The sequence below is a fragment of the Typopeltis vanoorti genome, chromosome 1 (genome assembly GCF_054136105.1).
Source record: "Typopeltis vanoorti isolate ZY-2024b chromosome 1, IOZ_Tvanoo_1.0, whole genome shotgun sequence".
In the NCBI taxonomy this organism is placed as follows: Eukaryota; Metazoa; Arthropoda; class Arachnida; order Uropygi; family Thelyphonidae; genus Typopeltis; species Typopeltis vanoorti.
Window position 1 is genome coordinate 173,324,189 of NC_143549.1, and position 144,179 is coordinate 173,468,367.

A 144,179-nucleotide genomic window follows, 5' to 3' on the forward strand; every position below is an offset into this window, starting at 1 on the left:
CGGACTTTTATATCTATTTATTTATTTTTATTTTTTACATTTTTTTACGTTTTGCGCCCCAAACCTAGTTGCGCCCGTGGCGGGCGCCTCTTTCGCCACTCCCTCGTTACGGCACTGGTTGCATGTATTGTTTTCTGGCTAATCCATTGTTAGGCGTAAATTGATTTGTTACTTTGGATGATACATGGACTGAATGAAGGGTCTGAGAGATAACAAAAATTCTCAAGAACCTCAACAGCTCAAAGAACTGTTGTTGCAATAATGTCCAAAAATTAACCTTTGTTCCACAAAATTGTTACAAAAAGACATTCAGCCATCATTGTCAATTCAGACATTTCGAAGATGTCATTTTAAGAAAGCAGTCAATGATTGTAAAATTGACACACACACACACACACACACACACACACACACACACACACACACACACACACACACACACACACACACACACACACACACACACACACACACACACACACACACACACACACACACACACACACACACACACACACACATCAGTAAGAATTATCACCACATATTACTTCACAAAATAATTTTACCACCCCTACAAAAGGGGCCGAGAATATTTAGTCTGTAGAGATTTTCCTTTTTAATTTGAAAGTCAAATATAAACTTAGTTTTTATGTTCAAGTAGTTCAAGCGGAACTACTGTCGCAATATTGCGATGGAAAAATCATTACGACACTCTTTCTCTAAATGTAACCATGCAACCGGCCAAGACGTCTATGGACGTCAAGGTTATCATGGGTGTGAAGTGCATATTAAAATTGTAATACGATTGATATCACATTGAAATATATGATGGATACGCAGCGTATGAAGATGCGTATTTGATCCATAATGGCCGGTAAGGTGATTAAATAAACTTTTTTTAGGTTTTATATTATTTTTATTTCAGTTGTTGCAATCGGTGCGAAAATGCATCCCATGGCAAACAAGTGTGATCAAAATGAGTAAGATTACTTATTATTATTATTATTATTATTATTATTATTATTATTATTATTATTATTATACCCTCCACTTGGACCGCGATCAAAACAGACATTATGGTTCCCAACCATAAAAGAAGCAGAACTCCTCTCAGCAATATATATCAAATCAAACCAAACAATGGCCCAGGAATAGATGGTATCAGACCTAAAGATATAAAGCAACATGCAACTAGTTTGTCCTATCCTACTAAAACTAATAAATAAAATATTTAAAACAGGACAGATACCAAGTATGCTAAAGACCGCCATAATTACACCCATATACAAACAAGGAAAAAGAAATTTAATCAGCAATTAAAGACCCATAGCAACATTACCAATTATCAATCAAATTATGGAGCGGATCATACTGAAGAAACTCACAGCATACACTGAGATCTTTAATATTATCCCCAAAACACAATATGGTTTTCAGAAAAATAAGGGAACAACATCTCTCTTGGAAGACTTTACAGACGTAATTAATACCGCCTTAGACAAAAACAAAATAGCCATGGTAGTCTTTATAGATCTAACCAAAGCATTCGATACACTTACACATCAAATCTTGTTAGAAAAGCTGAGGCATGTTGGAATAGACGGGCCTCTTCACAGGTGGTTTACAAACTACCTCTAAAATAGAAAGCATATCACACGTATCGGATCAAACCGAAGCAGAGAGCTACCAGTAACCTGTGGAGTGCCACAGGGAGCTGTAATCTCCCCAACTCTATTCAACATTTACACGCACGATATTAATCAGTTACCACTCAAAGGTAAGATATTCCAATATGCAGACGATACAGCAATAATATCCATCCATAATAACGCAAGCATAGCCCAAACAAATATGCAACATGACATAAATCTTATCATAGACTGGCTCAAGAAAAATTCTATACACCTAAACTCAGAAAAGACAAAATTAATGATATTCAGAAATCCACTGACTCGACCAGTTGATAACAAATATATAACCATCCAACATCCACTTTCCAACATAAAAAACACACAGATCAGCAAAACCACTACATTCACGCAGGTTGAAACAATACGATACCTTGGAATTTACTTCGATGCAGATACGAACTGGAATAGCCATATAAACCATCTACACAACATACTCCGAACAATAAGTGGCAAACTCTACAGGTTAAAAGACATAGTTCCCATATGTCTAAAAACACTAATACACAAATCACTATGCCAAAATATACTAAGATACGCGATAACAACGTATGCCTTCTGTGCACCCAGCAAATTAAATAGATTAACATAGCTACAGTACAAAATGGCAAAACTGATCTTTTGGGAACAAAGAGAAAATCACGACCTTATAAACATTGCAATGGCAGAACACAAAATACTTACAGCAAAACATTTATGTCACTATGCAGCTTTGCTAAAACATTATTTCGATGCCAACTACAGGACAGTTAGAAATACATACCGTATAACAAGACCTCAGACTACTAATTATATCACATATAAATACAATAATCACTACGGAAAGGCCACGCGAAACTTCTACATCCCAGACATGATAAACAAATTACCTTTTGAATACAGAAACCTTACAGACTACAATAGTCTGAAAAGAGCTCTAAGGACATACTACGAACAAGAAACACGCACCCAAAATACCATACAAACTTAATGAAACACAATATATTCGCTCAGGCTTCCAGTTCAGCGACGCATCAGTACATTCCAATTTATTGTGGGGGGGGGGGGGCGTGCGCGCTTGTGTGTGTATGTGCGTGCGTGCGTGCGTGTGCGTGTGAGTGCGTGTGCGCCAATTTCTCAATCATAGATTCCGTAGCATCCTAACACAGCAAAAAAAAAACAATACATAATAACCAACTGGTATCATCCTCAGATAAGCTTACATTTAAGCTTCGAGGATGAAAGGGAAAAAAAATTAGTTCTCATCCAAGATGTATCATATGTAACCAAATGTATGTAATGTACGTATCACAAGAAAACCAATGTATGAATTATATGTAAACCGATGTATGTAATGTAAATATCACATGTAAACAAATGTAAGTAATATATCATATGTAAACAAATGAATGTAATGTATATAATAACTGTTAACAAATGTATGCAATGTAAAAAAAAATTATTTAAAAAAAAATATTATTATTATTATTATTACGGGAACCTCCTAGGAGTCCATAGACTCATCGAAGGAGGCCCTAACATCATGTCAAGAACAACTATTCGACATTCACACTGTATCTATCATACTCGGCTTGAACTCATTTACAGTCATGGCACCCACAACAGACTCTGGAAGCTTATTCCACTCATTCACCACTCTCCAAGTAAAAAACCTAGCTCTAACACCCTTGCTAACCACACTCTTGCCCAGCTTCCATGTATGATCCCTAGTCCTCCACCACCAATCCTATTCTCAAAAATATCTTCTGTATTAATCCTATAGAAACCCTTCAGTAATTTGAATGTCTCAATCATTTCACCCATTTCCCGCCTATCAACCAATTTTTGTAACCCACATCTTCAACCTGTTCTCATAAGGTTCATTCCACAGACCTGATATCATCTTGGTCACTCGTCTCTGGATCCTCTCTGCCTCCTCCCCATCCCTAAGAAACCCTGGCGTCCATATCTGGGCACAGTAGTCTAGATGGGGTCTTATCAAGGCTCGATGCAGAGGAACAATAACCTGTTTGTCTTTGCTTGTTAAAGATTTTTCAGCAACCAAGTGATTTGATGAACTGATTTAGCCACTTTTGCGATGTGTCCCCTAAACTTAAACTCCCTATACACCAACACTCCCAAATCCCTGGCCTCGTCAATCTCCTTGAGTACAGTTCCACCAATGTGATATACTGCTGCTAATCTTTTCACCCCAAAATGCATAACCTTACATTTTACCACATTAAAATGACATCCATTCTCCTTAGTCCAGTCCTCCAAACTATCCAAATCATCCTGCAAAATTTTGACATCCTGTGCACTCACTATTGCCCTACCCAACTTTGCATCAACAGCAAACAAATGAACAGTTCCTCTCAGATCCTTTCCTATATCGTTAATGAACAAATTAAACAGTAGTGGTCTAAGAACAGAACCCTGCAGAACACCACTGGTCGGCCCTCTTTTGGACTTTACTCCTGAATAAACTACTCTCTGATATCGCTCCATCAACCACCCTCCTATCCATCTCACTAACCCTATATCCATCCCCATACGCTGCAGTTTACTAATTGGAATTCCATGTGGTATCCTGTCAAAGGCCTTAGCAAGGTCCAGTAGAATCACCGTAATCCCATTACCCTTATCCAGTTCAGCCGTCACTGTGTTATAAAATAAGTGTTATATATAAGTGACTAACGATTCCTTCATTTACTCCATGTCTCTTTTTTATTTTCAATTGCAAAATATTCTTGATAACTAGAAACTGTAGAATTCCAAACATTTGATATAAAGAAGAGCCGGTTATATCATATGTTAACACTCGTTTAAAATATATAACTTTAGTAAACGCTTCCACTTACCTTACAATGCAGGCCACACTGTGATAAATACTGGAAGAACTGAAAATGTTGTGATATATTTCTCATAAATTTCTTGGTATGAATAAATGTTCGGAACTCACTGATTTCTTAATATTGAAGTTTTAAGAATGATGAGCCTTGCATTACGTAGCAACGGGAACGTGAATGGTTTATTATTATATATATGTATGTATGTATGTATATATATATATGTGTATATATATATATATATATATATATATATATATATATATATATATATATATATATTTGGTTCACTGCGCCACCGCACATACACAACTTTTACTAGACGCCTTATTATCATCAATTTAGTTGGCAGTCTCTGAATTCTATTGACAGCAGTCGATTTCGACAATGAGGCAGAGAAGATTAGAGAATTATCGTACTGTTCGATAATCAATAAACTTTTTAATCTTTCAATAATATTTGTTAACATAAAAACATCTGAACAATAAGAAAAAAAGAGGAAAACTTTCCTTTTTTCCCTTCTTCATTTAATGAAACCCTGCTGTTTACGATATTTATTGCACTAAATAAATATTAATACAATTTCTCAGAATCAGTGCATTTTATTTTCTCAATATGAAACTTTCTTGGAACTACAATAAATAAAATAAGCTGCAAGTCCATTTTGTTAAAGGAAATACACAGCATTAATACGATTGCATTATATCTTCGCGTTAACTGATCCAGCCGTTTGCATTACTTAAGATTTGGAAGATCTTTCTGTTAGAGAAATTGTACTTCAATTTGATATCCAGATTTCCATTTTAGTTTGTGTGTGTGTGTGTGTGTGTGTGTGTGTGTGTGTGTGTGTGTGTGTGTGTGTGTGTGTGTGTGTGTGTGTGTGTGTGTGTGTGTGTGTGTGTGTGTGTGTGTGTGTGTGTGTGTGTGTGTGTCCAAATGATATGAGGCATATATTCTTAACACGTAAAATTAGAGTGGAAATATAAAGATTTATCCTGCCACAAACTGACTGCAGAAAAGAAATAGCAATAATGAGGAGGAGGTTCTCGATGTGGAAAGACAGTAGTTTGCATTCTCTCCTCTATTTGAAAAACTGGAAATTACTCTGCGATTTTTATTAGTTCCTCTTGGGGTAGCAAATTTTTTATGCGGTTTGACGGTGCTCAAACCGGCAATATTCGAATTTCGTAATTCCATATATAAAATTATAGAGTTTCATTAATACATTACAATTATTACGTGACACCTCCAAGGAGTCCAATCCAAGCAGTCAATCCATCAACTACAGCAAACCGCATCATCCACGCCAACGCTATTTGCTGGCCTTCATCATTACCACTAGTATTTTCACAGACAAGTACAAATATCCACGGCGAGATATACCCACCACCACTACCACTAGTATTTTCATAGAAAAATAAACATCCATGCCCAAGGCGGGATTCGAACCCGCAGCCTTTTGGCTAGAGATTGCATATGCTAAACACTCAGCCAATTAATACAATATTTTGCATAACATTTTTTTTGGGGGGGGGGTTCGAAATTCGAACCCGCAGGGTTCGAATTTTCTTTAGAGAGCTGATACACTAACCACTTGGAGTATTTTTGTCAGCCAACCAGGCCGGCAAAAAAACTCCATGCTTCAAACGGCCCAAATACGGTATCCTCAAACTAGTCAGACACATTTTCGAATCATCACAAGCAAGCACTACTGATTGCCCCACACGAATTCTTAACATCACAAATGACATAATAATGATGCCACACTTTTACACACTGAAAAGATTTTTTTATAAACAAATAGAAAAATTTATAAAGACTTTATATACCTTTTGCAATTTCATATGCATTTAATACATCTCCCCCCCCCCCCTAAAAATAACTATTATGCAAAATATTATAATAATTGGCTGAGTGGTTAGCGTATCCGCTCTCCAGCCAAAAGGATGCGGGTTCGAATCCGCAGTGGGCATGGATGTTTGTGATTTTCTGTGAAAATACTAGTGGTAGTGGTGATGGTGAGCAGTAGATGGCGTTGGTGTAGATGATGTGATTTGCTGTAGTTGGTGGATTGATGAGTGGTTAAGACGGAGAGCTGTAGAGTAGTTGCCCTCCCTCAATGAGTCTTTGAACTCCTTACAGGTGTCACGTAATAATAATAATATAATAATAATAAAAATTTTGTAATTATAATAAATGTTTTCGACAATATAACTGAAAAAATGTCTATCATATTAAAACTAGAGTGTTAATTTTATAAAACACCTTAGGGTTATATAAAAAGTAATAAAATAGTTTTAAATCGTTCAAATTTTTCACTAGACAGCCCTTTTTATGTGATATCATTTTTAATTTTCATAATAAAATTTTTGAGATCTTTAAAGCGATATTCATTTCATAGAACAGTACAGCTCGAACTATACTTTTTTTCCATGTAACTTTTTTCTTCTCGATTTTTCTTCTCCTGGAAAAAAGGAGAAGAAAAATCGCAATATTACAGCAAACTGTTCGCAAAAATGCTTTTCGGAATGCTCCCCCCCCCCACACACACACCTCAGCTAAAAAAGTTCTGTATCCTACTGTGAGCAATGTGCATCAACGCCAATTCCATCGCGAGACCATCTTCACTCATAAAAATTAAAGTTAGGAAGTAGCAGTGATATATTTTTAGAGACAATTCAAGGGCATTAAAAGTTTAAAAGCTATATCGAACCTCAAACCAAACTGCAAACTTACCAGAACAAAACCGCTTTTAAAAAATTCTTCAATAATGAATACTGCTCTTACACTTGGTGCTCTATGAGAAATGTGCCAAACTTCGGGAGAGGGGAAAGGAGGAATTCATTCATCCATTCAATGATTTTAAGCAAAAAGAAATTAAAAAGAGTTTATATCAACATAGCAGTTTTGTAACCGATATGGAGATACGCATTTAAAAAAAAAAAAAAAGTAAACAGTGCTAAAAGTTTATCTTAGAATTATAAATATTTTGGTAATGTAATCTTTAAATGCGTTCTAACGTTGCAAAATCGATTATTTTAAAAACCTGACAAATCGTGATGGCCAGGTACATTTCCATGCAGCAAATATTCGATGTTGAACCAAATTCTAGGTTCAGGACTGGTGTGATGATTTATCTAGCGTTACAAGATATATGAATCTTGTAACGCTAGCAAAAATACTAATAAAGTGCTTTTATTATTACATGACACCTCCAGGGAGTCCAAAGACTCATCGAGGGAGGGCACCAACTCCACACCTGTCCGTCTTCACCACTGAATCCACCAACTACAACGAACCGCAATTACTTTCATCATCTACACCAACGAATATATATATATATATATATATATATAATTTTAAACCTGGTTTTATATATATAATTTTAAACCTGGTTTTACTCCATTTCCCAAGTGAGCAAACAGACAAAATGTCAAGTTTGCGCCTGCAATTGATGCAAGACTAGCTGATCCCACAGGTAGTGCAAGACCAAGGCAACTCGTGGTAAAAGTGGAGCAAGCTCTGATCACTAATCTTAATATTTACCCTCAATGCCAAAACACATCTCCAAGAAGGGGATGTATGATGTTTTGTATTAAAGGCAAGGGGCCACTACCCATACAAAACATCATACATCCCCTTCTTGGAGATGTGTTTTGGCATTAAGGGTAAATATTAAGATTAGTGATCAGAACTTGCTCCACCTTTACCACGAGTTGCCTCGGTCTTGCACTGCCTGTGGGATCAGCTAGTCTTGCATCAATTGCAGGCGCAAACTTGACATTTTGTCTGTTTGCTCACTTGGGAAATGGAGTAAATCCAGGTTTAAAATTGCTTGGTATCTTTAACATAATTGTACCGAAGTTAAAAATACTTTCTACACACACACACACACACACACACACACACACACACACACACACACACACACACACACACACACACACACACACACACAGATATATATATATATGAAAAACTTTAATGACTAGAACCGAGATTTAAGTAAAAAGGTTTTAATATAAAAACACTACTAGTTTCGGCCTGTAACAGCCTTCTTCAGGTGACATTATAAAAGAAAGAAAAAACACTAAACATTGAAGGTTAAAAGACTATGAATAACATAGACAGTCTCTATAATTAGCATGAAAACGTGTAGTTGTGTTTGAAGCTGTTCTTTCGTTTGTTGCATTGTTGGGAGAGCACGTGCTTGCAGCCTCACGTGAACGCCAGTACATGATTACAGCTGAATGACTATCTGGGAGGTTGTAGCTCAAGTTGTTATTTAGATGAACAGGATTGAAGATGATTTCTCTAGATTCCACGATTTTTCTCTCTAGTTCGTCACTGCAACGGAAGATGTTAGTAGATTTTTCCCAGCAGACTTTGTGATTTTGGTTTTCATCATTAGGATTAGCCGAGAAAAGGATATGACTTGATAATGCACTCGCTCGCTGTCTCTTGTAAGTCCTCATGTGTTCTTCCATAATGCACTCACTCTCTGTCTCTTGTCCCTCATGTGTTCTTCCATACGCAATTCGACAGATTTGTCTGTCTACCCAAAATAAGGAATATCACAATTACACAATATTTTATATACACCAGGGTATTTGAGTTGATGGTGAAAAGGTTTTGGGTGGCTAATTAAGAAACGGATCCTTGGAAGTGGAGTGAACAATGTTCTGATATTGTATTTTCTTAGAACTTTTGCTACTTTATGTGAAACAGTACTTGTGTAAAGAATAGATATATTGCCTTTGAATCTATTTGTTTCTTCTGAGTGATATCTAGGAGGATTAAAAAGGAATTTTTCAATGATATTAACTTCTTTCAAAGTTAATATCCATTAACTTCGAAAGAAGTTTTCAGATGGTTTATTTTTGTAAGAAGTTCATTTGGATCATCAAGAAAAGAATGGGCTCTATGTCCCAATGTGGAAATTATTCCAAGCTTGTGAGGAGGGAAATGATCGGACTGACTGTGCAGATATCTGTTGGTATGTGCGGGCTTTCTATATATCGATATTTTGAGTTTACCAGAAGAGCGAGTCAGTTTGACATCAAGAAGAGGCAAGGAATTATCCGTTTCAAGCTCGGCAGTAAACTTAATACTTTGATGTCGGCTATTGAGATGTTCGAGGAAAATCATAAGGGATTCATGTCCATGGCTCCAAACAATGAAGACATCATCCACATAACGTTTCCAAACTTTAGGTGTTAAAATAAAGGAAGAGATAGCCTTGGTTTCAAAATCATCTAAGTAAATATCCTCGCAGCAAAGGTGGTAAAGTCCTGATCGCTATTCTTGGTATTTTCCATAATGTAAAAACACATTTCCTAGGAAATGTATGCTGTTATCCATTATGGTGGAAGGTCACTACCCAGACCGGTTTCAGCCCTTTTTTGAGGCTTCATCAGTGAGTAGCTTTTTTGAGGCTTCATCAGTGAGTGTGGATTTAATATCCCCTTAATTTAAATTAATTAACATTTCTGGCTAGATGTGTGAAGCAAAATTGCTTTTCATATTCCCCTTTGTCTTGTAATGAAAGAACTTTGAATGGAGTGTTCGTGAGCTATATGCTCGCCCATTGAGGGCAGTCAAGTTAGCTGCATTCAGCTGAACTTAAGATAGACTTTGGTCTTTTTGTATTTGAAACTTTCTGCTTCATTTTGAAAAATAAGTTTTGCCAATTAAAAAAAAAGTTCATTTATTTATTTAATCAGTGTAATTGTATTTCACTACATTATTTATTATTATTATTATTATATTATATTATATATTATATTATATATTAAATATATATTATATATATATATAAAAAAAAAAAAAATCAGCTAACGCCTTTTTATTCCCGTATATACGGGAGTAGGCGAGGCCATTTAGCCCTATCTAACTTTTTGGAGACTGAGTGGGCAGTTCAATCTCCACTGGTACCCAATCGGAGACAGATGGCCCAAGGCTATCACTAATTAAGCGGTACGCAGTGAAGAGAGACGGCTCAAATGTGCCGCCATCTCGTGGTCTCTAACCCTAACACAATATATTTAATGTCTGAAATAATGTGGGTTCTACGGTCGATTTTCTTGAGTTTACAGGACGAAAAACCCGAGTTTCCGGGAGGAAAAACCTGCTTGCCCGTGCCAGAGTTCGACTAACTCGGGAACCGGTCGAAAAAAGGCTTAGAAAAATTTCCTCTAGTATATATATATATATATATATATATATATATATATATATATATATATATATATATATATATATATATATATATATATATATATATATAGGCACGAATGTTACTCGAGATGATCATTGTATATATTGTAAATATTTGAGAGATCAATAAAATTATTATTATTATAAAAAAATTATTATTATTATTATTATTATTATTATTATTATTAATATGCAGGCCTCCATGGAGTCAAAAGACATCATTATTATTACATAACATCTCCAAGGAGTCCAAGGACTCATCAAGGGAGGGCACCTACTATACAACTCTCTGTGTCCACCACTTAATCCACTAACCACTGCGAACCGCATCATCTACACCAGTGTTTCTCAACTTGTGGTATGTGTTCCCCCAGAGGTATGCGAAAGATCTTAAGAGGGTATGTGGGAATTTTTGGCTATGCATCAACTGGTCCATTATGGATCAAATATGCATCCTCATACACTTCGTATCCATCATATATTTTAATATAATATCAATGGTATTACAATTTTGACCATGCTACCAGCCAGGCAAGGCTAATGCATTGAATCATTATATTTCTCAAAAAATAGTGCAATTAGACAACTGGGATAAAAACAGCACTAACTAATGAATCACATCTCCCCTCCAAAACGATATGTTGCTAGTGCAGCATATGGTTTTACTTGACACCACCCAGTCATGAACGTGTTAAAACTAAAAAATATATAGTGAATGTGTTTCAGATATTATGGAATTTGGTTGAAGAGAATTAGCATTTCAACTCAACTGTTGAAATGCTAATTTGTTTTTGGTTCGTGCGATCTTTTGTTAATACCGCACCAATCATATGCACCTCTTCATAGCTGCTCTACATATCTCAAGTCTTGTAAATCACTGGTAATTTTTGCTTGAAATAATGGGAAAGATGAAGCTCTTTGGGTAGATGACTTTGACGATGCAGAAGGAAACTGTTTACGATGCCCAAAGTAGCGATAGCGAGTAGGAGCTTCTTGGTAAGTCACACCATTTGCAATTTTTTTTCTGAAAATTTTAGTTTCCGAAAATCCCTGCATATATTTCGCACCACGAGTTTTTAGCTTTAATTTGGGAAAAAAGTGCGAGTTATATTCGAGTAAATACGGTAAATTTTTTAGCTTTCAAATTCTTAAGTATGGGTCATTGGTTAAAGATTAAATTTATAAAATGCACAAAAGAGAGCAATATAGCAAATACAAGTAGCTGTAAGTAACAAGAAAACGTCGATATTGCATCTGGATCAAATGATATTGATAAGGGTGTCGTTCTGAGATCTCTAGAGAACCAACTAGGAAGATGAAAATTCTTCGTAAGTATGATATGAATTAATTGAAATGTGGATTTTCATGGATGGGAAATGAAGAGGAACCTATTCCAATTTTGTTCTATTAAAAATAAATCATATTTTTTGTTTACATGAACATATAAATTCAAATAAAATAGACATTTATAATGAAATATACTGTATTTAATTATTATTTGTTTTATTTACATTTTCATTATTACCAAGCAGTAATGCTTACTGCTTGGTAATAATGAAAATTTAAGAAGGGGTATGCAGATATCTGAACTTTGAGAAACACTGATCTACACCAGTAGTTCTTAACCTTTTTTTGCTTGGTGCCCCTGCTCAATTTTACACTAGGTTAATGACTCAATAAGATAATTATAATATATTATTAGGCAAGCCTAAATTACCATCAACATATTTGATACAAATTAATTTTTACTCAAAAAAGATGTAAACTTACTGTATTTAATAAGCCAATCATTAATGGCTATCCTGAGCCTGATGAGATCCTGCCAAATTTTTGATATCAGGTTCAATGTTCAACAAACAAATTCTGAAGGGTTTTTAATATATTTTTTTCAAGTTTATTATTATATTAGTAGTGTTGTAATGCTTACTGCTCCCCTAACCGCTTACCACTCCCTCAGGAGGAGGGAGCAGTAAGTGGTTAGGGGCGCTGGGGGTAGCTACCACTCAGGTTAAGAACCTGGAAGCAAGCCAACAATTGAGCTGAAATGCTAGCTCTCTTCAACCGAATTCCATATGTGAAACTGCCATGACAAAATTCACTATGTACGGGGGTGCTCGTGCATAAGCATTGTGGAACTGCAGCACCCCCATTTTTTCTCGATATATATAAAAAAAAAAAAATCAGCTAACGCCTTTTTATTCCCGTATACGGGAGTAGGCGAGGCCATTTAGCCCTATCTAACTTTTGGAGACTGAGTGGGCAGTTCAATCTCCACTGGTACCCAATCAGAGACAGATGGCCCAAAGCTATCACTAATTAAGCGGTACACAGTGAAGAGAGATGGCTCAAATGTGCCGCCATCTCATGGTCCCTAACCCTAACACAATATATTTAATGTCTGAAATAATGTGGGTTCTACGGTCGATTTTCTTGAGTTTACAGGACGAAAAACCCGAGTTTCCGCGAGGAAAAACCTTCTTGCCCGTGCCAGAGATCGACTAACTCGGGAACCGGTCGAAAAAAGGCTTAGAAAAATTTCCTCTAGTCGCCGACTAGACTCGAAATGAAGTCTTCCTTCGTGCTGCCAAGCGCGGTGGTATGCAAACGCCACATCCACTGAGCTACACAGGCTCTTTCTCGATATATAAATATATTTATTAATTTATTTATATTTGCTTGTAATATTTAATTTTATCATCAACAATCCTATACAATTCTCTTATTTTGTATAAAAAATAATAAAAATCCATCTTGTAGCACTTAGGAGGGTGAAGGACACTAGCAGCACTGTGTGTACCACCGTGTCATATTGCTACGCATGCAAGCATATGCACATTATTGTGAGATGTGAACTATTAGCATAAAGCGACACTGTCCGTTGTACAGTTCAACTATTGTTTATATGCAGTTTGTGACAGTAGTAGAGTGTTCGTAGTGCTTATCGTGTTTACTCCATCTCTTTAAATATTTGGACATTACAATTAAAGGATTTAATTGTAATGTCCAAAAATTGTAAAAATTTATTTTATTTTTAAGTAATTTTGAATTATACCAAACTATAATTTTATCGATAATAAACAATATTTTTTCATGTTTAATTTTGTTTTTAATTTGTACCATAATTTTGATATTTTATCCAAACACATATACCCTGCACTTACAACACTGTAAGTATATTTCGAAAGTTGCAGTACCCCCATGATTTCAAACCACGAGCCGCCACTGACTATATAGTATATATATATTTTTCTTAGTTTTAAGACGTTTACAAATTTTAACACGTTCGGCTGAATTTTATTGCTGCCTTGCATGGAGTGAACACACACACACACACACACACACACACACACACACACAATCTAATTAATAACAATAGTTTTCAGTTAGATACTGTGCTTGCCGGTGCAACACATATTTAAACATGGTTTTGCTTGAGTTTATACAGCATAATTTCTGTATGAGGGAACATATGATTCATTCATTAGTGTCGTTTTTATCCCAGTTGTCTCTAATTTCATTATTTGTTGAGAAATATATTACACAGACTGCTCATTGATATAGTAAAAGTACTGGTTTTTGCTTGCCTCTGTAGTATCTGTTGGGGTGGGCGTGTTGTTTACCGCTGCAAGCGAGGTACTATCGCCCAACGTGAACATATTGAAGCTTTTTTTTTTCATATGCGAGGTATATGTGAAACTTTTTAATTTCTTTTTTTCGAAAAGTAAAATCAGGGGTGCGAGTTATATTCGAGTAAAGCTGTTATTTCAACTATGGATAAGTACATTGTTACCTTCTTTAAACGGAAAAATAGCTCGGATGACTGTGATAATAAAAAAAAACGAGTTTGTAATGACTGTGTAGTTTCTGAAGCGAGAGAGAGAGAGAGAGAGAGAGGTCTGTAACGAATCCACAGAATTCCCATTAGGCAAACCTAAATTACCATCAATATTATCATAATGCAATATTATTGCAATGCGATAATATTAATATGCTGAACAAAAGGAAAGATTTGCTGACTTGCTGGATATTCGACCAGTGGATCGCATTCAAAGGTAAATACAATTGGTTATTTTGTAGGAACATTTTTCTGTTTTGTGACTTTTCTTCCTTTACAGTAATTATGCCTACATTATTGTGTTATTATTCAACAACGGTTTATAATTTCGAATGTGTATATAAAGTCAATATCAACAGTTTCCTGATTAAGAATGTGTGATGAAAGGGATGGGGAGGTTTGGAGCTCCCCCAGATAGCATCCAAAGGTAAATACAATTGGCTGAACACCAAAAAGACGTACAATACAAAAGAGAACAAAAAACATGTCTTGCTTTCCATACCACTGGACACGGTGTATTCTGGCAAAAAAAAAAAAAAAAAAAACGACGATGTCATACATAGGAAACAATAGTTACATAAGAAAATTTAAAGGCGCTGCTAATATGCTGAAAAACAACCCAACCCATGCAATACAAATCAAGGTTTAATTCTCCATCAAGTGTGGTCAGCTCTAATAAAAAATCTACCTCAATCTGAGCTTGGACTGTATGAATGAGAACAAGAACACGTGACATCGTCCAGTATCGTTCAACGTCAATAACGTTTTATATCTGCATTCTGTTATTTGAGTTTATGAATAGCCAGACGGTTTGATTTGTATTTATTAATTCTCTTGTTTTAACTTTAAGTTATACTATTTACCCCCTGAAGATGTAAATCCTACGATTTACGAAACTTGTCGAGAACTATTATTTCAGTATTTTGTATAACTGAATAATAAAAAATGTGGTGTAATCACCGAAATATATCTTTTGAACCAATTCAAAACAGAAGTCTATGCCTGCAACTAATTCTGTATTCATTTCTTTTAGAAGCTTCTTGGTTGATTCTGTTTTATGCGCTCTGAATTGATTCCACACTAACATCGATTTGAAGGAACATCAAAAGTTAGAGGCACTTCATGCATGTTTGCAATTAGATTAAGCTCAAAGTTAAATTTCCTTCTCACTGATAACAAATCAATGGAATTCTATAATTTTAGCTTCAAAGTCAGTCGGCATTTTTTGGGCTAGTGGTTTTTGTATGTCTTTTCATAAATCTAATGCACCAAGATGGTGATCCAGTCAAATCTAAAATTCCATTAGTAGTTGCCCATCGTTTTACTTCAAAAATTATCATTTTCGTAGAAACAGATATTCCCATGTTTCAATGATTTGTTACCCAATTTTTCATTTGTACTTCTAATTCCGGCCATTTTTCTAGGTTCGAACGAAATGTTTTCTTGTGTTTACATGGCAGTTTTAATTGTTCCTCTTGTTTTCTCCACTCACGAACCTTTTTTTCTTTCTGCTGGTGGTGGACCAAAATGTCTTTCTGCTGCTCTGTTTCCATATTGTTTTGCATAATTTATCACATTTAATTTATAACTCACATTATATGAAAGTCTTTTTTGTTTTACACTCATTTTTTTTAATTTTAAGATAAAAATTTTAACGACTTATAAAAAAAATAATTCAAATGAACTATACAAAAGCGCATATGTTTACACACTAATGACTATTGACGTTCTAAATCGGTGATTCACCCACATGCAGCGAGATAACGTAGGTACCTACCTTTAGTGGAGTATTTACTAATTTTATTAATATATTGCGCCAGTAATTGAACTTCGCTAACAGCTTTGATACAGTGTAAAGATTCGTATTTTAATGTTACCTTCGGACCATAAGACGCACCCTAATTTTCAGTCGATTTTTCTACGTAAAAAGGTGCGTCTTATGGTCCGAAAAATATGATATATCCTTTATCCAAGTGTAAGCAACCAAAGTTTGCACATGAAATATCTTCAGAACTAGGCTACTTGTATATGGGACATATATGACTTATGCATTACTTCAAACTTGATATCTCTTCTGGGTCTGGCACCCACTGATGAGACTTATTAAAGGTTGAAACCAGTCTGATAGTTGCTCTTCCCATAATGCATTGTATTATACACACTCAAAAGGATGTGCACTTTGCATTATGGGATACTAAGGCAATTAATGTGGTCATTACCCTTTATATATAAATAGCTTAGTCGTGAAGATATTTCATGCAAAAACTTTGCTAACACTGAGATAAAAGATTAAACAATATAACTTCTTGGCTTCTTTCATATGATGAAATTCATTTTCCAGTGTGAGATTTCCTCTCCCTACTTATTGGAGATCTGATGTGGATTGAACAGTTTCCACATTGTCTCTGGTGTAGGATTTCTGAAAATAAAATAAATCTGCTAACACCATTCATTCGAAAAGGGGTATACACATAGCCATTTAGCCCTAACTTTTGGAAACTGGAGAGTAAAGCCAAAGCAATATATATATATATATATATATATATATATCCACAAGGTCATCCCTCCATCTTCTTTCTGGAGATCTTTGCTGGACATCCAGGAATTCTTCTTCTTTCATATAGATGCCGCTGAGTGATTGTCTTTGTCCAGCTATCATTGTTCTGTGCAATATGTCAATATGTCCCCAATCTCCATTTTTATTTAAAAATTTCTTCCCCTTTGTCCTACACATTTCTTTTCTTATATTTTTATTCCTTATTTTGTCTTGCAGTTTCATGTTTAGCATGGCTCTCTTCATTCTGCACTCAGTTTTTCTCATTCTATCCAGTATTTGTTTCATTATGTTTAGCTATGTCTTTGATACATATGTTATTAAATAAGGTGATGCAATAGTTGAAAAGTTTGGCTGTTTTCTGGACACACACACACACACACACACACACACACACACACACACACACACACACACACACACACACACACACACACACACTGCTCACTGGTAAGAAATAAGTCAATGGACATCACAGTGTGATGAACAAACAGCTATGATGCCCACTTTAATAAGATGAAGGACATAATTTTGCTGCCATGACTGCAGCAATCCTATGGGACACATTTTCCATAGCGATCAAAGGGAATTTTGGACCATTCTTCCTGCAGACATGTAATGAAGTCCTGGACTGTTGTGGGGTAGACATCTCTCGATGTCAACAGATGTTCAATAGGATGGTTGAAATCAGGGCTGCATGGAGACCAGTCGAGTGTGGTGACATTCATGTCCACAAACCACACAGTTATAGCAGCCTTCTGACATGGTACATTGTCCTGCTGAAAGAGACAATGGTCAATTCCATAGAAATACCACATAGTAGGAAGCATTGCATTGTTCAGAATGCTCAGATACCTCTCAGAGTTCAACGTTCATGGCAAAACAAACAGAGGTCCGAGGCCAAACCAGAAAAACAGGACCATACCATTACACTGCCACCTCCGAATTTTACAGTTGGGGTTAGGCATTCTGGTAAGAGAAGTTTTCACTGGGCATCTGCAGTACAGTAACGAGTGTATGAAGCGCTTGTGGCAAGTATCTAACTTGTGCCCCCCCAACTGAAAAATGACAAAAATTTTGAAAAATTTAAATGTAACAAGTTAAATTTTACTAAATGCAATATGTTAAATACTTACTATTAACCCCATCAAAATGAGTTGCAGAATTTGTCTGTCTAAAGCGGCATATTGCCAAAATTTAAAAATACAATATAAAAAAATAGCGGACTTTTATATCTATTTATTTATTTTTATTTTTTACATTTTTTACATTTTGAGCCCGTGGCTGGTGCTTCTTTCGCCACACCCTCGTTATGACACTGGGCATCCGGCACACCCATCCATCTGCTTGGTAAAGGGTGTAGTGTGATTTGTCATGCCATGACACACGTTTCCAGGCTTCCACATATTCCACTGTACATGCTCTTTGCACCACTGAAGAAGACGCTGCATATTGGTTCAGGTGGGGCTTGCATATTATGGTCTTACTATGGAAATCCTTGTTGTAAGCCTCAGTTCTGAATTTTTTTTTTTTTGCAGATTTGTGTTCCAGTTGATGCCGGAACTCTGCATGCAGTGTGTCAGCCAACAAATGGCAGCTTTTACATATTATCCTATGTAGCACCCTATGGTCATGCTCAGTGAGTGCTGTGGGTCATCCATTGTGGATAGCACTTGCAGTTGACTCTCTGTGCTTCAATCTGAGTATGGTATCATTGACTGGTGACCTGGGATGGCTCAATATGCAGCTTTGCCCTAACAGATAGGCCTGCAACATGGAATCCTATCACAATGCCTCTTTTGAACTCCGTTAGTTCCTTTCTCATGAACATTTCACTCGATCACAGTTGCACTGATTCAGGAACATCAAATTTCTTCAATTTATACCGCCTACAAGCACATGACTCATTACATGGTACAATGCATGTTGCCATGGGTATATCTGTTGACTTCTTTTCAAGAAGTGTGTGTGTGTGTGTGTGTGTGTGTGTGTGTGTGTGTGTGTGTGTGTGTGTGTGTGTGTGTGTGTGTGTGTGTGTGTGTGTGTGTGTGTGTGTGCACCCACAACAGTCCAGGACCTCATTACATGTCTGCAGGAAGAATGGTCCAAAATTCCCATTGATCACTATCGTATGCTTATGGAAAATGTATCCCATTGGATTGCTGCAGTGCCATGGCAGCAAAATTACGCCCTTCATCTTATTAAAGTGGGCATCATAGCTGATCATATATATATATATGATCATAACACTTATCTTCAAGTTTATCATAAAAATGGTAATAACCTTGAAGACAAGCAATTATTTGGCACTCTCACAGCAGCAGCAGCAGCTATTAAAAAAATTGCTGATTAAGCATCTTCGTAGTGCAGCGGCAAGAATGACTGGACAATGCACAATGCACTCTTCAAATGGAAAAAGGCCCAAGTTTAGTTCTCATCACAAGGAGAGAAATCTTTATTATTATCATTATTATTATTATTATTATTATTATTATTATTATTATTACAGGTGACTCCAAGAAGTCCTTAGACTCATCGAGGGAAGCCCTAAACATCATGTCCATCACAACTATTCGACATTCACATAGTATCTATCATACTTTGTCTTGAACTCATTTACTGTCATAGCACCCACAACAGACTCTGGCAACTTATTCCACCCATTTACCACTCTAAAAGTAAAAAACCCAGCTCTAACACCCTTACTAACTACACTCTTGCCCAGCTTCCATGGATGTCCCTAGTCCTCCCATCACCAGTCCTGTTCTCAAAAATATCCTCTGAATTAATCCTATAGAAACCCTTCAGCAATTTGAATGTCTCAATCATGTCTCCCCTTTTCCACCTATCAACCAATTTCTGCAACCCACAATCTTCAACCTGTTTTCATAAGGTTCATTCCATAGACCTGCTATCATCTTGGTCACTCGTCTCTGGATCCTCTCAACCTCCTCCCCATCAAGAAGGAACCTAGGTGACCAAATCTGGGCACAGTAGTGGAGATGAGGTCTTATCAAGGCTCGGTACAAAAGTACAATAACTTGCTTGTCTCTGCTCATCAAGGTATTCTTCAGCATCCATTTGATGAGCTGATTTAGCCACTTTTGCAATGTGCCCCATAAACTTCAACTCCCTATCCACCAACACTCCCAAGTCCCTGGCCTCATCAAGCTCCTGAAGTACAGTTCCACCAATGTAATATACTGCTGCTAATCTTTTCACCCCAAAATGCATAACCTTATATTTTGCCATATTAAATTGACATCCATTCTCCTTAGCCCAGTCCTCCAATCTATCCAAATAATCCTGCAAAATTTTGACACCTTCTGCATTCACTATTGCCCTACCCAACTTTGCATCATTAGCAAACAAATGAACCGTTCCTCTCAGTTCCTTTCCTATATCGTTAATGAAAAAATTAAACAGCAGTGGTTCAAGAACAGAACCCTGTGGCACGCCACTAGTTACAGGCTGTCTTTTGGACTCTACTCCTGAGTAAACTACTCTCTGGCATCTCTCCATCAACCACCCTCCTATCCATCTCACCAACCTTATATCCATTCCCATATGTTGCAGTTTACAGATTAGAATTCCATGTGGTACCTGTCAAAGGCCTTAGCCATGTCCAGCAGTATCACTGTAAACCCATTACCTCTATCCAGTTCAGCTGTCACTGTGTTATAAAACCTGAGCAAGTTACTGAAGCATGATCTACCTTTCACAAAACCATGCTGTCCCCCATACAGTATCTCATTTTCATCAATCCATTCCTGTATTTTTCCCTTGACTACTTTCTCTAAGACCATGACAACGACTCCTGATATGCTGATCAGTTGGTAATTTGCAACAGTATTCTTGGATCTTCCTTTATGCAATGGAACTATTTTCCCCTCTTTCTACCCCTTCGGGACTAAACCAGACCCGAGACTCAGATTAAACAATATGGTCAAGGCCTCGATGAATCTTTATATTTGATATTTCAACCCCCAAGCTGAGTTTGCCAATCTCATACCAGCAGGATTTTTTCTCCAAGAAACTCAAGTTTGTCATTCAGCATACAGGCAAAAATTGGCTAGAGCACACAATTAACAGACAAAAATACTATTAGTAGTATTTTTGTCTGTTAATAAATGGCATAATGTATAGATGAAGGATTCAGTAGTGTAGATGGTGAGATATGTTGTATGGAATGCTCTCCTGCAATGAGTCCGTGGAGGTGTCACATAATAATAATAACAATAATAATAATAATACACTTTCTGAGATGTGAATACTTGGCTTCAGAAAAGTGGCTGAACCAAACACTTAAACATTTGATTGGTATACAAGTTTTGACTTAAACAGAAATCATGGTCTAAAATTATCCCTATTATGATGGTAATAGTGTTTGGTGTAGTTGGTGAATTAAGTGGTGACAACGGAGAGTTGTGGAGTAGGTGCCTCCCTCGATGAGTCTTTGGACTCCTTGGAGGTGTTACAAAATAATAATAATAATAATAGTAATAGTAACAACAAATACTTTTCCATGTAATACATAGTCATTATTTTTTTTAAATTAATTAATACTTAGTCTCTTTTAAAATTGACAGTTAAGACCTTCAGCAAAGGTTGGTCAATTAGTAGACCCTCTGCTACTAATGGCTCATGCAAAAAGTTAAGCAAGTTTGAGCATGGTTAGTAGTTGGAAGGGATCAATCGTTCGATGCTGTTGGCACACTCTCCCTCGATGAGTCTTTGGACTCCTTGGAGGTGTCACATAATAGTAATAATAATAATAAAACAATAAATTTATTTTAGACCATTATTCTATATCATGTCCGATTAGCTCAAGTGTTTTCATTGGTAAGTCTTCTGATTTTCTCTTCTACTCGTTTAATTTGAAAGTTATATTGATCATGCTCTAGACATTATGGCAAAATTTCTTTGGTAAATAAAGACTCACATAAGTAATAATCAGTACTTAATTGTTATTTATTTCATTATGCTGGCTTAATTACTAATTTGCCATGACATAACTGATACTAGTACACTCCACAATCTGGTATTATTAGAGAAATTTTAAACATTTACAACCTCATTTAACACTTTTTATTTTTTTATTTTATTTGTGTGGGGTTACCCCCCCCCATTCCTCGACCACCCTTTAGGACTTTTTGAGCCCTCCTAATGAGGGATTAAGTATGTATTATTTTTGACTGCAGCTGTGTTCACTGGGCTGGTTTGCCTGTTCTGAGAAACGAAAAACCTGAGTTTCCAGGAGAAAAAACCCCTCTACCTCCAAATGAGACTGACTAACTCACCTTTAATCAAAAGAGACCAGATAAAGGCCTTCATGTTTTGGACAGAAGCCGAACCCAGGTCTTTCTGACCAAAGGGCTTTGTCTACACCCAGTGAGTTACGGAGGCTTAATTAACACTTTAAACTATAAATAATTGGAAACCTGTATAAATCAGTATGTATAGTACATACTGGAGATGATTTAAAGAAAAAGGGGTTAGATAATATAGAAATCTGAGTTGTGACTTATTTTGATAATATCAGATTTCTTGATAATATTTGAATTTCTTCTGTAAATAGTTTAAATATTTAAACCTTACTTGGCACAAGAAATCACAAATATTCAAGACATTACATTTACAACAATATACCTCTGACTCTCACTATGGCAAACTAATCTGGAAAACAGGAATTTGTTGCTATAGTGAATTTCTTTTAGCATAGCACTCTACCTGTGGGTTTTGGTTGATTATTAGAGTAAGTTTGTTATAGTGGCGTTTTTCTATAGTGAGAGGTGACTGTAACTGTGGGAATTCACCACTTCAGGTGCCCATAAGCAAGATATATATTATTATTATTATTATTCAGGCCTCCATGGAGTCAAAAGACTCATCGTGGGAGGTCTTTTCTAAGAAACACAAGTCTATCAAGACTCATCGAGGGAGGTTCCTCCTAGGAAACACAAAGTCTATCACACCACTCCTTAAACGCATTGACCGTTCTCGATCTCACCACTCCATCAGGCAATGCATTCCATGGTTCGACCACTCTCCATGCAAAGAAACCACTCCTCACCCTCTTTCTCACAGTTTCCTTTCGTAACTTCCAGGGATGGCACCTTGTAATGACTCCTTCCCGCTGTTCAACCAAGCGAAGGAACTCCCCAGTATACTGTGGTGATGTTACAGTACACAATAAAAATCACATTATAGTAATATCTTGCCTTACACTTCTCTTTACAATTAGCCACACATGATGCTTTTTTTAATTTTGACCAATGCCCACTTATATAGCATCGTACTGAATGGTTTTACAATGGTTTTAGCAACATGACACTGCCATGAATCAACCGACAGTATTCATGAACTATACAATTGTTTCAGTCAATGTACAGTATTCATACACTCAGTTTATTTACGAGGTTATTGCTTGATACTACTCTCTGTTTTGGTATTTTGCTGTGAATTATAAACCGTTTATAACTCTTATTTTATTGCAGTTAGTAATGACAAGTAAAATTCAAAGTAAGGATGCTGTTTCTTCTAGTGAAGAGCAGAAGATGCTTAAAACTCTTACACTACATGCTAAGATTAAAAAGATTAAAGATAGTAATGATAGTGTATTGAACAGTAAGATAGGTGAGGCTAAACTTACTTTGTACTACTGTTGTTACAGTTGTTTAAAAACAAAATTAAAATTTTAAGTGAAGTGAAAAGTGCTACACTAGTTAATACTATAGTTATCTGCAAATGTGACAATCTTTCTGCCAAAATATTTCTGCAAAAAAGATTCTAAATTTTTGTTTGCGTATCTGATGTAATTAAATGCTTTATGAACCTCAATTACACACACATATGACTGCTTAGAAATGTTATTAAATCATCACATACATCTACAAATGGGGGGGGGGGAGAGGCAGTGATCTGTTATGTGATGAAATTTGCTATATGACGGTGGTCTGAACCTAAAGGTGTTGTATGACTGGGGTAAACCTGTATATGCATTAGAAAGTATTCACACTGCATGAATAGCAAGTACTATTGTCCAGATCTCAAACTGATACACTCTCAATGTCTATGATTCAATAATAAGTTATACCAATAAAGAAACTAATGACTTTTATTATTATTATTATTACTATTATTATTATTATTCCAGGCATACATGGAGATATGACTCATCACAGAGGCCTATTTTAGACAACACAAAGTCTGTCATAATGCTCCTTTAACACATTCACCATATGCACATTGACCACTATCAGGCAATGAATTTCATGGTCCAACAATCCTCTGTGCAAAAAGCCATTTCTCAACCTCCAACTCATAACCTCCTTTTGCAACTTCTAGGGAATGTTCGCTTGTCCTATCTCCTTCCCCTCCAAACCCCCGTTCAATCCTGTAAATACGTCTCAACAGTTTAAATGTCTCAGTCATGTCACCCCTTTGTCTTCTATTCACCAAACTCTGTAGTTTGCCCTGAGTTTGTCCCCATAACTAACATTGTACAGCAATGATATAATTTTGGTTATTGGGCTGTACAGCCTCTCCAAGGTTAATTTATCCTCTTCAAATCTTGATGACCAGATCTGGGCACAATAATCTAGATGATGTTGCCTGATCAGAGCTTTTGTACAATATAATCACTACTCTTTTATCTCTACGTCAAAGTCCTTTATACTGCAGCAATTTCTGGGTTACCTTTAAGATATTTGTAAGTATCACATCATCTGCAAATAACCAAATGTCTCCTTTAAATCCAGTGACAATATCATTGATGTAAAGGTTAGAAAGAAAGGGTGTCGGTGCTTCCCCCCTTCCCTCCATACACAACTCTGTTATCAATCAGACAGCCAGTTTCCAATCTAATTCACTAATCTGGTATCCAATCCATGTGTTGCAGTTTAAATATCAACTCATCATATCATGTGACACCCTATCAAATACCCTTGCAAAATCTAAAATGAATAAATGCCTTTCCCTTGTCAACCACTCTTGTCACATATTATGAAAGACAAGCAAATTACTGAAACAAGAGCACTCTTTAAGAAATCCATGCTGACTTTCACAGATAATATAACCATCAACTACCGAATTTTGTATATGATCTCGTACTAATTTTCAAAATCTTAACTACCACAGAAGAAATACTAATCTATAGTTGGACACTTGCATTCTACTACCACTCTTGTGCAATTGCACTATCTTACCTTCTTTGCACTCATTGATCACTTTCCTAGTATACTTAAACAGTCAGGTCAATGGAGTTGTCAGTTCATTAGCACATTCTCTTAAAACACCAGGTGAAATCCCATCCAGTGTCCTGTCATACTGACTTTCAGTATACTTGGTATATGAAACAAATTCTCCTCATGAACTTCTATGCTTTCCATCCTTCCAAAAATAAAACTTGGACACTGATCATTAAACAGCTCCAAAATATCATCTGCACTGGTCGCTTTACTTTGTTTTCCATCTAACAGGTTCATTTTTCCATAATCATTTCTCTTCCTCTTACTGGTAACATCATGAAAGAATTCTTTAGGGTTTTTCCTTAGATTGTGGAGCTAATCTCTCCTTGTATTCCATTCTTGTCATCCTTACTATACTAGTCATACTTTTCTGGGCTGAGCTTATATTCCTCATGCAAATGCTCTCCACCTCCTCTCTCTTTCTACTTTTCTACAACCACGTTTTCATCTGCAGTTCATGTTTGATTTCATTAGTCATCCACTTTACACCAAATCATTTTATTTTTTTCACTTGAGGAATGCTATATGCCATTGCTGTTGATAAATATTTCTTCATTAACTGCCATGCACTACTGATAACTCTCCCTTGCAATTCTTCCATTTATGGAACTGTCCTAAGCTAATTTCTAATATTATATTCACCTGCCTTAAAGTCCACATAAATTCATTTTTTTCTTGACACTTCTACATGTCTATTCAGCCTCCAAGTCAAGACCACATGATCACTTTCAACACTGGGAGCAAGATTGACATTTAGTTACAATCAGCTCCTCTAATACAAGGACCAAATCAAACTCTCAATCCTCATGTTCCCTCTAACTACATATTGCTTGAGATATATGTCCCTCAAGAATTCCAGAAATTTCAATCCCTTAGTGCTGCATGCTGAAGGCTTCCTCCATCCAATTTATACTGGACAGAGGAAGATTTTAACTATATTCACTTTCCACTCGCTATGCTGATCTGCCTAAAGATTTTCTACTCATCACCTTCCAAATTCTCTACACTGAGAGAACTCAACTCATTACTTATAAGTAGCACTCCATCACCCCACTGCCTTTCCTATCCTGCCTGCCGTAATATGTTATACCCTTGTACTTCTATTGTTGTCAAGACATTTTCTGTCAAATATGTTTTACTGATTCCAATAATCTTAGGACAGGCTGAAGTTATCAATGCCACTAACTCACTCATTTTATTCCTGATATTCTTGGCATTATCATATAAAGAAACATCAATGTACTGTCACCATTTCTGTATTCATTATTAATCCCTCTGAACTTCACTTGACCACAATATATCATACATTTTCCTATCTCCACAAGAGACCACCCCTGCTACCATCCACCCTGGCAACTGTAGTTTCCCTGGCTTAACACTCTTACTTGTCCCAAGAACAACATTTCTCTCCAGATGCCTATGCCCTTCCATGTACAAATGCAATCCATTTTCTCTTGCATACAGTTCTTTCTCTTATCCTCAAAGGCACTCTAAATATCTACATATTCCAGACCGCTCCTTCGACACATCCTTGCTATCATGCCATTCATTATTGTTGTTCTCCTTCTTAATTCTGTATTATCATATTTTTCCAATCACATCTGAAAGCTCAATGGAAAATTTTGGAAAGTTTGCAGTGATCTACAAATCTTGGCCAAACTTTTTGCCTATGTCTGAAGAAAAATTATGTGTACCAAAGGTAGAAAAAGGCTACCTTCTCCTGATATACAAAAAATGTGATTTACAAGGCATTTACAAAATAACTTGGGGCCAACAATGTTTTTTTTTTCTTCTTTTTTTTTTTTTTTTTTTTGTCTCAACCTTGCCAAAGATTGTTAAAGCCACTACTAAGTGGCTCTAGCACAGTGGACCATATTCAAGTCATAAAACCAATTACTGAACAGCGTAATTAATACCAACTCCCATTATGTCTTGGTTTTATTGATTATGAGAAAGCCTATGATTTGGTAAAAACTTGTGCAGTACTTAGGGCACTATGAAATCAGAAAGTGGAGGAGCCACACACAGAGATTATCAAATCAGCATATGCCAATGACAGCAACAATTCATTTTTTCATGGAAACATCTCCGGTGTGGAAATGCAGAGAGGCCTAAAGAAGGTGACACAATATCCCCAAAACTATTCACTGAATGTTTTGGAAGAAATATTCAAGATGAAATCTTGAATATTTCTTCCAAAACATTCAGTGAATAGTTCACATGAATACAGACTCACATCTATGAACTCCAAATATATATAAGGATCTAAAATTTCTAGGAAAACAGCTGCCTTAAAAATAAAACTTAAAGAACCCCAAGTTATGTTCAATAGCTGTGTGCAACTAGAAATAATAAAAATTAATGATGATGAAACTGAAAAAGTGAATCATTGCATATATTTAGGATGACAGATGTCAATTTATCAAAATACCATAGAGGAGATCTAAAGATGAACAGCATTTTGCTAGAAAGCAATTAAAAAATCACCGTTGATATTCAACAGCCTATTACCACTATGCCTAAAAAGGGAAAGTTTTAATCAGTGCACTCTCCCTATATCAACATATAGTAGCAAAACATGGATGTTAAACGTCAGGAAACTCAAAAACTTACAAAGAGTGAGGATACCAGTTCAATGAGCCATCCCAGTTCAATGTTGCAAAATGTAAGGTTTTAAAATTTGGGAAACAAAGATATGATGCAGAATTTATGCTAAGTTTGGATATATTGTTAGAGATGGAGGAAATAAGAGATTTTGGGGTGATAGTGTATAAGGATCTATAATTTAGAGGACATGTTACCAAAACTGCGAGAACAACACAACGAATTCTTGGAATGATGCAGGGAACAGTCACTTGTAGAAGTAAGGAGATTATGGTATCACTGTACACAGATTTGGTTACCTGGTTTTCAAAAGGATGAAAAGATGTTGAATAGGGTCCAGAAGCGGTTGAACAAACTAGTCTCTGATCTCTGGAAAGTAGGATGATATGATAGAATAGATATTTTCTCCCAATCACATGGGAGATTGGGAGAAAATAAGAGGCCATCCCTGGAAGCTGTATAAGGAGGACGCGAGTAAAGGAGTGAAAAGCAGGATTTTTTGCATGGAGAAATGTGAATGATTGGAATTCATTGACTAAGAATGTGGTGTCTGCAGAGAATTTGAATGTGTTTAAGGCAAGATATGATGAGCTGTGTGTATGATAAAGGGACCTCCTAGATGAGTCTTTTACTCCATGGGGGTCTTAGGATAATAATAATAAATAAATAAATAAAATAGCCATCCTACATATATTTGAGTAAAAAAATACAAAATATATTTAGACATATGAGCATATAATTGAAAGACTAATTACATTACATTTACATTGTCTGACATAATGCAAAAAAATGCAAATATATATTATGAAAATCTGCTTTGCCACACATTTGCTCATTGTTATGTATAAAATTCCAATTAATTATTCATCTCAGTCAATCCATAGAAAAAATTTTAACACAAGTTGAGTTAATTAAAATTTTCACAGCTCCTATTATGCATTTGTAGGTATCAGTTTTAAAAACTGCCTTTAGACTACTTTTATACTATTTGCATCATTATTTGTGTTATTATTTGATTTATACACAAATTCTTCTGATACTGTAGCACCTGGTTTATCACACTTTTCAGTTGCTTCTCCCATGGCATTTTGCAGTTTAGCTTCTGATTTTGGAAACCATAATTTTTCTAGCCTAACGAATGGAGCTTCAAATATTAAATAGAAAGGGACAGAAAGAAGAAGTGTTGTGGCCAATACAGCAAAAAATTCATTTATCTGAAAATGGAACAATATTATTTCTATAAACATTTAACAAATCATAAATTTTTTGTAGAGTATATTATGTATGAAATAGAAGTAGCATACATTTTATTCTCAAAAGTATTTAGATATATATATTTGATATCAGTAAGTTGGTTTACTGCACTAACTATCAACGGAGCAGAGACGAGTATGACAAAGTGTTAACAGAAGATAGAATGAGCTTCATTGCAGAATTAATAGATTTCAAAATGACATAACATTAGCTATCATTTCATTATTTTATAAGCACATATTCTCAAAATTATTTGAACATTTATATATGCAAAGATTAGCAGAAGTATACCGCATTGGTGAAACTGTACTCCAGGAGATTGATGAGGCCAGGAACTTGGGAGTGTTGGTGGATAGGGAGATGAATAGGGGGCACATTGCAAAAGTAGCTAAATCAGCTCATCAACTCACATGGTTGTTGAAAAATACCTTGACGAGCAGAGACAAGCAAGTTATTGTACCTCTGTACTGAGCCTTGATAAGACCTCATCTTGACTATTGTGCCCAGATTTGGTCACCTAGGTTCCTTCTTGATGGGGAGAAGGTGGAGTGGATCCAGAGGCGAGTGACTAAGATGATAGCGGGTCTATGGAATGAACCATATGAGAACAGGTTGAAGATTTGTGGGTTGCAGAAATTAGTTGATAGGCAGAAAAGGGGAGATATGATTGAGACATTCAAATTGCTAAAGGGTTTCTATAGGATTATTTCAGAGGATATTTTTGAGATCAGGACTGGTGATCGGAGAAATAGGGGATACCTATGGAAGCTGGGCAAGAGTGTGGTTAGCAGGGGTGTTAGAGCTGGATTCTTTACTTTTAGAGTGGTAAATGAGTGGAATAAGCTGCCAGAGTCTGTTGTGGGTGCTATGATGGTGAGTGAGTTCAAGGCAAGGTATGATAGATACTGTGAGAATGTCGTATAGTTGTGATGGACATGATGTTTAGGGCCTACCTCGATGAGTCTAAGGACTCTCTGGAGTCGCCCGTAATAATAATAATAATAATAATAATATGTAAACAAGTTCACTTTCACTCATAAAATCATAACCCTACCTTTAGTTTTGATAGATCCCCAGATTATCAAAGTGGCTCATGCTTATGCACTTTTCATAAGAGAACTCTCAATAATTTATAACTCATAATTCATGAAGAAAAAGATCTTAAAAGCCTTTAACTTGAAAGTAAATTTTCTACATGGCTCTGTTGAGTAATCAATACTCAGAATAGATGTTTGCTGCTTAGATGTTAGTATAAGCAACTGAAAATAGAGGACTGCTGCAATAATGAGAAGGACACTGACCTGCAGAGATAAAACAGTTATCATTCCGTTGTATAAGACCCTGATCAGACCACACTTGGACTATTATTCTCAGATTTGGTCCCCAGGATTTGAAGGGGATAAATTAACTGTGGAAAGGATACAAAGATGGTTTCGTGACTGTACAGTTTTGGTTATGAGAATCGGCTGAAGGAATGTGGACTGCAGAGTTTGGTGGATAGAAGAAGGATAGGTGATATGATTGAGACTTTTAAACTGTTGAGAGGTGGTTATAGGGTTGACACTGGGGAGTTCTTTCGCTTGGTTGAACAGCAGGAAGGAGTGATGACAAGAGGCCATCCCTGGAAGTTACGAAAGGAAACTGTGAGCAAGAGGGTGAGGAGTAGTTTCTTTGCATGGAGGGTGGTTGAACGGTGGAATGCATTGCCTGATGGAGTGGTGAGAGTGAGAATGGTCAATGAGTTTAAGGAGTGGTATGATAGACATTGTGTTTCTTGGAGGGGGGGGACCTCCTCTCGATGAGTGATGACAGACTTTATATTCTTCTCCAAGATCTTATCAACTAATGAAGCCACACAAACTGCCCTATAGTTAGACACTTCCAGTCTGTTACCAAAGTTTTATGCAATGGCACTATCTTACCTTCCTTCCATTCCTTGGGCACCTTTCCCACAGCCAGACTTTCACTGAAAAGCCAGGTTAAAGACACTGTCAGTTCCCTAGCACATTCTCTCAAAACTCGTGGTGAAATACCATCCAGTTCCAAAGCTTTACTGACATCCAGAGTACTCAGTATCTGAAACACACTCTCCTCCTGTACTTCTAAACCTCGAACTTACCCTAACCCTCTAGCATTAAAACTGACTCCTCTAGGATGAAATAATCCAATAAAGTGTTCATTGAACAATTCCACTATGTCCTCTGCATCAGTCACTGTATTCCCATTTTTATCCTACAATATCATTCTTCCACAGTCATTTCTCCTCTTACTGGCCACATAGCTAAAAAATTCTGTAGGATTTTCTTTGGATCTTAGGGCCAATCTCCTCTCATATTCCAGTTTTGCTTTCCTTACCACACTAGTCACTCTTCTGGCCTGTGTCTTATATTCTTCATGCATCTTCTCTTCACCTGTCTCCTTATATCTCTTCTATAGTCTCCTTTTTGCATGCAGTTCCTGTTTAATATTGTTTGTCATCTACTTTACTCCAAATTGTGTCCTCTTCTTCACTCGTTGTATACAACTTACCATTGCTGATAACAAATATTCTTTCACAATTTCCCATGCACTAATGATATCCTGGCCTTCCAATTCCTTCCTCCATGAAACTTCCCGAAGTTGACGTCTAAGACTATTATAATCACCTGCTTTAGAATTCCACATAAGTTCCTGTCTCTTTGATACTCCTGCATGTCTATTCATTTTCCAAGTCAAAACCATATAGTCACTCTCTCAAACTGGTGGGAGAGATGTCATCTCAGTTATTATCAACTCTTCTGATGCTATAACCAAATCCAAAACTCTTGAACCTCTTGTTCTCTCTGTTACATGTTGCCTAAGATATTTGTCCTTCAAGAATTCTAGAAATTCCATTCCCCCTATTGCTACATGCATCTTCCTCTCTCCAATTTATACTACTGTAGTTAAAATCTCCCATAACAATCATTCTTCTTGCACTTGTCAAACTTAACTGTCTAACCATCTCCTGGTCCCTATATGCAAGTATACTTGAGAAACAGTTGAGAAGAATGGTGGAAGAAAAGCTTGGTGAATAACAAGCTGGTTCAGGTCAAATAGAGGCTGTCAGATTCAGATCTTCACTTTACAACAAATAGTGGAGAAATCATGGGAATATAACAAAGATCTGTATTTAAGTTTTGTCGATTTGGAAAAGGCATATGACAAGGTGCCAAGAGAGTAGCTTTTCGATATGCTGCATTTATATGGTGTCAATGGGGCATTATATCAAGCAATACTTAGTCTTTATTTGAGTTGTAAGTCAGCAGTTAGAATTGAAGGAAGTACAGGAAGATGGTTTAATGTTAAATCTGGTGTGAGACAAGGATGTACATTATCCCCTCTGTTATTCATTATCTATATGGATCACATTATGAAGGAAAGTGGTATTAAACCTGATATCAAAATTGGAGATGTTAATGTCAGCTCTTTGCTTTATGCGGACGATGTTATACTTCTAAATAAATCCGCTACAAGTCTGCAAGATTCTCTGACTAAATTGAATAACTGTTGTAATAGATATGGTATGAAGGTCAGCAATAAAAGACAAAGACAATGAAAATAGGCAGAATCATTGAAAATGTCAACTGTGTTGTGAATGGAGAACCTGTGGAACAAGTAAAACATTTCAGCTACTTAGGCACGATTTTTAGTGCCTAAGTAGCTGAAATGTAGTAGTAGCTATTAAATTAAATTATTATTAAATTAATATTAAATATATTAAATTAAGTAGCTATTTAAATGTGGAAATAGACAACAGAATCAACAAAGCTGGTATGGTAGGAAGTCAATTGAATAAATTCATGTGGAATAAGAGAGAAATTAGTCGGAACACTAAATTAGCTGTATACAAGACAGTTTTCAAACCAGTTTTAACTTATGGATCTGAGAGCTGGGTCAGAAGTAAAACACTTGACCAAAGACTAGAGACCACAGATATGAGAGTCCTGAGAAAGATTTTAGATGTGAACAGATGGCATCAATGGCAATATCATATATTTCAAATGAGGATATAAGTGATGAGTCCCAGATGAGTCTTTGACTCCATGAGGACTTGGGGTGGTAATAATAATAATATTAGGTAAGAACTTGACATTGTCAGTATCCAGGAATGCGTTAGCAGAGCTAATCATAGGTGGTATGATCACTTAAACAGAATGGGTGAGGAAAGATTAGCAAAACAAGTGTTCTCTGCTAGGTTGGCAGAAAACGACCCAGAGTAAGACCAAGATATAGGTGGATTGATACGGTACAAAAGTGCCTTAGATTATAGAAATATAAGATCTGATAATGTTGAAGTGTTGTCAAGTAACAGACTGATTTGGAGGAAAATTATAGATAGGAAGTTAGTAATGATGTAAATTTTTCATGTAGGACTATCATATCCTGTACACCCCTTGAGGGTACATGGCAGGAATTTGATGATGATGATGATGATGTTTCCAGGAGAAAAAACCCTGCCACCTCTGTATGAGATCAGCTAATTTACCTTCAATTGAAAAAAAATTGTATACTTGTTTAAGCCTAGATACTTGTTTATTTTCCTTAGAAGGAGAGATAGTTCTCTCCTTCATACATCGATTTTACTACACCCCTTTTTTTTATGATCTGTGCCAGAAATTCATACTATAAAAGTGCTCTGAGAACCATCTTACATGGAATTGGTGTAGGGAAGTTTCAAAATATCAGTGTAGGGCAGGTCATCAGGTTTTATGACTAATGGTTTCAGTCCAGACAACAGTACAGCACCATCTCCATCAGATTTCATTGTAAAGACTGACCATATTTATAAAATGAAATTATATGAGGAAGAAAAACTAGCTACATTGTAAGATGCAGCTTCATGGTACCTAATATGCTAATCATGCTAGCTACTATATAGCTAATCATGCTACCACTTTGATTACACTTGTTTCATAATTCTGTGGTCAAGTAAGATCAGGCCAGGCCCAGATTTAAGGTTGCTGTGGACTTAAACTATAACTTTTAAGAGACCTGTCCTACAGAGTCAATTTTCAGTTTAATAAACCTGAAGTTTTAACCTCGCATCAGCTTTAATAAACTTGATGTGAGGCCTTAACCTGTAGAAATTGTCTAGCTTATACATAAATCTGGCCATATAATAGGGTGTGTGTTACCAGTTTGGTTTTGTATTAACTGCAGTATTAGTAGAATCGTGGAGATCATACTACACACTTACCTATAGAGATTTGTATAAGTATTTGCAGCCACTTGTATGATCAGACCTCTTATCTCATTGTTCAGAGGAACAAATAGTGTGATTGTGATGCTGCTACCTCTTTAAGGCTTACTGGTACCTGTCTATAAATTTACTTTCATGAGAAGAAGGGAGGGGTATAACCATGTCATGTAAAAAATTTTTATCATTTCCGTACACTCAATGTTTCATTTAAGAGAATATAATTGAACAAGAAATTAGGCTGTTTTAATCCTTTAGTCAAGATTAACAAAGTTTGGATGTGAAGTATTTTCACAATAAACATATTCACCCCCCCCCACACACACTTTTCTTACACTTGGATAAAAGATTAAAACAAGATTATAATTCCTTAATCACTTATAATTTACTTAATAACTAATAATAACTAAGAGAAAATAGCACATATTAGCATATGTGCTTATATGTGGATCATCTAATTTAATTACACCTAAGTTAAAAATAACATCAGCAGATGGTTTTTATGCTTTTACTGTTATTGAAACTTTACATGCATACAAGCATGCATTCACCCCCCCCACACACACACACACACATGCACACACACAGAGAGAGAGAAACACTGAATTATGACCACCTGCCTAATCATGATGGGCTGATTTTACATGGCTGAATGGCCAGCTCCAGCCATTCAATCAGATGTGTAAAGATGTCAGAATGGATCTGTAGCCATGATGTCTGTATGTCTGTAAGGCATCATGGCTACAGATCCCTGAATGGATGAGGAGGATGCATGATCTATATGTCTCAAAGCCCATTCCAGAAAGTCACACACCTGTTTAACATTAACACCAGATTAATGTAGAGGAAATTTTTCAGAGTACAAGGAGACAAGGGTACAACTAGAGGCCATCCCTGAAAGCTGTATAAACAGGGTGTGAGGGTGAATCAAAGCCTTACACAATGGAACAAGAATCTCCCTACTTCTACAAGTCAGTGTCCTCCGCATCATTCCCAGAAGTCTTTGTGTTGTCTTCACAATTTTGGTTATGCATCCATTAAATTTCAGATCCTTATCCACTATCACCCCTAGATCTCTTATTTCCTCCACTTCCAACAATATATCCTCACTAAGCAAAATTCTGCATTGCATTTTTGTTTTCCAAATTTTAAAACCTTATATTTTGCAACATTGAACTCATATCCCCATTCCAGTGCCCAATCACTCAGTTTATTCAAGTCTTATTGTAAGGCTACAACATCTTCACTACTCTTCATGGTTTGTCCCAACTTTACATCATCTGCAAACAACTGAATATCAACATCCAAATCTTCAGCAATATCATTAATATACAAGTTAAACAGCAATGGCCCTAAAACAGACCCTTGAGGACACCACTAGTAACTTTCCTTTTTCTGGATATCGCTCCCCCATACACAACTTGTTGATACCTATCAGATAGCCAGTCTCCAATCCAATGTACCATTCTAATATCCAACTCCATCTGCTCTAGTTTGACTATCAACTTATCATGCAGCAATCTATCAAAAGCCTTTGCAAAATCTAAGTATATTACTGTGTATCCTTCTCCTCTGTCCATGGAAGCATTCACCTTATTGTAATAATAAGGTGAATGCTGACCCACAATAGGCCTATAGTTTCATGCTTGAGTTCTATCACCTCCTTTATGAAGTGGCACATTTCCCTCCTTCCACTCCTTAGGAACGTGACCAAGTGCAAAACTCATATTAAAAAAATATGTCAAGGCCGGCGTCAACTCCCTGGCACATTTCTTCAGAATACGTAGTGATATATTATCAAGCCCCACAGCCTTATTAACATCTAGTTTGCTCAACTTCCCATACACCTCTTGTTCACTTACAGGCAGTATCTCTTCCCCATCGTCAACTGCTTTCAATCTGTCAATGAGGTCACATTCACAAGATTGAAAGACCTTTATGAACTGCTCATTAAGTATCTCCACCACACTTTCTGCAGCAGCTGTCTTTATACTATTTTTTCCAATCAATGCCATCCTTCCATAATCATTCTTTCTTTTACTGGCTACATATCAAAAGAACTCCTCAGGATTCTTTTTGGCTTCATGCTGTTCATACCTCTCTTTAGCTACTCTCACCAACCAAGTCACCCACCTTGCCTGGTCTTTCTAGTCCTCATGGAATTAGTTATTTCCACTTTTTTTATGCTGCCTCCATAATGCCTTTTTTCTTTGTATTATATGCTTAATCTCTTTATTCATCCATTTCACACCTACCTCATTTAACCTTCTCACCCTTGGAATAAATTTAAACATTCCATATACTAGATAGTTTTTGAAAATTCCCCAAGCTGCATTGATCTTTTTTCCAGCTAACTCCTCATTCCATGCTACACCTGCAAGCTGTGTCCTGAGCTCTTCATAATCACCCCCCTTTGTAGTTCCACATATACCCTTTTCTCACAGAGGTCCTCACACTGTTGGCAACCACCCAGGTAATCACCTCATGGTCACTCTCACCAATTGGTGCGTGATTTGACACCTCATTTATAATTAAATCCTCTGATGAGATGATCAAATCCAAGACCCTCAATCCTCACGAGCCCTCTGTTACATACTGTCTGGGATAGTTATCCCTCAAAAACTAAAGAAACTTATTTTCTTTACTTCCAGTTGCTATCTCATCATTCCAGTCTATACTGCCATAATTAAAATCACCCATAATGATCACTCTTTTCTTATTTCCTTGGCTAATTTGATTATACATTTCATTATCACTTCCATCCACATTACCAGATATATAACAACATCCAACGAAGTATTTCATTCCATTCACCTCTATCTCACACCATACTGCCTCAAAACCACTGGCACTATTTCCCTCTTGCATCTCTACTTTGTATGGACATAACTCTTTCTCTATCATCAATAGCACTCCCTCTCCCTTTTTACCCCTTCTATCCTCACGAAACACATCATGCCCTTCCATCTCTATTCCTGTCAGGATGTTGTCCTCATCTAACCATGTCTCACTTATTCTGACAATCTTTGGGTGAACAGATGCAATTAGTGCAACCATTTCATCTGCCTTGTTTCTTATACTTCTAGCATTTGTATACAAACACAACAGCTCATTTCTGGACCTACAGCTAGTTTCACTGATACCACTCATTCTATGTGATCTCTCCATGCTCGACTGGGGCCATTTCTCTTTCTGCTCATTCATTTTAGAACCCTCTTCTATTTATTCCAACTTTTTCCTGTTGATCACAGGTCATCCCATTTCTTTCCTGTCTACACATGCTCTTACATCCTCTTGGAGCATCCACCTTTCTCACGCTGTGTACACGTCCACCCTGAGCCTCCCCGTTTCCCTGTTCATCTTGCACACCCGTTCTCTCATTTTCCATACTCATGCCACTCACTTCCTCATTCATAACCATCTCTTCAATCTCTCCTGCTCTTCCACATCACTTCCCACTTGATCTAATTCATACTCTGTACTCACTTCTCTACCTTCTAGCAGCAGTCTCTCCAAGCGACTCACACCATAACCATTCAAATGCAGTCCATCGCACCCATACAGTTCACATCGTCCTTCAAACTTATTCCACACATTAACAAACTGTACTCCCCTCTCATCACACATTTCAGCCAATATATCATTCATAATCCTTGCTCTCTGCCTCATCTCACCACAGTCGTACTTAGGCAACATGCTTACTACTCTTCCTGTCACACTATTCTCTTTTATCCATCTAAGAAGCCTTCTGATATCCATTCTGATGTGCTCTTTGTTCTATCAAGTCATTCGTACCTATTAAAACCATCAACTCCTTTGCTCTCCCCTTCCCCCACATGTGGTGAGGGTTGAAACTGTGAATGAGTTTAAAGCACAGTTTGATGATCTTTTTGCATGAGATAGAGAGTGAGTGTGGACATACTGTGATGAGTCCTCTGAGTCCATGGAAGTCAGATGTTAATTTTTTTTTTTTTTTTTTTTTTGTTCTTTCAAATATTTACATATATGTACAATGAACATTTTTTTTTTTTTAGGTAATAATCATAATAATAATTTACAATTATATTGTTCAGAGTTGCATAAGTTGTATAATATTACATGTTGTAGTTTACTATTTTTTTTTTTTCCAAGTTTGAAAAGGTGTGATTATACAACAGTATTTACACATATGCAATCTAAATATTATATTTCCTTATTTTCACAAACATACAGTGTAAACTCATGATTTACATTTAAAATAATTTTTTTTATTACATTGCATACATTTGATTACATATGATACATTACTTACATTTGTTTACATGCGATTTTTAAATTACGTACATTTGTTTACATATAATATATACATTACATACATTGGTTTTCATGTGATATGTATATTACATGCATTTTGTTACATATGATACATCTCGGATGAGAACTAATTTTTTGCTTTTATCCTCGAAGCTTATCTGAGGATGACACCGGTTGGTTATTATGTTTTTTTTTTTTTTTTTTTTTTTTGCTGTGTTGAGAAGCTACGAAATCTGTGGTTGAGAAATTCGCGCGCGCACACACACACACGCACACGCACGCACGCACACACACAATAACTTGGAATGTATTGATGTGTCGCTGAACTGGAAGCCTTAACCAATATATTGTGTTTCATTAAGTTTGTATGGTATTTTGGGTGCGTGTTTCTAGTTTGTAGTATGTCCTTAGAGCTCTTTTCAGACTATTGTAGTTTGTAAGGTTTCTGTATTCAAAAGGTAATTTTTTTATCATTGTCTGGGATGTAGAAGTTTCGCGTGGCCTTTCCGTAGTGATTATTGTATTTATATGTGATATAATTAGTAGTCTGAGGTCTTGTTATACGGTATGTATTTCTAACTGTCCTGTAGTTGGCATCGAAATAATGTTTTAGCAAAGCTGCATAGTGACATAAATGTTTTGCTGTCAGTATTTTGTATTTTGACATTGCAATGTCTATAAGGTCGTTATTTTCTCTTTGTTCCCAAAAGATCAGTTTTGCCATTTTGTACTGTAGCGATGTTAATCTATTTAATTTGTAGGGTGCACAGAAAGCATACGTTGTTATAGCGTATCTTAGTATATTTTGGCATAGTGCTTTGTATATTAGTGTTTTAAGGCGTATGGGAACTATGTCTTTTAACCTGTAGAGTTTGCCACTTATTGTTCGGAGTTTGTTGTGTAGATGGTTTATATGGCTATTCCAGTTCATATCTGAATCGAAGTAAATTCCAAGGTATCGTATTGTTTCAACCTGAGTGATTGTAGTGGTTTTGCTGTTCTGTGTGTTTTTTATGTTGGAAAGTGGATGTTGGATGGTTATTATTATTATTATTATTATTAAACAAGACCTCATGGAGTCAAAGACTCATCTAGGAGGTCCTTTTATCTTACACACACATCTCATCATACCGTGTCTTAAACACATTCAAACTACTTGCAGACACCACGCTCTCAGACAAGGCATTCCAATCACTCACAACTCTGCACGAAAAAAACCTGCCTCTCACTCCCTTACTCACACCCTCCTTATACAGTTTCCAGGGATGACCTCTGGTTCTCCCCTGATCTCCCACTATTCTCTATAGAACTTCTCCACCATTGATCCTATAACAACCCCTTACCAACTTGTAGGTCTCTATCATATCTCCCCTCTTCCTTCTCTCCACGAGACTCTGCAAATTACATCTTTTCAATCTTTCCTCATACTCAACATTCCAGAGGTCAGAAACTACCTTAGTCAGTCGCCTTTGGACCCTTTCCAACATCTCTTCATCCTTCTGAAAACCCGGTGACCAAATCTGGGCACAATAGTCCAAGTGTGGCCTAATCAAAGCCTTATACATTGGAACAAGTATCTCCCTACTTCTACATGTCAGTGTCCTCCGCATCATTCCCAGAAGTCTTTGTGTTGTCTTCACAATTTTGGCGATGTGTCCCCTAAATTTTAGATCCTTATCCACTATCACCCCCAGATCTCTTATTTCCTCTACTTCCAACAATATATTCTCACCAAGCATAAATTCTGCATCCCATCTTTGTTTTCCAAATTTTAAAACTTTACATTTTGCAACATTGAACTCACATCCCCATTTGCTTGCCCAATCACTCAATTTATTCAAGTCTTCTTGCAAGGCCACAACATCTTCACTACTCTTTATGGTTCGTCCCAACTTTGCATCATCTGCAAACAACTGAATATCTCCATCCAAATCTTCACCAATATCATTAATATATAAGTTAAATAGTAATGGAGTGTGGTTAACAAAGGTGTCAGAACAAGGTTTTTTGCCTGGAGGGTGGTGAATGAGTGGAATTCATTGCCTGACTTAGTTGTGAGCTCTTCGTCTGTAAATGAATTCAAGAAGAGATATGACAGATATTGTTTTGCTAGTTTGGGTCTCCCGCGATGAGTCTACTGACTCCATGGAGATACTCGTAATAATAATAAAACAGACCCCTGAGGCACTCCACTAGTGACTTTCCTTTTCCTGGATATTGCACCCCCATACACAACTTGTTGATACCTATCAGATAACCAGTCTCCAATCCAATGCACTAATCTAATATCCAACCCCATCTGCTCTAGTTTGACTGTCAACTTATCATGAGGTACTCTATCAAAAGCCTTTTTGATATAGTTATATACTTGTTATCAACTGGTCGACTCAGTGGGTTTCTGAATATCATTAATTTTGTCTTTTCTGAGTTTAGGTGTATGGAGTTTTTCGTGAGCCAGTCTATGATCAGATTTATGTCATGTTGCATATTTGTTTGGGCTATGCTTGCGTTATTATGGATGGATATTATTGCTGTATCGTCTGCGTATTGGAATATCTTACCTTTGAGTGGTAGCTGATTAATATCATGCGTCTAAATGTTAAATAGAGTTTGGGAGAGTACAGCTCCCTGTGGTACTCCACAGGTGACTGGTAGCTCTCTGCTTCGGTTTGACCCAATATGTGTGATATGCTTTCTATTTTGAAGGTAGTTTGTAAACCACCTGTGAAGAGGCCCATCTATTCCAACATGCCTCAGCTTTTCTAACAAGGTTTGATGTGTAAGTGTATCGAATGCTTTAGATCAATAAAGACTACCATGGCAATTTTGTTTTTGTCTAAGGCGGTATTAATTACGTCTGTAAAATCTTCCAAGAGAAATGTTGTTCCCTTATTTTTCTGAAAACCATATTGTGTTTTGGGGATAATATGAAAGGTCTCAGTGTATGCTGTGAGTTTCTTCAGTATAATCCGCTCCATAATTTGATTGATAATTGGTAATGTTGCTATGGGTCTGTAATTGCTGATTAAATTTCTTTTTCCATGTTTGTATATGGGTGTGATTATGGCGGTCTTTGGCATACTTGGTATCTGTCCTGTTTTAAATATTTTATTTATTAGTTTTAGTAGGATAGGACTTAAACTAGTTGCATGTTGCTTTATATCGTTAGGTCTGATACCATCTATTCCTGGACCTTTGTTTGGTTTGATTTGGTGTATTGCAGAGAGAAGTTCTGCTTCTTTTGTGGTAGGGAACCATAGTGTATGTTTTGATTGTGGTCCAAGTGGAGGGTCTCGTTTTGTGATTGGGGGAATATTTCTGTGCAGTTCTTGGATGGAGTCTGCAAAGTATTGGTTAAAATCATTTGCTAGTTGTTGGATAGGTTTTGCGTCTTTCATGAAGCTGTGTTTTATGGTTTCGGAGGCGGTGGTGTTGGGAACAAAATCTAGCATCTCATTGATCAGATGCCAGGTTTGTTTCATGTTGTTTTGTGCAGAGGTTAGTTTGTCTCTGTAGTAGCTTCTTTTTGCATTTCTGATTTGTGTTGTAAGGCAATTCCTTGTTATCTTATATTCAGTTTTTAAAGCTGTGTTATTTGGATATCACTTTAATTCTTTCCATAAAGCGTCCTTTCTGTGTATTTCTAGGATTAAGTTTTGTTATCCAAGGATATTGTGTTGTTTTTGAATGAATTCAGACTTTCTTTGTTGCTTTCTTATATATTTCCTCCAGCTTGAGTTTAATGTTGTTGTATAAGATATCTGCTGAATCTGCTGCCAGGTGTTCCCAGTCTGTGTTTCTTATTTCGTGGTTGACTATTTCTTCGTCTATTATTGTTTTCTGTCGCTTTTCTTCTGTGGAGCATTGCATGGATATTGTCTTGGTGTGCAGGTGTAGAGCGGTGAAGTAATGGTCTGCTACTTTGTACTTTATGACTGACGCAGTGTAACTATTTGGTGGTGGTCGGACGTTTATATGATCTAGACCGGAGGCAGTGATAGTATTTCCGAATATTTCTTGTCTAGTACACGATGTTATTGTTGGTATTAGATTATATACGGATAGTGTGTCTAGGTATTGTACAGTGTTGTTCTGGTTTTCGTTTGCAATATTTATGTTTATGTCACCAATTATCATTAGGTGTTCGGTTGAGCATATTTCTTGGCTTGAAAGCTAGCAATTGAGCTCGTGCAAGAGTTTTATCATGTTTTGGTTTGGTGGCCTGTAAATAGCATTTAGTATTATGGGATGGTGTGTATTGGTAGTATCAGTGATTTCGAGGCAAAGGGTTTCAGCATGCTCAAACTGATAGGCCGTTTCCTTTGCTATTAATTTTTGTTTGATCATGCCGCCACCCCCTCTTTTTGTTTGGCGGCATGATCTATGTTGTTGGAAGCCTGGAATTTGGAAAGCAGTCGCTTCGTCATTAGTTATGGATACTTCTGTAAGAATCAATAATATCAGTGTAATTCCTCAGATAAGCCTGTAACAATAACCAATGTTTTCGGATGCTTCTGATGTTAATATGCAAGATTGAGAGACCTCTGGCTTGTACTGTGTGTTGTTTCCATGCAACATGCAATTCAAAAGTACAATTACTGATGTATTCTGGTATAATTACATCTATCTGATGGTTCACGTTCATTTTTGTTGTGTTGAGATCTTCTTATTGAACTAATAATAATAATAATAATAATAATAATCTCCAAGATGTTCATTTGGGTCAAGATGTAGTGAATTCACTCATTCAAGATGAGTGATTTCCTATGTGTGTTACTTGAACCAGTTACTGCAGTGTCAGCCTGTGACTTAACACATTACTGTCCTCAAAGATTGTCTCTCTTAATGAACAGCTGGAACTTTAAGTTACTTTAAAACTTTAAACTTTAAAAGTTAAGAATTGGAACTTTAAAGGATTATTACTATTATTAATTGACACCTCCAGGGAGTCCAAAGACTCATCAAGTGAGGGCACCAACTCTACCACTTAATCCATCAACTACAGCAAATCACGTCAACTACACCAATGCCATCTACTGTCCATCAACACCACTAGTATTTGGACAGAAAATCACAAACATCCATGCCCAGAGTGGGATTCGAACCCTCAGCCTTCTGGCTGGAGAGTGGATACGCTAACCACTCAGCCAACCAGGCCGGCATAATGTACACATGTTCTCGGCCTGGAATCAAACTGAGGGCCTTGCACATGTGAGCTGCACATGATAACCACTATACTACGAGAACACACAAAGGCCATTCAGGTCATGAATAAGTGTAACCATTTGCCCATACCGCATGATGAAATTCTTCTCCCAGTATAAACTTCCGTGCCCATGACAGGATTCGCAAAAGTTCCTTAACTTTAAAAGTTAAAAATCGGAAGAATATTGCATAGAAAAGAAAAGAATGGCTAAAAATTGTTTTGCAAGCTAAAACTCATAAAGAATTGTAAAGCTAGAAGAAGACGTGAACAACTGAAATATGGCAGAATGTATGTGATCTGCCATACACTTTTGGTAGGCTAAAATGCTTATATGTAAGTCAATACAAATACAGGACAGAAGTTCTAATTCTGACCAGAAAAACATACATTAAACACACACCAAATTAAGTTATATGTAAAGAAATTGGTAAGAAAGTATCACAAAGTAGAAATATGTTTTGTGGGCTACAAGAAAAAAAAAAAGCCTTGAGATATAGAGAAGAGAGCACAGCAAAAAAGAATCAATCAAAAAACAACAGGTGATATGGAAATCTAAAAAGTTTCACACTGACTACACTACACTACACCACACCTCAGACCTCCAAAAACTTAGTGGAAGATATTTATTATCACAATGCTCATTAAATTGTGCCATAAACCCATTTACCTGTTTCTGCCACGCCCTCAAGTAATGCCTCCCATTCATTAATCATTCTCCAAGCAAAAACCTGCTCCTTACTACCCCTCTCTCTCACACACACACACAAACACACAACTTAAACAGCTAACTTAAATGGCTCTTTAAGTGTCATTCCCTTGATCTGTTCTTATACTCAACATTCAAGAGACCAGGTGCCATCTCAGTCCACAAATGTCCAAATCTGGCAAGGACAGATGAAATTATAACCTCTTTCTTTTCTTCTTTCTACATGTCATACCCTTGCATCTTCACCATAGTCCACTGCAGTGTTTTTGCAATGTGATTCCATAAATTTCAGGTGCTTGTTCACCATAATCCTTAGTTCCCTTATATAACCAAACACTGATGTGTTTGTTATATAAGGGAACCTAATGAATATCAAGTAACCCATCCTTGCCTTCCTAATTTCTAAACCTCAAATTTTGTTAAATGAATTAGCATACCCACTTTTCTAAAACCCATACAGTCAATCTATTCAAATCCTTATGCTGAACAACATTACTCAGCAAGTAGCTAAGCAATGTTGTTCAGCAGAACAGCATTACATATCATCATTATGTATGCCCTATTATAATTTATTGATCTGCCATACATTTACCAGAAAACTAGTTCTTTTGTGACACATTCTCAAAATGGAATGCATTGCCTGATAGATAGGGTGGTGAGAGCATAAACAGTGAAGGAATTTAAGGAATGGTCTGAGAGACTTTGTGTTCTTTAAGATAGGCCTGATGAGTTATGACTCCATGGAGGTCATGAATAATAATAATAATAATAACTTTCACAAAATACACTGAGGAAAAATAATTAAAATTTATTACAAGCTATATTTCTCTAGTATAAATTAGCATCTTCAGAGCTAAAAAGAAATAAAAGGTAAGCAATTAATGTTCATATTCATATCAATTAAATAATTATGTTTAAAAATGAAGGTGATATCTCTGTTTGTTAATTAGTTACAGTAGCAGGGTATTAAATCACATGTAAAGATAAGGATGTCATTTTGCCTCCTTACAAGGCCTTGATAAGACCTCACTTGGATATTTATTATTATTATTATTATTATTATTATTATTAATATAGACACCTACAACTGTCTCAACTGATACAACTGTCTCAACCACTACACCGAACCTGTACTACGAATCATCTCCATCAATGCCATCTACCGCCCACCTCCACCACCACTACAACTAGCATTCTATGTCTGTAAACAAATTACCTTTTGAATACAGAAACCTTACAAACGACAATAGCCTGAAAAGAGCTCTAAGGACATACTACGAACAAGAAACATGCACCCAAAATACCATACAAACTTAATGAAACACAATATATTCGTTCAGGCTTCCAGTTCAGCGACGCATCAATACATTCCAAGTTATTGTGTGTGTGTGTGTGTGTGTGTGTGTGCGCGCGCGCACAAATTCTCAAGATGTATCATATGTAACCAAATGCATGTAATGTACGTATCACATGAAAACCAATGTATGTATTATATGAAAACCAACGTACGTAATGTAAATATCACATGTAAACAAAGGTAAGTAATGTGTCATATGTAAACAAATGTATGTAATGTATATAATAATTATAACAAATGTATGTAATGTATATAATAACTGTAACAAATGTATACAATGTAAAAAAAAAAATTCTTTTAAATGGAAATCATGAGTTTACACAGTATGTTTGTGAGAATAAGGAAACATAATATTTAGATTGCATATGTGTAAATACTGTTGTATAATCACACCTTTTCAAACTTGAAAAAAAAAAATAGTAAACTACAACATGTAATATTATACAACTTATGTAACTCTGAACTATATAATTGTAAATTATTATTATGATTTTGAAAGTTTATTTTTCACTTGGTTAGAGTATAATAAAATTAGTTTAATCCTTTATCCAAGTGTGAGCAAACAAAGTTTGCACCTGAAAGTATCTTCAGGACTGGGGTAAGGTGGTACAACACCAAGGCAACTCGTTGCAAAGGTGAAGCAAGCTACCAACACTCCTATCTCAGTATCTCCTATAATGCAAAACACATCTCCTTGCGGATATGTCTAATGTTATGCATTAAGGGAAGGGCCACTACCCAGACTAGTTTCGACCTTTATTGAGGTCTCTTCAGTGGGAACCAGGCCCAAGGAGTCCAGGAGCAAGCTACCAACACTCCTATCTCATTATAGGAGATACTGAGATACTCCACTTGGGCCTGGCTCCCACTGAAGAGACCTCAATAAAGGTCGAAACTAGTCTGGGTAGTGGCCCTTCCCTTAATGCATAACATTAGACATATCCACAAGGAGATGTCTTTTGCATTATAGGAGATACTGAGATAGGAGTGTTGGTACCTTGCTCCACCTTTGCAACGAGTTGCCCTAGTGTTGTACCACCTTACCCCAGTCCTGAAGATACTTTCAGGTGCAAACTTTGTTTGCTCACACTTGGATAAAGGATTAAACTAATTTTATTATACTCTAACCAAGTGAAAAATAAACTTTCAACATCTTTCTCTAAATCCAGAGTAATTTATTAAAAAAGGGTGGCACACCATTTGGCAGCTCCTATAGGTAGAGATAACCTGCTAATGCTTCTGCCTGGTATCTCCACTTGGGCCTGGCTCCCACTGAAGAGACCTCAATAAAGGTCAAAACTAGTCTGGGTAGTGGCCCTTCCCTTAATGCATAACATTAGACATATCCGCAAGGAGATGTGTTTTGCATTATAGGAGATACTGAGAGAACAGTGTTAATAGCTTTCTCCACCTTTGCAACGAGTTGCCCTGGTGTTGTACCACTTACCCCAGTCCTGAAGATACTTTCAGGCGCAAACTTTGTTTGCTCACACTTGGATAAAGGATTAAACTAATTTTATTATATTATTATGATTGTTATATAAAAAAAAAACTGTTATCATCATTACTATTTAAATCTCATTATATGTAGCACAAAGTGCTGAACCTTGTAAAATAATATACTGAATAGATGATCATTGTACATATGTAAATATTTGAAAGAACAATAAAAAAAAAAAAAATTATTTCTGACACCTCCAAGGAGTCCAAAGACTCATCGCAGGAGGACACCTACAACTGTCTCAACCACTACACCGAACCTGTACTACGAATCATCTCCATCAATGCCATCTACCGCCCACCTCCACCACCACTACAACTAGTATTCTATGTCTGTAAATTGCGTGTGTTCTGAAGGGCCGATTTGTCTGTATGCAGGTGAAAAACCTGAGTTTCTGGGAGAAAAAACCCTGCTACCTCCTAATAATTTGTGTGCAGGCCTGGCCTCCTGGTTTCCGTTGTGATTCTGATATATTGGAGAGAGTGCAAAGAAGAGTGTAAAATTGATATGAAGATTGTGGGATACTGATTATGAAGACAGATTGAGAATTTGTAGACTGCAGACACTAGCAAACAGGAGAAAGAGGGATGATATGATTGAGGCTTACAAACTTCTGAAAGGGTCATATAGAATTTCAACTGATGGAATTTTTCAATTTATGGAGGGTGGAAAAAGGACAAGAGGGCATCCTTGGAAGCTGAGAATGAATGAAGCTAAGAAGGGGGTGAGGCTAAATTTTTTTTTTTTTTCTCTCATAGGGTGGTGCATCATTGGAATGGATTACCATTGGATGTTGTGAGTGCAAGCAGTGAATGAATTCAAGAATAAGTATGAGAGCTGGTGCGTGTAGTATTTGGTCTCCCTCAATGAGTCCCTCACTCCCTGAAGGTGTCTCTTAATAATAATAATAATAATTTTAAATTGTGTATTTAGGCTTAGGTGCTTATTTAAGCTTGTCATCAGGTTTAATAGAAGGAAACATCACAAAGAAATTAAACATAGGTTTAATTTTTTAAATACAGGGTTAAAGATCAAGTCCTTCCTTCCCCTCTCTCTCTCTCTCTCTCTTTCTCTCTTTATTCCAGGTATATACAAGGTTCCTTGTTCTTGTCATTGTCACATATTATATTAAGGAAAAACTGGAAGGAAGGTCAGCCAACATCTGTCTTGAACAGAAGACATATATTTGCCACCAAATTTATGGTTAGTCAAGTCTAGAAGCCCATGCTTTGGATAACTTGCACAGAATCATAATAAAAAAAATACTAGCTTCAGTGCAGCATAATAGTCTGTCTGAAGGAAAAGTACCCACAATCTTACCTTCCTTCCATTCCCCAGGGGAAATGGAAGGAAGGTAAGATTGTGCCACTGTATAAGGGCAATAGCACACTGGAAGTGTCTAATTATAGGCCCGTATGTCATCAGTAGTTGTTAAGGTCTTGGAGAAATTAGTGATGGACTATATACAGTGTTGGGTAGATGAGGGTAATGTTATCTGTGAGAATCAACATGAATTTGTTAAGGGGTGGCGCTCTTACTTTAGTAATATGATTGTCTTTTATAATAAAGTGACAAGAGCAGTTGATGAGGGAAAGGCATATACTGCCATTTTTTTGGATTTTGCAAAGACGCTTGACAGGGTGCCACATGATAAGCTGATATTTAAGTTGCAGCACATGGGTTTAAATGTCGGGTTAGTCAAATGGATTCAGAATTGGCTGACTGATAGGGCAATATCAAGGAAGCAGAAGGTTACAAGTGGGGTTCCACAGGACTCAGTACTGGGACCTGTATTGTTCAATCTTTATATCAATGATATTGTCAATGGATTGCAAGGGAACATTCAGTTGTTTGCGGATGATGTGAAGTTGGGAAGGGTTATCAGCAATGGTGAAGATGTGGCAGCCCACCAAGAGGATTTGAATAAACTAGACAGATGGGCAAATAATTGGGGATGTTGGTTCAATTCAGTAAAATGTAAAGTCTTGAGGTTTGGGATCCATTGATGGGAGTATGCATACTCAATTGGAGGAGCTGTACTGGAGGAGGTAGGGGAGACAAGGGATCTGGGGGTGATGATTGATAGAAAACTGAAATTCAGGGAGCATATTGCAAAGCTGGTGAGGGTAACTCAGAGGATTGCTGCAATACTGAGAAGGATGCTGACCTGAGGAGATAAAAGAGTTATCATTCTGTTATATAAGGCCCTGATCAGACCACACTTAGACTATTGTTCTCAGATTTGGTCCCCGGGATTTGAAGGGGATAATTGACCATGGAAAGGGTACAGAGGCACATTACAAAGATAGTTTCAGGACTGTACAATATGAGTTGAGGATCGATTGAGGGAATGTGGAATGTAGAATTTGGTGGATAGAAGAAGGAGAGGTGATATGATCGAGACTTTTAAACTGTTAAGAGGCAGTTACAGGATAGACATTGGAGAGTTCCTTCACTTGGCGGAACGGCAGGAAGGAGCAATGAAAAGGGGCCATCCCTGGAAGTTACGGAAGGAGGCTGTGCGCAAGAGAGTGAGGAGTAGTTTCTTTGTGAGGAGGGTGGTTGAACCTTAGAATGCATTGCCTAAGAGAGTGGTTGGGGTGGGAATGGTCAATGGGTTTAAGTATTGGTATGATAAACTTTGTATTTCCTAAAAACAACCTGCCACGATGAGTCTTTTGACTTCATGGAGGGCCTGGATAATAATAAAAATATTTCCCACACCTCCTTCAATTGCAATGCCGATTTACAATTAAAATACAGACTCTGTATAATTATCTATTCATGTAACTGCAGCATGGTGAACAGATTTTATCTTGGCATCTCATCATATGCCTTTTCCAGATTTACAAAAGGTAAATACAAATCCTTGTTATATTCTTACAATTTCTCAACTCACAAAACAAAAATTTGCTCCAAACAATTTTTCTTAACCTCCTCTTCAAGTATGCTTGCATAAATCTAGAACATTCAGAATGTTAAATTCCTCTGTAATTCTCACACTGTTTTATTTTACTTTTTGGAACTTCTGATTAAGCCTTCTCGATTTGTGTAGCTGCTGTAAAACTTTTATACCTCTGTATTTGAGCATTTATGGTCAAATATCCATTCTAGCTGCCTTTTCACATATGCACTTTCTTATGTACTTCTGATTGCATTCCTTTTGAAATTTACAATTTTTTTATGGAAAGAACTTCCAGTCATGCAGAGTTGGTGATGTCTATGGAATCTTTGGATTAATAAAACAGTAAAATTTTGAATATGTTCTCATCATTCCTTGGACATGAAAATATTACGTCCAAGGAATCAATCTGCTAGAGGTTTGGAAATTTCTTGTGTTTGGGAAAGATAGAAAATGATAAAAATATAACTTGATAACAAAACATTATTATTATTTAAATAATAATGATAATAAGAAAATCCAGGAGCTACCATCAACTCCAAGTTTAATCTCAGTGCCACTACCATGATCTCTCGCCTCAAGACTAGCCACACAAGACCAATCAAGTTTAGCAATGGCATAAAAGTCTTCCCTACCTGCAAAATCTGTAACATCGAGAAAGCATCACCAATGCATTTGCTAAACTGTATGAATATTTCCAAATGTGAACTCTATAACAACCCAGAAAAGGTGCTGTATAAAATACATGAACTTGACCTCTATCGATCTGGTGTAATAATACCATGGGATAATAAAAAAAAATTATTTAAATAATAAAAATGAAAAATGCCAGCTAGTTTGACAAATTGGTTTGTGTCCAAGTGTGAACCAAGAATAATGTCAAAATGTGAACCAAGCAGCAGGCTGCAGGTTCACATTTTGACATGGATTTTGACTTGAGACAGAAGATGAATTTTATTGCCCAGCATGAGACAACCATGCCTCCCACTGAAGTGGCTTTAAAAAGTTTCATGTTTGGTCATGGTTATAGAGGATTTATATATATATAGATTTAAATATAAAAAATATTTTTCATAACCCACCTGCAGTATTAATGTACTGGGTTTACAGCCTTTTGTAGGTGGGTGGCAAAAAAAATTGTGAGCACATAACATTTACACTTCATTCCAATACTTGTTTCAATAAAAACTTAAAACCACAATAATAAATCAAGTGAAACATAATAGAACAAAATAATAACTTACTAGAACAAAATGGTTGAAGTGAATTAAGGTGCGAGTCCAACTTGCTCTTATCCACAAGACTGGAAAATGAAGAAGGTAAACTGAATATGACAGATAACTTAATGGCACAAATAACTCCCAAGACAGCATTTTGTTTATTAAACCTGTTAACAAAAAAAACATTATCACTTTTTTGAGAAATTGTTTCTTTGAGTATTTTGCTATTCTATGGTAAAATAAAAAATGTTGACAAATGAAAATCTCCATAAAAAATTCCTTGTTGAATTCATATTTGTGTAATGCAGTTCATTTGGTGACAGTATTACTAAAAATACTTCTGAAGAGAAGGGCAACAATTGGAGAAGGGATTAAGTATTTTGTTGATTCTGTAGGACTATAACCATTAAATGGGAAGGTGTGACATATATGGCTGGGTTCTACTGAAAGAGAGGCCTCATTGGAACCAAGATTGCTAGAGTTTTTATAATACCATATCGTTTGGGGGGGGGGGAGGACAATAGGAAAGTTTGTGAATGTATCTGCCCATGTGAGTGTATTTCTACATACTTGTGAAAGAAAAGTTACCATTAGTTTTCTTTTCCATTTTAAATGGATTCTTAGACAATGGCTATTGGGGTGAAGGAGGAAAGAGTAATATGTCTGGGCCATGAAGTCAAATGTAGATATCATCTATATATCTATCCATATAGAAGGCTTTAAAGGGGCTGAGTCATGAGCATACTGTTTAAAATCATCCATGAAAAGACTGGCAAGGGGATAAAAGAGAGGAACCCTAAGCAGTACTCTGTAAATCTGTTCTTTCAATAGCCAGAGTGGATGGCAAAGGAAATGAGATTAGTGATATCAAGGGATGTCATTCAAGGGAATATTGGTAAAGAGTGACGTGATGTCAAAGGTGACCAATATATCAGAATTATTTACAATTAAAAGTTGGTGGATTTTTACTATCAAAAATGTGGGAAATGTTAATTTCATTTCTCAGTGCTGCTTCATTCCAAGAAGCCTCTAATATAATCTCATATGATGAGCCGCTTAGATTCCATGGAGATGTCTGTGTAATAATAATAATAGTAATAATAATAATAATAATAATAATAATAATAAAAACTCCTTCCAGAACACTTCAGTTTATCAGAAATAAAGAGATCTTCAATCTCATCAATGAATCTGATCAGTTATTATAGATACTATGTGCAACTCAAAGTTAATCCCATTTTGTATAGAAATACATAAATCAAATGTAAATTTCTATGCATAAAGACAGCCTGTTTTGCTTATGTACATTATTCTGAAGCTTTTAAATAGATAAAAGCTTTCAATAGTTTTTTTTATTTTATTTGTGTGAGGTTCCCCCTGTTCTTTGACTGCCTCTTAGAACTGGTTGAGCCCTCCTAATGAGGGATTAAGTACTATATTATGACTGTAGCCTGTGTGTTCACATAGCTGGTTTGCCTGCTTGTGGGATGAAAAATCCCAGATAAACTGGAGGGAAAAAAACTGGACTGCTGTCCACGCCCAAGACCGGCTAACTTGGCTATGGCTGAGAAAGATCCTTAAGCTCCTCACATCGTCGACAGAATTGAACCGAGGACACTCATTTCCTAGGCATATGGTTGCAAAGCGTATGCATTTCATTTAGAAACAAAAATTCTCAGAATCTGCAATAACAGAACAAAGACTTATGGACCAAAAGAATTTCATTTTCCGTAACAAAATATTTACTGAACTTAAGCTGCAAGAGTTACGTAATAAACCAACAACTCCAGTAACAGTAAATCATCAGGAAGTAGCAATGTCTAACTTTGGAATTCAACTCAGTAAGCATCAAGCTGACAACATACCTCAGAATGTTTTGGCAGAAGTGCAGTGTAAAATGAAGTTAGGAATATTGGAATATGTGGACTCCATAAATGACAATATAAGACTACCACCATTAAAAGCTTAGCTAAAACAGTTCCTCTTAGACACAAATGCTGTGATTAAAACCATCACAATCAACAGCATAAAGGAAACAAATCAGCTCCTATACAGCACAGCCTATATCATTACAGTGAATCTTGGTTGCAAACTGCAAGAGCATAAGCTGAGGATGAAACAATCTGCACCATGGAAAATCTGGTTGGAACAAAAAGTCAACAAACTTCAAGCTGATTTGAGCAACTTAAAGAATTCTAAAGAAGGACTGCTGAAAAATAATAGCATGAAAAATAATAGCTTCAAAAATAAATGCATTAATACATAATTTGGCCAACAAAACAATTGCTGAAGTTACCAAAAAGCTAAAACAAAGAATTATAGCGACTGCACAGAAAATTAAAAGATATGAAGCAAGAATAAACCAATATGTGCAAAATGTGCAATTTCAAATTTTGGAAGACAATTTGGGTTAATCCTATTGAACACAATAAAGATGCCTCATGGATTAAGGAAATAGAATCAGAAATGAAACAAAAACAAATGCAAAATGTCATTATCACTAAAGAAATGGTCAGCACACAAGCTAGAAAATTAAAAAAACTGGAGTGCACCTGGCACAGATGAACTACATGGATTTTGGTTAAAGCATCTAACCAGTCTACATGATCGAATGGCAGAACAATTTAATTATTTGTTGCAGTCAGGCTCAGTGGAAGACTAGATGATATCTGGGTGCACTTTCTCTTCATGAAAGATAAGGATAAGGGTGCAGGCCCAAGTAACTATCATCCAATAACATGCCTTCCAACTATGCTTAAGCTGTTCACTGCAATCATAGTAAAATTCCATATATACTACTTATCAGATAATCAGATTTATCCGATTGAACAAAAAGGCAATTTTCAAAAATCCAAAGGAACAAAAGACCGGATCCTTATTAATAAAATGATTCTCAGAAATTCAAAAAGATGAAAAACTAACTTAAACATGGTATGGATAGACTATAAGAAAGCATTCAATTTCCTCCAATATTCCTGGATCCTAAAATCACTACAATATTTCGAAGTTTAATAGTGAATAATGAACGATTTGGAGATATCAGCATTACACATGGAATTTTTCAAGGTGACTCCTTGTCACCATTGCTCTTCAACATTTCTTTGATACCTTTATCTATGATTCTGAACAAAACAAAACTTGGATATGAAATTCCTAAATGTAATATTAAAATTTCCCATCTATTGTATATAGATGACTTGAAATTATATGGAAAATCGGCCCAGCAAATAGACTCGTTACTGAACACGGTTTGTATTTTCAGTCAGGACATCAAAATGGAATTTGGTTTAGATAAATGCGCAATTTATCTATTAAACGAGAAAAAATTAATGACACTAGTAATTTTAATTTTGATCAAGAGAAATATATAAAAGCAATTTCAGCTGACGAACACTATAAATACCTAGAAATATTAGAAGCCAGTGACATTGTCCAGTTGAAAGTTAAACAACAGGCAGCAGCAGAATGCACCAAAAGAGTTAGATATATTCTGAAAACAAAATTAAACGGATTAACACAATTAGAGCAATCAGTTCTTGGGCTATACCAGTGATCCGATGCACAGCTGTCATAATAGATTGGACAAAAGAAGACCTGGAGAAATTGGATCACAAAGCTAGAAAACTAATGACTATGAATCATGCATTACACCCACGAAGTGATGTTGACCGGTTGTACCTACCAAGGAGAATACATAGACAGGGTCTGCTACAAGTGAGACAGACTGTGGAAGTAGAAGAAATTAGCTTAAAAAGTTACATCCACAATAGCGCTGAGCAAAAGCTTCAAGCAGTTACACAAGAGAAGCTTTTGAGGAAACAAGAGGAAACAAATGCAATTACAAAGAGAAACAGCAAAATAACTGATATGTGCACTGGAAAAATAAACCTTTGCATGGCCAATTTCTTAGATATACTGAGGACAAAATTGATGTGAACAAGACGTGGCATGGCTACAATATGGATATATTAAAAAAGAAACAGAAGGATTTATTCTAGCAGCTCAAGAACAGGCATTACAAACTAATGCAATGAAAACAAAAATTTTGAACATCGATAATAACAGAATATGAAGATTATGCGATCAGAAAGATGAGACTGTAGAACAGTTAATCAGTGCCTGCAGCAAGATAGCTCAAACTGACTATAAATACCGCTATGATCGAGTGGCCAAAATAATTCATTGGCATGTATGCAAAAAATATGGCTTTCCTACATCTGATAACTGGTGGCAGCATAAAATAGAGATGGTATTGGAAAGCGAAACAGCAAAAATTCTCTGGGACTTTCGAATACAAACTGATCAGCATTTGGAACACAATAGACCCGACATCACAATTATCGAACATTGACAGGTTTGGATTATCGATATTGCAATACCCAGTGATAACAACATTAACAACAAAGAACTGGAAAAAAATTACTAAATATCGAGATCTGGTAATCGAAGTTGGCAGGCTGTGGCTTAAACATACTAAAGTTATCCCAATAGTTATCAGTGCACTTGGTGCAATGCCAAAGAAGCTATTCTACTATTTACAGCAATTAAATATCAACGAAGTGACCCCATATGACCTACAAAAAACAGCATCACTTGGAACAGTCCATATTTTACAACGCTACCTGACACTCTATTATTAGATTCTTGGGTAGAATCTGAACTGTTCTGTATCACCAGTCAAATTGTTGTTTAAATCTTGTTTTGACCGTGTATCAATTATGTGAATAATAATGTGTCAGTTGAATAATTATTATTATTGCACACTCCATGGAGTTGGCAGACTCATTGTGAGAGGTTCATTCAACTGACACCCTATTTATCATACTGAATCTTAAAATCCTTAACACAAATAATAAGAATAAGAAAAGAATAACAATAAGAAGAAGAGAAATAATATTTTTTTACAGTACAATAACTTTATTATCATTGTCATATATAGAAAATATTTGCAAATATTGTTATATTATTATTATTATTATTATTTGGTAACCTCACTGGAGTCAACAGACTCATTGTGGGAGGCCCATTCAACCAGCAACATGTCCACTGTAAAGAGCTTTCAAGTTATTTACACTACTTGCACTCACAACACACTCAGACAATGCATTCCACTCATTAATAACTCTCCACATAAAAAATCTACTCCTCACTCCCTTCTTCACCACATCCCTATACAACTTCCAGGGATGGCCCCTTGTTCTTCCTATTTTAACATTCACTCTTTTTATAATTTCTTCTGTATTAATATACAATTAAAATATTATTATTACATTTTGTGTTCATCCCAAAGATTCAGCACAAAATGTTAGATACATATGTTATATATATATCATTTATACATATATAAGAAATGACAATATCAGTGCTGTATTTTAGCGTTTTTGACCTATGCATTTAGAATGCTAAATTTACAGAAGTTTTTTTTTTTTACAATAAGTAAAATATTTTTAATAATACCAGTATTATTTATTTATTTATTTATTCTTATGGAAAAGGGATACAAAACAGCTACAGATCAATGTCCAGTCTAGAAAGCCAATCCAGGGCCTCATCTATCACCTCATGGGTGATGTCCTGGAAGCCACCACCATGAAACTGGCACCTTGGGCAGTCATTCACAATATGAGTCATGGGTCATGGGTCATGGGCGAATTGTCACAATAAGGGTGGTCTGACAGTCTCCATTTATGTAGTAGATAGCCACATCTGCCCTGGTTAGTTCTGATCCTGTTGATAGATGACCAAATCTTCCTAGGAAGAGCAAAACCAGGATGCAGAGCACAGGAATCTTCCACCAGGAAGTCATTTGCTGGAAGATTGTAGGACCAGTGTTCTCTCCACATGTCAGGTGTTAATGGTAAGGCAGCTAATGAGAGTTCGTCCATGGACCAGAAGGGGTTTCTTGATTTTAGATGAAGACTGGGTGGATTTATGAGAGTCTGGTGCAGGGACAGGAGTGGGTTGCTCATTACTTTATTAAATTCTTTAGTTGAGGCTTGTCTTCTCCATATATTTGGTGGAACAATATTAGATAGGACAGGGGAGAGGAGTGCTTCTCAGCATCCCACTGAGAAGCATCCCCTCTCCCCTGGCTGCCAGTATTATAATTGGTAACAATATAATGCAATTGTATGTATCCTCAAAGTATGTGTCAAGCTTATCTGAGAACAACGTTATTGCATATTAATTTGTTGCTGTATCAGCAGTAGTTCAGATGTATATTCCAGCATCAATATAACACACACACACACGAGCGCGCGTGCACACGTGCAGTGATACCTGGAATATGATAGAGCATCACTGAACTGAAAGCCACAGTTAGTATAGTGCTTTGCATTAAGTCTGTAGGTTGCATAGTGTGCATATTTTTTTTTTCCAGTGTAAACTTAAAACTCGTCTTAGAGCACTCTGGTTTCAAGGTTTCTGTTTTTATATGGCAGTTTGTTTAAGACATCTGGAATATAAAAATTTCAGTGGCTCATATATAATGATTGTTTTATTTGTATCTAATATTAGTTATTTATCTGAAGTCTTGTTATACAGTAAGTGGCCTTAATTATTCTATAGTTAGAATCAAAGATAAACTTTTTAGCATGAATGTATAGTGGCATAGGCATTTAGGTGTTAATATTTTATGTGCTTTCATTGCAGTGCAGATAAAGCTGGCATCATCATCTCTTTGCTCCCAATATTATTAATAATGTTATTAGTTAAATAAGTTTTAATATATTAGGCTTAATATTATTAATAACATAATTTAAAAAATGAAAGAAATGTTTTAAAGAAAGCATTTACATATATAAATAATGATTACCTGCCCTTCCAGTAGCACACATGAAGATAAGCCATCCAATTCCTGCAGCCCAAGCTGTTCTGTGCAACACTGCATAAGTTAGTGTTATTCCCATGTCTGGTAAAAATCCCCTATTCCACTCATATGTTGAATACAATACAGTAATATTACAAGTAATGGCAAGAAGCCATCCTATTATCTGAAAAATCTAGGAAAAAGATTAAATAAAACAAAATGTTAATGCCGCATATATATATATATATATATATATATATATATATATATATATATATATATATATATATATATATATAATAATGATTGTTTTATATTTTTAAATATAAAAAACAAGCCCCCTCTCAAGCCATGTCCTGTTCTCAGTGAACACAAATAGTGAAGGCCGCCAACATGAGATAAACTGGACCACAACAGCAAACCTTCATATATGCCATGACGAGGTAGAACACCACATAGTTATGTCTAAAGAAATTGTCTTGGACTCTCATCATATAAGCAGTAACCTTAGTTATAATTTACCAGACTCATTTAGCTCTGCTATCAAATACTGGTGCACTCGTGAAGTCACACGCTCGCAGATGCCTAACAATAAAACTTTAGCATGGACTGTAGCTTCAGTTCAAACTTAAATGTAGTTTATAGTCGATTTTGTAATGGTTAAATGTTTCTTTGTAGTGTTTTTTTTTTATGTTTGCTTTCAATGTTCTCATGCCTGAAGAAGTCAGCTTTCCAACGAAACATGTTGTGTGTTAAATAAAATTAATTGTTTGTCTAATTCTTGGAATTCAGTCAGTAAAAAATATGAACACACACACACACACACACATATATATTGTAAGCATAGCTTGCTTAGTTTATATTTAAGTATATATAAAGATATCAAAATAATTTATATATGTTGAAGTAACAGACTGAATTAATGGTGCACTATGGTCAAAACAATCAATAAAATGATGGCATTAAAATATTAGGTCATGTTAAAAGTTTAATGGGGTGAGACGATGGATAACTATGTGAAACATATGCAATGTCTCACATAGTTATCCATAGCACCACTATGGCTGCCTAGGATGTAAACTGGGATCTTGAAATATTAGTGTTTCCCACATTTTGGGAAGTTTTATGCAACCATATTTATTCAAATTACTCTAATTTTTAAGAGCAGCAGCAGCAGATTCTTCATACGGTAGTTAACCTGTCATCAAAAAGATTTAACGAAACTGCTGTTAGCATCTTGAATCTCAGCCACAGTTTTGCCATTGCACCTCAACAAGTACTGGTACTAGATTTAACGTTCAACATCGAATGAGGTATCCATAACTTAGCTCCTGAGATAGCTAACAACATCAGGCTTGATGTCACTAATTTTACTTTCTAGATCTTCATCTCCTAAAAGAACTCTATCTTCCTGCCAGCTCATTGCCCTCCATAAACTATGTATTGATAAATTGATAACAGCATGGTCTGACAAAGGAAGTGCTACTTACATTGTCCTCAATGCCAGTGAATACATTAAAAAAATCGATATCATTCTTAGTGACCACACCACCTACAGACTTTTACATTATGATCCTATTAAATTGCAAATCAAGAAATTAAAAAGCCTACTCAACAAAGTTTCTTCCTATCCTCCTCACATCACAAAGAAACTTAAATCCTCTTTAGTTGCTGCCCTTCCCCCCCCCCCCAGGACATACAGCTTATCTAAAATTCATAAACCCAATTTCTCCCTAAGACCCATAGTAGATACCACTTCTCCTTGCTATAAATTATCCAAGCAGTCAGTGAAATCTCTTACCCCACCTTACTCACATCTCTCATACCACATTATACATAAAAAGTTCTTCCTAAAAGTTCTAGTGAAATTCTAATTGTTAATGATACTGATATCCCAGTGAGCTTTGACATAGCCTCACTATTCCCTAACATTTCCTTAAATGACACCTTATTGCTTTTACAAAAAAGTTTTGCCTTTTGATATCATAGACCTCTTTTCCTTTGCTATTCATTACAGTTATTCCTCTTGGAAGAACAAAATTTATAAATGGATAGAGGGTAACTCAATGGGATCTTCCCTCTGACACCTCTTTGCCAATTTTTTTATGGAAGATTTTGATAAACAAGCTCTTGACTCTTCTACATATCTGGTTAAGATATGTAGATGATGTGTTTTCTATTTGGTCTTATTGCCCAGACACATCCCAGACAGATTAGACACTTTTTCTCTGTCACCTCAATAGTCTTTATCCTAGAATCCAGTTTACAATGGAAAGAAAACTAATAATAGTCTAGCCTTTTTAGACACCTTAGTCACCTGCCTACCTAATGGTAACCTGTCCTTTTTTGGTATACAGGAGACCCACTCACACAGGCATGCATTCATAAACTCTCCCCCCCTCAACAATATGGTGTCATAAAATGACTAACCCAGACAGCTTATAACCTTTGTTCCAATGAGACCTCTCTTGCACAACTCAATCATATACCTCACACTTTTTCATCCAATGGCTACAGTTCCCACAGTATCAAAAGAATAATCATTCGTTCCCACAATCCACAACCCTCTCTTCAGAAAGATTTTAGTAATGCTATGATCATCTCTTATGTCCACATAGAAAAGCCAAAATCTTAAAGAAATGTAGTCTTTGTAGCCCCACTTCAAGCCCACTTAAAACTAGCTACCCTTATCTGATCCACTAAAGACAAACCCCCTCCTCTCTCAGTTGCAGGTGTATACAGAGTTCCTTGTTCTTGCAAGTTGGCCTACTATAGACATCAGGAAGATCAGCTACCATTCACATGGAAGAACATAAAAAATGCATTTTCAGTCATGACTATGGTCAATATGACCTTGCAGACATTCTTAGGATACAGCTTACAGAATCAATCAGTAAAAGACCATCATGCTCCATCCCATTAAATTTAGAAGAGAAAGACTGTTTTTAGAATTTGCTGCTGCTCTTAAAAATCAGCCAAATTTGAATAAATATGGTTGCATAAAACTTCCCAAAATATGGGAAACATTAATACTTCAAGATCCCAGTTTACATTCTAGGCTGCCAACAGGTGTTCACAGAGGGTACCTCATCTAGTTAGGACTCTAATTTTTCATCCACATGTTTCACTTAGTTTTGTGTTGCCTTTGTGCATGTGTTACAAGTTTCATATTGTTAGTCCCTGATGATGTTTCTACAACTGAGATGAAATATTTGAAGAATTAAATATATTTTTAATCTTTTCCTAGTGCTGTTTCACTCCATCAAACTTTCAACATAAGTTTCTCCTAGCACTTAAGACTTAACACACAGATAAGATATTAAGATTCATATTATTATTAAATTAATTATTATATTAATTATTAAATATTAAATTATGTGTGTCCTTAATTTAATGCACACATGTATCACTGTATCACTTCTTAAGAAACATCGAAGAAAAGCTATCAATGGAACTTAGAGAGAATCAAATTATCTTCCATTTTGATTGCACACCATTAAAACAGTGCTCAGATCTGCTGTCAAATAGTATACAAGCTCAATCCTGTCAGTAATGAGTCAGGAAGCTTTCTGCTCAGCTATTCCTCTTCCACATACTCTTTCAGGTGAAGCCTGGAAGGAGAGGGGGAGGGGCAAGAAGTAGTATGTAGGCAGAGCTATCAAGGTCACATTAGAGCAAGGAGATTGGTGGTTCTTTGTATGAGCATCATGTCCAAGAATTTATTTCCTTCCACTGCATATCCTTGCTTTCTTTCAACTATTTCCTAATCAAAAAATAAAACATACAATAAAAGAATGACAGCATTTCCAATGACGGAAGATAAAAAATCTTCTGTCAAAATGTAACTCCTTACACAAAAATATATTTACACACACATACCAAAATTTTGATAAAAAAATCACCTTTTTTTTTTATCAACATAAGTGGCATAAACACCAACACAAATAACACACACCATCACCATCAGAGATTTAGACAAGCCTTCCTATTCTTAACAGAAATCCAGATTGCAACTACAATCCACTTCAATTACACTCTGCATGATTTCTTTGCCATAAAGACGATACTTCTGAAACTGCTTGCTAGAGAATGCTATATTTAGAATCCTGCTTTTGACATATTCTTGCTTAAGGTTCCTTGCACCATTCACTGATAATAATAATTATTACTATTATTCAGGCCTCCGTGGAGTCAAAAGACTCATCATCTTAGAAAACATAAGGTCTATCATACCACTCCTTGAACTCATTGATCATTCGTGCTCTCACTACTCTATCAGATAATGCATTCCACAGTTCAACTACACCTCCATGCAAAGAAACCATTCCTCACCCTCTTGCTCACAGCTTCCTTTCGTAAATTCCAGGGATGGCACCTTGTCCTTGCCCTCTCCTTTTGAGGGGGGGGGGAGAGGAAGGAGCAAGGATCTTGAACAAAGGTTATTGGCATTAGTGAGATATGTCTGACAGATAATGATATAATTCAGAATATGAAGGGTATTTTCGGATAGGACTGACAGCAAAGAATGGGGAGAGAGGGTATTGCTGATGATAGCTGATAAACTGCAACCAAAAATAGTAAGAGTTCAACTGCAAGCAAGTGAAAATAGTGCATTTGAGGCTATCTGGTGTGAGATGTAGGCCAAAAAGACAAAGTATACAGTTGGTTGTTGCTATGGTTCAAGGGATGTGAAGGAAGATGTGGATGGTATGCATCAGCAAATAAACTCAATGAATTTAGTGCAAGTAATTATTATGGGAGACCTCAATTATGGGAACATCTCCTTCTTTAGTATTTAACCCTACTATATTCTGCAATTCATAATGATGCAGTCACTGATTATGAGATGAGATATTTATTATTATTATTTATTTATTATTATTTTGTGACAGCTCCAAGGAGTTCAAAGACTCATCGAGGGGAAGGCACCTACTTTACACCTCTCTGTTTCCACCACCTCCATCTAACACCATCATCTACCAATGCCAGCTACTGCCTACTACCACCACCACCACTAGTATTTTTTTTTTCTGTCTGTAAATTGCATGTGTTGCCAAGTTATTATTTTGGCATACCCGTGCATCCTTTCTGTTTCAGATGGCTGAGTAGATGGGGATCAATTTAAGGTAATTAACTGGCTAAAATAACTTCATGGTAAGTGAATTTCATGATTGGCAAGAAATACAGATTTTTTTTTTTAAATAAAATTATTTCACTTTCTCTTTATTTTGCTGCTATAAAGACAGGATGATGTTTCAATAAAGAATATGTAAAAAAAAAAAAAAAAGGATGCACTCATGACAGTTGTTTCTTTTTTTTAAAAAAAATATGTAAAAATAAGCATGACTGCAAATTTACACATCATAAAATTCTGGATGTATAAGACTTCTTATAACAGTCCTATAAGTGATTAAGTAGAGAAGGAGAAAGTCTTGTATGGTGAATGAATCAATGCATAGGTTATGCAGGAGGAATGATGTGGAGTTTGTTGATGTGTGGAGTGAGTACACTTTAATAAAAAAAATTACAAAATTTAAATGGAAAATTTTGGAAGCCTACTAAAAAACTATAAAAAATAATCAGATTTATGAACTCAATCATTTATTGCACTTTAATTAAACTACTTGAAAATTTCATGATAACAAAAAATTTAAATGAAAAAATGTTAATTCTGTGCACGAACCAAGCACACATTCATCTTTTTCAGCTTGTTCACTGATACTAAGGTTATGTTAAGTCATTTTGCTTTCATCGTCAGTAGCATCACCTTCCATTTCCATTTTTATATTATTTTATTATTTTTTTTTTTAGCACAGTAGCTAATAAATGATTCACTAATTGTATATTGAATCACTAAAATCTGCTTTTAATAAAAACTGTTCCAATGTTTTGAAATCCCATACCAGGCAAAGTATGCATGTCTATATATACTCTTTCAGAGCAACCTCTTGACTGAAAGTGCGATGTGTTCTTGCATGTCTTTTCACTTTGATGTTGCATGCATAATCAATGTTGTTATCTCACAACAGATGAGATGAAATGAAGAGATGAAGATTTGTTTTTTTTTCTCTCTAACTAGAAAAGCAGAAACAAATCTAACTAATAATGAATATGCAAAATATTAGGTCAAAATATGGCAACCCCGAAAAATTATACTGCATCTACATTTCTGTTTAATATTTACTTACTAATGATTTACCTACTAATGCCAGCCTGGTTGGCCGAGTGGTTAGCATATCCGCTCTCCAGCCAAAAAGGCTGTGGGTTCGAATCCCGCTGTGGGCATGGATGTTTGTGATTGTGAAAATACTAATGATGGTGGGTGGCTACTGCCACATCGATACCAATCGCATCTACTGATGCGATTGGTATCGATGATGAAGGTAGTTGCTGTTTGTTGTAGCTGGTGAAATGAGTGGTGGAGACAGAGTTGTAGAGCAGGTACTCTCCCTCGATGAGTCTTTGGACTCCCTGGAGGTGTCATGTAATAATAATAATAAAAATTTATTTTATGGTATGACATTTTGTGGGTTCAGTGATTTAATCCCATACTAACTGCTAATAAGCAGCATGAAAGTTCACTTGTTTTCAACTGAAAAAAAAAAAAAGTAAAATAAATATTTGAGGTTTGAGAAATCATGGTCAGGTGGATTTGACCATGCTTTTTTAAATATATTAAAAAAAAAAAACAACACTTGATAAGTGGTATTTAAATAAATGAACACCCACTGTTATCTCCAAATTACATATTAATTTATTACTAAATCACTTAAGGAATTGACCACGTAGATAAGAATATAAATTAAATTACATTTTAATAAATATTTCCAATATTTTGGCAACGTCACGTTGCCATCTTCAAAAGGAACTTACAAAAAAAAAACTTACATATTAATTGCACACAAAGAGGTTGCAGAAATACTACCTTACTGACTTTCTATTTATTTATTTATTTATTAATGTAGCTCCCACCCATGAAAAGGTGAAACCTACAGTACATTAGTACTGTGGTTGGGTGGGCTAAGAGATTTTTTTTTTTTGTATTTTGTATAAACCTGCAGTCTGTTGGTTGGAGAGTGGGCACATTAATCCCTCAACCATAGGCTGATATGTGGGCAAAAGATTAAAAGGAGAGAAACTTGTGCATATCTTTTAATGCTTTGTAGGCAAAAGATATTTTGATTGCACAATTTTCAGCATTTACAAATAGAGTGTTTGACCTTGTCCTTATAAGCAGATCATTTTCACTGCTTTTTATGAAACCACTATTCTGCTTATTAGAGGCAGAAAATAGCTTGGAAAAGTTGTGCCTTTACAGGAGAGCAGAAGTCCTGAATTCAGATTAAAAAGTGAATTATTCTGAATGCTTGAAACAGAATTATAGAAACAATAATCCAAATATGGGAGCCCTAATCCCTTATTCTCTCTTATGTGTACTCATTTCAAAAAAATATGAGGGTGGTCTGAAAAGTTGTCAGCCTCTACCATAGATGGAAACACTATCACAAGATTTTTTTTTTCAAAGTTAGTACATCTGTGAAATTGCAAGTCATTCTATAAAGTAGTTTGTTTTATACAGCTGTTGAAAGCAACAGTGTTGCTTCTGACAGCTGTATCCCTTGAAACAGATAAAACTGAGTATCATGCGGTTATAAAATTTTTGTAAAAGAAGGTTTAATGCCAAAAGAAATTCCTTCGAAGTTCATAAAAGTTTATGGGCACTCTTCTCCTTCATTTTCAACAATTAAGAAATGGGCTGCCAAGTTTAAATGTGGCCGTACCAGCCTTGAAGAGGATCCATGTGAAGGCCATCCAAAAAGTGTAACACCACCAGAAATCATTGATCAAGTGCATGATGTGGTATTGGATGACTGGTGAGTCAAAGTGCATGAAACTGCTGAGACTACAGGCATTTCAAAAGAAGGTGTAGGATATATTTTGTATGAAGAATTGCAAATGAAAAAGATTTGCACAAGATGGGTGCCACGCTTGCTCACAGCAGATCAAAAACACACTCACATGAAAATCTCTGAACAGTGCTTGGAGTGTTTTAACAAGAATAAAACTGATTTTGCACATCGATTTATTACTATGGATGAGACTTGGATTCACCATTACACACCAGAATCCAAACATCAGTCAAAACAGTAGACAGAAGCCAGTTGTTCAGAGCCAAAGAAGACAAAGTCAGTTCCATCAGCAGGAAAGGTCGTGATATTGGTGTTTTGGAATGCTAAAGGCATTTTGTTTATTAATTATCTTGAAAAGGGTAAAACAATAACCGGGGAATATTATTCCCCGGTTATTGTTAACCAGACTAGATAAAATTTGTGAGAAAAGACCCAGTTTGCAGAAATAAAAAATCATCTTTCATCAGGACAATGCACCTGCCCACAAAGGTGTTGACAATTCATAGTGCAGATCCCTTAATGAGAAAATTAAGGGATCTGCACTATGAACTGTTGGAACATCCACCCTATTCTCCAGATTTGGCTCCCTCTGATTTCTCTCTTCCCAAAACTAAAACTCTTCCTCGCTGGTCAGCATTTTTCTTCGAATGAAGAGGTAATTGCAGCTGTAGAGGGATATTTTGCAGATCATACTCCACTACAGGAATGGGATAATGGAGCTGGAGCATTGCTGGAATAAATGTATTAGTCTTAAGGGAGATTATGTTGAAAAATAAAAATAATTTTGAAATTATATTTTCATTTTTTCATTGTTAGCCCGAGAACTTTTCAGACCAACCTCGTATTCATTGGAAGACTAAAGTAAAAATATATAAATTGATAATTCCTTTGGTTGTAACCTATGGATGTGAAACCTGGATATTTATGGCAAGGGTGGAGAATTTGATTTCAGATTTTGAAAGGCAAACCTTTCAAATAGAAATAGAGATTATTAGAGAAATATTTGGCCCAGTGAATGATGCTGGTCTCTGAAGGATCAGATACAGCCATGAGTTATATCAGCTTTATAAAGAACCTACAATATCCAGTATAATCAAGCTCACACAGATGCAGTAAATATTACATATTTTTCATATCTAAAATGACAATATTCTTAAGAAGACAATGTTCCAGTAGTCAAGACAATCTATCTTGACTAATGAATAAATATAATACAATGTACAAACTGGAGAAGTAAAGATTTGGACAGACAGGGTTGGAGGCAACAAATTTTGGAATGCCAAGGCTCGATTTGGGCTGTAGCACCATAAGAAGAAGAATCCATCATACAAAGGATTACTTATTTTTCAAAGACATATATTAAATAAACAATAAAAAACATAATATTTAAATATGCATTAAGTATTTAAATACCAATATGATAAGCAATAAATTTTTACAAATAGATGGATATTTAATTAACATGATTGAATAATTCAAGTGAAAATTAAAAGATTTTAACTTCATGATACTGACTGGTTTGATGGTCATATTACGATGTTTCCAGATGATATAACCAAGGGCTATCCCAGCACAATATGCACCCATGTGAGGATATGGTCTGAAGTATATCCAGTCAGCAGACCTTTTTGTAAATCTATCAAAAGGAAGTTATAAAATATTGTAAATCTTGAAAAACATTCTTTGAAATATCAGTTTTACATATTATTTCAATTTTTTAAATAAAATAAAAAAAATAGCATTTATTGACATTCACTCAGTGAGAAATGACATTATAATAATTCTGTTTTTAAAACTGACGAGATCACATATAAATGGTATTAAAGTTTATAACACCGATATGTAATATTATAAATGTGTTTTGCTAGATGTGTATTATCCATAAAAGATCACAAATATTTTCTTGATAGTTCTAAAATCTTCTGAGTGTATTATGTTTGTGCATTACATCTAATCAAGGCATAAGGCAGTTTTATTATTTGTCAACTGTATGTGTGTGTGTGTTCACATGATTTGTACTGTAAGAAGAAGAACAGCACAATTTCCAGTTCCAGAAGAAAAAAAAAAAATGTGCAGCCATCATTACTCACATTAGTCTTCTAAGAGAATGACAAGATTGACACTCAGTTCTTTCTGCCAAAGGTATGTCATAATTCTAAATGAGCTACAGAGAGATGTCACATAAACAATTGAAGAAATTATTATCAGATAAAAGAAGAAATGTCAAATGTAAGTATAATGAGATTTGAGAAACGTTGGTGGAAGAATAACAATGGAAAACAGGATGTGAACATCTATACCATTTATAGCTCTCATATCCCTACCAAAAGTCAACAATGGATAGGGAAATGAGAGTTGTTAATAGTTGGGAATGAGGGGGGGGGAAGCAAGAAGCATAAAGAATGTGAAGACTGGAGACACAAATCAATGCAAGTCTTGGTATTGATGAAGGAGAGAAAGAGAGAAATGATCGGAATAGCTAAATGAGTGATACTAATTATATCTTAGGTAGAATGGAATTTGTTGAGATAGGGAGTAGAGGATGGGAAATAAAAACATAAGCTAGCTATTGGAAGATATTAACATGGGTTGTTATGTTTGTTGAATAAATGCTAGAAGTTTGCAGCACCAGTTTGATCATTTTATTAAAAAAAAAATATATGTCCCAGATGCTTATACTGAAGGAAATAGACATTATAGGAGTAATGTAGACAAGAAGATTAACTGATAATGACAACAGAGAAATAATACTTAAATTAAAGGTAGAAAAGGATAAATAATAGCAAGTTTTGAATTGCAATCATGAAGGTGACAGAATGTTTTGAGGGTATTAAAAAAAAGTTACATAAAAACTTAAGATAAAGATATTCTGGATATCTGGAGCAATTACTTCCAAAGAATGTTAAATGAATGACAGTGAGAGCAATGACAGCAGAGTATAAAAAGATATTCAAGAAAAATGCAAATCTAGAGTACATGTCAGTACTTAATGTAGAATTAATCATCATCTTGAATATCATCTGTATGATCCACATTTTGTTGAAAAAGTTCTGAAATGTCGACACAGCAGATGTTCAACTGAAAATATTCAAATATGTAGGTTACAGGTTTTTGGGAAACTTTAATTATCAGAGATCCCTCTTTACATCCCAGGTCACCTGCAAATGCCCATAGAGGGCGCACCACCTAGATAGAACTTTAGTTTCACTTTGTATTGTATTTGTGTGTGTGTTGTTACAAAAAGTTTTTGTAATCCCCGAAGATGTCTGCGATGGAGACAAATATTGGAAGTATTAAAATTAGTTTAAATCCTTTTTCAATGCTGTTAATATTCCATTAAACTTCTAATATCAATGTAGGTTACAGATTATACTTACTAGTTAGTTAAGTGGTTAGCATACCTACTCTCTAACCAACAGGCTTGGTTATCCAATTGTGTTCAAGGATTTTGTCAGTGCCTTTATGTTAGAGATAAATTTCACGCTCAGTGTGAGAATACCCTCCCCACTGGAGGCTTAAAAAATTCAATGTTCATCTGTTAGATCAGGGTGTTTCTAGATTATTTAACCCTTATTGAAAGTTTATTTTTCACTTGGTTAGAGTATAATAAATTTAGTTTAATCCTTTATCCAAGTGTGAGCAAACAAAGTTTGTGCCTGAAAATATCTTCAGGACTGGGGTAAGGTGGTACAACACCAGAGCACTCCTTGCAAAGGTGAAGCAAGCTACCAACATTCCTATCTCAGTATCTCCCATAATGCAAAAACATCTCCTTGCAGATATGTCTAATGTTATGCATTAAAGGAAGGGCTACAACCCAAACTAGTTTCGACCTTTATTGAGGTCTCTTCAGTGGGAGCCAGGCCCAAGTGGAGATACCAGGCAGAAGCATTAGCAGGTCTGCATTAACAAGCATTAACTAGTCTGGGTTGTGGCCCTTCCTTTAATGCATAACATTAGACATATCCACAAGGAGATGTGTTTCGCATTATAGGAGATACTGAGAGAGGAGTGTTAATAGCTTGCTCCACCTTTGCAACGAGTTGCCCTAGTGTTGTACCACCTTACCCCAGTCCTGAAGATACTTTCAGGTGCAAACTTTGTTTGCTCATACTTGGATAAAGGATTAAACTATATTTATTATTTAACCCTTAGTTCACCCATGCTACTGATATTAAAATACTATAGGCTGACAGCCTTTCATAGGTGAGATTCACATAAAGAATGACATAATTTAGAATGCCAGGTTAGATTTGCTTGATTCAAGAGCTCTCACAGCAAGCAGGGCTGGCCTTCTCTATAAAGGGGCCCGGGTGCAAGAAACCTTTTGGGGTCCTAAAATACTTTTCAAAGGTAAAAATTAAAGGATTTGAAATAAATGCATTGTAAAACCTCTTACCTGCAAATGATTTTGTCACAGGAAAACAAAAAAAAAACACATTCGAAATATAACAGGTCAGCATAACGTTTACTGAACACAAAACAAAAGTATTAAATAATTAAAATAAATAAATATTTAACACAAACAAAAGTAACCTGGCTCACCAACTAGTGCACAAAAACTATTTACAATTAATTATTGTTTAAAGTAATAAAAAAAATTAATTTAAGCACATAAAAAAATAAATAGGTTTACTATTTAGGTGGCTAGTTTTACTAACAGGTATATTGCTTAATATGTATTTATTTATATATATGAGATTTTTTTTTCTTCTTTTTGCTATGTCATTAATCATTTCCGAAAAATTACAATTTTTGGCAATTCCTTTTCGATGCTTAATATAGCAAGTGCATTTAAGCGTTCATCGAACATACTTGACCGAAGATAATTCTTTACTCTGCACTTGCTATAGTAACTGGTAACGTAAAGAAAATTTTCAATACAGTTAGCACATTTGGAAATAGTTCATTATAACTATTATTTAATATATATTGCAATATGTCTTGCATGTTATTTGCATTTTTTTTGGTCCAAGATCAATTCTCGTAACAAATCAATTTCCTGGATTAAGTCTTCATTTATATCTTTACTATAATATTTTACAAAATCCCTTGAGCGGTTTTCTAGTTCATTTTTTTCTACTGTTTTTATATCAGTGATTAATTTAAAATAAGAAATAACATTGGGTATATTTTTAAATCTCTCATCTATTTGTACAATAACAGTGTCAATCACAATGTTGAAAAAGTGACATCTAAATTCCTCTACCGGGTTTAGTAAAATTTCATCTTCTGCTAGTTCGGAAAATAATCTTTTTCTTTTTTGAATTCTTTTTTCAGGAAAGTCTTTGGAAATAGTTTTGTGCTATCATTTTTGCGTCGTCTAAAAATGTGTTATATTTTGATCTTAAATTTTGGATTTCATTTTTAATTTTATTCACTAAATTAAAAGCAGAGTCAAGAATAATTGTTTTTGCTTGAAATAGTTTGTTGATACTATTAATTTTTGACAATATTGTAAACCACACCAACAAGTTTAAAATAAATGGCATTTCTTGTAATGAAACTAGAAGACTTTTAGCTTTGAATACTGCTGTGTTATTATTAATTGCACCAATAAATTCTTCTAAGGCATTATAAGTTAGTTCAAACTGTGCATACACTGCTTTGACTGTGTTGTCTATTTTGGCTTCCCATCAAGTATCACATACTGGTTTAAGCGTAATATTTAGATGCTTTCGTATAATTTCACACCTTTTTGTAGATGCAGAAAATATGCATTAGAAACGTTGCAATATTCCGAAAAATTTTTATAATATATACTACTCAAAGCAGCATCGCAAATTATCAAATTAAAAGAATGTGATGAGCAAGGTACATAAATTGCATGAGGGTTTAAACTAATTATTCTAGATTGTACGCCTTTATATGTTCCCTTCATATTGCTACCGTTATCGTATGCTTGCCCTCTACAATTCATAATATCTAAATCAAGCTCACCTATTCTTTTTAAAAGTGAATTTGCTAGTCCTTCACCAGTCACATCAGTTACTTCAATAAATCCTATAAATGACTCATTTATAATTAATTTTTTGCCTACAAAATTTACATATCTAATAATTATTGAAGTTTGTTCCTTGTGAGAAATATCAGGAGTACAATCCATTTGGAGACTGTAATATATGGCTGCTTTTATATTATCTCTAATTTTATTAAGGACTTCATTATCTAATGCAACAATAATTTCCTCTTGAAATCTATGCGCCAAATGATGCACACTTCTTTTTTTCATATTTTTAATTCTGTTTACATGATCCATTAGCACAGGATCATATTTACTTAATAATTCTATTAAACTTTAAAAATTTCCATTATTCAGCATTCCTATTGTTTCATGGGATCCTCGAAATGACAGATTATTACTTGCTAAAAATAGAATTACATCTACAATTCTTTGGAATAGTAATTTTAGATGTTCCGTTTCTTTATTTATATTAATTTGATTTGTTCTGTCAACAGTCGAACATAAATTAAGCCTTTTTAATAATTCTTGCCAAGCAATAAAAGAATTAAAGTGACCAACAGAAAGCTCATGATCTCGAATTACAGATGACAGTTTTCTCCATTTATTAAAACCATATATAAATTGTGTTGAATGATCTTTTCGTCTTTTGGAAAATAATACACAACAAAAGCAAAATACTGGGTCTTGAGTTTTTGAGTAAACTAACCAGCTGCGAAGATGAGTTTCACCATTTGGCATTTTTTTAAAATTGTACGATGTAGAAAATGATCTACCTTCAACATTCTTAATGAATGCATCTTGATGATGTTGTTTAGGTCTGGCTTTAATGCAAAATAATCTAAATTTATCAGTTATAATATTTGGCCACAAACCTGGATCATTTATATTCACTTGATCACCATCGTTATTATTGTTTTCATCGTTATTTGCTGTATCCAAAACGTTTGTATAATCATATGCGTCTTTTTCGACGAATTCCACAGTTTCTACATTTTTGTTGAAAAGGTGTGTAGCTTGTTTGGAGTTTGCTTCTTCAGTTGAAGTTTGAATCGCAACTGCTGAAGTCGTGGCAATTTCGTTGTGAGATTTATTTTGTAGCCATGAAAACAAATCTACTTGTGACTTTTTGAGATTTTGCTTTTCTTCTTTTTTCTTTTCTGCTGATTTCCTTTTTTGACATCCAGAGGGATGGGCATTATGGGTTAAGCTTTGCCTGTCGAATAAGTAAATAATATTAAATATTTTTATGCCATGAATTAACAAAAAGTTAAATATGTACATACTTCTTACAATATCACAAAATTTTAGAAACACTCAAGGAATGTGTTTATTTTTGTCATTTGTTTACTTTAGTATATCAGTTTGACCTTTATCTATCACTATTAATTGAGTTAAAATTAACTTAGTTGAGATCTAATCACGTGCAGACAACACTTCATAATCCTGAATATTGATAATACATTTCACATAGCTTTAAAAATAACTTACTGTTTAAATACGGTAAGTTATTTTATACTGGAATATAACTGGTCCTCGCGTATAACTCGCACCCCTAATTTTACTTTGCTAAAAAAAGAAATTGAAAAGTTTCGCGTAACCTCGCACAGAAAAAAAAAGTTTAATCACGTTCACCTCATGGCAATAGTGACTCGCTTCCCATGGCAAACCACTTGCCCTCCATACTAGCCAATACATCTGCAGACACAAGTGAAAGCAGGTCGTTTTATTATATCACTGAATGAGGTACAAACATTTGCAGTCTGTGTAATATATTTCTCAACAAATAGTGCAATTAGATACAGCTGGGATAAAAATGTTACTAACTAATGAATCGCATGTCCCTTCCCCAAAAAACTATGCTATTTAGCCGCAAACAAAACCATATGCTGCACTGGCAAACACTAAAAACTAGATGTGTGGGAGTCTGTCCACCCAGCTCAAATGCAGAGCAACAATAAAAATCAACAGAAAATGATAAAATTCGTAAACATGTTAAAGCTAGAAATATATAGTGAATATTGTTATGGCACTTTCAGATATTGAATTTGGTTGAAGAAAATTCGCATTTCAATTCAAAAATTGTCTGCTGACTTTTATCTTTGACTCACGTGATCTTTTGTTAATACTGCAGCAATCATATGCACATATCTTTACTGGCCTAGTACTATGGCTGTCTGTTCATTAGTCATTCGTGAAGGATTGTTCATTAAGTATCACAAGTCTTGTAAATTACTGCTAATTTTTCTTTAAATAATGGGAAACAGATGGTGCTATTTGGGTACGATGCACACAAGGAAACTGCTCTCTAGGCAGGAAATAGCAATTGCAATATATATGCGGGTATTTTACGAAAAAAACTGAAAACTTTAGTTTCCGAAAATCAATGTAAAGTAAATTTGCTTTTATATATAAGTTAAACATATTAATTGACAATAAATACTTCCAATCCATATTTTAATGACTTACGATTTAATAAAATCCAAATCCAAATACACTTTAGAAAACAGATACGTTCTTTACAAAACATGAAAAGATATATCAAATGATCGTAAAGGAGTCACACCATGCCTGGATGCCTGATGAATAATGCAACAACTGAACCGGACAAAACTTGTACATCAGTATATCGCAGAGATATATCAATGGCTTGGAAATAGGATGTTTGTTTCTAATTTTCTTATTACTTATTATTATGAAACAGTTGGTAGAGTTTAATTAATGATTGCATTTTTATTTGGTATAGCTGAACTTAATAAAATTGTATTATATTAAGTTAAAATATGTCAGCAAAGATGTTTGAAATGTATTTTTTTATTTAATTATTTTTTAAGATGAGCCCTGGGTTGCATGCCGGAAAAAAGTCATTGGCGTGCCACGTTTGGCAGGCATGTTTAAGGGTTGTCCATCCCTGCTCTAGACTAACCATATATAAAGAATATAATAAATATTTTTTCAACTTCTTCGATAACGAGCCAAATGATATAAATGTGTAAGAGATTAGAAAAAAACTAATGATGAATCAGGCATTTTAGCATTTTTGGGTAAAAACGAAATAATGTTTGTTAATTTTTATACACCGCATAAACGCATCAAAAGGGTTAAGCAAAACCCCTAATATAATAGAGAAACACAGAGATATTATTATTACCTGGAGCCCTAAAATCCTGTCGATGAAATCCCATTAGTTATAAGCAAAATTAGAAGAAGTAAAAAAAAAAAATACATTTCCGTAAACGTGTACTGACTGTGCCCACTTGATCATGGGGCCCAGGTGCATTGCACCCACTGCACCCCCAAGATGGCCGGTCCTGATAGCAAGCATCTATAAAAATAAAAAATAAATAAAACTGAATGCAAAATTTACATAGGAATTTTCCTGCTGAGTGTTCCAGTTAAAATTTATGCAAGAATACTTGAACATATTAAAAAATATTGTGGAAGAGAAACTTGGAGAAGAACAAGCTAATTTCAGATGAAATTGACATCAAACTGACCTAGTAAACCCAGTTTATTTTAGGTCTTCCTTTTCAAGTTCCTGGAAGAAGTCCTTTAAGGACTTGCATCGGAAGGCCATTAATCTGTTAATTAATATGAATTATATGAATATGAATCTGTTAATTTAGAATTTGTAATATGATCATCCCAGCCGGGCTGATCATATCACAAATTCTAAATTAACAGATTTAAAAAGAAAGCCCAGGTAGTTTCAATATGCCCAGAAAGGTGGTGTCAGGGTGAAATAGCAGGCCCTGCAGTATCGTCAGTCTGTAACTGCTATAAAGAAATCCAATGCAGAAATTGGTTGAATATGGCTACTTGTAATGTAAGAGGATTGAATAAATGTGGGGAATTGGCTAATGTGATGAGAGAGATGGAGAGACTGAATATTAGTATACTAGGAATAATTGAAACTTTTTGGAAAGGATCATCAGATTTTGAGTCGAAACTTCCAAATGGCAAGATATATAAAATATATACGTCAGGTTGTAAAATATCAAGAAGAGGTGTAGTGTTTATTGTAGAGAAGAAAACTAATAAAAACATTATCCATATAATCAAAAAATCAGTTAGAGTAATGGCAATTCTAGTGAAATCTAAACCTAGACATATGCTGATCATTCAAATATATGCTCCTACAGAACAGAATGAGGAAGCAGAAATAGGATTCATGTATGATGAAATAAAATGGTGTATAAAGGAAGTCGAAGGCAAGAAAGATCGAGTTATTTGTGCTATGGGTGACTGGAACGCAAAAGTTGGATCAGAGAGAACATCTACAGACGTGGGTCCATTTGAACTTGGAATTCTGAATGAGAGAGCACAAAAGCTGATTGATTTCTGTAACAAGCAGTCTCATCATAACTAACACTTATTTTTAACAAAAACCAAGCACGATACACATGGAAGATACAAAAATCAATTAGACTATATTGTAGTCAGTAAACGTTACTTCAATGGAATATGGAACTCAAAGGTGATCCCAAGTGCTGATTGTGGATCTGATCATAGACTGGTCTTAATGAAGATGAATATTCTCCTGAAAACAATAAAATTTAAAAGAAGTCAACCGCTAAAATGGGATCTGCAAATGGTACAAAATCCGATAGTAAAATCAAAATTTAATGAAAATATTTCAGAACTGCTGTCTGCACAGTTGCAAAACGAAAGTGAACCCTCTAAGTGGAATAGACTACAAGCAGCTATCATAACATCTGCTAAAAACCACCTCAATAAACAAGAAGAAAGAAAGCAAGAAAAAACCATGGGTAACTCAAAAGGTAATCAACCTTATTGATGAAAGAAGAACATGGAAAAGAGGAGCAAATGAAGAAGAAAGGTTAAGATATAAAACTTCGGATAAAAGAATCAAACAGTTATGTAGAAGATTGAAAGAAAACTGGATAAATAGGCAGTGCACTGAGATAGAAGAATTAGAAAATAGGAACAAAACCAGAGAAGCATTCTTGAAAGTGAAAGAACTTAATGGAAAAGTACACAGTCTAATAACATCAAGGACAAAGATGGAAACATACTCACTGATAATAATAATTATTATTATTATTATTATTATTATTATTATTCAGGCCTCCATGGAGTCAAAAGACTCATCGTGGGAGGTCCTTCCTAAGAACATAAAGTCTGTCAAGACTCATCGAGGGGAGGTCCCCCCTAAGAAACACAAAGTCTATCATACCACTCCTTAAACTCTTTGACCGTTCTCGTTCTCACCACTCCATCAGGCAATGCATTCCACAGTTCAACCACCCGCCATGCAAAGAAACAACTCCTCCTCACCATCTTGCTCACAGTTTCCTTTCATAACTTCCAGGGAATGACCTCTTGTTATCACTCCTTCCTGCTGTTCAACCAAGCGAAAGAATTTCCCAGTGTCAACCCTGTAACCACCTCTCAACAGTTTAAAAGTCTCAATCATATCACCTCTCCTTTCTCTATCCACCAAACTCTGCAATCCACATTCCCTCAGCCGATCCTCATAACTATCCTTATACAGTCCTGAAACCATCTTTGTCATCCGTCTTTGTATCATTTCCACAGTTAATTTATGCCCTTCAAATCCTGGGGACCAAATCTGAGAACAATAGTCCAAGTGTGGCCTGATCAGAGACTTACACAACGGAATGATAACCCTCTTATCTCTGCAGGTCAGTGTCCTTCTCATTATTGCAGCAATCCTCTGTGTTACCTTCACCACCTTTGCAATATGTCCCCTAAACTACAGGTTTCTATCAATCATCAACCCCAGATCTCTTGTCTCCCCTACTTCCTCCAGTATAACTCCTCCCATAGGGTATGCAGCATCCCAATGATGTTTCCCAAACCTCAAGACCTTACATTTTACTACATTAAACCAACAACCCCAATTCATTTGCCAATCTATGTAGCTTATTCAAATCCTCTTGCAGGGCTACCACATCTGCACTACTACTAATAATCCTTCCCAGCTTTGCATCATCCGCAAACAACTGAATATCCCCTTGCAATCCACTAGCAATGCCATTGATATAAAGGTTAAACAGTATAGGTCCTATTGTATAAGCACTGAGCCCTGTGGGACCCAACTTGTAACCCTCTGACTCCTTGAAACTGCTCCACCATACACAATTCTCTGATACCTATCAGACAGCCAATCCTGAATCCAGTTGACCAATCTGACATCCAGACCCATGTGCTGCAACTTAAATATCAGCTTAACATGTGGAACCCTGTCAAATGCCTTTGATAAGTCTAAGAAAATTGCAGTATATGCCTTTCCCTCATCTAATGTTCTTGTAACTTTATTATAAAAGGCTAGCATATTGCTAAAACAAGAACACTCTTTCACAAATCCATGTTGACTCTCACAGATAACATTACCCTCATCTGCCCAATGCTTTATACGGTCCCTCACTACTTTCTCCAAGATCTTAACAACTACTGATGACACACAGACTGGCCTATAATTAGACACTTCCAGTCTGTTACCACCCTTATGCAATGTCATAAGGGTGGTAACAGACGTCCTTCCATTCCCTGGGCACCTTTCCTGCAGCCAAACTTTCATTGAAAAGCCAGGTTAAAGGCACTGTCAGTTCCCTAGCACATTCTCTCAAAACTCGTGGTGAAATACCATCCAGTCCCAAAGCTTTACTGACATCCAGAGTATTCAGTATCTGAAACACACTTTCCTCCTGTACCTCTGAACCTCGAACCTGCTCTATCCCTCTAGCATTAAAACTGACTCCTCTAGGATGAAATACTCCAATAAAGTTCATTGAACAATTTCACTATGTCCTCTGCATCAGTCACTCTATTCCCATTTTTAGCCCACAATATCATTCTTTCACAGTCATTTCTCCTCCTACTGGCCACATAGCTAAAAAATTCCCTAGGATTTTCTTTGGATCTTAGGGCCAATCTCCACTCATATTCCAGTTTCACTTTCCTTACCACACTAGTCACTCTCCTGGCCTGTGTCTTATATTCTTCATGTATCTTCTCTTCACCTGTCTCTTTATATCTCTTCCATAGCCTCTTTTTCACATGCAATTCCTGTTTAATATTGTGTCCTCTTCTTCACTCATAGTATACAACTTACCATTGCTGCTAACAAATATTCTTACACAATTTCCCATGCACTAATGATATTCACGGGCTTCCAATTCCTCCCTCCATGAAACTTCCCGAAGTTGACGTCTAAGACTATTATAATCACCTGCATTATAATTCCACATAAGTTCCCATCTCTTTGATACTCCTGCATGTCTATTCATTTTCCAAGTCAAAACCATATGGTTACTCTCTCGAACTGGTGGGAGAGATGTCATCTCAGTTATTATCAACTCTTCTGATGCTATAACCAAATCCAAAACTCTTGAACCTCTTGTTCCTTCTGCTACATGTTGCCTAACACATTTGTCCCTCAAGAATTCTAGAAATTCCATTCCCCTATTGCTACATGTATCTTCCTCTCTCCAATTTATACTACTGTAGTTAAAATCTCCCATAACAATCATTCTTCTTGCACTTGCCAAACCTAGCTGTGTAAACATCTCCTGGTCCCCATCCTCTGTGCTCCTGGATCTGTAGCAACACCCCACTAAATATCCTGTCTTGCCTACCTCTACCTCAAAGATAAATGGAAAAGATAAATGGAAGATAGGTGGAGTACTTATCAGATCTCTATGATGATGATAATGGTAACATGTTAGATGATTCAGGACACCTTAAATTAAACGTAACAACAAATACCACTCTACCCACAAGAAAGGAGGTAGAGTTGACATATCACGTAATTAAGAATCTTCCTAATAATAAATCCCCTGGATGTGATAATATTCCAGCTGAGCTGCTGAAAGCTTTGACTGGCAATAATGACAACTATTTAGTGGAATCCATTCAGGATTACTTGAAGTTTTTACAACATCTGTCTGCATACCAGTTCCAAAGAAAAATAATGCACAAAATTGCGAGGACTACAGAACTGTGAGCCTAATATCCCATGCATCTAAAATTATTTTAATCATTGTTAATAAACAAATTGAAAGAGCCTTAAGTGTTGAATTGAGTGAACAACAGAAAGGCTTCAGAAGAGGAATGAGAACCATTAATGCTATCCTGGAACTAAAAATACTAATAGAAAGATCACTTGAAAGAAATAGGAACATTTACATACGCTTCATAGACTTTCAGAAGGCTTTTGACTGGGTAAAACATAATAAAATGTTCAATATATTAGATAAATTAGACATAGAAAATCATGTACTTAAGATTATAAAAATGATTTACACCAAACAGAAAATGCAGCTATTCAATGATGAGACTTCTGTTGCGAAAATAAAAAGAGAAGTTAGACAAGGTATCCTTCCACTAAATCTATTTAATATCTATAGTGAGACAGTGATGAAAAAGATTGAAAAACAAAAAATAGGAATTAGTATCGATGGTATAAAATACAACAATCTTAGATATACTGATGATACCATTCTAATAGCAGAAAACAGAAACAAATTAATAAAATTAGTGCAGCTACCAAATGAAGAAGGTAAAGAATTTGGATTAGATATAAATCCAAAAAAAGACCAAATTTATGAAAATCTCAAAAGAAAGTAGATCTGAGCCAGAAATATTCATCAACAATATGAAAACTGAACATACAACAGAATACAAATATTTAGGCACCTACTTTACTGCAGTTGGAAAGCAAGATAAAGAAATAAAAATAAGAGCAGCGATAGCTAAAGATGGGGATATACAGTTGTTGACAGATGATGCAAAGTTAGGATGAACTATGTGGAGTAGAACAGATGTTGTGGCCTTACAAGAAGACTTGAATAGACTGAGTGAATGGGCACGGGAGTGGGAGATGACAGTTCAAATTTGCAAAATGTAAGGTTTTAATAATAAATTTAGTTTAATCCTTTACTCAAGTGTAGGCAAACAAAGTTTGCGCCTGAAATATCTTCAGGACTGAGGCAACTCGTAATGACACCAAAAAATGCATCAAAAATGACAGTTATCACTGTCATTTTTGATACATTTTTTTATTATATAAATTTTGTGACTAATTATAAACTACTATTAATTAATGTACAGAAAATGCTCATTGAGAAAGTTCACATATCACAGCACATTGGTTAAACTGGTTTCCCCTCCTCTTAAGAAAACTGAAATTCTATGAACCTGAAATTCTACTGCACACAAATACAAAATACCACTAACATAAACTTATAAGTATGTTAGTGGTATCACACTTGTTACAAACACATAATTCAAAATGCACAAAAGTATCAGGAACTATTAAAAATCCTACAAAAGATTTTTAGAATTATTAAAAATCCTATGATTTTTAACATTTTGATTGTGACATTGCAACACAAAACAAAGCATAACGCTATAAACAAATACATGTCAGAAATCATTAGTAATATCTGGAATCTACAAAATACAAATAATAAAATTCTCACATGCTTACTCAATATCAGGTGTGAAGAAAAGAACTGTTGGATAGAAATTGTTAAGAACAGTAAGAGCTGCTACCGCTGCTGCACAGATAACTGAAAAAAAGAGCATTATGAGAAAGCCTAAAAGCGGTTGTCTGAAAGAAAAAATACAGAATTAATACAAATCAATTTTATAATTGCATTTACACAATAAGAAACAATATATATATATATATATACATATATCTGTTATGACCTTTTTCTTGACTACTAGTATTAAAAAATTAAAGACTTAATTCTGTATGTTAGTCAAGTAAATATTAGTTTAATATCCAACATTTCACTGACCGATATCTGTCAGCATAAGAAAGTAACAAAAACTAGGAAACCCTGGTTTCCTAGTTTTTGTTACTTTCTATTGCTTACCAGTGTATTCCTTTAAAAATGCTGACAGATATCAGTCAGTGAAACGTTGGATATTAAACTATTATTTACTTGACTAACATACAGAATTAAGTCTTTAATTTTTTTAATATATATATCTGATTGTTTCATGATAAATATTAAATTATATCCTATATGATTTTCATAAATACTATTCAAAATATCAAAATAGTCTGCTAGAAAACAATTCTTTGTGTTCATCTAGAAATGTGTATGCAAAATTTACTTTGTATAATGTTCCAAACATATACAAACAGTTGAACTTTGATGTGGTTATTTTAGATTATACAAGTGAAATATTACAAACCATTGTTTAACTATCACGGCAACCATGACATGTTTACAAATCAATAAATACATGAATGTGAAGTGTCCATTGAACTGAAATAACATTTAGATACTACTGACATAATATGGAGAGGATGCATAACTTATTTGATATACTTCATCCATATGGCAGTTTAGGTGGTTAAAAGATTACTTTTCAAAATTTTATTAGCGAAGTTGACAAACTGTATTCATTTTGATAACTTTCCCATTAAATACAGATCAAATTTTATGTAATATGGCATATATTAGTAAAATAGTGTAAGATGTGCTATACACCAAACAACTATGAATTCCAACCCTACTGTAAGCACTGTAAATCCCTCCTCTCTAATCAAGGTACCAATTTTGGAGTTCAGAGGAGCTGTCTTAAATGCATGCATGTGCACAATACTGACTTTATTGTTTATACACTATAGTAAATATTACAATTCCATACATGTTTTTGGTTGAAAGCAGATCAGTTGTTGCCACTTCATCTATTTAAAGGTGGTGGCAATAACTGCTGTCAATTTTTGCACTCATATATCTTTCCTAAACTTCACCATTTCAGAGTACTTTATTTGCATTATATTGAATGAGCCTTGCAGATGTTGTAAAATGCCTGTAAATAAATTCAAAGTATTCCTTGATGTTTTTGCTGATTGTGTGATGGTTTAATTTAATTGTATAATAAATGTTATATGTGTAGTTATCCTACTTTCATAGTTAATTAATTTGTTAATTGTTATCATTTGATATGATATGCAAGTATAAATTTTCATAGAAAAAATATATTGGTGCTCACCACTCTCTTCCCAATCTTGAATGTGCCCACGACCACAACAAGGTTGAGAACCCTTGATCTAACTACTCTATTATCCATCCCATTCTCCCTCAAACTTTTACAGCAATATTAAAAATTATGTTTGCAAAAAATGTCACCACATACGAGTCTTCCTTATCCAAAATATTTAATTTTTTCATAAAACTTGAGTTTCATTTAAAAAATTAATTTCATCATCTGACGTAAAACTGACTTGTAAAAGTTCCATGTTTTGTCTGTAGAGAAGAGTTATTTTTTTTCTTCCTCTCCTCATCATTGATTAGATTTCCTAGTTCTGAATTCTTCCTCTTCTTTTTATCACGGATTAGGCATTTACTGGTTTCAGCTTCTCCAATCTTTGCACCTTGAAATTGGTCTCTCTTTCTCTCTACCCTTCGGTCTGTAATTATTTACTTCCTTTGGTAGATATCCTTCCATATCATCATATTATTTCATTTAAACCTTAAACATTTAACTCTTATCTAATATTTTTCTCTTTCATGTGATCCAATTTTATGTACCCTTCAATGGTTCCTAAATAGCAGATTTCAGCTTAAATTTTATAAATAAGATTTATAAAATACAGGCTGGGTTCTTTCCAGATTATACAACTCTTAGCTCACCCACACACCTAGTATCCTATAGGTTTGCAACTTTTTGTGGGTGGAATTCACAGTTAAAAAAAAAATCTCACTCTTAGAAACTCATGTTGAACTTCACAGAGAATAATCTCTCTATCAAGCCAAAAATATTGTATTCTATTCCTTATCAATATCTCTAGTACCTTAACCTCTCCCCCCCCCCCCCCCCAAAAAAACCTCACTTTTAGAAACTCATGTTGAACTTCACAAAGAATAATCTCTCTATCAAGCCAAACACTGTATTCTATTCCTTATCAATATCTCCCTTAGCCTCATATGTAGCTATATAGACTGGTCTATATAGAAATAGGCTGAATATAGGCCTGCATTATTGGGATAGATTTCAGCTGTAATATTCTACAGCTTTCATTATCATCTCTATATTCTTGAATAACAGATGATATATGTGCTAATTCTGGAGTGCAACTAGGAAGACACCATCAGGATCAAAAATTTTTTGGTATTAAGGTTATTTAAGATCCCTCTGATGTCTTTTTGGTGAAAGACCACATAAGACATGGTAAACTGTTTCCAGTATATATTAAATTTAATTTAATCCTTTATCCAAGTGTAAGCAAACAAAGACTGCACCTGAAGTATCTTCAGAACTGAGGCAACTCGTGGTAAAGGTGGACCAAGCTCTCATCACTACTTGTCTTAGTATCTTCCATAATACAAAGCACATCTCTTGCCGGCATGTATAATGCTATGCATTAAGAGAAGGGCCACTACGCAGACTGGTTTTGAATTTCGAATGTTGAATTTTCAAGTGCAGGTAAACTCCAAAAAACTCAGCATTGTTCCTCTCAGTAACAGGCTCACCCCACCACAGAGCACAGCCACTCATTTGCTCGTATGTCATCTGAGGGATAACAGCAACAGCTGTGCCTTAACTTCATGTGCTACAGCTAACCAGTTAACTTCATGGGCTACAGCATTGCCATTCATCACCCAAGCTTCCAACCGGCTTCGACTTTTGTTGAGGTCTCGTCACTGGGAGCCAGACCCAGAAGTGGTGATACTAAGGTGGAAGCAATGGAGAAATCATATTTACCTATGTAGTGGATCTTCCCTTAATGCATAGAATCATACATGTCCGCAAGGAGATGTGCTTTACATTATGGGAGATACTAAGACCATTAGTGATGAGAGCTTGGTCCACCTTTACCATGAGTTGCCTCAGTCCTGAAAATACTTCAGGCTCAAACTTTATTTGCTCACACTTGGATAAAGGATTAAACTAAATTTATTATAGTCTAACCAAGGAGCAAAAAACTTCAAATATCTTTCTGTAAATCCAGAGTAATTTAATAATACGGTGGTACACCTTTTGGCAACTCATATAGGTAAATATAACTTCTCCATTGCTTCCACCTTAGTATCACCACCTCTGTGTCTGGCTCCCACTGACGAGACCTCAATTAAGGTCGAACCAGTTGAAAGCTTGGGTGATGAATGGCAGTGCTGTAGCCCACGAAGTTTTAACTGAGGCTCGACTGTTGCTGTCACCCAGGTCCTGGGGAGGGATAATGAATAGCAATGCTGTAGCCCATGAATTTAACTGAGGCATGGCTGTTGTTGTTACCCCCTTAGATGACATATGAGCAAATGAGCAGCTCTGCTCTGTGGTGGAGTGAGCTTGCCGCAGGTAGAGCCAATGCTGAGAGTTCTTCTCAGTGGCAGGGTGAGCCTGTTACTGAAGGGAACAATGCTGAGTTTTTGGAGTTTGACCTGTACTTGAACATTCAATAAAGGCAGGGATAGATAGCGCTAGATTAGATCATGCCCTGAGGCAAACAATTAAATATTGCTATTGATGGATTATAAGACAAAAATACATGAAAATCACCATTGCTATTTTGTTTTTATTACAAGAGAAACATTAATGCCAAATGATTACATAATGTGAATTGACTATTTGGGAAATGTTGATCAAGTATCTGAGAAAAAACTATTTTAAAATCAACTAGTTTCACCAACTTTCTGTTGGCATCTTCAGGGTACAGGACTGATGATAGGAACTAAAGCTAACAAAAATAGTTTTTTCACAGATACTTGATCAACATTTCCCAAATAGTCAATTCACATAGCTTCTGTGGTCAAGAAAAAATATCGTTTAATACGATTCATAATATTAATTAAATGTTTGCTCTACGGAGATATCGCACAATAAAACTAAATTTAAATTATAAATTATGTCCGCCTCTATTGATATAGTTGTTAGACCAACCAATCTTTCTTGGGTTGTTGCTGTTCGCAAATAATTTTTAACCAGTGTAAGCTTGGAAAAACATTTTTTTCTGCACTTGCTATGCTAACAGGAATTGTTAGCGTAGCAAGTGCAGAAAAAATATATACCGCCTACCACAATACTGCTGAACAAGCGCCCTTATTAAGCCGCACCATGAGGCTGGCTGCCTCTATGCTGCATCCTGTCGATGATACTGAAAAAAAGGTTAAAACTGGTTTGGGTAGTGGCCCTTCCCTTAATGCATAGTATTATACATATCTGCAAGGAGTTGTGCTTTATATTATGGGAGATACTAAGACAAGTAGTGATGAGAGCTTGGTCCACCTTTGCCACGAGTTGCCTCAGTCCTGAAGATACTTCAAGTGCAAACTTTGTTTGCTGACACTTGGATAAAGGATTAAACTAAATTTATTATAGTTTAACCAAGTGAAAAAAAACTTCCAACATGTTTCCAGTATAGCGGGAGGTGATGTGCATTGGTTGTTTATGCAGGAGTTGGAAGAGAAGAATGATAACAGCTTTATCTTTAGGTGTTGTTGCAGCAGTACCTGGGTTGTGAAAGATGTAGAAGTGCAGATGAACATTACATTTAATGGACTATGCAAGGAAACAGAAGCAGAATGATTGCCATTTGTATAGGATGCAAGTTTTCAGTCCTCAGATATGGTTTTGCTGATGGCTTTTTTGCATTTGTTGCATGCTTCAGTATAGGATGACACTGAGGTTCATGTGTTAAGACACTAGTGGTATGTTAAAATTTTTTCTTTCGATTTACTGTTCATTTTTAAATTGTGGCCTAAGGTGGGTCCAGAGATACTACTTTATATCAGAAACTTGACACAATTAAATATATGGGGCAACGAAATGCTTGTTTTCCAAAAATTATCCAAAGAATATCCTAGATGGCAGATAATTTATCTACCAACTAGGACCACTGAAATAACTGAAAGCAGAGTTCACATCCTTATGTATCAGGTACTTCATCAGATATTTCATCAATATTGACATGCAGTACTTGCCTGCACAGGTAGTTAAGTGTTGTACAAATTTATATTTGATGGTGCCACTTATTGTTTGGCATTTCATTTGAGTTGTATGCAGTAAGAAGGTATCGCCTTCTTTGTGGTACCAGTACATCATTTACAAAAAAAAAAAAAAAGTTCCTGATCACTGCAGTCTCTCTTTCTCTGGCTTCAACTGTCACTATCACAAATATTACTGTGCAATATGACTGATGAAAATCATACCACTATAAATGCTCCCTTTCTTCACCATTTAATCCATCAACTAAACAGAACTGCTACTACGATTATCATCTACACACAACACCATCTACTGCCCACCACTACTAATATTTTTGTCTGTAAATTTTGTGTGTTCTCGAGGCTGATTTGCCTGTACATGGGATTAAAAACCTGAGTTTCTGGGAGAAAAGCCCTGCAAGCTCCATAATGAGATCGACTTAGGCCTTTTCCAACTAAAAGATGCACTTATTTACAAGTTGTGTCTGTAGTCTCCAGTTATCAGCACAGGTGAATTAGTTTTGTCACTACTTTTACCTCAATGTTCAGATAAAGGAGGATGGAATGGAAGGCCAGGATATCATTAGTGCTTGGGAAATTGTGAAGGAATATGTTAGCTGAATTCCACACAAGTGAAGAAGTGGTCACAATTTGGTGGAAAGCAGTGGCGGCCCGTGGTTGTAAGTGGGGGGGTGCTGCCTATACAAAAGCATTCTTTTTTTCCTAATCAGTAACCAATTTATTAATAAATAAACATATAGATTTATTTATTAAGAAATTGGTTACTGATTAGGAAAAAAATAATTTTTTTTTAAAATTCTTTTGTATAGGCAGCACCCCCACTTAAAACTTCACAGGCCGCTACTGGCGTAAAGTGGATGACAAACAATATCAAACAGGAATTACAGTTGAAAAAGAGATTATGGAAGAGATATAAGGAGAGGGGTGGAGGGAAGATACATGAAGAATATAAGACACAGGCCAGGAGAGTGACTTAGTATGGTGAGGAAGGCAAAACTGGAATATTAGAAGAGATTAGCACCAAGATCCAAAGAAAATCCTAGGTAATTTTTTAGCTATGTGGCCAGTAGGAGGAGAAATGATTGTGGAAAAATTAAATTGTGGGAAGTGCCTAATTATAAGCCAGTTTGTGTGTCATCAATAGCTGTTAAAGTCTTGGAGAAATTAGTGAGGCCTATATGCAGTGTTGGGAGGATGAGGATAATGTTATCTGTGATAATCAACATTATTGATGCCATGGATTTGATAAGGGGTGCTCTTGCTTAAGTAATATGATTGCCTTTTATAATAAAGTGACAAGAGCAGTTGATAAGGGAAAGGCATATACCGTCATTTTTTTGGATTTTGCAAAGGCATTTGACTGGGTGTCACATGATAAGCTGATACTTAAGTTGCAGCACACGGTTTTAGATGTTGGGTTAGTCAACTGGATTCAGGATTGGCTGTCTGATAGGTATCAGGGAGTTGTGTATGGTGGAGAAATATCAAGGAAGCAGAAGGTTACAAGTGGGGTTCCACACGGCTCAGTATTGGGACCTGTATTGTTTAACCTTTATATCAGTGACATTGTCAATCGATTGCAAGGAGATATTCAGTTATTTGCAGATGATGTAATTAGTAATAGTATTTATTAGTAATAGTGCAGATGTAGCAGCCCTGCAAGAGGATTGAAATAAACTAGACAGATGGGCAAATGAATGGGGGTATGGGTTTAATGCAGCAAAATGTAAAGTCTTGAAGTTTGGGATACATCGATGGGAGGCTGCATACTCTATGGGAGGAGTTATACTGGAGGAGGTAGGAGAGACGAGAGATCTGGGAGTGATGATTGATAGAAAAACTGAAAGTCAGGGCATATTGCAAAGGTGGTGAAGGTAACCCAGAGGATTGCTGAAATACTGAGAAGGACACTGACCTACAGAGATAGAAGAGTTATCATTCCATTGTATAAGCCCCTGATCAGATCACACTTAGACTATTATTCTCAAATTTGATCCCCAGGATTTGAAAGAGATAAATTAACTGTGGAAAGGGTGCAGAGGCAGATAACAAAGATGGTTTCAGGACTGTACAATGTTAGTTATGAGGATCGATTGAGGGAAATGTGGATTGCAGAGTTTGGTGGATAGAAGAAGGAGAGGTGATATGATCAAGACTTTTAAACTGTTGAGAAGCAGTTACAATGTGGACACTGGGGAGTTTTCACTTGGTGGAGTAGTGGAATGGAGTGATTACAAGGGACCATCCCTGGAAGTTACGAAAGGAAGCTGTGAGCTAGCGGGTGAGGAGTGGTTTCTTTGCATGGAGGGTGGTGGAACTGTGGAATGCATTGCCTGGTAGAGTGGTGAGAGAGCAAGAATGGTCAATGAGTTCAAGGAGTGTTACGATAGACTTTGTGTTTCCCAGGAAGGACCTCCCACGATGAGTCTGTTGACTCCATAATAATAATAATAATAAAGAATAATATCAATAATATAAAATTCCTCAGAAATAATAAAACTTACTTGTACAAAGCTATGAGTATTATTGGTGCTATGCAATATAAGTGAAGATCTGATGCAATATACCATGTGTGTAATAAACACTGGAAAGGAATATAGAAAAAGAATAAAATAAATTTCGAAAATCAATATATCTTGATAATAAAATTCACAAAATAAGAACAAGTATTTCTTTATCTATTAAAAATTTAAAAACTATATGATAGTTTCAGGAACAAACTGAGTATGCTGACAGATTCTATCCTACAGCTGAGGTGGTTCTTTAGAATTCACATAAATGCAATTTGAAGCCAGTGATGTGTCAGCAGTTATTATTTTATTATTATTTTAAAATATAATTTCATTCTCACGAAAGATTATAAACCTATAGCACATTTAGTATGGTGGGCGGGATAAGATCTAGATAATCTGACCTGCTCATTTGTGAGCCATTTCAGGCCATCAATAAGCTGAGTGATGGTCTCACACTAAGCAATGAAGATCATCTACCTAAAGAAACTTTCTCATATATTCATGCCACAGTAATATTTGAACTCTAAGCCCCTGAAGGTTGGAAAATAGAGATTATTAACTTGCCTGATCAGGCTGTCCATGTTTATTATTCATGGCATTCTATAATATATTATATGATTCAAGGAAGCCACTTATGTTTTCATCAAATATACATGTTTTCAGGCAAGTCTAAATGTCAACCCAAGAACTGGCATTGCCATTTTAGAGAAGTTTAATGAGAAACTCGACTTTATAAGCAACCTTATTAACAAAAATAAATTTTGGGTGTCCCAGACATAACTCTTAAATGGCATATCACAAACACAATTCCAGAAAGTTTTTTTGTCACAGGAAAACATGAAAAACAGATAGGACATAACATTTTTGAAGGAGACAATCAATGAATAGTATATTTTTTTAGCATATTTTAAGCAATAAAATTTTTATGAACTGATTTATTTCTATTTTTTGTAATATCTTATAATTTGCTGGGTTTAGAAGAGGAAATTATTTGATATGAGAGAGATTTTACAGAGATGAGATTATTTATAGAATGGAAGATGAGAGAGGAAAACAAGTGGTTTTCCTTTGAATTTGGAAGTAGATTTTTAACTGGAAAATGGCATGTAAATGAAATGGACTCCACTCCAAAAGTGGGGTCCATTTCATTTACATGGCAGACATTACAATGTCTGCCATTGACCATGATAAATACTCTGAGATAATCTGAGATAAATAATATCCTGAGATAAACAGAAATATAGGAAATTAAAAAATAGTGGAAACTAAAGTTTGGGATGATGATGATGATGATGATGAAGAAATATATATACACAACGTGGGTTAGCGAACAAGGGAAGGGAGATCATTATGGATGATTTTAATTATGGTGATATAGACTGGAATGCAAAAATAGCATTTGGGAATAAAGAAAATGAATTTCTTCAGTTCTTGAGAGACAACTATGTTGGTTTCTAAATTAAGGAACAAAGAAAAAATCGTGACAACTGGCTCACAGACTGTGGAACCAAAGGCTACAACTGCAGTTGGCAACTGATATCTCTGATTATTGCTTACTGAAACAGGAGTGCTGTCCCAAATCATCACTTATTTGATCTTGCATCGATTACAAGAACACTGGTATCTGCTTCCACTCTGTGCAGAAGGTTTCATGAAGGTGTTTTCTATGCTAGGTGACCAGTAGTCTGTGTGTCTCTATCCCCATGCCACAGGAGAAAATGTCTGAAATGCGCTGGGATCCATGTCAACTGGATCCAAGACAAATGGGAGTTGGTACTGTTAACAGATGAGTCCCAATTTGCTTTACAAAGTGATACCAAGTGTGCTCTGATCTGAAGAGAACCAAGGACACATTATCATCCCTCTAATAGCCATGAAAGGGACTTATGGTGTAGGTAATGTGAATGGTTTTGGAAGGCATCTCACTGTGCGGATGCACTGACCTCTATGTGCTTCGTAGCAGAACCATGAATGCTGCAACACATAAGAGACGATGTCCAGCTGCTTTATTATTTTTTGGTTTCTTAAGTCCTCGATTTCAATTAGTGATGGAGGTTCAATCACTTCTTGGTTGCTACTTGAAGTGACACCAAGTTCTTCACTTCCTGTATCGTCATGGTTCAGCAATTCATCAAAATGTTCATTCCATGTTTGCATGTCAGTTTTGTTACTTAGCAGTGTTCCATTTTTACTTTTACATAGAGTGATTCTAGGTTTAAAGTCTTTAAAACCTTTATTTATTTTTCTAAAGAAAGCTCTGCTTTTGTTGGAACCCCTAAGATGTACAACATCTCTAAATTCTCCAAGAACCTCCTCTTTTTCTTTTTATGTATCTTATATCTTTTAGTCTTCCTTCCTTATGATTTTATATTCTTCAACAGCATTTCTTGTATACCTTTTTGTAGCATTTGTTTATAAGGTTCATTTTTTTTTTAATGTGGCTGCCGCACACTCAGCATCAAACCAATCATTATTTTTATTTTCTGGGCTTTATCCAGAATGGCATTGCCTGAATTTAGAATTTTTTTTTACAGAGTTACATTTTGTATTAATATCTTCAATAGTTTCAATATACTTTTGCTTTAGTTACTTATACTTTTGCTTGGTTTTCACATTCATTTGGAAACTTTTATTTAGTTTCCAAGTCTTTAAGTTTATCATAGTTTTAAGTTTATGTAGGCATTCTCCAAGAATCTTAGGTGCATTTGAGATCCTTGCTCTTAATTTACTTAGTGGTCTGAATCAAAGTTTGCACCATGATAGGACCTAACATCTGATACATCTGATAGATGTCTTGCATCAATAGTCACATGATCAATCTGATTGAAGGTATTTCCATCGGGAGATTTCCATGTTATTTTATGGATGTTCTTATGGCAGAATAATGTATTTGCAATAAACATGTTATGCTCAGCTGCAAAGCAGATGAGTTTTTGTCCGTTATCATTAGTTTCATCATGTAATCCTTATTTGCAATTATTGGTCTATACCTATTTTTTTACCAATCTTGGCATTCATATCTTCCAATATTATTTTGATGTCATTCACTGGACAAAGAGTTATATAAATCATCAAAGGTCTCTTTCTCATTCTCATCCTTTTCCTCAGTTGGTGCATGAGCACTAATTAAACAGTAGTTAAAAAAGGCTCCTCTTAATCTCAAGCTGCAAAGTCTTGGTGATTTTACTTTAAAACTGATAACTAATTGTTTTATCCGATTATTCAACATAAAGCCTATTCCAAAATGTGCTTTGATTTGTGACAACTATAAAAAACTATGTGATTCTTCTTCTCAATACTTCCCCTTCCAAGTCATCTTATCTCCTGGTTAGCTAACAGGTCAACTTTATAGTTATTCATCTGATCTACGTGGGTGGCTGGAAAAGTTCTTGGCCTCAACCATAAATGGCAACACTATCAGCAAGATTTTTTTTTCTAAGTTGGTACATCTGTCATAAGCATCGATATGAAATTGCATTTAATTTATCAAGTAATTTTTTTTATACAGTTGTCAGAAGCCAAAGTGTTGCCTATATCCCTTGAAATGGATAAAACTGAGTATTGTGTGTTTTACAAAGAATTATAAAATTCTTTGTAAAAGAAGATTTAATAGCAAAAGAAATTCATTCGAAATTCACAAAAGTTTATGGGCACCCTTCTCCTTCACTTTCGACAATTAAGAAATGGACTGCCATGTTTAAATGTGACTGCACCAGCCTTGAAGATGATCCATGTGAAGGACATCCAAAAAGTGTAACACCAGAAATCGTTGATCAGTGCACGATATGATATTAGATGACCGGTGAGTCAAGGTGCGTGAAATTGCTGAGATTATAGGCATTTCAAAAGAATGTGTAGGATACATTTTGCATGAAGAATTGCAAATGAAAAAGCTTTGTGTAATGGGTGCCACGCAGATCAAAAACGCACTCGCATGAAAATCTCTGAACAGTGCTTGGAGCGTTTTAACAAGAATAAAATTGATTTTGTGCATCAATTTATTACTATAAATGAGACTAGGATAATCCCAACAGCAGTCAAAACAGTGCACAGAAGCTGGTTGTTCAGTGCTAAAGAAGACAAGGTCGTGCATTGGTGTTTTGGGATTTTAAAGGCATTTTGTTTGTTATCTTGAAAATTATCTTGAAAAGGGTAAAACAATAACCAGGGAATATTATTCCGGCCTTTTAACCAGACCAGACAAAAAAATTCATGAGAAAAGGCTCAGTTTGCAGAAGAAAAAAACTCATCTTTCATCAGGACAATGCACCTGTCCAGAAAGGTGTTTTGGCAATGGGAAAATTAAGGAATCTGCACTATGAATTGTTGGAATGTCCAGTCTATCCCCCAGATTTGGCTCCCTCTGACTTCTATCTCTTCACAAAACTAAAACTCTTCCTTGCTGGTCACCATTTTTCCTGTAGAGGGGTATTTTGCAGATCTTGCTGAGAACTACTACACAGATGGGATAATGATGCTGGAGCAGCTCTAGTATAAATGTATTAGTCTTAAAGGAGATTAAGTTGAAAAATAATAATTTTGAAATTATAAATTTGTTTTTTCATTGTTGGGCCAAGAAGTTTTCAGACCACCCATATATTAACAAATGGAGTCCTTTATTCTGATATAGTAAACAAATATTCCATGATCCAAGTTTCAAGTCCTTTAATCCTTTGCCAGTCCATTTCCTAAAGGGCAGTCCAGAATTATTGTTTCCTTGAGATTTCATAACAAGAGATTATTTACAAGGTGGGGTCGTTAGCCCCACACTCAACCCTAACCTGGAAGACTAGGACCCATGTTTATATCTCCTGAGACTGGGTGGTCTGGCTATACCCCCAGACACTGGGTGCTCATTTTAGTTGCCTTCTACGACATGCATGAGCTACAATGGGACAATTCTTTAATCCCGGTCACCACACGGGAAGATCATTTCATGGAATTATAAAGCTGGTGATTATGACAAGCTTAAAAGATAGCTGAAGCTATAACATGGAACAAGGAGTTGAGCAGTAAGGAAAGAAATGCTGCATGGGAACTGACAAAGAAATTTATTATTATTATTATTATTATTATTATTATTATTATTATCATCATTATTATTATTATTAATAACATCTGACCTCCATAGAGACAGAGATTCATCACGGGAGGTACATACTTATTCAATGTGTCTACATTCACAACACACTCAAGCAATGTACTCCATTCGCCAACTAATCACCACTCACCGACCCACCAACTACCAACATAACAGCATCAATGTGTGAATGTATTCTGAAGGCCAAAAGGCTGAATAAGGTAGGTGTAAAATGGATGAATGTGGAGCTTAAGCATGAAATCTGGAAAAAGAAAGTACTTTGGAGAAAGTACAAGATGAATAATGATAATAATTGGTTACATGAAGAGTATAAAGAACAAGTCAAGAGAGTAACTCAGTAAGGAAAACAAAAGTGCAGTATGAGCAAAAATTGGCAAATGAGGTGAAGAAAAACCCTAGAGAGTTTTTCAGATATGTGGCAAGTGGAAGAAAGAATGATCATGGTAAGATGATGCTAATGAGTGAAAGTGGTAGAATGGTAACTGCTGCAGAAAACATTGTTGAGGTATTCAATGATCAAGTTATAAGGGTGTTTCATCCTGATCAGGATGGAATCATGAGGAACTTAAGTGTAGAGGACATAGGAGAGAATGGCTTAATTGCAAATTAGTAGGAGGTATTTGAGGAAATAAATAAACTTGATGTCAATAAAGCAATAGGATTTTGATGACATATCACCATGCATCTTAAGAGAATATTCCAGGGAATAGGCAGTAGCATTACATCCCTGTTTAATTATCCCTGTAGCATTGCTTCCATCCCTGGAAGCAGTGCTGCAAGTCATCAGGTGTTATCTGCTTCAGTAGCACTGCCGTTTTCTCCTTTACCTCATCCACTGACTGCAAATGGGTGCCCTTCAATGTAGATTTCAACTTTGGAAAAAGGTAAAAGTCGCATGGAGCTGTCTGGCAAGTAAGGTGGATGCATTGGAAAACTCCCACATCACCGAGAATGAAAAAAGCAAGAATGAGCAAGTGAAAACTGAAGGCAATGCTGATCGTTTTTTTCTTTATATCAATGGTGTGGTAATGGTTGAATGCACCAGAGGGTCAGACAGTTAAATAACATTATTACCTTGAAGTTCTGGCCAAGCTGAGAGAATGAGTGAGGAGGAAGAGACCTGATTTTTGGAAGAACAATGCTTGGATTCTCCATCAGGACAATGCTCCAGCCCACAGTGCACTGTCTGTAAAGCAGTATCCGGCTGATAAGAAGATCCCAGTGTTGGACAATCCACCTTACTAGCCAGACTTATCTCCATGCGACTTTTACTTTTTTCCAAAGGTGAAATCTGCATTGAAGGGCAGAACCCATTTGCAGTCAGTGGATGAGGTAAAGGAGAAAACAGCAACACCACTGAAGCAGATAACACCTGATGACTTGCAGCACTGCTTCCAACAATGGAAAATTCATATGCAACAGTGTATAGATAGAGGAGGGAAGTACGTTGAAATGGATAACAATTAAGTTGTACAATTGTAATAACAAACCATATTTTTTGCAACTAGTCTTGTTATTTAATAGCCACACCTTGTATATACCATATATGTCGGCGTATAAGACGAGGCTTACATTTTAGGCTATTTTTAGGTTTTAAGCTTATGTGTGTGTGTGGGGTATTAATGCATATATTAATGCAACGTTAGGTATTGTTGTTATATCTATTATTTTTATATCTATGCATATCCATTATTTTTTTACATAGCATAGATTTAGTATTTATGCAAATTACCCTAATTAAAAGTGATTAGCCCCAATTTTAATTAATTTTTAATTTTGCATTTTTTTTAAATTTTAGGATTATTAAAATTATTATCATTTAAAATCATGGAACTAGCAACAAAACGAAGACAGTGTGAAGCTAGATTTAAAATATAATAAATTTAGTTTAATCCTTTATCCAAGTGTGAGCAAACAAAGTTTGGGACTGAAAGTATCTTCAGGACTGGGGTAAGGAAGTGCAACACCAGGACGACTCCTTGAAAAGGTGGAGCAAGATACTAACACTCCTATCTCAGTATCATCCATAATGCAAAACACATCTCCTTGCGGATATGTATAATGTTATGCATTAAGGGAAGGGCCACTACCCAGACTAGTTTCGACCTTTATTGAGGTCTCTTCAGTGGGAGCCATGCCCAAGTGGAGATACCAGCCAGACGCATTAGTAAAGTCATCTCTACCTATAGGAGTTGCCAAGTGGTAGTGGCCCTTCCCTTAATGCATAACATTAGATATATCCGCAAGGAGATGTGTTTTGCATTATGGGAGATACTGAGATAGGAGTGTTAGTAGCTTGCTCCACCTTTGCAAGGAGTCGCCTGGTGTTGCACTACCTTACCCCAGTCCTGAAGATACTTTCAGGTGCAAACTTTGTTTGCTCACACTTGGATAAAGGATTAAACTAAATTTATTATATTCTAACCAAGTGAAAAATAAACTTTCAACTAGATTTAAAATAATGGTAATTGAAATAGCAAAGCAAACTAATAACTGTGCTGCTGTAAGAAAGTCTGACATAACCGAGAAGATGGTAAGAGAATGGAGGAAGAAAGAAGATATTTTTAAAAAACTGCCAAATAAAAAATGTGCGATGAGAACAGGAATCACCTGATAGCCTCAACTGGAAAATCACTTTGCAGAATGGGCATTCGAACAAAGGCAGAATGGTTATCTTGTTACAAGAAATATGATTAGAGCTTCTTCTTCTTCTTCTTCTTTCACCATGCCTTTATCCCATGTTAAAGGGAGTCGGCGTTCCCATCTTTAATCTTCTTCTTCCCCCAGGTTCTCTGGTCCAGGGCGTCTTCCCGACTCCATCCTTTCTCTCTAAGATCCTCTGCCACCTGAGCTTGGGCCTGCCTCTTTTCCTCCTTCCCTCCACCTCCATGCACTCCACTCGTTTGCCAACATACTTCTCGCTCCTCCTCTCTACATGACTGAACCACCTCAGCCTGCTTTCTTGTACCTTCTTACCAATTGGTCGCATCTTGACCATCCCTCTGATGTAGTCATTCCTTATCCTGTCCTTCTTTGTCACACCACTCATCCATCTCAACATCCACATCTCTGCCACCTCCATCTTCCTCTCCTGTGCCTTTGTTATAGGCCACGTCTCTGTGCCATGAAGCATCGCCAGCCTCACCACCATCTTATACAGCTTTCCTTTCATCTTACAACTCACTCTCTTGTCGCACAGGACCCCACTCATCTTCCTCCAGTTCATCCAGCTGCATGTTATTTGGTGCTGTATTTCCTCATCCAGGTCTCGATTCCTCTCAACGACCGACCAGAGGTACTTGAATTTCTTCCCTGAAGTTAACCTTTCACCCTGGAGTCGTATAATCATATCTCCGCCACTCCCTGTTGACATACATTCGGTCTTCACCCAGCTAATTTTCATGTCTCTCTCCTCCAATACCTTTCTCCACTCTTCCAGGGTCTTTTCAAGCTTCTCTCGGGATGATTCACAATGTCGTCGGCAAACATCATGCTCCATGGCACCTCCCTCTTAACGTTCTGCACTAGTACATCCATGACCAGGTCACAGGTCAAAGAAGTAGGGGCTCAGAGCTGATCCCTGATGGAGCCCAAAGACAATGAGGAATCCCTCTGTCATGCCGACACTAGACCTGACCTGAGTTTTCGCTCCCTCATACATCTTCTTCACCAACCTCATGTACTTTTCTAACACCCCATTCTTCCTCATACACTTCCATACTTCATGCCTGGCCACTCTATCATATGCCTTTTCCAGGTCTATAAACACCATATGCAGTTCCACCTGCATCTCCCTATATTTCTTCATCAGTCGCCTTAGCGCAAATATCGCATCCTCTTCCTGGCATAAATCGAAACTGCTCCTCGCCAATTTTCATTTCTCGCCATACTCTTTCCCATAACTTCAATGTGTGTGACATCAGCTTGATCCCTCTATAGTTGCCACAATCTTGAACATCTCCTTTTCCTTTGTAGATAGGAAGAAATATGATTAGAGCATATGTACTAAAATGGTCAAGATTGAATCCAGATGAAAGTATAGAATTTCAAGCTACTTCAGGATGGTGTAACATTTTATGAACAGACAAAATCTGGTAATACAACAAAAAACGAAAATTGCTCAAAAACTACCAGCAGATCTTGACCACAAACTTACAAGTTTCCATAAATTTATTACTTAGTTGAGACAAGAACATAAATTTCTATTGTCAAATATTGGAAATATGGATGAAACTCCTATGAGCTTTGATATGATATGCAATAAAATAGTGGCGTCTAAAGGTAGTAAGAGTGTGCTAGTTCGAAGTACAGGTCATGAAAAAAACAAGCTTTACATTGTGTTGTCATGTTTGGCCTGATGGAACCAAGTTAAAATCAATGCTCATCTTTAAACGTAAAACTAAACCTAAGATAAAATTTCCTTCAGGCATTTTTATACATTTTCACAAAAAAAGATGGATGGATGAAAATGGTATGAAATTATGGATAAATAATGTGTGGAACACACGACCAGGTGGTATAATGAAGAAACGCAGTTTATTAGTATGGGATATGTTTCATAGTCATTTAACTGAGAATACTAAAATTCTTCTAGAAAAAAAATAACACAGAAATTGCAGTTATACCAGTTGGTTTAACTTCTATATTGCAACCACTATATGTCTGCTTGAACAAACCATTTAAAGATCACATGCGAGAAGAGTGGAATAATTGGATGTTGATTGGTGAAAAATCATTTACAAACGGTGGATCTATGCGTGTTGCATCGCTTGATATGTGCAATTTTGTGATCAAAGCATGGAATAAAGTAAAAGTAGAGACTGTAATAAAATCATTTAAAAATTGTGTCTCTGATCTTATGGATGGTACAGAAGATGATCTATTGTGGGACACTGGTGACGATGAAAACAAAATCAATTCACCTAGATTCGAACTGGGATCCACATGATGATCATTTAAACAATGAATCTGAAGTACTATTTTCAACAGATGATGAAGAAAATTAACATGAAATAATTATTATTTGTTTTTTAAGACTTACATCTATTGTAATATTTTAAATAAATTTATGTAACAAAAAATTAATCTGATTTGAAAAGAAATTAAGCTTCCCCTTTTATACTCGCCGTATAAGACGACCCATGATTTCGAGGGGTTTTCTGTAGTATTTGAGAGTCGTCTTATATGCCAACATATACGGTACACAGACACACACACACACACACACACACACAATGCATATGGATGATAGTCTATTAGAACAGAAGTAAAAAATAAAATCTAAAAAGAAGACAGTCATGATAAATGTATAATATAGTTTTTTTGTTTGTTTTTTTCATAGACAATCAAAGAATTATACAAGAAAGTAAAAATGAATTAAAAATACCAACATATGAATTGTAGGCTAATCTGTAAAAAATAAAACTTCATAATATAAAAGCAAAAAACTACAACAATATATTAATTGAAAACATTCTGTGATAATAAGAATATGAGACAATAAGAAGAAAGATGTGAAGAAGAAGAAAATTTAAAAATTCATTTATTTTGAGAACTATCATAAGAGCTTTGAAAATAAGACAATAAAAATGAAATACATCTAAAATTTTATAAAGTAGTGGTATTGGCATCACTGGAGTGATAAATCAATGGAGTGAAGAATGGGAAGGCCATATCCAACAATGGTTACAAATTACAATTCACTGTGCAAAAATATGTGAAGTTGTGTGAGCAAAATGACTTACCATGATCTCATACTTTATAAATATTTGGTTAGGGACTTAAACACTGGAATGCATTTAGTCAAACATTTATAGGTTATGCTTGCAAGATGTGGCCTTTAAAATACTTGTCTACTTATATAGAGGGATAGTTCATTGGATGATTTGTAATTTTACTGATAATTAAGTATGGTAGTAATCTTTAATTTGGCTTTCAGTATTTGTGATAGATTATGTCAGAGATGCAATTCTAGCCAAAGTCAAACAAACATATTATTAACTCATTATACAAATGAAGTGGCCAGCAGAATCAAATTCAGATCTTTCAAGTATTCAATGAAATCAGAAAAAACTTCACATTTTTCGGAGAGTTGTCTTCTTATCAGTGATTTTCAGAATGTATTGATAATTCAGAGGCTAGAAAAATTTCACACCTCTTCAAAAATAAAAAGCAGCAGTATCTGCAGTGCCCAGTTATGTGACATTAATATAAAATGCCTCCAGAAAATGGCCGAGTATTTAAACTTTTAAGCAACTGATTAATATATTATGACCATTTATATTATGTCAGTCAAGTGTATTATGTCTATAAACTGCATGTATTCTATGGCTCATTTGTATGTTATTGTAAGGTATGAAAAACCTGTCATTTCCAAATGAGATTGGCTAACTCACATTTATTTGAAAGCTATTAAAATGCTTTCCTTGTAATATGATTGAGACCTTTCCAAGTAAAGGTGTCATCACTACAAGCTGCATCACAGGTGCTTGTAATTAACACAACTGCAAAATAAACGGTTCAAAATTAATGAAAGATGAGCCTCTTTAGATGATTAGATAAAAACCAGCTCAAAGGACCAGAAGCAAAATATTGCAGTCTGCTATTGTTGGTGGAGAATTTTTCCTGTCAGAGCAGGCTGACATGTTATTAATTTTCTGGAATAAAAGTGACTTTTATTCAAAACTACTGAATATGTCAGAGAATAAAGTGCATATTATACTTTCTGTTATATCCCATCACTAACCTATCAAATTTTGATAATAACATTTTGGATTAATATCCTGAAACCAACCTTCCAGAACTAAGAAAAACTTTGAAATTAAGGTGAAAAAATTCTATATATATTACTGTTTACATAAACAGCCCCCAGCATGAAATAAGAAAGAGAAAAACAATAAATAAAAACAGCATATCATATTCATTTATAACTCTGCTTACCATATCATCAAAATGGGTCCATGCATTGAGAGGAAGCAGAGTTTGCCACCATCTCTGTTCACAGTTTGCCACTTTTTTCCCTACCATATCCTCCCAGAGTGGCCCTGATCCAATAAGGGGCATAAGAAACATTAAGCATACTGCCCCTGCTAATGGTGGTGTTAATCTGAGCATAAAAATGTTTATGCAAAATAAATACACATCATAAATAATGTACATATGGTTTAAAGTTTGAATTTTTTTCATCATTTATTCTATATAAAATAGTTAACATAATTCCACAGTAAGCATATGTAATCATTCAAAATTTAGAAAACATCTCTTGAATATATGAAATACTATTAATATTAAGAAAAAGAAGAGTGAGAAAGTAAAGACTATGGGTCTGTTGTTATGGTATGATAGGAGTGAACTGAATGATTTCAAATAAGTCAGTGTACAGGTTATTCAGGAAAAATGGTGTGCAGTTTATACGGAGTGAAATTGATGGAAAAAATAATATTGTGACTCATGGGTTACAACTAAATGGACTTTGAATTAGGCATCCTCAATACTGAAAAAAAAAAAGTATTGTTCAGTGAGAAAATGACAGTGAAAAAGGAAAACTAGAGCTATTAGAGGATGAAGTGCAAGCAACAGCGTGTACATGCATCCTTAAGGTGAGGTGACATAAACGGCTTTAATGAGTGTGAGAATAGGAGAAATTTTAAAGAATGCTGAACAGAGTTTCTTACAGTCATTAAAAGATGCAAGGATGTTGGCCTAGAGTGCAATTCATGTACACTAATTCCAGAAGAACCAGGAATTGGTTATCTCAACTCAGTATGTTAATAAGTCTTGGGTGATGGATTAGGATATAGTTACAGGAACAGAACGTTATAGGCATTATATTGAATATCGATGATAACAGTAGAAGAATTTCAACCAAAAGATTAAAAGTTCAGCAAGAAAGAAGTATGGGAAGCAGCACATCTGAGTCTATCTGGTATGATACAGCTGACAGGATAAAGTATGTAGTCAATTTGCAGCTATAGAACAGGGATAGTAAAGGAAGATGTAGATGGCATACCATGGCAAATTAGCCCAATGTGAACAGAGTAGGTAACTACTATTATTATTATTATTATTATTATTATTCAGGCCTCCATGGAGTCAAAAGACTCATCGTGGGAGATCCTTTCTAAGAAACACAAGTCTATCAAGACTCATTATGGACACTTCAACTACAAGGATAAAAATTGGAAGGAGGAAAGGATACATGGGAGAAGGGAATGGAATTTATGCAACTTACAGGTAGATAATTACCTAAAACATGAAGTGGAGAGGAACCAGGGATTAAGGATTAAGAATGCTAGATCTGGTGAGAGCATCAGAGCTGTTGTCAATAGCAAAGGTGACCATTTGCCTATGACTGGATAAAATGCAGGCTTGACCTGAGAAACTACTAAACATTTTGAATTTTAAGATAAGGAGTACAAAGTGGGTGGTTATAACAAACTAAGGAGGTAGTTAGCTTGGAGAAGTGTCATAACACAAGGGAAGAATGTCAGCAGTAAATGGAAAATTATTAAAAGAGTTTTTGAGTGAATCAGTATCAGACCATATACCCAAGATTAAGAGAATAAATCAGGGAATTAAATAGGTGAATAAGATCATCAAACAGGAGCTGCAAAAAAAGAAAATATCGTAAAAGGAACACAAAGAGAAACGAGATTAGCAGCTCATAAGAAGTAGAAAGCACAGGCAAGAAGTGTGACCACCATGAGGAGGATAACTGAGTAGGCCAAAGCAAACCATAAAGAGAGATTCTGCTGTGTAGAAAGTAAAATGAAGAATGATAATGAAAGAATAATTTTCATGAAGACAGATGATGGAGAGGTGACAGAATCATAAAAAATAAGTTGAATCACTTTGCAAGGGTGTATCATCAAGAGGGAGATAATACAGTAACTGATACGTAGGGAATGGTGTGAGATATTTCTTTATCTATTGTGTAGTATATTTTTGAACATCCAAATTTAAATGTTTAAATAGTGTGGTTTTTTAAATGCATTATTGTTTAAATGTGCTAAAAAATTATTTTAATGTATGGGCCATGAGACTAAACAGTAAACACATAATTTACATAGTGTAACCAGATTACTAGTTTGTGTAAGAGGTGCTGAGTGCTTGGGTTTTCTAGAAATTCTATGCACTGTGGATGTTCATTCACACAGGATTAAAGGGAAGAAGACAACTATGCTTCATAAAAGTCACTACAGGTCCAAGACTATTTTTAGAATCAGAACCAGTTATGAAGCATCCCCCCCACACACACATAAGTATGGCTGCATTAATATCAAAGATATGGGAAACATTCCATCTAAGACTACATTTAGTGTGATCTTTCTGAATTAACTTCATTTTTATCAAGTCCCTACAAGGTGCCATGGTAGGACATTAGTTCATTTTCAGTTACAATATGAACTGTTTCCACAACAACCCAGTAAAGTGCTGTGTGTATTTTACAACAGCTGTAATTTCTGCTCGAATGAAGATCAGAAATCCAACAAAATACTTAACTCAATAAATTATTTATTTATTTTGTTCCTCAGGTGTTGTTTATACTATGAAACACTGAGCTGAAGAGATCCTTGCAGTCAACATTATGCTTGCTCAATACCATCTTTGCTACATTGCATGCTTTCAGCATTGCCTCATTCCTCAGAAATACAAACTGAATTTGCACACAGTTGTCTAGATGTATTCTGATCAATATCTTACAGAATGGCACAATACCTTATCATGAGGGTGACATTGCAATGCATTTTTTTTGAACTTCAACCCACTCTTATTCACCAAAATTCCACCAAATCCTTCACCTCCTGCTGTTAATTATTAATATATTATACTATATTTCATCTTCACAAGCCATAGTGCAATCATTACACTTGCAGTACTAAGCTGATGGTCCACTTGTTTGTTCAAATCCTTCTGAAAAGACAGCAGATCAGAATTTCATGATATAAGTCACCTCACATGATGTGCATCATCTGCTAACCATTAGATCTCTCTTTCTCTCTCTCTCTCTCTCTCTCTCTCTCTTTCTTTCTTTAAACCATATATAGGTTAAAGAGCAGCAGTCCAAGCTCTACTCAATGGAGCTTGGGTTGCTCACTCGGTGGAACTTTTAAGGACTTTTTCAAATGAAGGCAAATCAGACTAATCTCATAAAGCAATAGTAGAAATTTTTTTTCCACTAAAAATCTTTTAAGATTTTTTAGTGAGAAAAATCTTTAGATTTTTCTCCTGCAAACTGGATGGGGAACACATGCAATTAACAGACAAAAATCCATTTATTGTGTGAACGAAGGATAGTTGGATTGCTGAGAGGTAGGATTCTGAGATGAGTCATGGATAAAGGTACATGGTAATAATAATAATTATTATTATTATTTTAGTATGAACAAAGGAATGATAATCATAATAGCAACAATAATAAAAATTCTAATTTAGAAGTCATTCGCAATATTAACATTAGGCATAATGAAAAACATGGAAGTTATGAATTTAATGTGTGTGTGTGTGTGTGTGTGTGTGTGTGTGTGTGTGTGTGTGTGTGTGTGTGTGTGTGTGTGTGTGTGTGTGTGTGTGTGTGTGTGTGTGTTGTGTGTTGGGGGGAAGTAAATAGGTCTTGAATTAGGAATTATCAATTAACTAAGAATCAGCAAAATTATTTTAAAAAACTGAACCCAGAAAATCCAGAAAAGTTGGTCCTACCTCTGATTTCACCAATAATATGTTCTCTTATCTTTTAATTATTTCACTATAATCTTTATTATCAATATAATAAGAAAAGAGAACTCTTTTCTTTTTTTTTTTTGGAATAATTATAATCAATTTCTTATCTGGTTTTGGAAATGCATACACACTTAAAAAGGCATCCCTCACTTTAAATGAATCAATAAAAATAAATTATTACAAAAATCATTTATAAATAATAAGATATTTATATTATATGCATATATATATATATATATATATATATATATATTGTAAAAATACAGTTGAATGACTTAAACCGAGAGTTAAGTAAAAAAAGGTTTAATAGTAAAACACAACTAGTTTCGGCTTATAACTGCCTTCATCAGGTGACATTATACAAGAAAAGAAAAAACACTAAACATTGAAGCTTAAAGAAACTATGAACAACATAGAGTCTCTATACATAATTAGGATGAAAACATTGTAGTTTTATTTAAGCTGTTCTTTCGTTTGTTGCATTGTTGCAAGAGTGCGTGCTTGCAGCATCACGTGAATGCCATTCAGCAGTACCTGATTACTGCTGAATGGCTATCTGGAAGGTTGTAGCTCAAGTTATTATTTAGATGTTCAGGGTTGATGATGATTTCCCTAGATTCTACGATTTTTCTCTCCATTTCATGATGGCAACGAAAAATGTTGGTAGATCTGTCCCAGCAGACTGTATGACTTGGGTTATCATCATTAGGAGCAGCTGAGAAAAGGATATGGCTTGATAAGGCACTGGCTCGCTGTCTCTTGTAAGCAATGCCTCTCATGTGTTCCTCCATATGCAATTCAATAGATTTGTCCGTCTGGCCAAAATAAAGAATATCACAATCACACTATATTTTGTACACACCAGGATATTTAAGATGATGATGACAAGTTTTGGGTGGCTTATTAATACAATAACAAAGTTCTGATATTGTATTTTCTTAGAACCTTGGCTAATTTTTGTGAAACTGAACTTATAAAAATTTGAAGTTTAGAGAGCATGTTGTGAAGGTGATAAAGGTAACCCAGAGGAATGTTGCATAAGGACTTTGACCAATACAGATAAAAGAGTGTGATTCCATTGGAGAAAGCACTGATTAGACAACATCTGAATTATTATGATCATACCTGGTAATCAGGATTCGAAAAGGATAAATTAATCTTGGAGAGGGTAAGGAGGTAGATAACAACAATGATATCAGAACTGTATAATATTAGTTATAAGAACAGATGGAGTTCATGCAAACTACAGAGTTTGGGAGATATAGGATGAAGGCATGCCATGATTAAGATATTTAAACTTTGAAAGGTATTTATAGGATTTACACTTTATGTTGGAGGTTTAATGGGTTTTTTACAACACTCAAAAAGAATTAAAATATAGAATTTAATACTTCCTATATTTCATCCTAGTCACTAGGACATCTACGGGGATTACAAAAACAATTAATGTAACATGCACACAAAAACTTACAATACTAAGCCCAACCACGTGGGTGACACTAAAGTCCTATCTAGCTGGAGCACCCTCTAAGGGCAGTAGTAGGTGGCCTGGAATGTAAGGTGGGACCTCTGGTGATGAGTGTTTCCCAAATCTTCGGAAGCTTAATGCAACCGTATTTATTAAGATTTGGTTGGTTTCTGAGAGCTGCTGCTGCTTCTAAGAAAAGTCTCTCTTTCTTGAATTTGCTGTGGCGGAGCATGGTGGTTTTCTTCAATGATACTCTGTGGGTGGTGTCCAAAACATGGTCAGCCAAGCCTGAATGTCCATAGTTGTGTTTAACAATGTACGACTTGCGTTCCTCCAGGCGGATGGATGCTGATCTGCCTGTCTGTCCAAAGTACGCCAGCTTACAGGAACAGGGTACTTTGTAAACTCCAGGCAGAGAGAGAGAGGAGGGAGCTGATCTTTCGTAGAACGGATAAAGGTAGCAAGTTTGCGGTAGGGCTTATATGCTGTGTGTAGGTTATACTTTTTTAGTATCTTGGCTATTTTTTCAGATGTGCCAAGGATGTAGGGTATGGTGATGGCATTTTTCAATTCTTGTTGATGAGAGGGACGGGGAATGGGGGAAAAATTGATTATTTTTTTGATACTGTGTTCACTGTAGCCATTGGAGAGGAAAGTTCTGTGTATGTAGTTAAGCTCAGTATTGAGGGCGGTTCCACTGAAACAAAGATTGTGGGCTCTCTTGGTAAGAGTTTTAATGATGCCATATTGTTGTGAGGGGTGGTGGTGGGAGAGTTTGTGAATGTATCTGCCTGTGTGTGTGGGGTTTCTGTATATAGTGAAGGCAAGTGTATCATTAGGCAGGCGTGTGACTAAGGTGTCTAGGAAGGGTAAACAATTGTTCTTTTCCTTTTCCATAGTAAACTGGATTCTTGGATGTAGGCTATTGAGATGACTGAGGAAGGAGTCTAACGTGTCTGGGCCATAAGGCCAAATAGAGAACACATCATCTACATATCTTAGCCAGATAGAAGGTTTGAGTGGGGCTGAGTCTATGGCTCGTTTTTCGAAATCTTCCATATAGAAATTGGCAAGGGGGGGTGAGAGGGGGGAACCCATGGCGGTTCCCTCTATCTGCTTGTAGATTTTGTTCTTCCAAGAGAAATACCCAGAGTTGATGGCAAAGGAAAAGAGATCTAAGATGTCAGAGGGAAAAATGTTTTCTAAGAGAGATAAAGTGTCAGTTAAGGGAATATTGGTAAACAAAGAGGAGATATCAAAGCTTACTAATATGTCTGTATAGACATATTAGTAAGCTTTGATTAGAAGAGAGACTTTTCTTAGAAGCAGCAGCAGCTCTCAGAAACCAACCAAATCTTAATAAATACTGTTGCATTAAGCTTCCAAAGATTTGGGAAACACTCATCACCAGAGGTCCCACCTTACATTCCAGGCCACCTACTACCGCCCTTAGAGGGCGCTCCACCTAGATAGGACTTTAGTGTCACCCACGTGGTTGGGCTTAGTATTGTAAGTTTTTGTGTGCATGTTACATTAATTGTTTTTGTAATCCCCGTAGATGTCCTAGTGACTAGGACGAAATATAGGAAGTATTAAATTCTATTTTAATTCTTTTTGAGTGTTGTAAAAAATCCATTAAACCTCCAACATAATGTCCTCACAGCACTTAAGCCTCTACACAAGAAAGGATTTACACTAGGAAGATTTTTCAAGGAGAAGGAACAAGGATAAAGTCAATCCATTGCCCTTGTGGTTGCAAAAAAGAAGTAGTGAGTAAGAGAATGAGAAGTGGCATAAATGGCCATTGGATCATGGAATGAATTTTCTGATAGGGCAGTGAGAGCAAAAATGGTGAACAGTGGCATGATAGAAGAATTTGTGTTGTGTAAGATGGGGCTCCCACAATGAGTCTTGTGATTCCATGGAGCGGCCCTGAATAGTAATAATAATAACAAATTATATTAAACCAAGCATAAGTAAACAAAAGTTTGTGTATAAAGTATCTCGATGAACAGGCTGTGTGTGTATATGGAAGTTCTTGATTTTGCATCCACTGCATCAGTATCTCAAAATCAGATTCAGCACATCTTATTATTATTACCCAAGACCTCATGGAGTCAAAGACTCATCTCGGATGTCCTTTTATCACACACACACAGCTCATCATACCATGCCTTGAATACATTCAAACTCCTTGCAGACACCACACTCTCAGGCAAGGTATTCCAATCATTCACAACTCTGCACAGAAAAAATCTGCCCCTCACTCCCCTACTCTCACACTCTCTTTATACACTTTCCAGGGATGACCTCTAGTTCTTCCCTGATCTCCCACTATTTTCTGTAGAACTTCTCCAGCATTGATCCTATAACAACCCCTAACCAACTTGCAGGTCTCTATCATATCTCCCCTCTTCCTCCTGTCTACCAGACTCTGCAAATTACATCTTCTCAATCTTTCCTCATACTCGACATTCCAGAGGTCAGAAACTACCATAGTCAATCGCCTCTGGACCCTTTCCAACATCTCTTCATCCTTCTGAAAACCAGGTGACCAAATCTGGGCACAATAGTCCATGTGTGGCCTAATCAAAGCCTTATTACAATGGAACAAGAATCTCCCTACTTCTACACGTCAGTGTCCTCTGCATCATTCCCAGAAGCCTTTGTGTTGTCTTCACAATTTTGGCTATGTGTCCCCTTATCCACTATCACCCCCAGATCTCTTATTTCTTCCACCTCCAACAATATATCCTTACCAAGCATAAATTCTGCATTCCAACTTTGTTTTCCAAATTTTAAAACGTATACATTTTGCAACAATGAACTCACATCTCCATTTCTGTGCCCAATCACTCAATTTATTCAAGTCTTTTGTAAGGCCACAACATCTTCACTACTCTTCATGGTTTGTCCCAACTTTGCATCATCTACAAACAACTGAATATTTCCATCCAAATCTTCACTTATATCGTTAATATACAAGTTAAACAGTAATGGCCCCAAAACAGATCACTGAGGCACTCCGCTAGTGACTTTCCTTTTCCTGGATATCCCCCCCCCCATACACAACTTGTTGATACCTATCAGATAGCCAGTCTCCAATCTAATGCACTTATCTAATATCAATCCCATCTGCTCTAATTTGACTATCAATTTATCATGAGATACTCTATCAAAAGCCTTTGCAAAATCTAAGTATATTATTGTGTATCATTCTCCTGTGTCCACGGAAGCAGTCACTTTATTGTAATAAGTAAGTAGATTACTAAAACGTGACCACCCTTGCAAACCCATGCTGTCCATCTTGATATCAGAAATTAGATAAAAGACTAAAACAATAATGTAATAACCTGTCTAGTATAATTTACTTTGTAACCAAGTGAGAAAACTTCCAACAACTATTGCTAATGAATCATTGTTAGAATGATAGTTCATTTCTCCTCATAGCCAGATTTTATATAGTTAAATTTAAAATTTTACAAATGTAAAATTAGACCACATATGACTATTTTAATATTATTATTATATGGATACCCCATGGAGTCAAAAGACTCATTGTGGGAGACCCACAGTATCCATTAACACAATACCATCTCTTTAAACTTATTTACTGTTGGGGCACTCATAACCACCTGTGGCAATCCATTCCACTCATTCGCCAGTCTTCAAATGAAGAACCTAGTCTGCATACCCTTACTAACCACACTCTTAGGCAATTTCCCAGTGTGACTCCTTTTTTTTTTTTGATATAATTTTGTCAATTTTATAGAATCCCTTTACTAACTTATAAGTGCCTATCATATCCACTCTCCTCTGCCTATGACAGGTTGACACTAGTGAATAACCATAGCAGATATAATGGTGGAATTATTTAATGAATAATTCATCGATGCATATCATAGTGGTGTGAATGATGCTGTGCAACATGTAGAAGGGAGGCATGTATTGGGAGAATCAAAGATGAAAGAATCAGAAGTGTATCAAGTGTTGCTTGGATTACATGTTAATAAGGCTACAGGAATAGATGATATATCACCACACATATTTTTAACGAATGTGCAAAAGAGTTAGCCCTTCACCTTATTATTCAATGAAAGTCTTGCACTTAAGCAGAATGGGCGAGGAAAGATTAGCTAAACAAGTGTTCTCTGCCAGGTTGGCAGGAAAACGACCCAGAGGAAGACCAAGAAATAGGTGGATTGATACGGTACAAAGTGCCTTAGATGATAGAAATATAAGATCTGATAATACTGGAGTCTTGACAAGTAACAGACTGATTTGGAGTAAAATTGTAGATAGGAAGTTAGTAATGATGTAAATTTTTCATGTAGTACTATCATATCCTGTACATCCCTTGAGGGTACATGTCAGGAATGTGATGATGATGATAATGAAGATTGGAAAGCATACAAAATTGTACTTCTCCACAAGAATGGTTCTAGGACAGAAGTTTCCAATTATAGACTAGTCTGTATATCTGCAGTTGTAGTCAAAGTGTTGGAGAAATTGGTTAAGAATAGAATACAGGATTGGGTTGATGGGCATAAGATTCTCTATGATGGTCAGCATGGATTTGTGAAGGGAAGGTCTTGTTTTAGCAATCTGCTTACATTTTATGATAAGGTTACAAATGCGTTGGATAAGGGAGATTCATATACAGTGATTTTCTTGGACTTTGAAAGGCATTTGATAGATTACCACAAGATAGAGTGGTGTATAAATTGCATAAGATGGGAATAGATAACAGATTGGTTAGATGGATTGAAGATTAACTTTCTGAAAGAATACCAGCAAGTTGTGCATGATGGAGCAGTGTCTCAGAAAGGGAAGGTGACCAGTGGCATGCCTCAGGATTCTATTCTTGGGTTCCTGTTATTTAACTTATTTGTTAATGATATTTCATGTGGATTAACTGGTGATCTTCAAACGTATAGTGATGATGCAAAATTAGGTAAAATTATCAGAAGTATTGCTGATGTTAATTCTCTACAGGAAGATTTGAATAGATTTTTAGCCTGACAGATGAGTTGGGTTATAGTTTTAATATTAATAAAAACAAGGTGTTGCACTTTGGGATGCAGAGATATAAGGATAATACTGTATTGGCGGAGCTGTACTTCAGGAAGTGGATGATATTGATCTTGTGATGATGGTAGACAGTGAACTAAAGTTCTGAGGGCACATTGCAAGTGTTGTAAAGATTGCACATCGTATTACTGCTATGATAAAAGTATATTGACATGTAGTGGTGGTGGTGGTGGTGGTGGTGGTGGTGCTTCTATATAAGGCATTGGTCTGACCACACATGGATTACTGTGTGATTGGACCATTATGATATGTGTGTGGAATCCCTTGAGGGGGGGAGGGTCAAAAATGACCAAAGTGATATCAGGATTCTGAAGTGTTGGTTATGAAGAGCAGTTGAGGGAATGTGGATTACAGAGTTTGATGGATAAGAGACCGAGGAGAATATATCATTCTCCATTTAAAATATCTACTACTCACACCCCTCTTCACCACAATGTCACATAACTTCCATGGATGACCTCTGGTTCTTCCTCTCTCACCTTCTACTCTTTTTATAAAATACTCTCACTAGCTTAAAAATCTCTATCATATCACCTATTTTCCTCCTCTGCATTTCTTCAACCTTTCTTTCCATTGCCAACATCCAGAGAGTCCTGATTTACTGATAAAAGATTACTCTCCTTTTTTTTGAGACATGCTGCTCCATCATACATATCTTATTGGTATCGTTCAGAGAGCCAATGTCCAATCCATTTAATCAATATACTATTCTCATCCACTGCAACTTGTACAGCAACTTATCATGTGGTAATTGATCAAAAGCATTTGCAAAATCTAAGGATATTATTGTATATGATTCTCCCTTATCTAACACACTCATTACCTTATCATAAAATGCAAATAAATTGCTATAACAAGACGTACCCTCGACATATCCATGTTGATCATCATAATGAATGCTATGTCCATCAACCCAATCCTGTATTCTATTCCTAATCAATCTCTCCAACACCTTGACTACAACTCTAGTTATACAGACTGCTCTATAATTGGAAACTTCTGTCCAAGAACCATGCTTGTGGAGTGGTTATTTTGCTTTCTTTCCGCTCCTTAGGAACCTTACCCACTGCATGACTTTCATCAAACTACCAGGTCAAGGTATAGTTAACTGTTGTGCAGATTTCTTAAGAATAATGCATGGTGATTATCATCCATTTCCACAGCCTTAGAGGCTCCATAGCTCAATTGGTTTTTGAAATTCCCTTTGGCTGGAAAGACCTAGGTTCAATTCCTTTCTAGGAGGGGAAGAACCTTTATCAGGTTTTTCCCTTTATCAGTTGATAAAGGGAAGTTTATCAACTTTCAACTGAAAGTAAGTTAGGCAGTCTCATACAAAGGTAGAGGATTTTTTCCAGTTTCAACCTGCCAAAATTATTCTTTCTCTTGCTTGCCATAAAGCAGAAAAATTCCCTTCAATTAACCTTGGTTTGATCAGCCAATCTCCTTTTATACTGCACCTTTTCTTTCATTACCATGCTTGTCACCCTCTTACCCTGCACTTTATACTCTTCATGGATCCAATTCACCACCGTCTTCCACCTCCTCCATAGAATTTTCTTTTCCAACATAACTTGCTTGATTTCACTCTCATGTCATATCACCATCCATGTCACTCCTACTCTCTTTACTTGCTTAACACTTGGTATGCAGTTATATATTGCTTGTGTGACAGTGCAAAAAAGATGCTGCACTGGCAACATCTTTTTTGAACAGCTCATCTATCCATTATATTGATATTGATGCTTACTGAGTGAAGAATTTCTCTTATCCTCTCCCCCCCCCCCGCCACTCCTTTTTCTTCCACATATATTCATTTTTGGCAGTAATCTTTTCTTTTTCACCACTTCCCAAACGAATAATCACTCTCACCAACTGGCAGCAGTGTTAATACCTCATTAACAACTATATCTTGTGAAGTTATCACCAAATCCAAAACATTAAAGCCTGTAGCTGCTTCAGTTACATGTTACTTAAGATATTTATCCCTCAGAAATTCAACCAACTCACTCTCCTTATTCACATATATTATCTCCTCCTTCCATTCTATATTCCTGTAATTAGTCTCCAATCAGAATCATGTTCTTTTTACATGCCCATCCAATTTGTTTAAACATTTCACAATTAGTATTCTGATTACCTGTCCTGTAACAACATCCTATCAGATATACCAGCCTGTTAATTTCAACTTCACAGGACACTGATTCAAAATCTGTTCATGTACTATCAACTTCAAAAAAAAAAAAAAAACAGTAACTACCATGACATAATGTTATGGAGTAAAAGGGTTTATTAACAAGTTTATTTACAAATGATGATATGTACATCCACAACTATTGGTGGAATTTCAGTCGAATGCATAAAGCATTAAGGAATGTAGATTTTGTGCTCAAAATGGGCAAACATGTCTTTCAAGATAGGTTTGGTAGTGCAAAGGTTCTCTGTCACCTTGGAGAACAAGGGTTGGGATGTCTAGTGGACATATCATGTAATTTTATTCCCTTAATTCATCAAGGTTTGAAGGAAGTTCATGATGGAATACCCATTCCTTCAAAATACCCCAAACGAAGGCATCAAATGATGTGAGATCAGGAGAACGTGAAGGGTAGAGGAATTTTCTGAACCTTGAAATGATCCTCCTGGAGAAATGTTCTAATAACTAGGCTCTAGAACCATGTGAATGTGTGATAGATTGCTCCATCATGTTGGAATACCTGTGCATGAAATGGTATGTTTTTTGTATGACATGTTCAGGGGCGAATGCTGGTCTTGCAATTCACGCTTATTCTTGTTACCATTCAGGGAGTGAGAGGTGGATTGAAGTCTGATTAGCAGAATAATGAATTACTGACCATTTAAAACTATATATTTAGAAATTTATGTACATTTAATCATACAAATACAACATTTTTTTTACAAATGATATTCTATATTTTTCAATTTAGCTGACCTACTTGAATACAAATTCTACCCTATGGTTCTTCTTTATGAACTGATCAATAACATCGTCATAAAAAGTTGGTTGTAACTTAATTTTCCAAGCAACATGCATACTTGTAAAGGCTGGCTGAAGCTCACCGGCTAGAGCTACTTTCACTGCGTATGCCCTGTGTTTAAGCAACAGAGTGAGACGAAGTGAAGGAGTGGAAATGACTATGCGCACGCATGGAAATCACAGTGCTGCAGCAAGAACCTGGAAGCTCCCACAACCGAGCAAGCCAAGGTAGCTTTGACTAGATGAGCAAGCATCGGCTTTCGATACACAACGTAAAGCTCAATTATTGCCACACAAGCCTAAGACTTCTTCTGTTTACAAAAATAAAAGCCTAAATGGAATGCTTATAAATGTATGCATTTATTAACAAATAAATATTACTTCTTTCTCAAGTAATGAGCTTGTGGAGCAAGCATAGCAAGCATGGAGAATTCGCCTTTGGACATGTCCTATGCAAATCCTGGGTGAACAGAACCAAAATATTTGTAATGTAGCATTCGTTATTCAAGTTTACAGTTACACCACCCTCTTTAATGAAGTGGGGGCCCAATTATGACATGGCTAGAAACTGCACACCATGCAGTGACCTTCTCCTTGTGAAGAGGTTTCTTTTTGATAATTTCAGGTCTCGAGAAACCAAGAAACCTGTAGGTTCATCTGTTAACATTACTGCTTAGATGGAAATCCACTTCATTCAAGAACCAGACATTAATGGAGGAAGGATCTTCATAGATATTGGCTAGCATTGCATGCACAGTATTCCTGCCATGATATATCAAAAGGTACCCAGCTCCTTAAGGACTCTCTCTCTCTAGTGACCACTTTGGTATCCCAAGTTTTACCACTTTTCTGCATTGACTGCATTTCAAAGACTGTAGCACTTACTCTAGTACATGCCTGTGATTCTCATTTGTGTTAACAGTTCATGGTCTCCCCAAATGCCCTTTGCATTATGTCAGAACACTCCCAGTATACGGTAACTTCTTGATTAAGGTAATGATGATGCTATTTCTTGGGGTATTCTTATGGAAATAACAAAGAAACTGCTCACAAACATGTTGTAGTCTTGAACCATATGCTCTATCAACTCCATATGAATGAAAATAATGCTCAACAATAAATATCTTTTCCTTAATGTCAACAACATTGCTACAGCTAAATGTAATGGCACAGACTCTAAACATGCTCTTCTATTAATGTGCATGCAGTCAAATGGAATATTTCATAGTGCATGTGTACTCAACGGGGTGTCGAAGTTCAGTTGTTGTTTTTTTTGTGCAATACTGTAACACTAACATTGATGCCTGCTTCTGAAAACAGCATCGGTAAAAAAAGCACTCATCAACAGCATAGAAGGCTAAGGTACGAAGATCAAGTTTTACCTTGGATTTTTCCCAGTGGATGCATTGCAAAAATGCAATACCTAAGCTCTTCTAAATTGCCTATCATCATCATCAAATTCCTGATATATACCCTGAAGGGGTGTAGAGGATATGATAGTACTACATGACAAACTCACATCATTACTAACTTCCTATCTACAATTTTCCTCCAAATCAGTCTGTTACCTGTCAAGATTCCAACATTATCAGATCTTATATTTCTATTTTCTAAGGCACTTTTTACTGTATCAATCCATTTAGATCTTGGTCTTCCTCTGGGTCTTTTTCCTGCCGAATGGGCAGAGAACACTTGTTTTCCTAATCTTTCCTCTCCCATACGGTTTAAGTGACCGTACCACTAGAGATTAGCTCTGCTAATGCATTCCTGGATGCTGACAATCAGGCCCATTCCGTACCAGGGTGCAAAGGGTGCAATGAATCCCAGCGGCACAATTTAGGGGCGGTGTAATCGAACATGTTCATAAAAAGCATTCATAAAATTTATTTTAATATACATTCCTCTTAATGTGCAGTATAATAAAATGATTTGTAACTTTGGGATATTTTAATTTTTAATGGAAGTGGGGCACAAACATTTTGCACCCATGCGGTGCAAACCCACGGAAGCCCTGCTGACAATGTCAAGTTTTTTCTTAATATTCTCATTTTTAATATGATATTGCCACTGATGCTATTGTTCATGCCCCTAATCTTTCTTGGGACTCTCATATATGCTGTCTCTGGTCTTTGGTCAAGTGTTTTATTTTGACCCAGCTCTCAGATCCATAAGTTAAAATTGGTTTGAACACTGTATTGCATAGAGCTAATTTAGTGTTTTGACTAATTTCTATCTTATTCCATATAAATTTATTCAACTGACTTCCTACCATACCATACCATACCAGCTTTGTCGATTCTGGTATCTATTTCCATATTTAATTTACCATGTTCACTAAACATCATGCCTAAGTAGCTGAAATGTTTTACTTGTTCTATAGGTTCTCCATTCACAATACAGTTGATATTTTCAATGCTTCTGCCTATTTTCATTGTCTTTGTCTTGTTACTTCTGACCTTCATACCATATTTATTACAACAGTTATTCAATTTAGTCAGGGAATCTTGCAGACTCGTAGCAGATTTATTTAGAAGTATAACATCATCTGCATAAAGCGAAGAGCTGAAATTAACATCTCCAATATTGATATCAGGTTTATTACTACTTTCCTTCATAATGTGATCCATATAGATAATTAATAACAGAGGGGATAACATACATCCTTGTCTGACACCAGATTTAACAACAAACATCTTCCTGTACTTCCTTCTGCAAGTCTACAAAACTTAAATACAGATCTTTGTTATATTCCCATCATTTCTCAACCATTTGTCCTAAAGTGCAAATCTGATCCTGACAGTCTCTATTTGGCCTGAAACCAGCTTATTCTTCACCATGCTTCTCTTCCACAATCCTTCTCAACCGTTTCTCAAGTATGCTTACTTAAATCTTACCAGGAACACTCAGTATAAAAATATTTCTGTAATTCTCACATTCAGTTTTATTTCCCTTTTTATATATGGGTACTATGAGAAATACCCATATATGATTAAAAATGCAGATTAAAAAAAATGCAGCACAAATTACAATAGCTACACTATTCACTGTTTAAAAATATTTATTTAGCACAACTCAAATCTATCACTACATCCACTTACAACACATCAATGTAGAGATCTTCAAGTTAGTTAAGGGATTCTAACAGATTAATACAGAAGGAATTATAAAAAAGGGTGGATGTTAAGATAGGAAGAATGAGAGGCCATTCCTGGAAGTCGTATAAAGTTGTGGTGAAGAAGAGTGTGAGGATATATTTTTTATCATGGAGAGTAGTTGGTGAGTAGAATGCATTATAAATGCAGAAAATGTAAATAACTTCAAAGTTCATTATGATAGACATGTTGCTGGTTGAGTGAGCCCACCCAAGATGAAGCCATTGATTCCATGGAAGTTACTGCAATAATAATAATAAACAAGTCAGAGGTACTACTAATTCTTCTATACATTCCTTCAGCACTCTGCCAATACTGATATCCCATCCAATCTCACTACTGTGTTCAAATCAAGCTCTTGCAATAGCTTTAATACCTTCAACTCATCCACCTGTATTCTCCGAATGGCTCAACCTCAGCACTTAGATAATTAATGGATCTGTCTTTTATGTTACTAAACTGATAATTTAACAAGTAAACTATTTCTAAAGCATCTGAAAATTGCCTACTATCTGCATTCACCAAGGTTGTTTCTCAATGGTTGTTTTTTCTTTAACTTGACAGAAACTAAAAAAAAGTATTCTATAATTTTGCTTACTCATCATAGCTGTCACTTTCCTAGACTGCTTTCTATAGTGTTTCTGAGCCTGATCATTACCTTTCTACCGGTATTGGATTCATATCATTTTCTTTTGCTTCCAAGTCTCATTCATTCATTTAACTCCATGCAATTTATTTGCTTCTTGGTATACAATCAGCTGTAGCTTCTTTCAGACATTTAACATTTAACCATCATACACTTTCCAAGCACTTATTCCTCTAACAAGAAGTTTTCATGCTAAGGTGCTACTTCAACCTGTCATCTCATTTTATCATAATCATCTGCCTTATAGTTCAACATATATCTCTTTTTATTCAAAGAAATGTGCACATAAACAATCTAAAATTTGCTGATGATATTGATCTCCTAGAAGAAAACAAACCAGATCTTCAGGAAATCACCATAAAGTTAGATCATACTCTTCAAAAATATATTTGATTCAGCTATATGTACCCAAAAATCAAAAACAATGACAAATATCTGCACTTCTGACCAAGAAGAAAGTGCTGTGACTGAAACTGAAAAACTCTTATTCGAGGATATACTCACAGAAGTTGATCAGTTTAAATACCTAGGCAACATCCTACATCCTTAATAAAGATGGATGATCAAGACAGGATATTAGAACACAAATTGCCAAAGCAACAACGCTCCAGAAACAAGAACCACTATGGAATGATAACAACTTTACAATTACAAACAGATTATGCCTTATTGACACATTAGTCAATTCAGTACTTCTATATGTAAGAAAAACTTGGACCCGTCTAAAAGAAGATGAAAAGAGGTTGGTGGCATTTGAAATGAGGTGCTATAGATGACTCCTAAAGAAACCATACACTGATCATGTCACAAATTTTGAAGTAAGACAAAGAATCAATTCTTTTTCTGGTGTCTGAGATATAAAATCATAACAAAGATTCAAAGGAAACAGCATCAGCAGATCTAATGGTCTCCCAATACAAGTTCCTAAAGAACTTATTCCAGAAACTCAAAAAAGAGGCGGACTTAGAATAAACTGGTATAAAAAAATTGGAGTTTTTTTTATATACCATCTATTACATGGCTGAAAGCTAAGTGTCAATCAAGGAATGAGTGGAATATTTCCTAATATATACTCAATAGTACTTTTGTGGACTATGGGAAGAAGAAGAAAGGTGAAACTGCATGAACTTTGCCTTTAATTGGAGACAAAATAGCTACCACATACAGATGCTCAGATTCTCAGTAACTATAAATTCTCTTTCTCATGTCTTGTATGCTTTCTCCTTACCTCAGTTTATATTTCCATAGTTGAACTCATTCGTAATAATAGTTCTATCCACTGGTCTTGCAATGTTAAACTACAACAGAAATCAACTGGGAGGGTAGTTATGTCTGTGTCTATATTTATAGCATCCATCACTTCTTTTATTATTGTTAGCATGTAATACACCTTTTTCAACAGTGTTTTTATAAAAGAAATCATTTAATTAAAAGTCTGCAAGCTGATTTTTATATCTGAATATTTGAAAAATATTCAGATATAAAAAAGTCCTGTAGCTGATTAAAATCAGCTTGCAGACTTTTAATTAAATGATTTCTTTTGTAAAAATACTGTTGAAAAAGGTGTATTACATGCTAACAATACATGCTACCTTTTTCAAGGTAGCAAAAACTTAAATATAATTTTTTCTATTATAGACAATAATAACATGTGCTTAACACAAAGCTGCTGATCTATAAATTTACTAGCAATAATAATAATAATGTTACATTCAATTAAAGTTAGGAAAATACATTACCTCCAGAATCGATGTAAAATATATCTGAGTATATTTAATCTGCCACCATTTTTCTCCATATCCTTTAGATTCAAATAAGATACTAATAAGCCTCTGAAAGGTAAATCACAAAAGTAACTTAGAAGACAAAGTAAAATTGTCAATAAAATATATATATAAAAACTAAAGATCAGATATGTCAAAATAATTACAGTTGTCACAAAAAAAAAAAAAAAACATGTAAATATCCAACAAAAAATACTATTCACTCAAAGGATAATCATTTGAAATATTATCCATAAAAAAAATACCATATTTAAAACAATAATATTCAGATAAGACAACCTTTAATTCATATCATGAATAAAATTATTTTAAGTAGCCTTAAAAACTTCTAAGCCATTAAAAAAAATTCTGTTCAGCCTACAAACTGATTTAAAAAACTCAAAATAATAAAGCTGTAAATGCATATCTTAAACAATGAAAATATAAAAGTTTGATGCACTCGATAACCCATTATTTCTAATATCCTCATTAATTTATAGTTAAAGAAATTCAGAAAAATGGTTTTCATCTCAAGTAATGGTAAGATGATAAGTGGACTTATGGAATAAAAGCATGCGCAGCTGACAGTAAAATATTGAGAGAGAATTATAGCGAAAAAATGACACAAGATTTGAAAGCCTAGATGGTGAAGATGAGGGAAGAGATGAAGCAGATGCAGAGTGAAATGAGGAGAATTGAGGATATGTATGGAAGAGTGAAGAAAACCAAAATGAATCATGTCAGAATGAAAGAGGTAATGAAAGACATGAGTGGCACTGTATGGTGATTCAATTATTACAAGTTTTTCAAAAGGATGAGTATTGGAAAGAATCCAGAGGTGATTGACTAAAGTGGTTTCTGGTATCGATCAAGAGGTTTCTGGTATCTGTAATGTTGAGTATGATGCAATTGAGAATGAAGAAAGGTTGAGAAGATGCAATTACAGAGTCTAGTGGATAGGAGAAGGAGGAGTAATATGATAGAGAAATTCAAGTTGGTAAGGAGGGGGTTCTCAAATTAATACTGTCAGGTTTTTCATAGAGTGGGGAAAGAACATGAGGTCCTCCTTTCACAATCTTGACAACAGAAGCAGTAAAATACAGACTTAACAAAGGATGGTCTAATATGAATAAATTAAATAAAATATGGAAATATAACAGCATTTCAAAAAGCTTCAAACTAAAAATAAGACTCACTGGTCAGAACACAAAACAAATGAGCAAGTCAAACACGAATTAAACTATACAGAAGATATCATAGGTATAATTCTGAAACAGCAATTAAGAAGATTTGGACACCTCCAGAGAATGTCCTTTCAAAGATTACCAAATATAGTCCTCAATGGAATCACTGGAGGAAAACGATCAAGAGGTAGACCAAAAAGAACTTGGCTAGTCTTTGAAAGAAAGATCACAATTATCAAGCTTCAGAGATATGATGGAAATGGCCAGAGAGGACCAGATGGCAAAGGTTTGCACATTATTATTATTATTGTTATCCCAAGATCCCACTAAAACTCATCTAGGGGATCCCTTTGTCATACACACAGCTCATCACACCGCACATCAAACAAATTCTTTGCAGACACCACCTTCTCAGGCAAGGTATTCCAATCAGTAACACCTCTCCATGAACAAAACCTGCTTCTCACTCCCCTACTCACACCCTCTTTATACACTTTCCAGGGATGACCTCTGGTTCTCCCCTGATCTCCCACTGTTTTCTGTAAAACCTCCCCAACATATTTTTTAACAACCCCTTACTAACTTGTAGGTCTCTATCATATCACCCCTCTTCCTGCTATCCACTAGACTATATAAATTGCATCTTATCAACCTTTCCTCATATTCACATTCCAGAGATCAGAAACCACCTTAGTCAGTCACCTCTGGCCCCTTTCCAACATCTCTTCGTCCTTTTCAAAACCAGGTAACCAAATCTGTGCACATTAGTCCATGTGTGGCCTAATCAGAGCCTTATACAATGGAAGAAGAATCTCTTTACTTCTACAAGTCAGTGTCCACTGCATCATTCCCAGAATTCATTCTTTGTGTTGTCCTCACAATTTTGGCAATGCATCCCCTAAATTTCAGATACTTATCCACTATCACCTCAATATCTCTCATTTTCTCCATCTCCAACATTATATCCCCCAAGCATAAATTTTACATCCCATCTTTGTCCCAAACCTCAAGACCTTACATTTTGCTGAATTAAACCGACACCCCCACATTCATTTGCCCATCTGTCTAGCTTATTCAAATCCTCTTGCATGACTACTACATCTTCAATATTACTAATAACCCTTCAGCTTCACACCATCTGCAAACAACTGAACATCCCCCTGAAATCCACTGACAATGTCACTGATATAAAGGTTAAACAATATAGGTCCCAGTACTGAGCCCTGTGGGACCGCACTTGTAACCCTCTGCCTCCTTGAAACTGCCCCACCATACACAACTCTCTGATACCTATCGGACAGCCAATTGTGAATCCAGTTGACCAACCTGACATCCAAACCCATGTGCTGCAACTTGAATATCAGCTTACCATGTGGCACCCTGTCAAATGTCTTTGCTAAGTCTAGGAAAATGGCAGTATATGCCTTTCCCTCATCTAATGCTCTTGTAACTTTATCATAAAAGACTAGCATATTGCTAAAACAAGAGCGCCCCTTGACAAATCCATGCTGACTCTCACTGATAACATTACCCTCATCTGCCCAGTGCTGTATATGGTCCTTCACTACCTTCTTCAAGATCTTACTAACTACTGATGACACACAAACTGGCCTATAATTAGACACTTCCAGTCTGCTACTGCACTTATGCAATGGCACTATCTTACCTTCCTTCCATTCCATGGGCACCTTTCCTGCAGCCAGACTTTCATTGAAAAGTCAGGTCAAGGGCACTGTCAGTTCCTTAGTACATTCTCTCAAAATGCTTGGTGAAATACCATCCAGTCCCACAGCTTTACTAACATCCAGAGTATTCGGTATGTGGAACACACTCTCCTCCTGCACCTCTAAACCTCGAACCCGCTCTATCCCTCTAGTATTCAAATTGACTCCTCCAGGATGAAATACTCCAATAAAGTGTTCAATGAACAATTCCACTATGTCCTCTGCATCAGTCACTCTATTCCCATTTTTATCCCACAATATCATTCTTCCACAGTCATTTCTTCTCCTACTGGCCACATAGCTAAAAAATTCCCTAGGATTTTCCTTGGATCTAAGGGCCAATCTTTTCTCATATTCAAGTTTCGCCTTCCTTACCATACTAGTCACTCTTCTAGCCTGTGTTTTATATTCTTCATGCATCTTCTCTCCACCTGTCTCCTTATATCTTTTTCATAGCCTCTGTTTCGCATGTAACTCCTGTTTAATATTGTTTGTCATCCACTTTACTCCAAATTGTGTCCTCGTCTTCACTCGTGGAATACAGCTTACCATTGCTGCTAACTAATATTCCTTCACAATTTCCCAAGCACTAGTGATATCCCAGCCTTCCAATTCCTCCCTCCACAAAACTTTTGCAAGTTGACATCTAAGACTATTATAATCACCTGCTTTATAATTCCACATACGTTCCTGTCTCTTTGATACGCCTGCATGTCTATTCATTTTCCAAGTCAAAACCATATGGTCACTCTCTCCAACTAGTGGGAGAGATGTCATCTCAGTTATTATCAACTCTTCTGATGCTATAACCAAATCCAAAACTCTTGAACCTCCAGATGGACCTTTCCTCCAGATGGACCATTATGGTAATGAACTGGATTTCAAAAGAAGGGAAATGAGGCCGAGAACATCCTAAAAGAAGGTGGAGTGATGAACCGTCAAAATTTGTTGGGAAAAATTGGTCAAACATTGCGAAAACAGAGATTGACCAATTTTTCCCAACAAATTTTGACGGTTCATCACTCCACCTTCTTTTAGGACATCCTCGGCTTCATTTCCCTTCTTTTGGAATACAGTTCATTACCAGAGTGGTCCATTGCGCATCTTCTCTCCTGGATAGATGTCCACCCCATTTCCATTTTAGTTGCTTATGGTGAAGAACGATGAAAGTGATGTAAGTCTGGCTTCTTATCCAGGTGTTTCGCTTCTTATCTTTTAATCTGATGCCTAGCATCAACCTCTCCATTTTTTTTTTGAGTGTTGTTAGTTTATTTGCCAGTGCTTTTGTTAGCAACCAAGTTTCACAATCATATGTGATGACTGGAAGTATACACTGACTAAATGTCTTCCTTTTTAAACAGAGTGGGACATCATTGTTTTGAAAAATGCTTTTCAATTTTCTGAATGCACTGCAAGTTAAACTCTCTTATTTATTTACTTTTGGAATCCACAGTTTAGATCAATGAGATGACCTAAGTATACTCTTTCCAAGAAATCGTTTTCTATTATTATGTTTTTTGGTGTTACAAAATGATTAAACATGATTTTAACATATAATAATAAACATGATCTGTTTATTTTTAGACCAACTTTTCTGTCATTATGGGTTGATGTGAATTGGCATTATGGGTTGAAGTGAACGAATAATGATTTGATTATTAATGTGAACTCATTATCCTCTATATACAAGTAGCCCAGTCATGAAGATACTTCACACACACACACACACACACACACACACACACACACACACACACACACACACACAATTATTTATTATTTGCTTGTACTTGGATAAAAGATTAAACCAAGAATATAAGAGATTGAAGAGATGGTTATGAATGAGGAAGTGAGTGGCATGAGTATGGAAAATGAGAGAATGGATGTGCAAGAGGAACAGTGAAACGGGGAGGCTCGGGGTGGACAGGGTACACAGTGTGAAAAAGGTGGATGCCCCAAGAAGATGTGAGTGCATGTGTGGACAGGAAAGGAATGGGATGACCTGGGATCAAGAGGAAAAAGTTCGAATTGAAGAGAGTTCTAAAATGAATAAGCAGAAAGAGAAATGGCTCCAGTCGAGCATGGAGAGATCACATCGAATGAGTGGTATAAGTGGAACTAGCTGTAGATTCATGATTGAGCTGTTGTGTTTGTATACACATGCTAGAGGCATAAGAAATAAGGTAGATGAAATGGTTGCACTAATTGAGTCTGTTTATCTAAAAATTGTTGGAATAAGTGAGACATGGTTAGATGAGGATTACATCCTGACAGGAATAGAGATGGAAGGGTATGATGTGTTTCATGAGGACAGAAAGGGTAAAAATGGAGGGAGAGTGCTACTGATGATAGAGAAAGAGGTATGTCCATACAAAGTAGAGATGCAAGAGGGAAATAGTGCTAGTTGTTTTGAGGCAGTATGGTGTGAGATAGAAGTGAATGGAATGAAATATTTGGTTGGATGTTGTTATAGACCAGGTACTGTGGATGGTAGTGACTATGAAATGTATAATCAAATTAGTCAGGCAAATAAGAAAAGAGTGACTGTTATGGGCGATTTTAATTATGGCAATATAGACTGGAATGATGAGATAACAACTGGAAGTAAAGAAAATGAGTTTCTTGAGTTTTGAGGGATAACTACCTCAGACAGTATGTAACAAAGGGCATGCGAGAATTGACAGTCTTGGATTTGGTCATCTCATCAGAGGATGTAATCATAAATGAGGTGTCAAGTCACCCACCAATTGATGAGAGTAACCATGAGGTGATTACCTGGGTGGTTGCTAGCAGTGTGAGGACCTCTGTAAGAAACGGGTATATGTGGAAATACAAGGGGGGTGATTATGAAGAGCTCAGGAGACAGCTTGCGAGTGTAGCATGGAATGAGGAGTTTGCTGGAAAAGAGATCAATGCAGCTTGGGGGATTTTCAAAAACTGTTTAGTAGATGCAATGTCTCAATATATTCCAAGGGTGAGAAGGTTAAATAAGGGGTGTGAAATGGATTAATAAAGAGATTAAGCATGCGATACAGAGAAAAAGGGCATTGTGGAGGCAGCATAAGAGAAGTGGAAATAACCAATTCCATGAGAACTACAAAGACTAGGCAAGGTGGGTGACTTGGTTGGTGAGGGAAGCTAAAGAGAGGTATGAACAGCAGTTAGCTAATGAAGCCAAAAAGAATCCTAATTCTTTCTTTTGCTGGCTGCATATTGAAAGAACTCCTAAGGAGTTCTTTCAATATGCAGCCAGCAAAAGAAAGAATGATTATAGAAGGAAGGCATTGATTGGAGAAAATCGTATAAAGACAGCTGTTGCAGAAGGTGTGGTGAAGATACTTAATGAGTAGTTCATGAAGGTTGTTCAGTCTTGTGAAATGTGACCTCATTTACAGATTGAGAGTAGTTGATGATGGGGAAGAGAGACTGACCATAAGTGAGCAAGAGGTGTATGGAGGAGTTGAGCAAACTAGATGTAAATAAGGCTGTGGGACTTGATAACATATCACCACGTATTCTGAAGAAATGTGCCAGTTAGCTGATGCTGGCATTGACATATTTTTTTAATACGAGTTTTGCACTCAGTCAAGTTCCTAAGGAGTGGAAGGAGGGAAAGACTGTGTCACTTCATAAAGGAGGTGATAGAACTCATGCATCAAACTACAGGTCTATCTGTATGTGAAGTACTGTAGTCAAGTTGTTGGAGAAGCTTGTGAGAACTAGGATCCAGATTTGGATCGACAACAGTGGTATTATATTTGATGAACAGTATGGATTCTAAAGGGAGGTCATGTTTTAGTAATCTACTTACTTATTACAATAAAGTGACTGCTTCCTTGGACAGAGGAGAAGGATACACAGTAATATACTTGGATTTCGCAAAGCCTTTTGATAGATTACCACATGATAAATTGATGTCAAACTAGAGCGGAAGGGGTTGGATATTAGATTGTTGCATTGGATTGGAGACTGGCTATCTGATAGGTATCAACAAGTTGTGTATGAGGGAGCGATATCCAGGAAAAAGGAAAGTTGCTAGCGGTGTGCCTCAGGGCCTGTTTTAGGGCCTTTACTGTTTAACTTGTATATTAATGATATTGGTGAAGATTTGGATGGAGATATTCAGTTGTTTGCAGATGATGCAAAGTTGGGACGAACTATGAAGAGTAGAGATGTGACCTTACAAGACGACTTGAACAAATTGAGTGATTGGGCAGGGAATTGGGATGTGAGTTCAAGGTTGCAAAATGTAACGTTTTAAAATTTGGAAAACAAAGATGGGATGCAGAATTAATGCTTGGTAAGGATATATTGTCAGAGGTGGAGGAAATAAGAGATCATGCTGGGGTTGATAGTGGATAAGGATCTGAAATTTAGTGGACGCATAGCCAAAATTGTGAAGACAACACAAAAGGTTCTGGAAATGATGCAGAGGACACTGACTTGCAGGAGTAGGGAGATTCTTGTTCCATTGTATAAGGCTTTGATTAGGACTATTGTGCTTTGATTAGGACTATTTGACATGGACTATTGTACCCAGATTTGGTCACCTGGTTTTCAGAAGGATTAAGACATGTTGGAAAGGGTCCAGAGGTGACTGACTAAGGTAGTTTCTAACCTCTGGAATGCCGAGTATGAGGAAAGATTGAGAAGATGCAACTTGCAGAGTCTGGTGAACAGGAGGAAGAGGAGAGATATATGATAGACCTACTAGTTAGTAATAGGATCAATGCTGGAGAGGTTCTACAGATAAGAGTAGAACTTCTCCAGCATACATCATGGGAGAACCAGAGGTCACCCCCTTGAAACTGTATAAAGAGGGTGTGAGTAAGGAAGTGAGAAGCAGGTTTTTTCATGCAGAGTTGTGAATGATTGGAATGCGTTACCTGAGAGTGTCTTCAGATAATTTGAGTGTGTTTAAAGCACAGTATGATGAGCTGTGTGTATGATAAAAGGACCTCCCAGATGAGTCTTTAACTCCATGGGGGTCTGGGGTAATAATAATAATAATAATTTCTTGGCATCTTTAATTTATAGTATAACCAAGTGAAAATTCAATAACATATTCAATTCCACTCCTTCATTTGACAGCTCTAATGGTGCTCAAGCAATCCAAGCTTCAAGATATCTTCTATAACCAATGTTTTAAACACTGATTCTCCTTGCCATCTCTAGTAGAGTATGGACACATACAACACAATCATCCCCATTGCTATAACACAATGCACTGCTGTTTTCTTTCTCACAAGACAGATCCCATTTCACCTGCTCTCACCTCTAATAATAACCATATCTAGAAAAGATCAGATGTTTCTTCATAAGCTGACTTTCATCTCTAGCTCTTCCTCGCAAAAATTGTATCCATAACTCCTCAGCATTTACAAAACGTGGTATATTTTTCGCTGATTAGACATAACTTCTCATATGCATAGCCAATAATACTATACAAATTCCTGAGTTGGTCAATCTCTGGAATAGGCAAGTGGGTTTTTTTTCTCATGGAAACTCAGGTTTTTATCCCATAAAAAAAAAAAAAAAAAACCTCAGTTTCATGGCAGCAGTTGTCTGCTGCACTTGCCTCCCTGGGTGCCAATTAAAATTGTTGATAGTCTTGAGCCGGTTATTCTGTGATGGCTAAGGATGGAGGACTGTTCCATAACTAACTAACACAGGACTGTTCCATAAAACAGAAGTTCCATCTCCTCTGCACTCTGGAAGAATCTTCCTAGACTGTGCATTCATAAGGTCTGACATCCCATGATACAGAATGTCAAATCTGCAATTTCCATAATTTATAGTATAACTTTGGCTTTGGCTCAATTTCCTTGCCTCATTCTCTTATGTTCATTCTCTGCTTTTATCATTCTTCAAATTCTGATAATCATTCTAACCTTTATGAATATTTACCTCAACCTCGATCATCTGTCATCCACACAGTGAAGTTTTCCCAGGGACCTTTAATGTCCACAACTTAAACTGCTTTGACTTTACTAGTAAATCAAGTAAGCAAAGTGCTCAACATATACTGCCCGCCTACTCACCAGAATAAAGAACTTTCACTATAGCAAATTATTCCCTTTGTTGCATATAAGTTTGCAGCAGTGAAAGACAACTCTAATCTCTTACCATTTTTCCAATATGCTTCACTCTTTTGTAATAAGGTCTGCTTTCAAATTACTGAGGATAGCAGCTCTCCTCTTTCTCATGTAGACTATAACCTGTCCAAGTTTCCTTTTCCAAGTCACTTTCATTTCTGTTTCCTTTGACACTATATTGGTAGCAAATAGGAATGATCTTTGTGATTTCTACTTTCCTCTAACTATGAACTAATTACTTATTGTTCTCTTGATCCAGAATGAAATAATGAAATTATTTCATTCTGGATCAAGAATTATTTCAATTATTCCAGAATTAAAGAATTATTCCAGCAAGAATTATTTCAATTATTCCAGAATTAAAGAATTATTCCAGCAAGAATTATTTCAAGAATGAAATAATTCTTGATGGAATCTTCAACCTTAAAATCTCCAACCAAGTTCAAGTCCTTATAAGTGCAACTTCCCATCATCCATATTTCTGCCTCTTTTGCATCCAGATGAAATTATCATAACATCACCCAAAGATAAAGCTAACGCCTGGAGTCATCCATCCACTCCAACTCCTATACAGATAATCAAGACAAATTATTTAATATTTATACCAAGAGCATAAAGCTTATCACTCTTCTCCAATCACTTTCCCATAGATGTTTTTTTCTGTATTGGCTTTTTCCATAGATATTTTCATAAGACACTGCTCTGCCAAAGTGACCGACAGCTTTCCTTCAAGTTCTTTTAAGCCTTTAAAAACTTGAGCATCTGTTGATCACCATCCATCCATTCACTGACCATCTTTAAACCGATGAAAGAGGAAATCAAGAAGTTTATTCCACAGAACTGTTCCATAAAACAGAGGTTCCATCTACCTCTGACCTCTGGAACAATCCTTTTACACTATTTTACCAAATAGCTACAACATTCAGTTGTTAAAGAAGCTCATCAATAGGTTCCTTCTTTTTCTTAACTACTTGCCCAAACACAGCATTGATGTGGTGCAGGTTCTGCAGCCTCGCAAATGTGAGATTAAGATTTAAGTAATAAAAAATATAATAAAAATATCATCATAATAACAACATAATATTTTATAAAAGTAACATATGATATTAATATAATATAATATAAAAAGTTAATATCATAAATAACAAAAGTCAATGATGCTCTGCTCCCCCCCCCTCTCTCTCATTCACAGACACTCTAACTGCTCTATAACAGATGGTCTCTCTCTCTGTCTTATATATTTTCAAAAGCTATTTCTCTTCCATCTACTAGACACTTCTGTGTGTGTGTGTGTGTGTGTGTGTGTGTGTGTGTGTGTGTGTGTGTGTGTGTGTGTGTGTGTGTGTGTGTGTGTGTGTGTGTGTGTGTGTGTGTGTGTGTGTGTGTGTATTTGATGTTAAGTAGCAGCTATGTGCATCACACCACAAAACCCTGCAATGCAGGAGGGCAGAACTTCAGAGGACAATGAAGTTTCTGTGGTCTCAAGAAAAATGCTCATGGTGCCAAAGGATTGTTGGAGGGTTGGAAGGGGAAAAATTGTAGTCTAAGCAGAAGGCAAAAGAAACAGTAGTTAAAATTTCAAAATAATTTACACTTTCATTTTCTAAATATTTCAGAACAACTCAATTTTTTTCCACTCTGCTTTTTTCAAATGATATCATACAAATCACAGACATTTTATATTGGTGTTATAGCAAGTCTATAATTTGACAGTCCGTGTGTTAAAAAAAAAAAAAGGTTATAAAAAAGTAGAAGGAAAATTAATCAGAGAGAGAGAGAGAAATGAAAAATGAGACTAACCTAAATCAAAAAAAAAATAGTAGGTATATACTATTAGTTAAGGGCTAGAAATTTTGCTCTCCTGATATAGAGGGCATGCCATGATAACAGCAGTGATATTAGGAACTGAAAGAAAAGTTGTTACTGAAAATAACTAGTAACATTCATATTTAGTGAATTACTACTTTTATGAGTGTCTGATTTTTTGTAAGAGTTTTGTTTAGTTGAAAGAGTTGTTTAATTATATATATACCCTTCTGTGGGCATGGATGTCTGTGAAAAGTGATGGTGGGCAGTAGATAGCACTGGTGTAGATAATTGTAATGGAGATGGAAAGATGTAGAGCAGGTGCCCTCCCTCGATGAGTCTTTGGACTTCCTGGAGGTGTCACATAATAATAATATCCAGGTGGCCAAGCTTCCTAAGCCACATAGAATGCTTGCTTTTCAGATGTTTGTGAGCTTCAAGATATTTCCTAAAAAAATTAATTATTAAAAACACATAAAGAAACATATAATTATACTCACATTACTCACATCACAGGCTGTTTGATTACTGCTCATAGAAGGCATAAAAACTATTTTCTTCATATTTCTATTTCTTACACTTTTTCTGTCATTTTGTCATTTTTAACAACTAAGGAATTGTGTAACTTCCTCTTCTAAAGCTGAATAATTTAAATGCAGTCAACTATCACTGTAGTGATGAGGATGAAAGAAATAATTTCAAATTAGAATTGTATCTGTGAGGAATTTTTTGGCAGTTTGTTGGTGAGCAAGTGTATTATTTAGTATACTGTAATCCCAATTCACACACAAAATGTCATATTGATTATTCCTACATGCATTCTGTATTTTTGTTAAAGTTGAGTTTATCATTTACTGTGTCAGTCTGTCAAATTATTTCAATCTATCACCATCACTCATAAAACTTATAAAAGGAAATTAAAAAAGAACACAATAATGTATCATTGAAATATTTCATGTGAACTAATTATTTTGTTCTTTTCAACATATTTAACAAATACTTACCCTAAAAGGAAAAATGTATCCACTGAAACCCATGAATTGGTCAAGGTAACAAATGTGATATCATCAACAGCCTTTTTGGCATTGCCGATTCTTGCTAGATAACAACACTAATTATTGATGTGGCATATTATTTACCTGTAATTAAACTCTTTATAGGATATAAACGTATTCATTCTTAAATTCAAAAAAAAATTCAACAAAAAGATAAAAGTTGTCCAAGTTATAACATAGTGAAACCTCATACTTAGTTTGATGTCTCGATAACAACCTTTCCAAGACCCATTCTTCTCCATATTATACTCTACTACACATTGCCCTATATTATTTCATGTGTTTGCATGATCAAATAACTTAATTCACTCAATGTTCTCATTCCCCAGTTGGGGAATTAAAATGAATAAATTGGGTCAATCATATATTAAAACACGCACACACAACACAACACAAATGATCGACAAAATATGTTTCGTTTTGTTTTTAACTGTGCATATTTAAAAATATACAGTATTAATAACAGTTAAGTTTTTAATGAATTTTTTTATATGCATTAAAACATAAATGATAAAACGTATGTAGAATCAATAAAATATAAAATGTCATTACCTGGAAACACTTGGAAATGGTTTTACTTACAGAATGTATTCAAGTATGTTCAATTGTTTCTTCTGATTTATGATGAATGGATGATTCTAAAATACCTGTCCAACTCAACCCACATAATAAAGAAATGAATTTGATAATTTCTCATCTGTTAAGCAGTTCTTAAGTTACTTGAATGCAAATTCTTAAACTACCAGACAAACCATATTCTACAAGCTAAGTAGAGAGAGCGAGAGAGAGATTACAACAGTCTATAAGAAATTATAAATAACATAAATAAGAACTAACATATGATGTTATGGCTGAGTTGGATAAAGGTAATGGATAAATGATACTGTTGAACTTTGCCAAAGCATTTGATAGGAAACCATTATCTTGGTGATTAAAATGTCAATGTTCATAAATTTGTTTACAAATATTGCATAAAATGGAAAATATGGGATTGGAATATAAATTACTGACTTGGATAAGTATGTGGTTATGAGAAGTTGATGAGGCTAGGGACCTTGGAGTTATGGTGGATAAGAATTTGAAGTTCGAATGTCACATAATAAAAACTGCAAATACATCTCAGAGGATAATTGTGATGTTGAAATGAACACCGACTTGTAAGAATAAGGAAATGATGGTCTTGTGTATTTGGAGGGGATAAAGAAGCTGTAGAAAGGGTGCTGAGTAAAGGGTATTGAGAAAGAAGAGTAACAAAGATAATATTGGAATTATGAGATTATGGAAAGGTCAGAGTGAGAGAATGTGGATTGGTTAACAGAATAAGGGGATGAGGGAGTATAGCAGAGGTCTATAAACTTCTGAAAGAGTGTTACAGGATATTGACTGATGAAATTTTTTGTTATATGGAAGCATCAGTGGAAGTTAAGTTTATATGTGGTTAAGAAAGGGGTGAGAGCTAGATTTTTCTCTCAGAGAGCAGTGTAGTAGTGCATGCATCTAGCATCAATGAGTTTAACAGAAGGTATGACAGCTGCTTTGGATAATGTATGACCTCTCCAATGAGTCCTTGACTCCCTGGAGGTCTCAGATAATAATAATAATAATATTACTTACTGTCAGCATGTACATAACAGTTTTCAAAAATGAGGATCCAAAAGGTTAGATTTTCCTAAGGGATCTAACTTTTTTCTTTCTTTCTTTCTTTCTTTCTTTCTTTCTTTCTTTTTTTTTTTTTAGTATTAATTACCAGCAGGCCTTCGGTTACAGTCAACTCTTATTCCAGTGACTGCATTCACTCTAACCAACTACGCAAAAGTCCCACTTTTAAAGATCCATTGTACCAATGCTATTCTAATAGATATTTCTATAGCAAACTATAACTACAGAGTGTTAACTGCAACTAGAAAAAAAATCAGTAAAAATGAAGAAATTCACTAAAATTAAAGTGATAAATCTGTGCACTGACTCTCATTTTGGTGTATGTGAAGGTATACATCCTCTTTTAAGGAGAGAACTGTACTCATGGAGTTCCTTGCAATGGATTTTGTGCATCTCTCTCTCTCCCCTCCTGACTTTTTTTTTGGCATGCTATTTATTCTAGCACACAACTATAATTTGGAATTTCAATAACGTTATTTCTTAGTAAAATTATTTTCTTCATCATTCACATAAGACAAATTCACAAACTTATATTGAAAGTTTAAATGATCTCATTTAAAAAAGGAATTTCATAATGTGTTCAGTTTAGTTTATTTTTAGAAAGATGTTGCTCCATTACAAATGCTTCTGTTTAAATTATTATTATTATTACAGATTCTGAGGATCAAGCGACTCATCATGGAATGCCTATGAAAGATGACATGATACATATTATATCAAACCATATTTATTCACTGCCTGTGCACTCACTATCCTTGCTGGGAATATATCCTACTTATTCACCATTCTTCAAGCAAAAAAACTCTCATCTCTGGAAGTCACCATGGGATAGCCAACTGCTTGTGTCTGCTTACTCTTCTTCTGCTCTTTGGAAGACTTACCATTCCTTTCTAGTACATGCTTCTCAACAACTCATATATTATTATTATTATTATTATTATTATTATTATTATTATTATTATTACATGGTATTTCTATGAATTCCAGAGACTCATCACGGAAGACCTACACTAACTATTATATACACAAAACCTATCACACCTTTCCTTAAACTCATTCACTGTCAGGGAACTCACAAATAATCCCAATCCATTCCACTCATTCTCCACACAAAAAATCTAGTCCACACACCCCTAACTAACCACACTCTTACACAACGTTCTCTCACTATTTCTCATATATTGAATATTTTCTTTCAAATCAATTATCTAAAACCTCTTTAATGTCTTAAAAGTTTCTGTTATGTCCCCGCTTTACTTAAATTTATAAATGTTTGCCAACTTAGTCACTTGGCTCTGAATCATCTATAGCACTTCCTGGTCCCCAAGAACCCAGATGATCTCAGCCATACTCTTTTTCCACTATTTACCAAGCTCTTCTGATTATGTTTTTTTGATATATCGCAACTACTGACATTTCACACTTTTGACATTCATCTCTCTCTCTCTCTCTCTCTCTCTCCCCCTCTCTCTCTCTCTCTCTATATATATATATATATATATATTACTATTATTATTATTATTATAATCAAGAGTTTTTTTTATTATTAAGAGAGACCTCCAGGGAGTCAGGGACTCATCGAGTGAGGCCACACACAAGCAACAGCTATACTTATTCTTGAATTCATTCACACTGCTTGCACAAACACAACATCCAATGGAAATCCATTCCAATCACACTCCACTCTATGAGAGGAAAAATCTAGATCTCATTCCCTTCTTATAGCATTCTCAGCTTCCAAGGATATACTCTTGTACTCTCCCCACCCTCCATAAAATGAAAAATTCCATCAACTGAAATCCTGTATGACTGTTTGAAGTTTGTAAGTTTCAATCATATCACCCCCTCTTTCTCCTGTTTGCTAGTGTCTGCAGTCAACAAATTCTCAATCTGTCTTCATATTCAGTATTCCACAATACTGAATATAACACTCTCTCCATTGTATCAGAATCACAATGGAAACCAGGAGACCAGACCTGTGTACAATAGTCCAAGTATTCCAAGTGAGGTCTTATCAAAATCTTGTAAAGAGGCAAAATGGCATCCTTATCCTTATATGTCAAAGTTCGTTTCAGCATTACAATTATCTTTTGAGTTATTATATTTGCAATCTTTGCTAAATGGCCCCTAAACTTCAACTCCCTATCTATTATACTCCAAGATCACTAGTCTCATCAGTTTCTTTTAGCCTAATCCCACCAATCTATTATGATACTGGATATCTAATCACACCGAAGTGAATGACTTTACATTTACTGATGATGAACTGACATCCATTTTCCCATGCCCACAATTCCAGCCTATTCAAATCATTCTAATATTAGCCACATTCTTGATTTCCCTACCTATCTTTGCATCATTAGCAAATAGCTGTATGATGCTTATCAAATCCTTCCCAATGTCATTAATGTATAGAATGAAAAACAGTTTACCAAGGACTAATCCTTGTGGTATGCCACTGGATACCTTAAGTATTGCGGATTCACATATTCACATCCCCTGTATACCACATTTTGATATCTGTCAGTCATCCATACTTTTATTATTATTATTATTATTATTATTATTATTATTATTACCACCCCAAGACCTCATGGAGCCAAAGACTCATCTGGGAGATCTTTTATCACACATACAGCTCATCATACCATGTTTTAAACACATTCAAACTTTTTGCAGACACCACACTCTCAGGCAAGGCATTCCAATCATTCACAACTCTGCACGAAAAAAAACCTGCCTATCACTCCCCTACTTACACCCTCTTTATACACTGTCCAGGGATGAACTCTGGTTCTTCCCTGATCTCCCACTATTTTCTGTAGAACTTCTCCAGCATTGATCCTATAACAACCCCTGACCAACTTGCAACAATATCTCCCCTCTTCCTCCTGTCCACCAGATTCTGCAAATTACATCTTCTCAATCTTTCCTCATACTCGACATTCCAGAGGTCAGAAACTACCTTAGTCAGTCTCCTTTGGATCCTTTCCAACATCTCTTCATCCTTCTGAAAACCGGTGACCAAATCTGGGCACAATAGTCATTGTGTGGCCTAATCAAAGCCTTATACAACAGAACAAAAATTTCCCTACTTCTACACGTCAGTGTCCTCCACATCATTTACAGAAGCCTTCAGGTTGTCTTCACAATTTTGGCGATGTGTCCCCTAAATTTTAGATCCTTATCCACTATCACCCCCAGATCTCTTATTTCCTCTACCTCCAACAATATATTCTGCATTCCATCTTCGTTTTCAAAATTTTAAAACCTTACATTTTGCAACATTGAACTCGCATCCCCATTTCCATGCCCAATCACTCAATCTATTCAAGTCTTCCTGTAAGGCCACATCTTCACAACACTTCATGGTTCGTCGAAACTTTGCATCATCTGCAAACAACTGAATATCTCCATCCAAATCTTCACCTATATCATTAATATACAAGTTAAACAGCAATGGACCTAAAACAGACCGCTGAGGTACTCCACTAGTGACTTTCCTTTTCCTCGATATCGCTCCCCCATACACTTGTTGATACCTATCAGATAGCCAGTCTCCAATGCAATGCACCAATCTAATATCCAACCCCATCTGCTCTAGTTTGACTGTCAACCTATCATGAGGTACTCCATCAAAAGCCTTTGCAAAATCCAAGTATATTACTGTGTATCCTTTTCCTCTGTCCAAGGAAGTAGATTACTAAAACATGACCTCCCTTTAGCAAATCCATGCTGTCCATCAAAGTTAATACTATTGTTATCAACCCAACTCTGGATCCTAGTTCTCACAAGCTTTTCCAACAACTTAACCACAACACCTGACACACAGATAGGCCAATAGTTTGATGCTTGAGTTCGATCACCTCCTTTATGAAGTGGCACAATCTTGCCCTCCTTCCACTCCTTAGGAACTTGACTGAGTGCAAGACTCATATTAAAAAAATATGTCAAGGCAGGTGTCAACTCCATGGCACAATATTTCAGAATACGTGGTGATATATTATCAAGTCCCACAGCCTTATTAACATCTAGTTTACTCAACTTCCCATACATCTCTTGCTCACCTACAGTCAGTCTCTCTTCCCCATCATCAACTGCTCTCAATCCCTCCATGAAGTCACATTCACATGATTGAAAGATCTTTATGAACTGCTCATTAAGTATCTCCACCACTCATTCTGCATCAGTTGTCTTTATACCATTTTCTCCAATCAATGTCATCCTTCCATAATTATTCTTTTGCTGGCTACATATCGAAAGAACACCTTAGGATTCATTTTGGCTTCATTAGCCAACTGCTATTCATACCTCTCTTTAGCTACCCTCACCAACCAAATCACCCTCCTTGCTTGGTCTTTGTAGACTTCATGGAATAGGTTATTTCCACTTCTCTTATGCTGCCTCCACAATGCCCTTTTTCTCTGTATTGCATGCTTAATCTCTTTATTCATCCATCTCGCACCCACCTTATTTAACCTTCTCATACTTGGAATACATTTAGACATTGCATCTACTAAACAGTTTTTGAAAATTCCCCAAGCTGCATTGATCTCTTTTCCAGCAAACTCCTCATTCCATGCTACACCCACAAGCTGTCTATCCTGAGCTCTTCATAATTCCCCCCCCCCCCTTGTAGTTCCACATATACCCTTTTCTCAAAGAGGTCCTCGCACTGCTGGTCCAGGTAATCACCTCATGGTCACTTTCACCAATTGGTGGATGATTTGACACCTCATTTATAATCACATCATCTGATGAGATGACCAAATCCAAGACCTTCAATCCTCGTGTGTCCTCTGTTACCTACTGTGTGAGGTAGTTATCCCTCAAAAACTCAAGAAACTAATTTTCTTTACTTCCAGTTGCTATCTCATCATTCCAGTCTATATTGCCATAATGAAAATCACCCATAATGATCACCCTTTTCTTATTTACTTGGCTAATTTGATTGTACATTTCATTATCACCACCATTTGCATTACCTGGTCTATAACAACATCCCCAAGTATTTGATTCCATTCACCTCTATCTCACACCATACTGCCTCAAAACCACTGGCATTATTTCACTCATGCATCTCCACTTTATATGGACATAACCCTTTCTCTGTCATCAATAGCACTCCCCCTCTCTTTTTATCCTCTCTGTCCTTATGAAACACATCATATCCTTCCATCTCTATTCCTGTCAGGATGTCATCCTCTTCCAACCATGTCTCACTTATTCCAACAATCTTTGGGTGAACAGACACAATTAGTGCAACCATTTCATCTGGCTTGTTTCTTATACGTCAAGCATTTGTATACAAACACAATAGCTCATTTCTGGATCTACAGCTAGTTCCACTGATACTACCACTCACTCGATGTGATCTCTCCATGCTCGACTGGGGTCGTTTCCCTTTCTGCTTCTTCATTTTAAAACCCTTTTCAATTCCAACTGTTTCCTCTTGATCCCTGGTCATCCCATTCCTTTCCTGTCTACACATACTCACCTCCTCTTGGAGCATCCACCTTTCACATGCTGTGTACCCCTGTCCACCCTGAGCCTCCCTGTTTCCCTGCTCCTCTTGCACACCCATTCTCTCATTTTCTATACTCATACCACTCACTTCCCCATTCATAACCACCCTTCAATATCACCTGTCTTACTTTCCCGCTCTTCCACATCACTTCCCACTCAATCTGATTCATTCTCTCTATTCACTTCTCTACCTTCCAGCAGCAGTCTGTCCAAGCGACTCACACCATAACCACTCAAATGCAGTCCATCGTTCCCATACAGCTCACTTCGTCCCTCAAACTCATTCCACACATTAACAAACTGTACTCCAGTCTCCTCACACATTTAAGCCAGCATATCATTCATAATCCTTGCTCTCCGCCTCATTTCACCACAGTCATACCTAAGCAACATGCTAACTACCCTTCCTATTCTATTACTATTCTCTTTTATCCTTCTAAGCAGCATCCTGATATCCATTCTGACACAATCTTTGTCCTCTCTCAAATCATTCGTACCTATTAATACTATTAACTCTTTTGCTCGCTCCTGCCTCATGTCCAATGCCTCAATCACTCTACTCATTTTAGCGCCTGGAAAACATACCTTGTCACATTTTATCCTCCAGCACACCTTTAATAATGGAGTCACCATACAACGCCACTCGCTTATCTTTCGTTAACTTTTTCATTCCATCATTATTTATTTTAATAGTTTTTACCTGAATTTTCTTAATTTCATTCCACATCCATTTCATTTCTTGCCTCATCCAATCCAGTTCAATCTCCGAATCTGATGACACAGTCACTCTAATCATTCAATCTTTCTAACTTTCTAACTCTCAACCCCCTCTTCTCACTTTCACTCTCATTCATCCTTCTTTGTTTTCGTACTTTCGGTCCAACATGCGTCCAACTTTCGCTATCATTCTTCCCATTTTCACACTCATTCATCTTTCTTTGTTTCTGTACTTTCAGTCCAACATGCGTTTAACTTTCGCTATCATTCATTCTTTTTTTGCTATCATCCATTATTTCGATTTTTTTCACTTTCGATTTCTGTGTCACGCCATTTCTAGTTTCATTCATTCTCTCAATTTCGTTTCCTTCCGCCACTCTCACTCACTTTCGTCCCTTTTAACATCCGTTATGGTTTTCAAATCACTCTTTTTCTTTTTTACTGATTTTTTAACATTTTTCGCCTCTCTTTCAAATGTGCACTCATTTTCCCCGCAACAATCTCGCTACTAACACTTTCTGTCATCAATTTCATATTTGCATTCATCAATTCCTCATTCAGGTCACACTTCGCACACACACACCCTCCTTCCATCCTCACCAAATATCCACAAATCATTTATGTAATCGAAAGAATACATATAACAGACTTCACACTTAACAAAACGACTCTAAATTAAAGTCATGGAATGACAATGCCGCAGCCATTTTTTGCAGGTTACCAAGTCTAATAATAACAATTTCGTAATTAAGTTTTGGCAAAAAAAATCCCCCACACTAATAAAACCAGTAGCACACAATGTTTACAGCCTCTTTTACTCAAAAAATTATGCATATACAGGGTGTTCGGGATAAATTTGACAGTTTCGTAAGGAAAAAGAAAATCTTCTTTGTATCTATTAAATTTAATGAATTGACAAAAAACATTACAGGCAGAGTTAATTACAATACTATCAACAAGATTTACTCAAAATAACCACCATTAGCATCGATCACAGCTTCAATTCTGCTTCGGAACCTCGAACAAGCTGATGCTACAGTCTCCCTGGGAAGGGCCGCAAAAACTGTTTTAATTTTATCCATTAACTGGGCTTTTGTATTACTGGAAGTGCGATTGGTGTCTTTTTCAACTGCGCCCTATACAAAATAATCCATGGGGTTAAGGTCTGGGGAGTTTGGAGGCCAAACATTTGGACTGGTGAAGTCGTAGAAATTTTCAGACAACCATTTTTGACTTTTCCCAGAGGTGTGGCAAGGGGCCGAATCCTGCTGCCATACATACGGCCTACCATTGGCTACCCTTGTTATCCAGGGCTTGACTACAGTTAGCAACTCCACGAACAAAGCCCGAATTCCAATGCCAGGGTTCTTCAACACCTGTTCCTGCAGATTTGCGAGGAATTCTGCTGTACGAACGCAATCAGATCGTCTGCTAGGGATCTTTCTTCTTGCTACATCCTCGTAGTCACCATTGCAAGTCTCTAGTTCATGCCTGATTGTTTTTACTGTATTCAGGGAGCATTGGGCAGCAGTCGTAATATCCTTATTTTGATGGCGGGCACGAATCATCATGATACAAGTTATTCTCTTCCATGATTCAGGTGGGTTCCAGCTATCCATCCTTTCTGACATCTTGTATATGAATGAAGAAGGGTCCAAACTTTTAAATGAAGAGAAGTGTGTGTTAATACATGTAACTTACGGAAAAATATAATTAATTATAAATATGTCAAATTTATCCCGAACACCCTGTATATTTAATTATTCCTAGAAAACTTATCCCAATCAGGAGCACTTCTTATACATGTCACTGCGCTTGACTCATGAGTGCCCTGCTAATTCATGCTAATATTTTATAATCCAAAACCATATTCTTCAATTTATGCAACAGTCTTCCATACCGTATTCTGTACTGTACTGTATCTCAAAAGACTTATCAAAATCCAAAAGTATCACAATCTGTTTCCCCTTGTCTAGCTCAATGGCAACATTATTATATAATATGAGCAAGTTGCTAAAACATGACCTTTCCTTAGTAAACCGATGCTGTTCATTGCAAAGTACAGATTCTCTGTCAACCCATTTCTGTATGAGAGCCATAACCAACTTTTCCAAAATTTTCACTACAACTAGCAAGATACTGATTGGTCAATAGTTGGATACATCGATTTCTGCACCACCCTTGTGCAATGAAATTATCATATATTCTTTTCATTTCTGCAGAATCTTCTCTGTTCTGAGACTCAAATTATATAGCCTGACTAAAAGAATAGCCAGTTCAGCTGAACACTCTTTTAGCAACTGTGCCGATATCCCATTTAATAAGGACACTAAATAAGAATTCCTATTGAATTCTTATTTAGTGTGTGCAACAGCTCTAATACCTCCTCCTCATATATTTCAGTTTCTTTATCTAGTGATGAGGTAGTAGTGAACTCAAAGTTGCATATACCAAGACAATAGCTTTAAGCAAAATGGGCACTAATTAGAGATTTCTTCAGAATTTAGAGAGGTTTCTTCTTAGAGGTATCTTTCACACTCAGACTTAGCTTTCTGTTCAACAGTTGTGACTACTTCTGGCATGCTGCTTATAATTTTCATAACCGACATCATCCTTATGCAAACAATGTTCCTTCTACATCATTCATTTCTTACGAATCTCTTGCTTGATAAGATTACACATCCATTTGACTCCTACCCTATTTATTCTTTTGAACTGTTGAACTGTTGGGACACATTCTGATATTGCATCATTGAAGTATATTTTAAATGCTTCCCATGCACCATCAATATTCTTCTCATCCATCCAATGACTAATACCATAGTACAGAATTCACAGCATACTCCTCAGTTGGCCATAGTTTTCTGCTTTGTGCTTCAGCATATAATCTTTTCTGAATGGAACAGTCATAAACTTAGCCACTTCACAAGTGAGTATTGCATGATCATTATAACCAACTGGAGGCAGAGTAGTTACAAGTTTAACTGAAACACCCTCGGACACTATAATCAAATTGAACACTCTTTAACCTTGAGTTTCTTCTGTCACATGCTGCTCGAGGAAGTTGTCTCACTACAGCTCAATAAATTCAGCTCATTCATCTTGTTTGATTTTACTTCTACGCAATCAATGTTTGGATAATTAAAGTCTATCATTATGATTACTCTTTTTGCAACCATCATCTTTATTTAAAGTCTCCCATTATGATTATTCTTTTTGCATTCGTTGTCTTTATGTGGTGATGCATTTCTTCATCACCAGCAATTGATCTGCCAGATCTGTAACAACACCCGCACTATGTGTATTTGATCTTGTTAGACTCCACCTCACACCAGATGGCTTCAAACTCACTGCCACATGAAAAACTGTTACTAATATTACAATCATACGAGGGTATGCTGAAAAGTTGTGATAATCACCATGAAGAAATTGAGGCAGAACCATATACATTGGTTACAATGCTGCATCATTTGCAATCCTCTGAAAGAAAAGTTTTTCTCTTGTTGCATAAACCAGTCCTCAGCTGTAGATATGACTTCATCATCCGTGGTAAATATTGAATATTGTTCCTTTCAAGTGTTTCTTTAAATTTTGAATAGGAAATAGTCATATGGTGCCAGGTCTGGTAAATAGGGTGGGTGAGGCAGACATTGAAAGCCCAAGTTGTGTATTGTCTGTTGGGTTTCATGAGCAGTGTAAGTAG

At 35.9% G+C, this 144,179-nt stretch overlaps 1 protein-coding gene across 1 annotated transcript; it reads right to left on the reverse strand.

The window, feature by feature from the left end:
• Positions 1-28,901: 28,901 nt before the first annotated feature.
• LOC150110649 (O-acyltransferase like protein-like) lies at positions 28,902-120,770 on the reverse strand. The gene is made up of 8 exons (XM_090395500.1): positions 120,687-120,770; positions 101,819-101,984; positions 89,770-89,849; positions 81,787-81,909; positions 67,865-67,985; positions 58,446-58,632; positions 51,656-51,798; positions 28,902-29,188 (listed from the first exon to the last, which is right to left on the reverse strand). The coding sequence occupies exons 1-8, from the start codon at positions 120,743-120,745 to the stop codon at positions 28,943-28,945; spliced, it is 1,125 nt and encodes a 374-aa protein (XP_090251626.1). The 5' UTR covers positions 120,746-120,770; the 3' UTR covers positions 28,902-28,942.
• Positions 120,771-144,179: the final 23,409 nt, after the last annotated feature.

What these genes read in the sequence shown, in the direction of transcription:
- LOC150110649 (XM_090395500.1), bottom strand. Translation starts at nt 120,745, where the DNA reads ATGGAGAAAAATGGTGGCAGATTAAATATACTCAGATATATTTTACAT. An exon ending in GGACCCATTTTGATGATATG is followed by an intron (nt 89,850 to 101,818) that starts GTAAGCAGAGTT and finishes ATTCCTTTCCAG; the next exon opens with TGTTTATTACACACATGGTA. An exon ending in GTGTGCTACTGGAAGGGCAG is followed by an intron (nt 51,799 to 58,445) that starts GTAATCATTATT and finishes TTTTGTTAACAG; the next exon opens with GTTTAATAAACAAAATGCTG.